At 33.4% G+C, this 121,896-nt stretch overlaps 1 protein-coding gene across 1 annotated transcript; it reads left to right on the top strand.

Moving 5' to 3' along the window:
* Window positions 1-14,530: 14,530 nt before the first annotated feature.
* Window positions 14,531-74,236, top strand: LOC129231308 (peroxisomal trans-2-enoyl-CoA reductase-like). The gene is given in 9 exon segments (XM_054865598.1): window positions 14,531-14,781; window positions 52,366-52,496; window positions 53,033-53,083; window positions 53,085-53,199; window positions 54,748-54,829; window positions 59,323-59,419; window positions 59,499-59,603; window positions 66,787-66,901; window positions 73,973-74,236. Coding segments are annotated over 9 exon segments (876 nt in total). The 5' UTR covers window positions 14,531-14,660; the 3' UTR covers window positions 74,032-74,236.
* The last annotated feature ends 47,660 nt before the right edge of the window (window positions 74,237-121,896 follow it).

Raw genomic sequence — 121,896 nt, 5'->3', positions numbered from 1 at the left:
TATGAAACTTGCTTTTCGCTATGTATTTATGACCACTTTACCCCATGGGTTAGGGTAAAGTAGTCATAGTTGAAAATAGATGTAAAACCATTGTAAATAACCATTATATTGATACTAGCATACCCAGCCACGCGTTGCTGAGGCTGAGTAGTTCTAATGAATCGAATTAATTTTTTACTCATAATTTTGATGCAATCAATTTAATGTTTTTAGTAAAACTGAAAATCGTTTAGTCGATTTTAAATCATATAGGATTGAGAATGAGCGTATCTGGTCGAAGTAGTTACTTTGTACTTATTAAACTTACTAAGTACTTACTAACTTTTCTATAGTAAAAGCATTACTTACTACACTTATGCTTAGTAAATTTAGCAAGTAACTTCGGCCCAACGTGCAAAATAATTTGAAAGTGATAGGTAAAGTATCAAAATGTTGAAATTAGACAAAAACCAACATGCACTTTTTGAATGTACGTTTTATTCATCTAAGCTTTAACTATAGTTTTTAAACAATGACATATTTACAAAATGTATTAAATAAATTGATAACATACAAAAATTAAGTTCTTTAAATGAGGTAGATAACAATGATTTCGAGCTATTGTTTCAATTATTTTAGATTATTAAAATTGAAAACTATCTTAGTGCTAATTTACGCACAATATTCATGGTTAACTTGTCTTTTGCTAACACGAATATATTTGACGGTTTTTCCCTCACGAGAGCTAGCGACATATAGTTGCACGTGGGAGAAACGGATTTTCTCAAGTTCAAACCGCAAATAGTCATTTTTTGGCCTTGAGATCAATTTATGGTAATAACAAAAGCTAAACGAATCGAAAATTGAAGCCTTCTTAATGGTACTGGAGATTCTGACGATATTAATGGAATGCGTGGCAAAGTGACAATTTCTCCTTCAAACTTTCCCGTCGAAATTGTTGCTTTGAGAACATTTCCGGTGATGCTTTTCATAACTGTAGGTGTACTGTTGCATAATCTAGGTGGGTTTAAATGACAGAGATGAAATATTAGTGAACCAATTTTGAACTAGGGATTCTACGATGGCATTCTTGGTCTATCCTGGGAATTAAAAATTCAGTTGGGAAGTTTACGGCTTCGTTTTCATCAACAACGGTATCAATTGATTGAAAAGACTTCAAATCACCGTGCAACAACTATTGTATCTGAACGTTAATTTCATCTACATCAACGTTTCTTCTGCCAAAATAGCACGATTACAGAGCCAATTATGATTTAAATAATTATTTAATATAACTGGGAAGACGCTCAATTCGTTTACTTTTCGTCTCAACTGCAGTGCAGTAATTGTCAGGCAATTTTATGTTTTGTTTCTTTTGATTGAGTTCAACTTCACCATTTCCAATACCCAGCAATTTCTTAGAAAATACTCGTACGGAAAAATCATTTTCAATTTGTACTCACATGTTCATGGTCAATCACAGTATCTCGACATTTCGCCCAGTGACGGGGAAAATGTGCGAACTCTGCGAAGGTTCACGAAAAATTATGTAAAAAATAGAAAAGCATCGCACTGTCAAAACAAAAATAAGACTTCATTGCTGATACCATACAGATTATCCAAGCAATTAAAGAAAAAAATTTCTACTTTATTTACAACATTTAAAAAAATAAAGTTGAAAAAGTTCGCCAACTATCCCTAGTCTCCCCTACGAAGTTAACTTACTAGGTTCCCTGCGATTGATTCAGATCTCCTGCATTCACATTTCTGATCTCTCAGTCACTTTCTTCTTCATTTTCTTATCATTGTTTTTACTTTGCCGTAATATTCGCATACATTCTGCTGCTTTTTTCCTGTCATTTTCTCTTTATTTACCTGCCATTGTTGCTCTGCTTTAACTCTTATTTTGAGATACCGTTTTTTCCATAGCATACAACCCAAGAAAATTCCCCAAATATGGTAAAAGATCGAGTCATTTCTTGTAAAAATTACAAAATACTATACAGTGACATTAAAGTAATTAATATCAAAATATACATTTCATTTATTTTTTATTCAACTAAACCTTCGAAAGATGCAGTATTTGTTTCAAGCGACAACGTTGGTCACTAGCAATTTCTTACGCTAATCACGCTGATAACTAATTGTTTAAATAATTTAATAAAAATTCAACATTTTAAATGCTTTCTAGGTATTGGGAAGAGAATAAAGCACAAATTTTCTTTTACAGTGTTATAAAAAGTGTGGAACGGAAACTATGACGCTTTGTGACGAACGTGACAGGCCGCTTAACACAGAATTCAAACTAGGCTCAACGAAAAAAAGATAAAAATTCAATGGATTAAATACAAGGAAGTGTTCAAAATGATGTCTTTAAAATGGTGTATAACACATTAATGTTCATTTAGTTTGAAATTTTGGCCTACAGGTTGATATTTTTGTGGAAAGACGCTATAGTATATTTAATAGCATGTAATACAGTAGAGTGGGCCGAAAAAACAGAAGTTCTGCAAAGCACTTAACCTTAGTGCCGAAAATTTGTGACTTCCTAACACTAATTACTGTGCAAAATTCCGTGACTCTGAATTAGTGATTCTGCTTTGGCAAAAGATTTGAATTTTTGAGATTTTTAGGAAAAAAAAAAACAAAGAGAATATTTACAAAATATTTTAACTTCAGCAAAACTTTAAGCTTTATTGTGGAAATTTTCTATCTTCCTAACACAAACTACTGTGTAAAATTTCGAGCTTGTAAGTTAATTATTTCTGCTCTTTGTTTAAAAAAAAATCCTTAAATACAAGTGACACATTACAAAATAGCTACAAATCTAATACGCTGCAATACTTCGAATTTTTAATCACCTCAATAACAATGTCAGTCCCGTCATTTAGAGGGTTTAAAGGGGAAAGGGTTAATAACGCCCTTTACTTTGAAAAAGCCGCAGTTTTCCGATAAAATTTCATTGAGTTCATTACGCATTTTGTGAAATATGTATCATTAGAAAATGTATTTATGGCATAACAACGGTCTAATTATTTCATATTTATAACAAAAAGTATTGCCTTGTCTACCAGAGCACGTGTGTCTGAAATAATGCAAAATAAATTTAAAAATTTAATTTTAATTTTTGACTGAAAAGTTGTACTTTTATTTTAGAAGGTTACTGAGTTGTATTTGATGATCGAAATTCGTCAAATGATTTGGTGTTATATTCGTTTCATCAATTTCTCTGTTGACATAAGCATCGGCTTAACTTCAGCTGCTCATTGTGTTCAGGGGCGGACTGGCCCTCCATCCAATCGCTCTGCGAATCGGTGTACCCTCTCGCCTGTGCGCCTTCGTGTTTTTTTTTTTTTTTCTCCTGCCCTTATTACTGTACGACTTTGTTTATATATATATATATATATATATATATATATATATATATATATATATATATATATATATATATATATATATATATATATATATATATATATATATATATATTACTTATTTATTTGCACCTTTGAACCTGTGTGCCTTCGTTTTTTTTTTAATTTATTTTTTTTATTTGAACAATTACATTGCTTATTGTTCTCACTTGATTGTTTTGAATTCCTATGATTTTATTTCCCCCCCGCTACCCTCTGCAGTACCACCGTCGACCGGCCGCTCCCGATTTTGCAAAACCGTCTCCAGGTTGCGTCCATATCTTACACACACCTACACACTCCCACCTACACATACACACACACACACTATCACACAAACACACACACACACACGCACACACACATGCACACGCACATGCACACACACATAAATACACAAAACACACACACGCACACTCGTGATTGCGAAAAATATAATTGGAATTCAAGATGTCAAAATTCAAATTAAATTTGTCTTTTAACTTCAACTGAATGTTTTTTTTTTTTTTTTTTTTTTTGAGCAATCACGATTGCTTATTGTTCTCACTTGACTGTTTTGATGTCCTATGATTTTATTTCCCCCCCCCCCCCCCGCCTCCCTTTGCAGCACCACCGTCGCACATAGGAGTACATATATGGCCAGTAAAACCGGACAAAAACCAAAATCAAAAAGTTTGATAAAAATTGTTTTAAACTTACTTTACTTCAAGTTAGATAACTGTTCTATCAAAACACAGCAGTAAAAATCTCACTTGTTGCATTTCCGTTGGTGTACGTTAGTCGAATCTTAGACATTGTTGGAATATCTCGCTTTTGTTTTCGAAGCTTTTCATGCTAAAAGTCTCCGTTTTCTAGTTAATGTATTTGAATGTGATGGATTTAGTAAAACAAACTTTCAAATATGGAAGAGGGGGGGGGTATGTAGCTCAATCTGAAATCCTGTTTTGTTGAATTAGTTTAACATTTGACATTTTCTTACTGTGTGAAATTAAGTCAAAATTGGGTGTGTTATTTTTTATTAAAATTTTTAGATATTAAGGTTTTTGTTTATTTTCCGGGTCGAGTCGGGCTCTACTTTTGTTATGGGCATAAAATATAGACTGCCCGCTATAATATCCTGTAAAAACATCTACCGCCTATTTCCGCCATTTTGTTTTTTCGAAGTTTAAAGTTGGTGAGTAAAAAAGGTTTAAATATTTCAAGTTCGGAGTTTTTTCTTATTTCTTTATGAATTCTTCTGAAAATGTCAAGTCTTTTACCAGAATAGGATTATATGATATCATGAAAGAATTCAAAGCAATGATAAAAAGTTCACATTGTCGGAAGAAAAAAATTGAGGAATTAGGGAAATAGGCAGATCATATTGAGACGTGTTTTGAAGTATTTTTAAATCGGGTTCAAGTGTAAAGAGGCATCTAAATGCTATATTGATGATCATTTCTTGAAAAATAAAGACCAATGGCTAAGGTATTCCATTACTGGTTGACAAAATCTAAGAGACGACAGAGAGACCATCTAAATCCTTTCAACAGCTAAATTGTAAAATCTAACTGCTGAAACAGACACCTCAAGATGCTTTCGCAATCTTGCAGACAACGACCTACCTAGAAGGCAGCGGGAAGTAATTAAAATGATAACAAAAGCTATTACCCTAGATGTTCCGTTGCAGAAAGTGTTTAGAAGGAATGTTATCCGGATGAAGACTCAGTACCAGTAGCTGATACCTTCTCTGAAATTCAACTTCATGTACTGCTTCACCATGATGGCTTGCGACTGTATTAATATATATAGTACAGTATGTAGAAACGTCTTTAGAGAGAAAAAAGCAAAATATGGTATTAATATAAAAATTGGGCTATGATGGATACTAGCAGACACAGTATAAACAAAACTTTGGAAACATTACCGAAAACGATGCTAATATCAAACAGAGCTCACTTGTTCCTTTAGTACTAGTTGTAATTATTAGTAATGGTGGTGAAATACAAAAGTAATATTCCTTCCTCTGTTAGATTTTGTCGAATCATACGAGTATGCCTAAATAAATTGTTCATGCCGGGGGCTAAAGTTTACCTCTCAAGCAATTCAACCAATTGTTCGGTTTTCAGAGAAAGCAGTTGTAACCCTCAATATGAACTCGCAGCATCAGTAATGACATTTTTCACGATAATTTTCAGGAGTGGAGTGTAACGCATGCATACTACACAGGCACTTACGAAATTCTAACCCCTACTTAAGAAGTGGTAGTAGACCCGGGCATCTCTAAAAAACAAAGTCGTTTTTCCTAGAAGCAGTAAATATGATGATCGCAAGACACAAGCACACACAAACAGACACACAAACACATACACACAACTACCCAAACATACACATACCCCCCCCCCCAAACACAAACACACACAACTACCCACACACACACACATGCTACACACGCACATACAAATACCCCCTCACACAAACAAACATACCCCCCTTCCACACACACACACAAACAAACACGCCTACAGACACATACACACTCGTGATTGCGAAAAGCAATTCGAATTCAAGATGTCAAAGTTCTTTTTTTTTTTTTTTTGAGCAATCACGATTGCTTATTGTTCTCATTTGACTATTTTGCCGTGCTATCATTTTATTTTCCCACCAGCACCCTCTGCAGCATCACGGTCGACCGGCTCCTCACGATGCTGCTCCTATAGCGAAAGCCGTCTCCAGGTTGCGTCCATATCCTACACAGACACACATACAAACTCACACACCTACACACACACAGCACTGCATACACAACATGCACACACATGCATACATACACGCACGCACACACACACACACACACACGCAGTGGCGTACTGGGCCGCCGGGATACCGGGAAAATTCCCGGTGCGCCGGTGTCCTTAGTGCGCCGGTGTCTAAGACTTTTTTTTTTTTTTTTAGGATTTTGTACTGGATATTACGGCGCCATTTACCATAAGATTTATTGTGTGAAATGAACAAGTTAGACGACCGTACTACTTCATAGGATTTTTTTTTTATAGTACAATAAGTAGCACCGACTTGAACTCAAATGAAACTAATACATCTTTCCATTTAAATTTTTGTGTATTACCGTGGTTACAAGATTTTGTGAACCAAGGCGCCTATTTTGAACATCTAACCTTCCTACGGCGCCCTTCACTATATAACTCAGTGGCAAGGCAAGGGTTTTAGTCCAGGAGGGGGGGGGGGCTGAGGTCGATTTTTTTTTTATATCGTCTTGATGTCGGTTCCAACGAAGTAAAAGAAAAGCAAAAACTTCGGTTTCATCAAATTTGCGGGCGGGGAGTGCGGCTGCAGGCTGCAGCCACACACACAAAAAACACGTAGCTCCTTCCCTGGATTCGCCACTGATATAACTAACAGCGAAAAATTAATAAAACTGAAATAACAGCATTGCACAGCCCTTTAGTGTTATTCATGATTCAGGAGAACCGCGGAATATTTCAATAGTTTCATAATTCTCTTATAGTGAAGTAATTGCAAATTTCGTGGCGCTGGCGTGGCGCCCCCATGAAGACTTCACGTTGCTCTGATTTCCCCCTCCTCTTTTTTTGTCGCTTAAAAAATATTTTTTTCCCTTTGACGATTTTTCTACTTTCTTATCCTGACACCTGGAAATTCTGAAGTGCATAAGTTTTACGGCAATCCTTTAATCGCTAATTTTTAAAAACGAGTAATAGGGAAGCTTTCGATTTTTCAATTTTATTTTTGATAGAGTAACATGTATGAACATCATAGGTGGAAAAAATTTTGCGATACAATAAGTAGTTTTTTTTAATTAATTTTTAAAGTTCAAGCGCTTGTGACGTCAAATGGCATAGGAAGTGACGTCATGCGCCCTTCCGATACGGGAGAAGCCGACGTGCTTCGAAGTTGACTTCGAAGACGAAACTTAAAAGGCTTATCTCCTCGCATTTAACTCCTACCGTTTCTGGAACATTAAACCTCTCATCCTCTCGGAAATATCCGAATTATCATCATTGATGTTACTTGAGGAAGATTATTTCGATTGTGCTTTAACGAATCCAGCCTCCATAGTGTGTTCAAAAGAATTATTGAATTTCTAAAAAATAAAAATATCAGCGCGCTCAAAATGTCCCTAGCGAAAACAAGGGATCTTCGGCGGAAGGCTGCCCATTAGTGCCCTGTGACGTAAGCTCGTGACGTTTCAGAAGAGCGCACTTTTGCGCGTGGATTTTTAAAAATTCATTAAAAATCAATCACGGTGTTTTAAAATTCGGCGATGGTGAATTTTTTTGTTTTGAGGGTCAATTAACAATATCCAATAGTCAAAATATGAACATTTAATTGGTTGCAACTTCCCTATTGTTGTTTGTTTTTGACCGCTTCAATATTTCTACCATAATTATGAGCTCATTTGTTTAAATGTTAAATTTATTTTTATTTAATATTTGTTTAAGGTTTTGAGCAGTTATGAGGGGCTTATATCCTGATTTTTATAATAATGTTGAAAATATTTTCACCTTTTTAAATTTGAGCACACATTTTTTATTGATTTTAACAAAGATTCTTTGGTCTCTCGGGTCGTGAGTTCCCTCTGCGGTGTGCCCCGCTCCCCGTACTGCGGCGTCTGCGGTTACGTAGATCCGGGCTGCCCCCTTTCCCCCATTTTCTCAGGTCCTTAAGGATATTTTTTTATGCTCTGTTGTAGGCAAATAGTTTCTTGAAGGGTCCGTTTTTGCCAGCTTGAATTTTGAAAAGACAGGATATAACAGAAACTTTTTACAATTTACAATGAAAAAGTTATTGATGAACTCTGTGAAGTCAAGAAATGAGACGACTTTTATCATTGTGAAGATATTTATTAAATTATTCCTTTAAACTTTATGATAACCTTTTACTTATTTTTTAGGAAAATGTCCGCTTTTCCTTTTAAAGAAGCATCCTTATGTACATATATTGATAATTCATAATTTCTCTTATCTGATTCCACAATTGCCATTATTGACTTCAGCTCATTTACTTATTTCGTAAACTTCGTTCACAATTATTTATAGATTTTCCGTTATTTTCAGATAACATTATATTACGTTTTTATGTTTATGTTTAGCCATGCTACTTTAGCTTTGGATGTGGTAATAATTTTGATTAAAAGAGCAATTTCTTGTACACTATGATACGGTAATCACATTTTTTAAACATAATTTTAGATCCAAAAGAATCATATTTTCCTTTTATTATAATGAAATATTTAATGTTATAAATTGTGTATCGGTAATCAGTATTATTTTAATTCGTTCAAAAGAAGCAGTAAAATCAATGACATCAGTCATGTAATCAGTTAAAGTAGAAATGTCATAAAAGCTTTACAGGTTCCTTTTGCAAAATTTCTATGCAATTATTAGAGATTTTTTGGTTGGAAGGCATTGTCTGAGTCAGTGTAACCAGAAGGGGGGCTCACAGCCCTCCCCAGAATGCTGAGTTGAATGTTTTTTAAAACTGTTCTTCATTATTGAATAACACGTATTGGGGAAAACAAAGTGATTTTAATTAAAAAAGAAAAATCATAATACTGTCGGGGGAAAATCTTGATTTATTTTAAAAAAATCTTTGAATGAAAAATATTTAATAGTTACTTTTTATTGGTCAGTTAATTATCTCCCCTCTCCCATTCCTTTCCTTTTTTTCTAGGTCGACTGTAAATAAGAAAGTCTTCGAAATGCTACACTTCCGAAGCTCCCCCCCCCCCCCCCCACACACGCACACCGAAAGCATAATCTTCAATTCCGCAAAACTTTATGGGGACGCCCCCAAATGCCCAGAAAGTTCGAAAATTGCGTTTTTGGAGCTTTAATTTCGAAAATTTACCGGCTCTTGGGTTACAAAATATGGTATTACAATAGCGTTTTTAAGACGTCAATTAAGGAGAATATACGGGCACGGGTCCCCGAACCACCTTCCTCTAATTATATAAAATTAGGCTCTTTAGACTACACTTGCAAAAAAAAAAAGCGGAATAGCCCCTGAATACAAAATATTCCTTCTGTTTAAGGACCATAATTTCGAAAAAAAATTCAGGGAAGAGCTCCAGAACCTCCTTTTCGTAAAATCTTCAAAATTTGTCGACAATTGCGTCTTTGAAACTTCAATTTCGAAAATTTGGAGGGGGAGGAATAATTGATTTCGATCTATTGAAAAAAAAAAAAACATCGGGGTCACTCCCTGAAGCTCCATTCCTTAACCAAAAGTCAATAAATATGGCGTACAATCGCGTTTTTAAAGCTTCAATTTCTAGAATTTTTAATGTGCTCCAAAAGAAAAAAAAAATTGCGCCACTGTTGGAGGGTTGTTCTAAAACTAATCACACCAAAAGCCGATGTAACAGAGGTAACAAAGTATTATCTTTTCTCCTCCGTGGCTCTATCTCTCTGTCGACTGCAGCCATTGATTTGTCGACCCCAAAACAATTTTTACTGTGTGTTATCTTAATTTTCAGTTGAAGTATATACCTTTAAAAACTTAGTTGATCCATTTTATTTTCTGATATTTTTGTAGTGACGATTTCCCCCTTATAAGGCTTCAAAATGCATAATTTTACATCGTTTTTTGAAAATTTCCTCCGGAGGAGAACCCCCCGGACCCCCTAAATTTTAGAGAAATACATATTTTATTAAAAGGGAAACCCTGCACTACTCTTCTAATAAAATTCCCTCTCTTAAGGTCAATTTAAAAAAAAAGATAGCAGGTAAAAACATTATAATCCTAAGAAAGACAACCCCCCCCCCCCAAAAAAAAAATACCGCAAAACTCCCAAATAAAAATTTTAATGCCCCTCTCGTGGGAACACCTATGCAAGAAATTTTGCAGTTAGTAATGAGCAATGACACGCGAAAACATTTTCTCCTCCCTTATTCCCCTCGTTGTATACATCTACAATGGGTAAATAGGTTCAGAAATATCATGCGCTCCTTTGAGGGGTCCAGTCCTGCCCTGCTTTTTACTGTCCATTGCCCCCTGAAAAAACTGTCTTTGTATCCACCCCTGTACACCCTCTACTTTTTTAACTTCGCGGCAGCCCAGGGAACACTCCCGACTGTAGCACACATTTATAAACGTCTAAAACAGCGTTTCCAAGTTATCAATTTAAAAACTTTGTGGGAGAGCCTCCTCTTGTGTTTTGTGGGAGAGCTTTCCGTCAACGTGAATCCTGTCACAAATTTATAAGACCTCGTCTAAAGTTCAATTTTTAGAAGTTCGAACATCAATTTCGAAACATTGCCGAGGATGAGTACCTGATCTGCATTTCTTCCTTTCAGGTTATCAAAGATAGCTTAAGTCTGAAATTACGTTTTTGTGATTTCAATTTCAAAACATTTTCGGGGAGAACCCCTCAAACGCAATGTTCACCCTCATTAAAGATCGTCTAAAAATTCCGATTTAAGACCTCAATTTTGAAAAAATTTCCAGGGAAAGTCCCCGAAATCCATGTTTTCAACTGATGTCATCAAAGTATGACAGACGAAGGAGTATTTAGGATTTCAATTTTGAATAATTTCCGCGAGTGTGCCCCATACTCTATTCCTGCCCATTATTATTTAAAAAAGTCTCTTTTTTATCTTTTAGGACTTGAATTTGTAAACATTATCGGAGGAGAATTCCCAATCTTCATCCCTGAAATCATCAAAGATGGTCTACATTACGGTTTCAGGACTTTAATTTCAAAAAAAATTCCAGAGAAAAAGTTCTGAACAACTCATTTCCCACATCATTAATTTTGTTTTTAGAACCTAGTTTTTAAAAATATTCTGGAGGAGAACCTCTAAACTCAGCATTGCTCCAAAATTGCTGAAAAAAACGTCTGAATTTTCGTTTTTCAGACTGTAATATGGAAAAAATTCCGGGTGAAAATTTCCGAAACCCAACCCTTCTAACTTCGCCTAAGATAGCTTACTGTATTGCGTATTTGAAACATATTTCGAAAAATTTCTAAGAGTCTCAAACCTCATTCCTTCCCCGTTTACTAACGTTGTCTAAGATTTTCCTACAATCGTGTTTTGGACTTCAATTTCAAAAAACTTCCAGTTGAGCATACCCTCCCCCCCCCCCCCCAAGAACACCCCTCTTTCTAACATCACCGAAGGAAGTAAAAAAAGAAAAACTTTCTCTCATTTCGACAAACGCGAGGGGGCACAAAAGCTTTAGTTATCCGAGGGCGCTGAAGATTATCTACACCTCTGATAGGAAATTCGTCAATTTTAATTTGTGAGTTGAGCTTGGTGGAGGAGGGGGGGGGGAGTTACGAAAATAGGGCAAGGCGCCGGTCAAGTGTTTTTCCCGGTACATATTATCGACCCAGTACGCCACTGCACACACGAACGCCTACATGCACACGCGTACACTAGGGTGGATCGAAAAAAACGAAATTTCGAATCTTAATTTGGAATACCTGCCAAAAGCTGTGCATGTGTAAGTACAACACACATGTAAAATATTATCAAGTTTGAACAACTCTTTGAGTGTCCTACCAAGGCTTGAATTTCTCCAAAAATGGAAAAAAGTTCAATTTTCCAAAATTTTTATGAAAATACAAGTGTTTAAAATTTTTGTTATAATACGGTTAAAATGCTTCCTTTGAACACTGTTTTTATGTATCTTCTCAATTATTTATAGTCTTTGCACCATTAAGTTCATACATAAGCCGTTAAGTTTCGCGAAATTAACCAAAAACTGACTTTTTTTAAGCTTTTTTGCACATTGCAATATTTCTTCTCTTAAAGTCCAGTTTTCTTTTTTAAAACGCCTGTACAGAATGCAGTTTTAAACGGAAGTGAAGTTAAACTTTATTACATTTTAACAGTCCAGCATCCACTAAAAACAGGTGGCTGCATTTCGAGTTCCATTCTACCTTTTCCATCTGCCGAGCCACATGTATTAAGTATAAATTTATTACTCATTTTACATTAGAAGTAAACTATCAAAATGATTTAGTTTTATTAACTGAAAAACATAGAGAGAAGTGCATTGGTTACAAACAATGTATATTTACTCGCACACAGTCGCTCTGACATATAAGCATCAATATTTCACAAAATGAGGGACTTGAAAAGTATCAGTTAGTTAAAGCCACAGAAAATAGTCAGTTCGTCACATCTATTCATGAAACCTCTTTGAAATCATTTTTTGATTCAAACGATGACATGATACTTCGAGATCTGATTTTTGCTCTTATGAAGCCATCTCTTGCCGATTGACTAATCGCAAGCAAAGAAGCTTCTGTCACCATATTAGCACAGCGTTCCACCACCTGAGTGTGATAGGAGAACTAAACGAACGCAAAATTGGCGTTGGTGTTTTCAATCTATTGTTGAAGACTTTCATTAGATATGCCAGCTGAAATAGGAGAGGGGTGGCAGTTATTGCACATTCTTGCCGGTTGATAACATCAGAGTAGTCTGATGCATTAAAGTTAATACTTGAATAATAGAATTCTCTGCCAACGCTATCAAGAGTGTGCTACCAGTACGGCATTTCTGACAGATGTGCGATGTGCTGCAGCAATTGCTTCAGAAACATTACAGGATTTTGGTACTGTGACAAATAATTACCGCTCTAAAATCGTTGATAGGAATAAAATTCGAAGACAGCGACAGAAGTGTCACAGGTGTCACAGACGAAGTACGTGCTTCTCTTCAAAACCTGCAACCTAGAACTGAAAGGGTTTGAGAAGTACATTTTTCAATAGCCGAAAAGACAAAACTATGACAAAAAGAAACGGTTGGAGACAGATACCAACCAAGAACCATAAGCGAGGAATCCATGGTTGAAAAATCCAATTCTCTTTATTTGGGTCATGTGACGCCAACTTCTGGAACGGAAAAACATATCGCGACAGCAATGTGATTTTGAACTGAAAATTTCTTTAAGCCTTAAGGATCTTTTAGTATTTGGCTGTGATGGCACGGCCACGAATATACCAGAAAAAAGAACGGTGCAATTGCGGCCATAGAGATTAAAATTGGACATCCTGTCCCATGGTTAATTTGTGAACTGCGTACGAGAAGCCTTTTTCACATTACTTGATGGTGAAACTGCTGGTCCATGCTAATCAAGTATAACTTCATTTCCATTTAAAACTGCATTCTGCACCAGTCATTGCAAAAAAAAAAAAAAAAAAAAAATTGGACTTTAAAAGAAAAAATATTGCAATGTGTAAAAAGGCTTAAAAAAAGTAAGTTTTTGGAAATTTCACGAAATTTTACGATTTTGTTTGCGAACCTAATATTGCAAAGAATGTAAATAATTTTGGAGATACATGAAAAGGGTGTTAAAAGGAAACATCTTAATGGTATTAGAACAAAAATTTTGAACCTTATTATTTTCATAAAAATTTTGGAAAAATTAACCTTTTTTTCCTATTTTTAGAGAAATTCAAGCCTTGGTAGGACCCTCAAGGAGTTGTTTAAACTTGATAAGATTTTACATGTGTATTGTTCGTACACATGCACAGCTTTTGGTGGGTATTCCAAATTAAGATTCGAAATTTCCTTTTTTTCGATCCACCCTAGCGTACACAACATGCACACACATGCATACATACACACTCACGCACCCACACACATGCGCCTACACAAACACACACGCGCATACATACACATACACGCTCGTGATTTGCGAAAAACATAATTTGAATTCAAGATGCCAAAAATTCAAATTTTTTTTATTTTATTTTATTTTATTTTATTTTTTTTTTTTTTTTTCGCTTCTTCGAACTTGTGCGCTTTTCCTTTTCTCCTTTCACCTCTTTTGCACTCTCGCATCTGTACGACTTCGTTTCTTTTTCTTTTCCCTTTCTTTTTGCTCCCGAACTTGTGCACCGTCTGGGAGTCGAGGTTGGTGCCCTCTTGGGGGGACCCAGTCCACCCCTGATTGTGTTTATTTGCATAAAGATAAATTTCGAACATTTAATACATTTTACATGAATTTTTGGAAATTCAGACTACAAAAATGTCAAGTGACGCTTTTGAAAAAGGTTGACCGGTTAGGGTAGTCGAACGCAACCTTAGGATGTTCTTCTTAACGTGAAAGTATTCCATTCAGCTCGTCGTAGAGTCCCTTCGCAAAGCCTCACTTGTCTCTTTCGCATGATTTCTTCAACGCGTCTCAGCGCGCGAATCTGGCTGGCTTGCTGGCTGTGATTATTGATAATTGCGGAAAATGTAAACAATGTGGAACTCTACTTTGAATTTTGATAAGATTATACTGTTTTAAACAATGGCTTCGTCAAAAATTTGTTCAATTTTTAAGCCAAACTTATTCAAAGACAAGGTAGCAATTGTCACTGGTGGTGGAACTGGCATTGGAAAAGCAATAACTACGGAACTGTTATATTTGGGTTTGTTTCCTTTTCTTGTATTGCTGAGAAAGCATTTTCGTTTTTTAAAAGCTTTTATTTCAGTTTCTTAAAATAATTGTTTTGCAAATTATTGCATGAATTTTAAGTTGCGAATGACATTTCTTAAACTTATTTATCAAGAAGAGTGCCACAATACGAAAAATGAATTTTTACGGGAGAAGCGTTTGAAGTTGAACCCTTCAGGTAATTTACATTAAGAAAAGTTAGTTTGTTGTAATCTCCAGTTTTTAATATTCGAACGAAAAATCCGTCATTTTTTTCCAAAAAGATAACGTCCTTTGACGAACTTTAAGCGGGGGAAAAAATGAAAAATTTCATATTGTGGCACTCTTTTTCCAAACGAGCGATATACATATGTATATATTTTTACATATTTAATTGAGCCAAATAACTAAATGCGTTTGGCAATTTTTAATGGTCATGGACAAATTTGTGTAACCTCTCATTATTTCTTTTAAAAGTTCATTCCAAAATTTTAATTATGGGATTAATGTAGATGTGGTCGAACTTTGTTCAAGTTTCTGCACCATTTAAAAAAAAGTCTGTCTGTCGCTTAATACATCATTAAAAAATAACATTAAATAGATAAACCGTTTTTAAGAAAATTTACGTGACTTATTCAAAATAACTGAAATTTTGGGGGAAGTTTTACCATCGTTGTGCCTTCACTTTCAATGTCTGTTGTTCTCCTTGCAGGTATTCTGTCACGAACAAAATGCATATGGTAGCACCAACAGATATTGAACAAAAAAAAAAACAAAAAAAAAAAAGTAATAAATAAATAACTAAAACTTTTTTTTTTCCTCAGAGAGAGAACTTTATTTTTACCAACTTAGAAATAAAATTCAAGTCGTCTGTTGGAGGAACTTGTTTTCCTGTCATGTAAAATCTAGCATTCATACTCTATAAATAAGTATTTTGCATGTACAAACAGACATAATAACAAACAGGTTTCTATTTCAATCACAATTGTTGGCAGGCCCGGTTCCTGGGGTAAGAGACCTGTGTCACCGCCTAGGGCGGCAGAATTTAGGGGCAAGAAATTTCATGATGGCAAAATGCAAGGAGGCAAATACTTGGTAAAAATATTTGTTCCTAGTTTTTCTTTTTTTCTTTACATCTCAAATTGCAGCAATACACGAGAGTCTGCTCGATGATTTTAAAAATATATATTACTAAGATCAAGGGGCAACACTTGTCAACATCGCCTGGGGCGGCAAAACTACTAGAGCCGGCCCTGATTTTTTTAGGATAGAAACTAAAAGGAGTGGAATGAACAAAAAATGACATTGTGTTTTAGCGCAGTAGGCTTAGTAATGTTTATAATTTGTTATATAATCAGCCAAATGATGAGCCAGAATCAGATGCTAAAAGATTGGTGCTCATTCACATGCAATGAGGCAAAATTATCTAAACCTGTTTTCCTTGTGCAAACCAAAAAATTGTATTCATAGGATGTTGGTATTAAGGGATTTGAACATTCTATTTCATGACCAAACTAATGTTTGAGTTAAGCTATGATGTTTATTTTTCTGTAGGCAATTTTAATTACATTAGTTTTGTGAATATCTGGGGAGGTGGGGGCACGTTGGTTCGCTTATATACTTTTCATTTTTTATCTCGTCAAAAATTTTAATGAGTTGTTTGATTTTCTACAATAAGTTGCACTAAACATTTCTCAACACCACAGATTTTTTCGGAAATGTTGAATTGATAAACTTTTTATATAAATTTTTTAACGGAAACTTTGTAAAGTGGACCAACGTTCCCCACAACTGGAAGTACGTTGGTCTGCCTGGTGGGTCACGTTGGGACCGTATGACTCAAACAAAATTGTTATTTTAGTGATAAATATATCATATGTTCCTGCTGTATTCTCTTCATCATGTAGATTGCAAAATAAAGTTTAAAGATCAATTCAACATATTAAATTGATTTTAATTGATAAATCATCTTTCATTAAAAACAGCAATAAACATTCACCATTAGTACACAATTATTTTTTTAAAATCAAAAGGAAAATCAATTATTGAATATTCATGAGATAATTAATGCAGGTAGAATTTAACTAAAGATGTGTTTAATGCTCTGAGAATATAGAAGTGTTACTTACAGAGCTTTGGAAGTAGCACTTTTATTGGACTGGGTTTTGGAAGGATAAGTCATGTGTTACTTTTCTGCAAAGTTATATTAATAGTTGCTAAGGGGAAAAAGCTTTTTTCATTCTTCATTGCATTGCATGAAACAACTCCAAAAATAAAGGAATCCTGTTATACTAATACAATACAAAGAAAAAGGACAATAAAATTGATAGCTTTAAATCAGCATGTCTGTGTGTTCTAAAATCAAACATAAAAAATGAAATTAGATAATCTTATATAAAAGTGGTACACTTTTTCATTCCTTTAATCAGTTATTTGTTTTATTTATTCATTTATTTTTTAAATGTAGAATGCTTGTTTAGCAAAAAAAAAAATGTTCAGGAACTTTATACTATACTATGTATTGCATATTTTACTCTTAGAAAACAATTGTCTGCCAAAATTTTCGAAGTATTTTTGAAAATATAAAAAGTAAAAAAGTGCAGAGACATGAAATAAATCTTTTGTTTAAATTAATTTAGTATAATTTTTGTTTCATAATTATAAAATATATCTTTGTTTTTTCCCCCTAAGTTTTTATTATTATTGGTTTTTTTTTTTTTTTTTAGAAACATGTGCAACAAGAAATGAATGTAAATATAAACATTTAGAATATTATTATAATTATTGAGAGTTAAGAGGAAAAAAAAGTTTTTAAATTATATGGGGTAGGTTGGTCCGGTCCAACATGCCCCACAAAGAGTGGATCAACTTACCCCACATCCTTAGTCTGAAAAAGGTATGTCTTTTTGACAAGAAATGAAAAAATTGCCAATTATTGTGAGCTATAAAAGAACTTACTCTAAGGAAAGAGTTCAATTCCCCCCCCCCCCCCCCCCAGAATCTTGAGGAAAACCATCAAAGAGAAAAGTTAGTTTTCTGAAAATTATTCAGGACTACTGAAATAACACTTTCTGGACATAAAATTTGTTCAAAGTAACTGTACCATGTCATTTCATTACATGATTTGTAAGACCATACGTGCTATTTGTTAGTCATAAAATAAAATAAAAAATATTGATAGTATTAAAATAGTTGAGACATGCCCCATGGTCCAACATACCCCATCTCCCCCTACCTATATTGTTATTAGGATTCTCGTGATGGTGATTCTATTAAATGTCGGTGAAATTTCTCTGCATTGAATCTTGTAATTGTAAAATTGAAAGGTAAACAGTTTAATATTTCAGAAATTATGGAATAAATAAAAAAAAAATTTTTTTTTTTCCAAATTGGTCTTTTTAAAGAACCAGCTTGGGCTCAATTCATCAGGCTTCACAAGCCTCTTAGCTTGTGGACCATATAAATTGTGCATAGTGTTGTGCTGAATATACGAGAGAAAAATCAAGATCTATATCCATTCTACTTTTGGCATATTTTGAATAGATCTTTTACAGTCTAAAATTTTATCAATTCTATATATGAGTATAAATATAAAATTCTATTGAATTCCATTTAAATTAATTTTTATCTCTTATAAAAATTATAATTCTTTTCAGCAGTTAAATTATTAATTTTTAATTATTTGGGGATTGTATTTTTCCTCATTTTTGGCTTTTTTAGGTATTTTTTGAAAAAAGGGAGATTTAATTCTTGTGTACTGTTTCAAATTTTGTCAGTGGGAACAGATTGGGACCAATGAGTGAGCGCTGCATTTATGCCAAAATAAAACGTAAAAAAATTTCTAGTTTGTCCAGTAAATGTAACAGCTTTAGATTCTTGTTTCTACATCAACTTAACATGCTAAGAAATAATTTTTCACATTTTATTTTATCATAGATGCATTCGCTGTCCCACTCCTACAAATTCTCCCAGGTTCTTCTTAGAACTTCTTTTACAAGTAAATCATATTTTGATGATGTTTTTGCAAGAGATGGCTTTTTTTTTTAAAGAAATTGATTTTACGCTCATGGAAATGCCTTCTATTACGAAGGAATAAATTGGGTAAATAAAGTTGAGGTCTGAATGCATATTTTCAGACCTAGTCACGAATGATCCGAATCCCTATCCCCGGATCAACATTGTTAATGATCCCGCACATTACTAGTTTTCATCCTTGATTCCCTAATTATACCCTATCTTTGATAACTGAAGATTAATAACATTTGCAACTATTTAAATGAGTTGTCATTAGTTCTAATGTCTTTTGCCATGAATGATTATTATGCTACAAAATAATTATTTTATCAGAATCAATTTGTTTCAGGTGTAATGTTTTGCAAAACCTCGGTTTATTTAATTCAATCACAAAGCGCCGTGACTGACACTATGCTTTCTTAAATGGCCAAAAGTAGCATGGTTTGCTTCCTATTTACAATTTCAAGTTTAAGTACAACTGCAAGCAAAAAACAAAGGGCTTAGTTACAGCATCCAGAGACTGTCTTGGTTTCGACTATAGAGCAATAAATTTGTAGTTTTAAAGTGCGGCTATTTTGTGTTTCATTCCCAGTTTTGCTTTGTTCTCAATAATGGCAACTAAGTGCAACTTTACGCCTTCTGAAATGGAGTTGTTAAATAAATTAGTTGGTAAATATAGACCTATAATTGAAAATAAGAAAACAAACATGGTTTCTAACAAGAAAAAAGATCAAGCGTGGAATAATTTGGCTCGTGAATTTAATGCAAATTCTGGAATTACTGAAAGATCAGCTAAACAGTTACGTAATAAGTACAAAAATTGGAAGAGTTTAATGCAAAGGAGACGAAATGATAATAAAGTGCCTCTTTGTGTTACCGAAGAAAATGCTCAAAACTCTGCAGATACTGGCATAAAAATAGTTTCAGTTGTAGCACAAGCACTTGAATGCTCTAATGACTGCAATGGATACCATGAATCAGCTGTGGAACTTGTTGGAGGTAAGAAAAAAATGTTATAATTGTAAAATTAATGAGATTCAGTATCATTTAATACAGTAACAATGAGTAAATTGAATTTAAATGCCAAAACTTTTTATGTGATTTTGCAACTTCTTCTAATTGCTTTCAGTTTATTATTTCTTTAGAAATGTGTCAATAACATTTTATCTGTTGTTAAAAAAATGATAAAAACAACTTTTCTTTTTATCATTTTTTATTATTTCAAAATAAACTGTGCTGAAAGTGTTATGTTGAACAATGCTGAAAATTTTTGACTGTTCTTTCACACATTTATTCTGACTTTTAGAACACATTTGGTTTGTCCATTGTATTATATACTATACACACTCACAAGTAGAGTTCTGTACCAAACAGGGCTTGTATGCATCCTTACATGTCCTTCCTTTCATATTTAGTCCTTATAAAAGTCCTTATTTCAATGTTCCATGTTTAAAAATTCTTGAAAGTCCTCATTTTTTGCTCTCATTATTTAAAAAAATTCAGATTTTCATTTTTCTAACAGAGCATTTGCAACAAACATCATCACGCCATCTGTTGAGAGGTAAACTGGTATTTTCAAAATTTTGAAACCTGAGAATAAAAGATTTTGTGCAAGGTTAAAAGGAAAGTAATAGCTGACAAAGATGTTTTCATATTCAAACAAGATGCTCTGAAAAGCATCCCCATAGCAATGATAAAATATTTCACACCGAAAATTTCCAGTGAATTACGCACTTGTAAGGCTTGCAACTTGCATTGGCTTATGAGTAATGGTTAGGTATCCTGAAAAAGCTCAAGAGAAAATGAAAAAATATATTGAGTGTCACACAAAATAAACACATTTTGGAGGAAGATTGGGCCACATTTTTGGAACTTTATGCAGGTTTTCTGTTAAAGGTTGAAAACCCGAGTTTGTTTGAATTTACATCTTTCAATCCAAAGAATGAATCTCTCGATACTTCTTTACAAATTTCTTTTAGCATAATAAGCATTATGGAAAAGTTCGGAAAATTATTGAATTAACTTCTTTCTCTCTCTCAATTCGAAGAATGATTCTCTTAATACTTTTTTACAAATTTATTTTAGCATAATAAGCATCATGAAAAAGTTCGGAAAATCTACAAAGTCACACGGATGAGCAAAATTTTGAAAATAATAGTTCTGTTTCGTAATTTCTGCACCAAGACCTAAATTTCTTTTAATGTAAAACACGTGTATTACATTTTGTTTATTCACATATTTTCTTTCTTTTTACTTTCTTCATAAAAATTCCTACTTTCACAAGGTTTTGGGAGGGGCCACGGCCCCCATCTAGATCCCCCCCCCCCCCCCCCCCCCCGTTGAAGCTTAACCTTGATAATAGGGAATTGTGATTGGCACCAAGTTGAGTTGGGTTGCTTTTGTAGAAGTTTTACAAAAGTATTTCAGTTCATATCTATGCAGCAGCAACTCATCCCTTTGTCAATGAACTTCCCAAAAAGAAGTAGTCAAGGTCAAGCTTCAACTTAGCAGAGAGCCACATTATAGCATTTTCTTTCTCAATACCAACTTGTTAATTCATTTTATGGCTTGATTCTAGACTTGAAAACTGCATGACTTTGTCTCTTATTTTATTTTGTAGAAGCATTCATTGGCAATGAAACTGCTATATAACAGATGAATATATTAATATTTACATCAAATGCAAACTAAAGTGCATTAATAGTGAAGAGTTATAATAGTCCCTAAATATTTAACAAACAAATTAAATGTTGGTATATTGCATGTGGTTCTGCCTTAGCCCTGACTTAAGGGTGCTAACTTATTGCTTACTACACAAGTAGTCAAAGCATCATATCTTGTTTGATATATTTGATTTCATGTCAGATTTTTTTTGCTTATTATTGTTATTGTTTTCAATACAATTTTTGTTTTTCTTAACTAATTTTTTCTGAAAGTTTCCTTTTACAATATAATTTTTTGCATTCTTGAAATAGCAAAATTTTAACATTGAAGTTTGCACTATAATGTTTATTGAGTAGTTCATTAGTTGATTTTAGTGCAAACTTCATATTCACTTTTTAGATACTACGAAAATTTACAAATGAAGGATCATAAAACTTTTGAAAAAATTTAGTCAACAATAAAAAACACATGATACAGAAAAACATTTACTCATTTGAGAAGATAAATTTTTAAATTAAAATTGTCAAAATTATTTTTTTCCTGTTGTCATTTTTACGTTACAGTCTACTCCCGCTACAACCCGATTCGACTTACGCGAAAGGGCTGTAACCCGAATTTTTCATGAGTAACCCATTTGAGAGCTGACGCGAGTTCCTCGACGACAATGCAAATTTTTTTTTTAAAGGAAGTATCGGCTTTGTTATCAGCTACTAAATATTGATTTCGTGAAATATTATTACATCTCTTTAGCATCACAGACAGTGAAAGTTCTCACACCAAACTAGTCTACACATCACGTTGTTAGTGCATCAAATAACCATAATATAATGACACCGTAGTACGCTGTTTCATCCAAAGTTTGTAGATGAAAAGAAAAAGTTTCTGCCTAAAATAAAAAAGTTTTTGATTCTCGATATGCTTTTGAACACAAAATGTCGACGGTAGCACTACAATAAGTATGAATGAATCTTCCATTCATACAATTAAAAGTCAAAACAAAAAGATATCCGTAAAAGTTCAGAACTTAGTTTCAATATTGAAGCTTGCAGAGTAGTGTCTAAGCAAAGCAAATATGTATTATGAAAATGGAAGCTGATCTTGTACTGTGGAATAAAGCGATCGGGGAGAGGGGCTATTGCGTAAATGGAAACATAATAAAAGAAAAGGCGAAGCAATCCTATTTTAACCTCTTAACTGCGTAGCCCGAGCTGAGCTCGGGGTGAGGTTTATGTGCCTTTAACTGTGTAGCCCGAGCCCCTTGAGTAGGGGCAGTGGACTTTCCTGCAGTACTCGAAGCAACTAACCGCGGGTGTCTTAAGATAAATTCCGAAAAAGGAGCAACCGCGAGTAGGTGGAGAGTCAGTTGTCGATCTAATTTATTTCCGCTCACTGGACAGGCGCACGTGTTCGAGAGCTATGAGTAAGTTCATCCTAACGCTGCTTGAAATGGATGTGTACTCAGAAATTGTGTATTTTTAGATTGAAATTAGGTTCTGAAAATGAATATTCTCGCAAAACGCTGAAAATGAAGTTTTCATTATAATTAATTATCAAATACAAAAAGATCTGAATTAGAAATCTTAGTCTGAAGTAAATGTAAAAGTATAACTAGCGTGCCAGCATAAAATCTTTATTAATCTGTTCAAATATAAATAACCTGTCAATTATACTTTTTCAGAAATATCATAAATTTAATCTCTCTTATAAAATGAAAGTTCATGGCACTAGCGTCCCTAGGAACTCTAAGTGACACTATTATCTGATGGAATATGAACTTAATCTAATAATGTGGGGTTATGTCATGTATCTTATTTTTTTTATTATTAATTCTTTTCGATTTTTTGCGTTAAATTCGGAATTAAGAGTAAAATTTTCTTGTCACACAACACAGTTCCGTAAAATTAAATTTTTAATATTTTCAAAAAAAGATCATGTTTACAAGCGATTTAAAATAATGAAATAAAAGAGCCATTTTGGGTTTAAAAAAATGCAAAGTCCCCCCCTCCCCCCCCCCAAAAAAAATGCTGACATCTGTTTTGGAGTTACAAGCCCGTTTTTCAAAGCAAAAAGGTACGAGCTTATTGGTATAAAATGCATACTTTTCCATTAATTAAATTATTTTTTATGAAGTATGTAATGCCATCACGAAACTCTTATGATTTATCAACTCTTGAAGAGGAAGTATGAAAGGTTTTTAGAGCAAATTCAATGTGTTCAGAGTACTCCCCTAAACATTCGAGGTAATCTACAATACTTATCACTTAAAATTAATCCTGAACTTGGGCTGATATTTGCAATTCAAGTCTTCTGAAATATATTTATTTACGAACTGTTACGACAAACCCCTCTCAAGATAAAATTCTAACTTGTTATACGAATATCTGTTTTGCGCTTTTCTTTTCTCTACAGAATGCCTTTCCGTCAAGCTCTTAATAAATTTCCTGGTATGAAATAAATAAATATCTGAACTAAAAAGTAAATGGGGAAAAAATCAACAACTTTGGAAACAGCACAAGTTTACCAAAAACTCCAGTCACATGTTTCGGGAAAAGGGGGGGGGGAGCAAGGAAGACCTTTTTCGTAGCAAAAAATTTTTTAACATAGGTATGTACTTAATTGGATGTTCTGATTACCTTATAACATCCAAAGCACACATTTTCTTATATTACAAGTTTCTCATTGCAATCCTTCTCTTCACTGCAATCCCCTTCTATCTGCAACTTTTTTTTGCAAATTAGTGCTGTTTTAAACTTATTAATCACCAAGTGCTTCAAGTTTTTATTTAAAAATAGAAAAATATTACATATTGCACCTTTTATGCAAATGTTTTCAAAGGAAAATATTAATTATTTTAAGATGAAATTGCGAAACGCTTCTCATACACCTGGTAAAGCTCGAACTGAAAAAGCTGCAGAGAAACATGATGCATTATTATGTATGCAGGGTGTCTCAGTTAAATGTTTCAGAGCTCCTAAGAGGGGTGGGATGCATCCTGACGACTTGAAATTATATCGCATTGCGGGGTCGGAAATTCTTTCTCTACCCGAGAAATTCGACATATGCCAGAAGTATTGTGCGAGTTTTGTTGGCAAAAAAAGAGCATTAAATTTAGATTTAAAATAAATATCTAGTACGTTTTTCTCAAATTTTGAGTTGTCACTTTCCTTGCAAGAGTGCGAGAGATAAAGATATAATTAGAGAGAACATAAGCAGCTGGTGCACAAAAAAGTTGGAGATATATGAGGGGACGGGGGGGGGGGGGGGGCGTAGGTAGGCGGTGCTTGTACAGGTGACTTTTTCTAAAATTTAATTTTAACGTCATTATTGATTAACAGACCTTTTCTCAAAATGTCCGGGGCACGACCTCAAATATTGGGATTAATGGTCATATGGTACTTCTTTCAATTCGATGCTACATTTTTAAATTTTTATAAAATAATAGGAACCTTTTCTTTTGAAAGAAAAGGGGGCAGTTGTCCCCCATACTAGTCGATTATAAATCAGGGTGGCGACAGATCAGGGAGATCAGGGAAAAATCAGGGAACTTTATTAATCAGGGAAAAGTCAGGGAAATATCAGGGAATTTTGAAAAAATTACAAAAAATCAGGGAAAATTAATTTTAAGAAGAAAAAAAAATTTTTTTTTTTGCTTTACAAAATTAAGTACTCTAATTCCCTACGTATTTCCCGCCAATTATATGTTCAAAAAAAAAAAAAAAAGTAAAATTAATGAGGAGCGATTATACACTGCCGCACATTTGTGCATCTTTTTTCCTCAATGTCAAAGTATTGAATCTTACTTATTAACCACAGGATGAATTTCCTAAGTTTGCTTCTGTGTCTGTTAGGTTGTTTATTTTACCTAGCTTGAAATTTCCTTTTACGCTTTCAATGCTACATAAAATAAACAACCATACAGGCAAAGAGGAAGCCTTCATTAATGCCTGAGCTCCTTTGCCTTTATTCCATTCTCTCGAAGTAATTAGCGTATTGTAATCACGATTTCAAGAAGAAATCTTTGGTTTTTGAATTAATACTATAAAAGCTTAAAAGTTATTACTTCTTCGTGTTTTTAATTTATTTGCTAAAATTGAACTTTCAATATAAAAAAAAACTTTGTATTTTTGCTGTTATACTATTTGTTGTCACCGCAGATTATAAAGGTTTTTTTTTCTTCAGACTTAAGTGATTCTTTAATTTTATAACAGAGTTGTATTCTTCTTTTATATATTTTGAAATTAACTAATTGCTTTTTTTTTCTTTTTTTCCCCCCTGCATTTCAAAGTTGTTTGTTACAAAAGCTATCTAAGATTTTTTTTCCGTTTCATAATGAAATCATTTGAAATACAGTTAACTTGTGTATTAAGGTAAATATCTTTATTTTTTATTGTTAAAATGCTGTATTCATTCATTAAAACCTATGTTCTTGATTAGAGAAAAGCTCCCTATGAACGGATGTCAATGGTTTCATCTGTTTTGCATAAATATGTCAATTAGTTATATAAGAATAACTACATTACTTCTATTCTTTCACTATTACTTGTTATTCTTGCAACAATTATTATACTGTTTGAAAACTTCAAAATAATTTCAATTACTTTTTAGTTCTATCATAAATACGCATATGTTTTTAAGAGTAATTTTAATAGTTTCTTAAAATTCTTATGCTAAGTGGTTTCTGGAAGTAAAGTTTTTTTTTTTAAATTTTCTCTAATCTTTTCATATAGAAAAACTTAATATACTGTTTTGTAGGGATTTTTTCCCAAAAAAATTGACTTGATATGTTTTTTTAACCATTTTATTAAAAAAGTAGCATCTTTTTAAAATATATCTTTAGTTCAACAACTTTATACAACTTAAAACTTTTAAAATACTGCATTTTATACAAACATACAATGGATTTAAAGTAGAGCAAAGAAAGAAAACCATTATTATTGGTAACGTAAATCAGGGAAATTTGGTGAACTTAATCAGGGAAATCAGGGAAAAGTCAGGGAACTTTTTTTCACAATTCCTGTCGCCACCCTGTAAATATATGTAAACAGAGAGAGAATCTAGTTGGAGGTTTTTATTTTATTACAAAGAGTCAGCTGAATCTAAACTTGTGCGGCTTTTTAATTTGTGTAAACTAAACGTAGTGCAAAAAAATCGTGGCATAACGTGAATCAATTAAATGTATCAATCTGCAATGATGTAGTTTAGGAGAACGAAGGGGAAGGGATGCTGCCCCCCGAAATATTTGAATTTCTATGGTAAAAATAATGCAAATTGTTATGTAAAATCGTTCAAAACCACCTTTACTTATGCTGTTGCTTTTTGTAGTCCCAAACCCCGAGTTGAGGCTAGTAGTTTTCCTTCTAATCAATATGTTCTTCCTGTTTTTCCTTTTTTTTGAAAAATAAGATTTAAAAGTAGCAGTTATCACATCGCGTCACTTTTACTATTATAGAGTGACAAGGTAGAAAATACAACACGTGTGTGTGAGCTGTTTGCACCCCAAAAAGATATCTATTCAGAAAGGCTTGGAATGCGGTGCGAATAAAAGACTTCAGACACTCCCAAGAGAGATAGATGAATACGGGAACAGGTTCGCTGTCGTATCAGTGCATTCCATTAGCCCTCCTTTCTTTGCCACAAACACAATTGTGGAATGTGTAGTTTTATAATAGCAAGATTCACTAACAGCTGGTGAATTTGAATAGAAAATCTTAAGTCAAAAAAATAAATAAACAAATAAATAAATAAGTAAATAAATAAAATAATAATAAATTTAATCAATGATAAAAAAAAAATCGTTAAATAATACAGTAAAATCTCATTGCAGCGAATACCTATGCAAAGAAATTTCCATTTCAACGAAATAAATATTCAATCCCATTTTTATTTCTAGCATACATTCAACACAAGATGACTGGTTTTAGAAGAAATTGATCAGATAATATTCTTACTTTTCATTCTGAAGCTGAAAAAGTAAAATATAGTTCTGCTATAGAAAAAAAATATTTAAAATCAGTGAAACATAGTAAAAGACTCTAGATTTCACGAACAGACATTATGTTTATGAGACCTAAGGAATAGTATTTCTTCCTCGTCAAAAGTATCATCACTTCACCAGTAAAACTCAACCTGTCTCTTCACCTCAAAACATCTTTAATGTAAAGTAAATTTCAAGTAAAGTTTCTTTTAATATTTTTAGTTAAATGTACCTCATTTACCTTGTCCTGTATTGCGTTTTTTTTTTTTTTTTTCAATGTGTTTCAAATCAATATGTGCTAAAAAATTCTTTTTATTTTTTTTTTCCTTTAACACATTTAGTTCTCTTCCGGTAATACTTTCCATAAAATAAAAAAATAAAAAAATCTGTTCGGAGTATCTGAAGATTCGGACATGCAAGGTTCTACTGCATATAGTAAACAATCTAGAATGTAAAATAAGAAATAACAACGTCAAAAAAGCACGATTGCAGACTACTGCAGACACGTGTTTCGGTGTTACAAGGAACGCCTTTTTCAACGCAAAAGAAATGAGCTTATGGAGGAAAAGACATCCGAAAGCTCATTTTTTTTTGCATTGAAAAAGTGTTTCCTTGTAACGCCGAAGCACGTGTCTAGAGTAATCTGTAATTTGTGCTTTTTGACGTTGTGTCACTTCTTATTTTACTGTTTGACACAAAGGTATTTATTTAACTAATCTTGGATGTATTCAAAACGAAGCAATATTCCTACAATGGACGATATATTTTCAATAAATATGAACAAGAAAATTAAATGATGCTTTGATCATACACATAAATTGGATCGATAATTAGGAGAAGAATACCTCTTATACGCTCTTTTCGTTATTCCCCTCCCCCTTTTATTCTCCTCCCTTTTAACAAATGTTTCAACTGAATCGAAGCAATTTAGTTTTTATCATGATCAAATTTTCACCGTCACTTGGGACGTTTAGCCATGAATATGAAAAATTAAGAAACAAGAACAAATTTTAATAGGTTGAAAAAAGAAAGGATAAAAATACAAAAATGTATGCTTTCCCCTCTTACTTATATATACACGTATAATATATATGCATTAATTTAAACATATACTAACAGAACCCAGATCTTTTTCAAGGACTAATTCTAATCACAGAAACTAGATTCTAATGCTCGTTCAAGCACGAATTCCCATGTTGATTCTTCTACAATAGTTCAGGTTTTCTTTTGAAAGGGGATTAATTCTTTGCTCTTGCTTTTCATGGGTGCAATGTCTGACTGATAAGGTGTATACTGGCTGCGCATGCGCACTTCACAGTTGCTACATTGTTGTATCTACAACTAGAAGGCCTTTATTCTTTGTTGAACATTCGATGCATTTAGAACATTTTCTTCTTAGCAAATAGTTATATGCTTCATAATGTGAGACACAGATTATTCAAGCAACGACAGCTCTGATTATAGTATTTATTCTACAAGAATCTTCTGATGAAGAAAACAGCGCAGATGACAATTAGCCCCCATCTCCGCCGAAAGAATACATACTCCCACGACCCGATAACGATACTTGAGTCGCTAGTCACCATCTTTATTTGAGGGCCCTCCCCTCCCCTGCTTATATTGTTTATAAGTTTAGAACAGCGATTCTCTCTTGGTGGTTGGGTGGACCGGTACCAGTCTGGAGGAAAAATTTGCCGGTCCTCAGGGGTTTTTGCTCGTCCTCGATTTAAAATCTATATAAATAAAACATTCAATATATGTATACGTATGTGTGTGTATATGGCGCCCTATATAAATCCACAGTTTACGTCGGATTTCGAACAATTTGGCAGGGAGGTACTTGAGCACCCAAGAAAGAACGTAAAGGGGTTTTCGAACGCGAAAAAAAAAAAACCCAAACCGTTTGAATTCTAATAATAAGATCCAAAAATGGCGTTTTTCTATAATATGAGGGCAAAAAAATGCTCACAAAATTTAGAATAAAATATCCATGGAAACCACTAATTTTTCTGCACCATTTGTTCCAATGTCCCAAGGTGATTAGAACGTGAGTCACAACTGTTTTTAACTAATTTCAATCTTAAAATGTAGGTAAGCCTTCAATTTGAAATTTGTTGCTGCTTACGGTCATTGTTGAACAATGATTTTATAAAAATTAGTAGCGTGACAAAAATCATTGAGAAGAGAGATCTGTTGTCATTTTTTTTTTCTCGAATATGAACAAAAAAATTCTACCTTTTGTTTTGAGGCTTTTTCAATAATTGGGGGATTTAAAAATTTTCTATTTTGGTAACTTTTTCTCGCTTCGTCAGGAAATTTTGCAGATTTTTAATATTATTTAGCCTGATCGTTTGACATAACTTTTATTTTCGAGGTAAACCGATTGAAGCCCGGGTGACGCAGCTATGAAATAAACAAATTAAAAATTCTTTATTCAAAAACAAATAAAGAAATAAATGTAAAAGTCAAATAATATCCTATGTAACGGTTTTTCCATGAATTTGGTGATTAATTTTCAAAATTGTCTGATTTTTCTCGAATGCTCACTTACTTATGGATAGTTGTTACAACAATTAGCTATCTACAACCTTTGCTATAAAATGTTTTACAACAAATCTCTAATATGTAGTAAAAAAAAAAAAACTCGACTGCCCACTAACTTTTTCCACAACAATCCGCAAGTCAAAAATATCCCTTTTTTTTGAGAGAAAAAAAAAACAAATAATAAAAAGAAAAGGAGGAAAAAAAGGGGGGGATTCTCCGGTCAGATTAGATTTTTAGCAGATTTTTCAGGTTCTGCGAGTCATTTTCTTTTTTTTTTCATATAAAAAAATAATGAATAAGGCAAAAAAAAAAAACTGACTGGTCCGGGAGTTCTTTTAAAAAGATGTTGCCGGCCCGCAGGTCAAAAAAGGCTGAAAAAAAATCAATTTAGTGCTTAGGTATTATAGCAGTCACTGGCGTAATCAGAATTACCATCTGGGAACTGGGCCGTAGCCTACGGCTCCTGCTTTTGAAATGCTCCCAAGTGACTAAGATTTTGATTTAGCCAATGGCTAAATCCAGTGGCGCACATGGCAACCCCGCGGTGCGGGGGGGGGGGGCGTAAGAAGTATGAGGTCGTACGTTCTGAAAAATAAGCACTATGTTGAAATTTAAATCTTGCAGGGGGGAGAGAGCATCAAAGTCTATCTACGCCCCTCTCCCCATATTTTAGTCGGATCCTGCACTTGATTTTGATTTCAGTTACAGTTGAGGTAAACCTAACCTGACAGCGTTGTGATGTTATCATTAGGATCTGCTCAGCCTTCAAAATGCTGCCAGGTTAGGTTTGCCCCATCTACAATTACATTTTGTAAGCAAACTCTTCTTCAATTGTAAGTTTGTAGACATCGGTTCCGAATGACAATATAACATATACGAAGCATTCAAGTTTATCGTTTAAAAAAAATGCAATTGCTATTGAATTTTTTGCCGGCTTGAAATTATTAATATAGAACAGGATAAATTATAAATGTTTCAGTCTGAATTTCATTGCTAGAAAACTTTGGTTTTAAGTTGGTTGGAACCAAGGAAACACTAGCACACCCAAGTAAATGGGTGTGACTCAAGCCATACGTGATGAAAGTTAAGGCCCCAGCTTTTGGCTACCATATTAAAATTTATGCAGCAAAACTACAAACCGTTAGTTTGTAAAAAAAATAACATTGCTTATCATAGTATAATCATGTAGCAAATACTAAGCTTTGCAGTTTTAATAAGCTATCTAATTATCCATAGAATATAAAGAACTTCATGTTAAAGTTTGTGGTAAGGGAAAGTTATTTCAACTTCCATCAATTTTTGTTTCTTTTTTAAAATCTCATTTTTTTAATTTTTAAATTAAATTGATTTAATTGCGCAGTTTTAAAAGTTGAACAGCAAATTTCAATAACTAAACTAGTTGACTAGCATTTACAAAATATGTAACGTCTGTCTGAACATAAGTAAATATTTCGGAATTTCGTAGTAAAATGCTAGAGGTCCTTTTGAAGCTAGGAGAATTTCAAAATGGTTTTCAGAACAAACCTTAGAAAAGAGAAAGCCAAAATGAATACATTCCAGCTGTCATCGTCAACCTACCCCTTGCACCTCAGGGACAGCGTTCCTTCCCACTCTTTAGAAACCGTCGTGCGCTGAATCCCCATAATGGCTAGATTGATCAAGCAGAAGCTCCTTTGTAAAACGAAAGGAGTAGCAACCTAGGAGGTCCCGGAACCAAATGCATTGCTGGGAAGTGAACATTTCTCTTCAAAATGTTTACGCATAAAATGACCTTTTTTGGCGAAGAAATTCTCACAGTAAAGAGGTTAAAATGTATTCAAAAAGAATAACAACCTGATCATGGAGCATAAATCATCACCATCTTTATTTTTCAACTCATGAATATTACTGTATCTACTGTACAGTACTACTATAGTGCAGCTTTTATTATTACTACATACTGTGTGCATACCGTGTTTTACTTTATGTCTTTCCCTCCCATTGATCAGTCATTTTGTGCATCTTACAGTATTTTATGCTGAATAAAACAGCTTTTTTTATTTTTTAAAAATAGTAAAAGTTCAGATCTTTATGTAAGAAAGTAATGTATGGTTGAGGAATGCTTTAAAGCAGTTAAAGGGTGTTTGACAGGGTCTAAAAGAATTTGGTATGTTTCTAATAAAAATTGTATACGTACATTTTTTTACAACGTGAAATTTCGACTTACGCAAGGAGTCTTGGAACGCATCCCTCGCGTAAGTCAGGACTCGACTGTATTTTCATTTTCTTCATATTTGTTACCGAATGTCGTTAGAAACTAGTTTTATAATATAATGATTTTTTTAATCAAATTCTCAATTTTGGAGGGAAAAAAAGAAAACAATATAATATGTTAACATAAAAGGAAGCTGAAAGGAACGGAAAACAAGCCTATAGCAGAAATCCTTCTAACACTTTTGATCCAAAATGGCAGATAGTTCAGCCTCAGTATATCATCCCCTCAGAGCAACAGTAAGACATCTAATCCCAGTAACAACGCTAAAATATCCTACCATTGCTCTGAAGCGACGATATGTAGGGGCTCTAGTTTCATGAGGATTAAGAAAAAATAAACTTTATTCAAAAACTAACACTCAACTTGGAATTATTGATAGTTCCCTGAATAATTTTATTTTATTTATTTATTTTTATTTTTTTTTTTTTTCAGTTTTATTCTTACTTTTTTTACTTTTTATCAGTATGCTTTTTGTGAATTATTAAAGAGTTATGATAGTTTCCAAGTACGCTGTTGATTGTTTGAATCAACTGCAATGGTTTGTTCTGAAGCTCATAATTATATTATCGAAACATAAGCAATCTATTGTCCATTTTTAAACCTTTTACTTCAAATTTCCTTGTGAGAAGTGTTTAATAAATAATTATGTTCGTAGTTAGAAAAGTATCAACAATACTGGTGTTAAGTTTAAAAGAAATTAATGATTACTATTTAATAAATTCATATTTGATTTTAGATACATCAAGTGATGAAAATACTGTTAAAGATAGTTCTGCAGCCATTGAAAGTGACCTTATTAACGTAAGTAATTTCATTGCAAATATTAATATATCGATTGTGATTTTAATATGGTATTTCTTTTAAAATAAAAATGTTAATATAAAAGAGAAAGGACCCTTTAGAATAATTGTAATCTTACTGAATCTAGAAATGAATGTTTTATCTAGAACATACTAATTCTTTGGGATTTATCTATTTTACATATAATTCAATTCGTTCTACTGTCTGTGATTTTATCTTGAAAAACGTTTCCCAATTTCATGAAATTCCCAATCATTTAGAGTTTACAGTTGGCTCTCTGTTTGACGACTTTTTAATCACAAAAACTGTTTTCAAAGTTGTTGGGGCCATAATTATCTTAAAATTCATTAGCAATATATAATTTATTTTGTGTACAATTTTGTTTACTTCATATTCTGCATCATAAGATTTTATTGCTAAATATGTTTCTGGATTTGATGGTCTCATTTTTCTCTGAATTCCTAAGCAATGGAATGCATACAATTTGATACAAAAGATGGTTTATTGTGTAATTTGAATGATCATGTTATTTTAGTTTCTAACTATGTATTAAATAAGTACTGATTTTTATGCCCAGGGTATTCCATAAATTGCTTATGAATGTAATTGATATTTAAATGCATAATTGTTCTTCAACTCTTAAAAAGATATTGCAATGAACACTATTAAAAGTGACTTCAATTAAGTTCATTTAACTTTAACTTGATACCTGCATGTATTTGCCAAAATATTAATTAAATCATCTTTTGAACTGATCATGTGATATTTGTTTATCTGAAGCAGTTGTGTCTATATAAGCGATGATTCCTTCTAAATTAAGAAAAGTTATTTTTCAGCCAAACGCGATTTGTAATTTTGTGAAGTTCGAAAAACATTTCTATTGAATCACTTGTTCTTGAACTTTGTGCCACCTTGTAAAAACTGAAAACATAATACAAATTATAGAATGTGCTAAAAAGTTTAGAAATAAATCGCTGTACCTTTTACATTATGTGGAAACATTACGTAGAGGATACATTTTTTCATCCATTGCACATAGTGAAATAATATTAGAAGGCAAGAAAATTCATCCTACACAATGAAGGTATTAAAATTAATTTCCCTGTTGGATATGGAGGATTGTAAATTGTGTTTTTTCAATTTTTTTTATTTTATCATCAGGAGCAATGTATATATACAGGTATAGGACAAAATAATAGGTGACAAAATAGGAGGACAAAATACCCAGTGAAAATTGAGTCCTTTTTTGACCGCCCAAGAAATGACCGAAACAGGTTGCTACCAAATGACGGTGGTAGGAAAGATATCAACCAAGTATTTGGCAGTGTGAGAGTTCCACGGAAAAATTCTGCATTTAGCAAACTGTGATTATGTCCAACCTCTCCGACGTCAAAAAAGGCATGGTAATTAGTGCTCGTCTCACTGGAGCGTCAGTGCCCAGAACAGTCTTGTGGATGTTTCAAGGACCACTTTATCAAGGGTTGGGACAGCCTGTACAAATCTGGGAAAGTTGTCTTTTGCGAAGTACAACAGTAGACAAAAGTCGATGCTGAAGAATAGTGATGGACATGCCGTAAATAACGTCCGAAATGAATGCAAAACTTCAGAGTCTCATATCAATGAAAATTGTTCAACGAGAGTTGCATGCTGCACACATTTATGGCAGAGTAGTTATTTCTAAACCGTTAATTTTGATGCAAAATGCTATGAGGAGACTATAATGGTACAGAGACCACCTAAACTAGACACAACTGTCGTCATTTACACTATTCCCAGAATACCAGGCGTGTGTTCGTCCGGGGAACTCCAGCAGAAGCATATACTGACAACTAGGTTCCTACAATGAAGCATGGAGGGGGGTCTGTGATGTTGTGGGGAGCAATATCTTCTCATTGATTTGGACCTCTTGTTGCCCTGAGGGGGAGAATCACAGTGAACATTGTAGAATCATTCTCACCGAATATCTTCCCCCTATGCTTTAGACTCCTGTTCAACATGGTAACATGAGCATGACAACAAAGTGGAACGTCTAACGTGGTGTCCCCAATACCCTGATCTGTACATCATTGAGCTTTTGGGGATTTTTTTAGAGAAAAAAGTCTGTGCGCGGTTTCCTCCTCCACACACTCTTTTTGAACTTGAGGCGGTCTTGCACGAGGAATGGGTACAAATTCTAATGTGGAATTCGCACATTAATTGTGAATGAATGGTCTGACAAATATTCAAGAACTTTGTCAGTCCCACGTCAAATACAAACTATCATTCAGGCAAAGAGTGGCCCATGCCCTTTTTAATAAGAGATTTTCGTTTTTTCACAGGCGTTCCTGTTTTTTTGTCTTATACCTGTATAAGGTATATGCAGTGGTGTACGTAAATGGGGAGTTTGGGGTTTTGCTCACCTCCACTTTCAGCTTTGAGTTTACCTAAAATATTTGCATGCCATCCATAATTTCTTATTATTTTCTAGATTTTTTAGCTATTGGAATAAAAGTATTCCACAAGCAAAAAATATCGACTTCCAATTTTTCTTCTATGTTGGGGGTGAGAGGGGGTCATGAAATTGAACAGCAACTGGCTACTTTATAGCAAAAGTTTAAGTTATTAATGGTTTTCTGTAATCAAATGTTCAAATGAATTTAATCAAAATATTGTTTAAATTCAAACAAACAACAAAAACTGACAATAATAGGGTATGTAAGTACCCATCTACATACAAAGTTTACAACGTGTAACCGTGCTTTTGAGGTAATGAATTATCAGCCACTACTGAGTCGAGTAATTGTCATTCCTCCTGTAGATACTGTCCCTGTAGAGCAGTTTTGAACTCTGAGAGTGACTGCGTGTGGGAAGCGTGTACAAACAGCATGGCCGAGGACATCCCAATGATCTTCAATGGGATTAAGATCGGACGACTACACCAGCCATCTCATACGCACAATACCCTCACTCTCCAGGTATTCGTCAATGATGGCAGCTCTATGGAGACATGTATTATCATCATTAAAATGAAAGCAAAACCCACTGCTTCAGAGTACAATTTCACAGTGGGGTCTTAGACTTCATCCTGATACCGTATAGCCATCGCAGAACCACGTTTGTAGATGTACAGATTTGTGCGATACCCCAACAAAATCCCTGCCCAGACCATGATACTTCCACCTCAGAATTCATGATTTTTGGCGATGTTCTGGGGCCTATTACGTGCGCCTTATTCTCTCCAGATCATTATATGCTTGGAATCAGATTGCAGAGCAAATCTTGAGCCATCTGTTAACGTAACATTGCCTCAATCAGACACAGTCCAACTGACATGTTGGCGATGCCACTTTAATCATGCCCCTCTGGATTGAACGGAAAGAAAAAAACACAAACTCATGGTACTGGAGCATACAGCCCATTCATGTGTAGACTTTGGAGCATAGTAGTGACAGATTTCGTCTTACCAATGGCAGATGCAAACATAGATGTCTTACGTGTGAAAGTTGCTCTTGGGTTCCACTTGGTTACAATAGCAATATATCGATCTTCAGCGGGGTTTTTGTGACACTTCGGCGATTAGTCACTGGTCTTTGGACAACTGTTTGGCTTGTTAGAAATTGTTTCCATAATTGTGAAATGAGGGAGTGATGAAAGATGAGGTTAAGAGCAACGTTTGTGGTTGATTGTTTGGCTTCACTGCATCCAACAGCACGCCACCGCTCCGAATCTTCCATTCGTCTGTAGGAAGCCATGCAAGCATGTGTGTCTAGAAAACGAATGGTACAAAAGTTCTTAACACTTTTAATCGGCACTTGCAACGAACTCCTGTAACCCTTCACGATGCTGCCTTCTTATACGACCACCTGTTTTGCCTCTCGACGCAAAACTGTGTTTGGCTGTTACCTAACTTTTGTGCATCTTCCATCTACCTTTGCAGGGAATTACAGCCGCTCCAATTCGCATTGGCTTCCGTAAATTTACGTTTTCCTCTCTGTGCTTAAGTTTTGGCAGTGAGTGTTTATAGAAATAGGCATAAGCAACAGTTTGCATGTGCTAATACTTTTTTTCACACTCTACCTTTTATGGTGTACCACTGTAACACTTAACATTGTAACACTGCTGTAAACACCTTATCCAGAACTTTATTACCAAAAAGTTCTGGATAAAGTGGTTAAATTAACAGTGTATCAGCTGTAAGATTTTTTTTTTTTTTTGAATTTTCAGCTTCTGTGTTGCATCTATTAAGCGTTTTCGAGAGATTAAGCTAACCAAGTTTTAAAATTAAAAGATACTGCCTTAATGTTTTATACCTGCTATGATAATGTATCTACTTTGAATCATGATGTACAGATGCATAGTTTATTAAAAAAATGTAAAGAATTTAAAAAGAATTTGATATCAGCTTTAGAATTTTCTTGTGCTCTACTTTTCTTTAGAATTCTGTTTATTAAATTGTTACTGAAACATTGCTAAGAAAAAATTCATAAAACTCAGAGCAACCTTTCCCATTTTTTTTTTGTGTGCAAAGTAAAAGGACTTTGTTGGTTGTATTTTATGTGCAAAAGACAAAAAAAAATTCAATTTAGATCGCATAATAATTTTTCTCCAAGTCATTATATAGATGAATCACTTAGATTGGTTCTTCCTAGTAAAAAAAATTAAAGATTTATTTTTGTAACTTATATACTTCTTAAAAGTAATTTCTTTTCAAATAGTGAGCTTAAACATATTTTTTTCTAGGAAACAGATCCTGAGGCATCTGTCAAAATTGATGACCAAGACAGAATGGTTTTAAATTCCTCGAGCTTGCCAAATAAAGAGTCAGAATCAAATACTATGACTTTCCGCAAGAAAAAAATCGATATTTCTGCAGAAGATACAGATATTGTGACAAGGATTGCAAAAGCACGAAAAGTAGCTATTGAAGAAGAAAACAAATTATTTCTAGAATTCAAAAGAACAGAACACATGGCTGTTATGGTGTCATTAAAAAAGGATGATGAATACAAAAAAATGCAGCATGAAATGCTTGTACTGGAACACAAAATTAAAATGCAGTTACTATCCGCAAAATTAGAACATTATAGATTGTTAAATGCTCAAATAAAACAAAGTATGCAGGCACAGAAATGAAAATTTGTTTTTAATTATGCATTGTCATTATTTTCAAATGAAGTGTTGTTCTTTTTCTATAAAAATAGTTACAAAATATTTTTAAGATGTGCTTCATCATCATAATTATGGGGGCTGGGCATAGTTAAAGACAACTGCATCCTTCCACTGGAAGACCTAATTGCACCCAGAGGTTTCAGTGATAGGCATATCTGACTACTGACGGCCACAGGAGTCATATCATCAACATTTGCAAGACTATTGATACTCATTTTCAAAAGTATTGCTGGATCGTTGAATTCATTAAATCCTCAAACTGAGAAAATTTTCCTTTGCATGTGTATTTAAAGGCTGTGTAACAAGATAAGTAAAATCATGGACATTATGCAGTGCCACCATCTTTCAGCTTTACATGCAGTAGCAATTGTCCAATTCTTGTTGAAAAAAATTTATGAAAGTTATGTATTTGTATTAATTACAATGATATTTCTCATGCATAGCTATTTTGTCTGTGAGATATGATGCTCAATCCATTGTTGTGGGTGTGACATTTCTGCAAATATGTCTGCTCTTTAATCCAGGAGTTTATACTTTGGCTTTTAATTTTATTTATTTGAATCTAATTAACCTTTATGTATCTTCAAAAGTATCAACTTTCTGAACAATTTTTTTTTAATGTCAAAAATACCAAATTCTAAGTGCTTTGCGAATGTGACATTAAAGAGACAGCCACTTTTATTTTGCAGTGCAAACTTCCAAATTTCACATAATAATAATCATGGATGCATGACAAGTTTTTTTTTTTTTTTTTTTGAACAAAAATGCATAAGCTGTAATCCTAAAAGGAAAATGTTTAGTTGGCATGTTAATTTTTTGTGAACATTCATCCCTGCTTTGCAGTTGTGAGTTTTATTGCAGGCTTGACATGTATTTAATGTAAATGTATTGTATTGATTTATAGAGATGGTTATTGAATGAAAGTGTTATTATGGTGAAAAGCAATTAAATGTACAACATAAATACATAATTATATATATATATTTAAGAATTCACTCCCTGGAGCATTGAATACCTCTACCTCAATAATACTATCGTACAGTTTTTAATTTTTATACTTTTAATGAGAATCGTCTTATTTCTTAAGTATTGAACTTTTTGGCTACTGAGTAAGAGTCAGAGCCGGAGTCTGTCGTTTTGACTCTGACTCCGCAACCCTGCTATTACCTAGTCTTCACTCACCAACAGTTTAGTTAAAAAAAGTACGAATATGGTTATAGAGTTTGCTTCCATTTACCTCATGTTTTCTTTTACCTCAACTGATCCTATGAATATATTTTAGTTTTAAAGTTTTTATGGAAGGTTAATTAATAATGCAATTGATTTTTGACTCATAAACTAAGTTCAGAACTGTTAACGAATTATTTTGATTGTGTTGATGAACTAGATATAATTTTGAACTTTTATAAAAATGAAAACTTGCCTCAACATCAATATTCTTATATCTGGAGAAGTAATTTTTTCCTCTTTTAGAACTTAACACTAAAACAGAAGAGTAGATTATCAGCAGTTTCAGTAGTTAATGTCAAGATTATTTATCTAAAGCAGAGTGACAGACACAACATGCTAGTTTGGTGTCAATAACAGGTGTGAATTTTTATTAGAGGGATAAGAAATATGTACAGATTGAATGGTGGCGCGATCTGGTGGAGCGAAACAAAAACTAAGTTTAACATTGTTTCAACACTTTCCCTTGTTAAATAGTTTTTGTTTACTTTTAAAACAGTCCCATTTGTTCACATAATGTTAATAGTCTCAACTTCATCAAAGGCTTTGTCAGGATATCTGACACTTGCTTTTCAGTCGACACCTGTTGAACATTTAGCTTTCCTTCAAGGACCTTTTCCCGTACAAAGAAATGTCTTATTTCAATGTGTTTTGTCCGTCGATGGTACTCTGGGTTGCGTGAAAGCTTTACAGCTGCACTATTGTCCACTTGAAGTGTTGGCACTTCCCTTAGGTTGACAATACCTTGGAAGAGTCTGCGGAGCCAAATCACTTCTTTGGCTGCTTCTGATGCTGCTATTATTTCAGCTTCAGTGGTTGAGGTAGCAACAACGGCTTGTCTTTGACTACGCCAAGAAATAGCTCCTCCAGCATAAATCATTACATATCCAGAAGTTGATTTGCCTGTTATAGTGCATCCTCCATAGTCTGAGTCACTATAACACAGAAGCACGCCCTGCTTAACAGTTTCACGATATGTAATTCCATAGTTTACTGTAGCAACTAAGTAGCGAAACACTCTTTTTACTCTTACTATATCTTCTGCAGATGGGTTTTCAAGGGATCTTGACAAAAATCCTACACTGTAGGCTAAATCTGGCCTGGTTCCTACCATGTGGTACATTAGAGCACCAACAGCCTGTCTGTATGGAAAATCAATCATTTTACTAGATTCTTGTAATCCAGAGTCTTTCAACATTGGTGTAGCGACAGGTTTGCAATTTTCAAATCCAAAACGCTGAAGGATTCTTCTTGTGTATCCCTTCTGACTAACCGTAATTGAATGGTCATTATTGCGATTGATCTCCAGGCCTAAAAAGCAGGACACTTCTCCCTCTGAGATCTTGAATTTTTCTTTTAATTTTCGTAAGAATGTTTCAGCATCTTCTTGGTTAGTTGCTGCAACTAGGCCATCATCTACATATAAAACTATGAGCAATTTGCCCTTCTTGCTTTCCCTGATGTACAAGCATGGGTCAGCTTCGCTTGCTTTGAAGTTCAGATCTGTAAGGAACTGTCCGAAACATTTATTCTAGCAACGTGGTGATTGTTTCAGGTCGTACAAGCTACGCTTAAGTTTGCAGACTTTCTCTGTGCTGTCTTCAAAACCTTCTGGTTGCTGCATAAAAATTGTTTCTTCTAGGTTTCCATACAAAAATGCTGTTGAAACATCAAATTGTGTCAAATGCATTTTCTCTTCAGCTGCCATGCTTAGTACTGCACGTATTGTTGCCAACTTTGCTACAGGGCTAAATGTTTCGTTGTAATCAACTCCTTGACGTTGAGTGAAACCTTTCACAACGAGTCTAGCTTTATATTTGTTGATGGTTCCATCTGGATTTGTCTTCAACCTATATACCCATTTACAGGGTATTACTTTTGCTTCCTTTGGTAAATTAGTCAGCTCCCATGTGCTGTTTTCTTCAAGCGAGTGCATTTCATCATGCATTGCCTTCTTCCAGTTCCCACTATCTTTGGAATTAATTGCTTCTGCATAGGTATTTGGATTTTCACATTCATATCCATATGATTCAGCTTCCATCATGTGGTCTTCAAAGCGCTTAGGTTTTTGCAGCTGTGAGCGGTCTCTTAATTGCCTCTCAGGGATAGACTCAACGGCATCTTCTTCACTGTCAGTTTCATGATTTCCAACATCTTGCTTAGAAAATTCCTTAATTTCAACTTGTTTCTCATGATTCTTTCCCTGGTTGAGCTCTTTTCCGTCTTGCAATAGCTCTGAGTTTTCATTACAGTTACTCGCTTTCTCTTGAAAGATCACATCTCTCGATAGAATCACACGATGATCTCTTTTGATATATGTTCTGTAGCGTTCATCTCCATCGTAACCGACTAGATAGCCTTTGATGGCTTTCCTATCCATTTTCTTCCGTTTTTGTTTAGGAATATGAGCGTAACATGTGGATCCTATAACTCTTAGGTGTCTCAGCCGTTGTTTTCTTTTCAGCCAAAGCTCATGAGGACTTGCATCTTCTATTGAGGACTTGCCTGTCCTATTAAGTATGTAAATAGCAGAACTTACTTATTCAGCCCATATTGCGGGAGGAAAGTCTGCTTCTGAATTTGCATACCTGAAAGTTCTGGCCATTTCAACGATCGTGCGAAATTCACGCTCACTGTGACCATTTTGTTCAGGAGTGAATGGTGCTGTTAGCCGTTGGGTGATGCCTCTGGAACGTAAAATTTTTCGGACATCCTCGTTGTCGAACTCGCCACCGTTATCACTCAGAAATTCTTTTATAGAGTGTCCTAGTACTTTAGCGTGTGCAAGCATTTGTTCCAGTACCTGTTTGACTTCAGATTTCTCTTTCACAACATAGCCATATCGAAACTTTCTAAAACTATCTTTGAAGAGCACAAGATACCTTTTCTTCTGAAACGACTCTTCAAAAGGTCCACAAACATCAGCCGTATTAAGCTCACCTGGCTCAGAGACCTTTTTTCTAGTGCCAAAGGATAATCTGAGTGCTTTGCCATAAACACAAGGCTCGCAAAGTTCTTTGTCTAGGTTTACACTAATGCCTAATTCTTTTTCGAGAATGCTTCTAACATGACGCTTGTCTTGGTGACCCCATCTCTCGTGATATAGCTGTAATAAGGAGCTGTCCACTTCAGCAGTATGCACTTCTATCGCCTTTTTGGGTAAGATGGGCTCAATATCTGCTTTGAATAAAGTACCATTGATGCGCCGAGATCCATAAAGCACTGCTTCTTTGTGGAGTTTTAACCAGCACTCTGGGGGGGTAGACAAAAATGTACTTTCCTGATTTCTGTCTTGTGCAGCAAGTACAGAAAATAAATTCCGACTAATTTGTGGAACGTACCACACATCTTTTAGAAAAACTTCTGGACATTTTCCATTTACTGTAGTTTTTATCTTGATAGTACCTTTCCCTAGTGCTTCTAATGTTTCATTTCCAGCAGCTCTAATACCACAAGGATTATTAAATTTCATAAAATCAATAAAGTACCTGGAACAGTTTGTGACATGTCTAGTTGCTCCATTGTCAATCCAGTATGCTGTTGAACTAGTCTCTGCTGCACAGGCTTCCTCACAAATGGACATCAGTGCTATGTTTGCCGATACTGGATCTTTGGATTGGTTCTTTGCAGGTTTTCCGTCAGAAATCCATTTTCTGCAGTCCTTTACCCAGTGGCCCCTGCGCTTACAGTCATTGCAGAAATCTCCTTTTCTTGTTTTAAACTTACTAGGCCTTGCTGCTACTAATGCTTCCTGAACTACTTTGCTATCTTCAGCTTTTGTAAAATTTCTTTCAAACATGCATAACTGTACTGTTAATTCTTCAAAAGATTTGTTGTCATCTTTTGCTAATAGCATCCAACTAGATTGAAAAGTTTCAAACTGACTTGGCAAAGTATGCAAGATTTTACAGACTAGCATTAAATCAGGCAACTTACTCTCGTTTCTAGCTTCAAGGCCGTTATTTAGTTCATTCCAGAGACTTCTTAATTTTGCTGTATGTGTAGAAACATCATCACCTTGGATCCAACTGAAAGCAAAAAACTCTGTGCATATCTTAAACAACTGGTCTTTTGAACTGGCTTCAAACTGTTGTTTTAAGGACTCCCAAGCTTCATAAGCTGTTTCTTTATCCATAATCTTCTGATATACAACATCGGTTACCGTGCTTGCGATCATAGATTTAGCGTAACTGTTGGCTTTTCGATATAAATCGCAGCGTTCTTTATACTGCTTCCTCTCTGACTCCTGTGCCGTGGCATTAATGGCTTCTGGTTTTTCCAATTTTCCATCTAAAACTTCAGTTGCACCTTCATGATAATCTAGCAGATCACGTATTTTCCGTTTCCACATCGGCCAATCTGCTTCACCGGAAAGAGGCTTGATCTGGCGGCTGAAATCCATTCTTCCAAGATGGCGGCGTACTAACGCTGTCTTCCCGCCGAACTACGAAAAGGCGAAAAACTTCCCGCGACGATCGTTGCCTCGTAAGTAGAAAAGAAATATTGCTTCTCTTATATAATGAGCAACTTTAAAGATTTCTTACACGCAGTTGTAAGCTCGTGCGAAGACCCATAACCTGTCAAGATTATTCATCTAAAGCAGAGTGACAGACACAACATGCTAGTTTGGTGTCAATAACAGGAGTGAATTTTTATTAGAGGGATAAGAAATATGTACAGATTGAATGGTGGCGCGATCTCGTGGAGCAAAACAAAAACTAAGTTTAACATTGTTTCAACAGTTAAGATCTCTCATCACGTGAAAATTCAGAGAACTGTTTTGTTGTTCTCAAAACTTAATAGTTTTTCAAGTTGTGCTCTCATCTATACTTTTAATAGCCAAGATTTTTTGTAATTTTAATAATAACACTTATATTTTTATTGTGTCATAGATGTGAGATCAATAAATGTCATTCCTGCAACAAGTCACACCCACAATGTAAAGTAATTATACATTAAATATAAGTATAAAAATTTCATTATGCAGCTAAACACGCATCACTCAATTACCTTTACATAAAAAGTTTCACTACAATTAGTAAAATCATTTTCTTGTAAAATATATAAGCATTTATTTTTTGTTGTGCACATAACCCAAAAATTAAAAGCAGTTAAACATTTTTTTTTTCTTTTTTTGCTGACTAAAAGTAGTAAGGAGGTATCTGTATAATTAATTTTTTTCAGGGGATTGTAGGGTTGGTTGAGGGAAGTGGATCACCCCCCCCCCTAAACTGAAATATGCATATGGTTTTTATTCTTTTTTATATTGATCATGTCATAATTCATCACAGTGATTGATTTCGCTGAAGTTTGGGTTTCGTGGAATTTTTTTTTTCTAGGTCGTAGTACTTAGTCAAAAAAGAAAAAAATCTGAAAAATATTTTTTTTTACGAATTCAACCAACATTTTTCAAAGAAGTGTTTCCCAGTTAGTTTTTATTATTTGTTTATGATCATTAAACCATCATGTATAGTTTAACTTGAAATGCATAATGCGAGAAGAATTTTTGAATAAAATATTATTAATAACTGTTTAAAGGAAAGGATCCCATTGATCCCATAAATTTTTGCTGTAAGGGATAAGTAGATCCCCTCACAATGGGGAAGTGGGTAATTTGAAAATCCACCATAACTGTGAGGATTTGAAAATCAAAAGCAACTCTGATGAAATATTTGTATTAGTGAAATACAAGACAACCATGATGACTTAGTAGGAATTGATAATACAGCTACGAAAACTGCTGAAGCTGGTGATTATGTATTTTTGAAACTTACATCAAAGAAAACCATTAAGATTTATGTAGGTCTAATGTTGGAAGTTGAGTAATGCAAATTAAAAAATACTGTTAAATTTGTAAGAACAAATAGAAATGGGACTTTTTATTGGCATGGTGCAGATGATGTTGGAATATCGACTGAGGATGAAGTGATAATGGCCCTTTCTTAGCCAATTTTACACAGACGCAGTCATTTAGTGTTTCCAATTTCTTTTTCTACTTATAGTTTTGGCTAATTTACCAAAATTGATCTTAATCAACTGTATTACCTTCATTCAACACACTTTTATATAAGTATATAATAGTAAAATTTATAAGTATGTAATACTTAAATATATACCTATAGGCTTTCAATATATTTCAAATGAAATCGTTTTGCTTTTTTTTTTTAATTTTATGTGATAGATTTAAAAGATAGTAAATATCCCACATCAATGGATGCATTTATAAGAAAATAATTCATTTAAATTTACATACTGAAAATGTACATACTTTATCATGTGAGACCCCCTTTCCCCTTTTTTTAGATATGCTTCATTTAAATTTAACTAAAAAAGGGGTGACCCACTTACCCCTTACTATGGGGTACACCCATCCGATTTCTTTAAAAATATAATCGTTTAGAATATTTAAAGCATTATTTTAGAAAATAATAATGAATTTATGTTTATTAAAAATGTCCCAAGATAAAATGAGACAATAAGTTCAAATTCTTTTGTTTCAAAACTTTTGTCTAAGGTTTCAAAAACGAACTGTTCTGAAAAGGGGTCCCACATACCCCAACCAACTTTACTTTCCTTTTATGCATATGAAGTTATAGCTATGCAAAATTATATCATTTGCTTAAAGAGGTTATGAAACTTGGAAAAGTTTCGGTGACTATAAGTACATGCTAGCAATTTCATTACTTAAGAAAATAATCTTTCTGGAGAAATTTTAATTGTTGTTTCACAAAATATGTAAAATGTGAAAATAAGAACTCCTAAGAATTGATCACCAAAAATTTAGGATTATTTTAAAGATTTTTTTTCCACCCAAATGTCCATTTTTTCCCTGAATTGGGAAGGAGCATTCAGTATGCAAATCAATCCATAAATTCTCATATGTATATTTTTTCCATAATTCATACTACTATCAAACCATAATGCAATTTAGAACAAATCTCTCTCTCAATTAGGTTGAAAGCCGCTGCCAAAAACCTGTTTCACTTCATAACCAGTTCAATCTTTTACCATATTGCCACTGTGAAAACATGTGGGTTAAATCAACAACATTTTTATAACTAATTGCTTTTTAACAACTTCCATTATGATTTTACAGGCATAATAATTTTCTGCAAAAAAATTAAAACAATACTGCTATTTTAAAAAAGAAAGCTAAGGTAAAGTTCTACACTATAGGTATTTCAAATGAAAAAAAAAAATACTTTACAAAAATTAGGCAGAGTGCAAAATATTTTTTGTTTTTCAAGTAAAATTTTAAGAATGGATTGAGTTAGTTTTCATACTAAAAGCTTCGTATGTACGTTTGTTCTTCTTTTTTAATGATTTATCCAATCTTGTATTGATAATGCACTAATTGAAAGATTCAAATGAGTAAAATCAAGTTCTAGTCTTAAAAAGCTAAATTTTAGCTATTTAATGGGACATCCTCTTTATTTGTGACTTTAAACTTAATTTTACAGATTTGAATTTTTCGTCAAAGGTTATCATTAGAAGTTTTTTTTTTTTTTTCAAATGTATGGCATGATGTAAATTTTATAGCATAAAAAAGGTCTGTATCCTAGAAAAATCTGTCCAGAAACTTAATTGTAAGATTCTTCTAAGCAAGTTTCCAGACAGTCATATCAGTTTCCTGCATCCTGTATTTTTTCTAGAATTGTTCAAAAGGGTCAGACATAAAAAATAGTTACTAGAGGTAATTTTATGGCATAGTCACAATTGGTTTATGATAATTATTGGATATTCAATGAATGTAAGAACGCTCCTGTGGAAATGTAAAATGTTTTAAAGTTTTAGCTACTTTTTGGACTCCTCTTATTAGGCTTCGTTCCAGTGGCACATGGGGAAATCAAGTCCTAGTTTCAATCATATGCATGTATTTTTTGTGTATATTTTGTTATTCTTTTTTGTTTTATTAGTTTCATTGAAAAAGGGAATATTTTTTCCGCAGGGAAAAAATGTGTTTTATATTCTCTGTTCTTTTAGGTTTTGCTTGATAATATCTTTAGTTATTGTTATAATATTTTATGTAGATGTAAATGGCTGTTTGGGAATTTTAACTCTTTTCATTTTTATTTGTTTCTTGCATTACATTGTGTAATTTTACTTCTCATATTTTAGTACAAACATTTTGCCATTTTCAATAATTAAGCTTAGTGAGCTTAAAAAACATGTATATGATGTAAGCATGTGAAAAAAGAAAAAGAAAATAAAAGATTTTGTTGGGTTTGAATGTACTAATTCAATTGTTAAAACAAGTGAAATATTTCTCATTCATATAAATTTTGCAAAAAACATCTTAACAGTAGTTGAATCCTATAATAATAAACCTTACAAAGCCAAATTAAAATTATTATAGCTTAACATTCATCAACCAGGGTTTCTAATTTATTTAATTACAACTGTTCTATAAATAGATATATTTTGGGAAATAATAGTAGTCAGAGAAGGAAATACCATATTTCATGCATCTATGATCTAAAAACGTGAGTTTTGTAATTTAAAACATAGTGTATTTATGTATATATATATATATATATATATATATATATATATATATATATATATATATATATAGAAGTAGAGTTTCATATTGCATACAAGGTGTGATCAAAAAATATGATTTATTTTTATTTTAAAAAAGTAATAAACAGACATAGAATTTGGTTTAATCTCTTACGAGGTACTCTCTTTGGCTATCAGGACATTTATCCCAATGTTGAGTCCATGTTTGGAAGTATTTCTGAAATGCATCTTTGGAAAGGGCTTTAAGTTGTGTGGTTTAGATCTTCTATATTTGCGGAAGTAGTATCGTTAGTTCAGTTTTAATTTTTGTCAAGAGCCAGAAGTTGTATAGTGCTATATCTGATATGTAAGGGAGATGTGGACAAACAAAACACTTTTTTCGACCGTGTACTTATGAATCAGATGATTTGCAGTTTTTGGCCAATCACTGATTGGAAATCAGTTTGATTCATCGGAATTGAAATCATTTCACATCGAATTCATCGGTTCCAATCCGTGATGCAAAACAAAAACGATTGATTCATCATTGAAATAACTGTGACCTAGACTATTGATAATGAGGCAGATTTATCATATATTGCTGGGTATAGTCTGTTCAAACAGGGCAGATTGCGTAACAGGGTAAGGAATATTATTTGTATGAAAGAGACATTCACTTGTAATGAATTGATTCTTATTAAGAAACTAGGATTTCCACTAGGAGCTAGGATTGCATGATTCTCGGTAATTTTTTCCCAAATCCAACTTAAGTAATTTCCATCTGGATTCAGTTTCCACAAAAGTCCCAATTAACATTTTGGTCCTGGTGAAAAATCCCACTTCATGGGCAACCATATAGGGGACAAGTAGGAGCTCAAGCACCTGCCCCCCTTAGAAATTAGAACTACCTTGCTTTTAGTACTTTTTTCTCTTGCAAAAATGTAAAAACATTTCTTCTCCAGCCATTAATGAATAAGTTATTAAAAATAGGTTATTAAAATCAAATTTTAATAACTTTTATCTGTACTGAAATCAGTTTCCACTGAGAAAATACCCTACTAAACCAGGGGGAAATTATCTGAGCCCCCCCACCCCCCACTTACAATTTTGCATATGGACGCCCATGCTATGGATACTCTCTCCCGTGTGAATCCTGGATAAACCTAACAATATTGATATGGTTTGGGAAGAGTTGTGGAGCAATATTTGTGAGAAGTTACCTAAAATAAAAGGAATTTCTGGAGACATCAATATTTTTGCTGATCAAACTTGACTGTTGTTGACAATGAAAATCAGGTGAAAAAGCTTCAAGTGGATTTTGAGTGAATTTCCCAAATGGGCATTTACTGGGGCATGTTAAAATGGTATTCTAGTGAAGTAATTTATTTTGAAAACCGATCTACTTATATAATGAAACTTGCATTTGCAAACAGAAATTTCAATTTATAAGAATAAATATTAAATTTTTATCAAATATTTATCGTTAAAAAACATGAAAAAGTATATAAGTATATTATTAACAATTAGTTTTTAACTGTCTGTAGCTTTAAAATATTTTTTCTTAAAATATCATTTCTGTTTGGTGTAGACTGAGAAATCATTCAATATTCATTCTCAGAATTCTGATCAATTAAGGGCATAATATAATTTTCAAGCAATTTATTTTCACAATGAAAATTTCTGAATAAGCAAGTCATTTGAGCAATTTTATTAATGATATATTTCAGTGAAGGAAGTAAACATGTGCTATTTACAGGGATCCTTCATTAGCCAAGAGGAAACAGTTGTGGATATGATGTGGGTGTCTTAAATAGTCAGAATTGAAGTTTAGTCAGCAGTACAACATAGCAAGTAACAAAGCCAACAGACTGCTGTGTTTTAACAATAAATCTATCACATAATTTTTGGAAAGTTCTATCTTCATATAGGGAAGTTTGGTACAACATCAGATAGAGTAGGCTGTTCAGTTTTGGTTACCTTGTCTAATTGATTGAAAAGAGTTCTTTGTGGGGAGCATTTAAATCCAGTTTTTCTGGATTATTTTTTAAATCAAAAAAATAACGCTTTTTTTTTAAACAAGAAGCTGCACCCTGTTATATGGCAAAATCAATAAATAGGATCTAATTTATATGCTTTTGTTGCATTTGTAATTATTTCTTCACAAGTTACATATTACGAAAGTAACTTGACTCTTATTTCTCCATTAAAATATCTTGGTGAAAGAATTGAGTCAGTTGTTCTGATCTTAGTCGCGGTACAGTGGAGGGACATTATTGATAGCCTTGGCTTCTAATGTCCGAGACGAAACCCCAGTGCTTAATTTTAGATCTTAGTTCTAAAAATCTGCATTCATTTTTCACATGTGGTGCTTTTGCCCAATGTAATCCTGAATGTTGCCTTTTTGGGAATTGGACATCCTATTCTTAGTTTTAGTATTAAACATTTTTGATCTTTCGACCATAGGATGAAGTTTCCACTGCTAAAGAGTACTGACTTCATCTCTGTCATTTATCTGTGTTGTAACCTTGTCTGTTTATTGTTCTATTGATGTTTATTTATATATATATATATATATATATATATGCTTTTTAGTTTTGCTGCGTTGCGCATCTATGGGCTCTTGGTGTGGTCTTTTCAATATTTTTCAATATTGAAAAAACCACACCAAGAGCCCATAGATGCGCAACGCAGCAAAACTAAAAAGCCAAGTAAATATAAAATTAAGCAAACAGATTTTCAAATATTAAACAAATTATAAATAATTAATGATGATAAAAAAGAAAAATGCAAACAGCTATTAAGCAGGAAAAGATAAAGTGTGAATCCAGAGCTCATCAGCCGTGGAGGATTCATTAAATATGGTCAAAAGACCAAAATTTTTAACTATGAACTAAAAGAGAATGTTTAAGCTCCAGTACATGCAATATAGAGTACATGCAAATTCATTCACCCCGGTGATTCATAAAAAATGGTTTGTCATGGTTGTATCATACATTTACACAGTTAAACAACCGTGATACAACCATGACAAACCATTTTTTATGAATCACCGGGGTGGATGAATTTTTACACGTGGGAAACAGGCGACTCGGTATGTCTATGGATTGTTTTTCTGGATATGTTTTTATCTTTATTTTATTGTTTCGTTGACAACTGGAATGAACTTTATCAGGTTGAATAATGGACTTGGCTGTGTTTATGCGGATTTCAAGGTAAGACAATTTTGTTATAGGCAGGTACTGTCCCGTGGATGGCTAATTATTGGAACTTGTTTTCCTAATTAGTCGAGGCGAAACCTCCTGCTTTTAGTTTTAGGTTTGAGCTCTAGTTTATTGTTTTTAGTTTAGCAAGTGGTGCTTTTGCCCATTGTTACTCTATATTGCATGTACTGGAGCTTAAACATTCTCTTTTAGTTCATAGTTAAAAATTTTGGTCTTTTGACCATATTTAATGAATCCTCCACGGCTGATGAGCTCTGGATTCACACTTTATCTTTTCCTACTTAATAGCTATTTGCATTTTTCTTTTTTATCATCATTAATTACTTATAATTTGTTTAATATTTGAAAATCTGTTTGCTTAATTTTATATATATATATATATATATATATATATATATATATATATATATATATATATATATATATATATATATATATATATATAGTATTAGAGCTCAGAAACTCTAACGGAGCTGTACTCAACCAGTTTTTTCCTCCTCGTTCTTCTAAGTTCATATGACAAACAGTCCTTCCCCAGGGCTAAAATAAATCTGCAATTCCTTTTGAGAAGGAAAAAGAAGTATTATTCCAGGTTGCACTTGCACAAAAATAAGATTATATCAAAACTTTTGAAGTTTTTTTTAACCGAATTTACCATGCCACTCATAAAAGCTCGACTGACCACATTGATTGAGTATGGCTCTACTGAACTGTTCTATTATTATTTCTGATGAAAATTATTAATATAACTGTAATATAATAGAAACTTTCTTGAATGATCTTTCACTTTATCAGGAAGTGTTTTCATTCTATATTTTAAAAAACCACCAAGTTTCAATGCACACTGCAAGTCCATTTTAAATATTTTATTGATTGTTACAAATAAGTGTTTTAAATGTATAAGCAGATCCTTGTGGAACTTAGAACTCTCCTGGTGACATAAGCATTTGTACTTGGATATTAAATACCATAGATCAAAACAAATATATTTTTGCCTGCTACCAAAAGGGTTAATTGCTCTGCATTGAAGTTTAAATCGCTCATTTCTTATTTTATAAATTCAAATTTTTATATAAAGCTTAAACATATTTTCTCATACACTTGGTTGTATGTGGAACGAAGTCTGAATGTTAATGTCAAGTTTACTAACACAGCAAAACTGAAAAGTGTTCTATCAATTTTATTGTCTTTGTAGTTTGTTGTAGTACATTTGCTATTTTATTGTTTTAGGTTGCAAAGTAATTATAGCATCGAGAAAAGAAGATAGGTTATCTACAGCTGTAAACGAGTTGAAAACAGTATTAAATGATCATGCCCCAGATGTTGCTAGTGTTGTTTGTAACATTCGAAAAGAAGATGAGGTACAGTTTTTTACTGTTCAATATTTTGTTGGTGTATAGTCGGTTTTCTATGCAAAAAAAAAGTTTTATATTTAAATTTCACCAAGTATTCCCTTAAAAATTTATAAATACGAATGCAATGAGCAGCAGCCGGCTATGGGCCCAGCTTGGCTGGTCCAATGGAATTTATTATTTCTCAATGAAGATCAATACCCCTTTTGCTCATTGCAGCCTCTTCCTGTATAGGTTGTTTTCAGTGCCCCCAACCCTACTAGAGTAGTAGCTTTTCCTTGGTTTGCCTGTGATTTGAATAGCTTAAAAAAAGAATGATCCCTTGCCTTGGTTTCCGTGCAGAAATTTGACCCATTACCATCTTTCATTTTAAGTTCTAGTAACTTAATGTCCCCTCCGACTCTCATTTGCTCCAGGCTATGCATATTAAACCTTTTAATTCTAATAATCTAAAAGTCCCCTTACTAGCCTAGTAGCCCTTCTTTGCAACAATATGATCGATCTACGTATATGTATTGTTATTTTATCTTAAAATGTGTTTCCAGGTAAAGAATCTGGTGCAAGAGACGCTGAAAAAGTATGGTAAAATAGATTATTTTGGTTAATAATGGAGGTGGGCAGTTTTTGTCTGCTGCATGTGATATATCTTCTAAAGGATGGGATGCTGTTATAGAGACAAATCTGAAAGGACCGTTTCTCTTATCCAAAGAAGGTAAGAGTTGGCTAACTTTTTATTCGCCGTAGATTTTTATATTCCAATATATGTCTAAGACAAGTTTGTTTTAAAACAATAACCAGAAAATCCCTTTCAGAAAAGTTACACTTAATTTTAATATTTTAGCTGCAGGCTTAGATTAATGTTTTAATTTAAAAAAAACTATATGGATATGTAGTAAGGGAGGGTGGGGCACAGGAGTGAGACGTGGGATACAGTGAGACAAACCCATTTTTTGGATTTTTTTAATTATAATCGGTAAATGATGCTAGGAACCCATGAATCTGCAGCAATTGGCCGGATGGATTCTGGGATATAAAGTTGTTGCTTGTGTTTGCAATCAAATGATTGTTATTTTTCTGATTTCAGGCAAGCAATGTTTTTTTTTTTACTCTTGCATGCATTGATTTATGACATTTTCTTTTATGAATGAAAATTAGCCATTTGATCACTTTCATTGCTCTACCAATAAATTATCCTTCATTGCTCTACCTATGAATTATCCCTACATACCTTATTAATTTGACATTCAAAATATTTAGGATAGTCTTTAAACAAATTCCTTAAAATGTTGAATTAGAAGAAAATGGCGGAGGTGGGGTACAGTGAGACAGTCATTGTTGAGGCAAAGTGAGACTGTCCCACTGTGCCCCATTTTAAATTCTTATTTGAAAAGAATGTTTTTTAACTAAATTTATGATTTTAGAGTTTTCAACTTGCTGTTTATTTACTTTACAGGGATTTTTACCTCATCAAAAATGCAAATTAAACCACATAAGTCGAAAATAGGGATATTTTCTGATGATTCTATGAGAAATTCATTCTGATTCCCGGTGGCATTTCAGATAAAGTTAATCATAATAATCTATACATTATAGATAAAACTGATTAAGGGCGGGTGTACTAAATTTGAAATGAGATCGGTCAATTGGTTTTGAAATGGGAGTGAACACAGACTTTGAAAAAGTTGTCTTGAGAAAAACACGTTTTAAGTTTTAGAAGCTAAAAATCATCAATTCCAGCTCCATAGAGTAATGTCCCTATAGCAGCTTTGATCTGCTTAGCCTCTTCTTTTATCATTATTTATTTGTGTTATATTTAACTAACCCCAAGCAAGCAGCACTGACATTCTGAGCGTCTGCAGCTGTCAGAACTGCTGCATTCTTCGGCAGCTCTTGGAGTTACAGTTCAGACTGAATACTTAATAACTTTGAGAATTTTGCTCAAAACGACTTGAAATTTTGGGAATATATTTTTTTAATGTTAAATTACAAGAAGGAAAAAAAATCACTTTTTTGAAACTGCAAAACCTACCCCCCCCCCCCCCCACACACACACACACACTTAATGAAACTGAAGTTTTCGTGTCAATGTATCAATATTGTTATTGCACTCAAAATTTACATTGCTCATTATTATTTTATATGTATAGTTTTTGGATCTACTTTTATCTAGTTTTCAATGTGCAAATAATTTTATAACATGTTTCGTCGTTTCACTCCTGTTGAAGTTCTCTAGTTCATTCACGATTGTTCTTTATTATAGTTTTTGACAAATGGATGAAAAACAATGGTGGATCAATTGTAAATATTCTGATGGACTTTGGAAGAGGATTTCCTATGATGGCGTAGGTATATTAGACTAATATCATCATGCTATTATTTTCTTAGTAGGGTGTCTTGTTACACACACATGCATTGTTTATGCAGTGATAAGAACATCAATCTTTGTATTTGCATAAAATTATTTTCAGGCTTCTTTAATCATGTTTGAATGAATAAAAAATATTTTAGTATCTGCATTTTACAGAATGAAACACTTCAGTGCTTAGTGATTGGAATTTCACTTACAGTTCAAAAACAGTTCAAAAATAGAGTTGTGTGAAATGCATGAGCTCCTATTAATTGAGTTTTTACTATCTTTTACCTCACATAATCAACATTAATGTAGTTTCTGAATTTTCAAATGCAAATACCAATGTGGGGACCAGCAACAGGCTCAGGGCCCAGCTAGGCTGGTAATAATCAATTTATTAGTCTCCAATAAAAATCAATGGCTCTTTTAATGCTGTCTACATCTTTGCTCGTTACTGCCTCCTCCAGTAATCTGTCCTAAGTGCCCACAATCATACTGAAGTAGTAATTTTTCCTAATTTCCAGGTTAGCCTCAGATTTGAATAGCTTAAAACACTTACCTCTTGTCCTCCTTTCCGTAAAAAATTTAATCCATTTACATCTCTCATGTTGATAAATTTAAACAACTGAATCATGTCCCCTCAAACTCTCCTTTGCTCCATGGTTATACACATTAAGCCTTTAAAGTCTGGTATCATAATCTAAATCTAAAAGTCCCCATACTAGCCTAGTAGTCCTTCTTTGAACCCTTTCCAATAAAGATTATCCTTCTTTAAATAAGGAGACCAAAACTGAACAGCATACTCCAAATGAGATCTTACCAAACTTCTACATAAAGGTAGAAGAACCCTCTTAAATTTGTTTGAAATAATTCTATTAAAAATCTCAAGCATTCTATTGGCTTTCCTACTTGCAATGCTGCACTCTTTGACTAAACTTGAAGTCCTGATTTGTTAAGACACCCAAATCAATAACAATTTCTGTCTTACTAATGACTGAACTTAGTAAAAATACTTGTGTGCTTATTTCCATGACCTAAATGCAGCACTTGATGTTTCCCAACAATTACTGCCGTACCCCATTTATCTGCTTTCTTAGTAATATGATTTAAATCCTCTAGCACAGCTGTTATACTTGTTCTTCATTTTCTACAATCCCCATAACTTTGACATCATCAACAAAACAATTCATGTTTCGAGAAATATTTTGCATGAAATATTTCATGAATTACAAATATCATTCATAAAAGTAATAAACAAAAAGGACTCTAGAACTGATTCTTGAAGAGCATTATTTAAACCCTCAGACCAATGAGAAAAATTTTCCCTGCTAACTATTTATTTTTTCCCTGTAAGCTAACTTGTACCCCAACAGAAAGTTTTCTCTCCTATTCTAATGCAAGACAGTTTGCTTAGCAGAGCAACGTGTGGTACTTTGTGGAAAGCATGTTTGAAGGTCAATGTAAACATCTACACACTTTTTGTATTGTAAAGCCTTGTTAACCTTGTCATAGAAGTTCAATAAATTAGTGACACAGAATCTTCCCTTTCTAAAAATATACTGTAAGCCCGACAGCAGACAATTATTTTCTACAAAATTCATCGCTTTTAGTTTTATAAGAGTTTAAAAAATTTTACTAACTGCCAAAGTTACTCATTGGTCTACAGTTACCTGCCTTCCCTTTTGACCCATTCCTGAAAAGTGATGTTATGTTTGCCAGCTTTCAGTCTTTTGGCACTATCCCCAAGCTATACAAAGCATTGAACATTTTTTCGTTAACATCTACTAATTCATCTGCACACTGAACAAACATTTTGGATAAATATTATCCAGTCCTGGAGCCTTAGAGATGCTTTTATTTATTTCAAATAATACAATACTCACTTCCGAGAAAACACAAAAACCTCAAGCTGTAAATTAGCTTGTATCTGACTCGTTATTAACTGATGAAATACAGTTTTTATTAAAAATACTTAAAATAAGTAATTAAGAATATCAGCAAGATCCTCGTTCATTTGGATTATGGTACCATTCTTGTCTGCCGTTGGGCCTACTTGACTGGCAGGAGCTTTTCCAAAATTATCATAGGCAAGAAACTGCTTAGCATCCCTATCAATGTTATTTGCAAGATGTTATCCTAATTATCTTTTCTTCATCCTCACTAAGTAATTTTACCTCCCTAGAGAACCACATGGGACACATTTTCCCAGAAACTCCCTTTTTCTAGAAAGGAACATAGTCCCTAACTGTTTTCGCAATTTTCCCTTAAACTCGTCCCTCGAAAGATGAACATCATCATTTTTCCAAGCTCAAACAAATAACCACCTTTAAACATTGCCTAAGTGCTACAAAATATGTAATCCTGAAATTGGGCACCAATCTGAAATTTTTGCCTTTGTAAACTTCAAAGTTAGTCCAGAATCTAATAGAATTGTGATCACTATCTCCAATATGATCCCCTATCCTCAATCCTTGAATTGAACTTCCATCATTACAAAAAAATAGATCTAAAACTGCATCATGCTGAGTAGCATCTTGACCTAAAAAGCAATCGCCACAATCGCTTTCGAAAAATTCTCTTCTATGCCATGACTAGAGCAAAAATAATTCCATTTTAATACCTGGGAAGTTGAAATTCCCCATCACGATGACTGAACCCCTTTTTGGCCATATCCCTAATCATACAATACATCTCCTCGTTTTGATCCTGATTGGTATTAGGTGGCCTGTAAATATTTTCCAAACGTAACTTTCTACCTTTATTGCTCAACAGCTCTACCCAGATCAGTTCAATATCATTAGGTTTGTCACGCAGAACCATTTGATTACAAATGAAATTATCTTTGATATAAAATAAAACCCCTCCACCTCTCTTACCCAATCTGTCTTGCCTAAACTGATTATACCCAGCAATATGTAAAAAATCTATCAGTCAGTAGCCCAAGTCTCAGTTTTTCGATTATATCTGGATTTTCATCAAAAATAATGCTTTTTAATTCAGCCATTTTACTCCTGATACTACAAGTATTGCTTAGTGTCCAAATTGCTCTTAACCAGGGTTGGGTTTTAGACTGTCTAAAACTGTCCAAACGTGTCTTAAATTGTTCAAAAGGATGCAAAAGCTAAAGAAGTGTAATCTAATCAATTAGTATTTACTGCAATGTTCATAATGTGTAAATATAAATATAAATAAGTTTCAATGAGTATTTGGTAATATTTTTTTCTGAACTGTTCATTTAAAAATATTTTACTGCTAATAACTAAAACTGCAAATAACTATTACATAAAAACCTCCTTATGTAACAGTTGGTAGAGTTATGAAAGAAAATTCACAGCAATACCAAGACAATTAATTTCATTTCCATTTATAACTCAAAGGAATGTTATTAATGTTGAATTTCATGAACGTTTATTAAAAGTACAACATAAACAGTTACAAGCCTGAGCAAGAGTATGCAGTTAAACCATAGGAGATACTATTTATAGATTACACACAAGCATCAAGTTGTAGTTAAACCTGATATTCAAATCACATAAAACACATAACATAAAACACATAACATAATCACATAAACCTTCCGTTTTCAGAATTTAAACATTAAAACTATATATGCAAACCAACTCAAGTAATTACAGTTCAAACTATTTTACTGGTGCAACATACCTATCTGGTGGTCTAATAGTTCTTCCATATATTGTTACATAATATGTTGAGTGCATTCCAGAGCAATTGTTGTTTGAATTTTCAACACCCGAATCGATATTTGAATCACTTGTTACATTTTTAGCATTTATATATCCTGCCAACTGCACCATGTTGTATTTCATGAACGTTTATTAAAAGTACAACATAAACAGTTACAAGTCTGAGCAAGAGTCTGCAGTTAAACCATAGGAGATACTATTTATAGATTACACACAATTTAGGTAATTTAGTTTTAGATCATAAAGTGGTGCCATAGTCAACAGAAAAAAATCTTTACAAAGCTGTAAAAGGCTCAAATTATTTTTCCTACAGTTGAAAAATTGTCATTTATTGCATTTTAGTCTATTGTACTATATTTTGAACACTTTCATTTGCACACATACGTAAATGTCAAAAAATTTGGTTATTTTATCATGAAAAAAAAACTCATGTGCACATGTTGGAATTTTTAATTAAGAATTTAAGCTCTATGTAACTAGATTAGAATCAGCTACATAAATAAGTTACTTATGTATCTATTCTTGAATGTTCACATTGGAAAATTTTCAATATTCTGTTTTTCGTATTTTCTCAGAAAATAGTTTCTCTAAAAATGTAATACCACGGTAAAAACTATGGTATTTACCATGGTTTTTACTGTAGTTAGCAACTACTATTAGATGCAGTACCTACCCTAATAAAACTTTCCACATTTGTTCATTCGTTTCAACATCTACATTGTTGTATGAAGTATATAGTTTCAGCAACTAAAGTAAGCTTATATGATATTTTTTTACATAGGCATTCTGCTGCTGCAAGAAGTGGCTTAGATAATTTGACAAAGACATTAGCTATTGAATGGGCTCAGAATGGCATAAGAGTAAACGCTGTTGCACCTGTAAGTTTTTTCCCAATTGTGCATTAATGTTGCTAAATATTTTATTTTGTATTTGAAATTAATTTTCAAACATTTGTAGGGATCATCTATATACTCTGAAACTGCTGCAAAAAATTATCCAGTGGATGTATTTAGTGTAGTAAAGGAAAATGTGCCAACAAAACGTCTGGGTACTACAGAAGAGGTATTTTTTAGATCTGTTTCAGTAATAGTTTTTTTTTTTTTTTTCAAATATTGGTGGGGTTTTATTTAGACAAATTAAGTACATACAAATACGTAACACTTTCCCCATATTATTTAAACAATGTAAAATCTCATATTGGGTAAATGACTAGTTATGGGCATGTGGCAGGGTTTTATTATTATTTTTTTGGACTGTTGAAATGTGATGTTGCAGTTCTTGTTCATGGGGAGAGAAAAAGCATATTTGTTAGAACTTAGAAATTGCAGTTTTATAGCTGTGTAGTTTTCATTAGTTTTCAACTATAATTATATGACATTAATTTAAAAAGAATTAACGTAGATACAGCCAATTTACTGCAACTGTGTTCAAAACAAAGTTTTTTTTTTTTTTTTAAACCTGCTTTTAAAATAAAAACTAGCGTAAATTGTCGAAACTGATCTTTTTTTGACTCCAAAACAAACATCTGTCTATTATGAAATCAACGCAAAAGGAAAAGTTGCGTTCCTTGAAATATTCTTTCAAGCTACAGCACTGCGTGTATATATACAAATAGTATTACCAATAGACCAGGTATAGCGAAAAAAGTAACAACAAATGTATCGGCAGCTCAGCTGAATTACCGGATAACTTAATTAAAAAAGAAAGACTCACTTAAATATTAGGGAGCTTCAAAATTATTCAACAGTACCGATGAGAACAGAAAAAAAAAACGCAACACCTTTTTAATGGGGAAAAAATTAGACAATAATTATCCTTATTAAAAATCTTTCGATATTCAATGTTAAATAAGCGGCTTGGAAGTCGCCAACGAAGTTGAAAATAAAGCCAATTCAATATAGATTGTAGTTGATAGGGATGTTATAGAAGACAAAAGGATGGCCAGAAAAATGATGAAAGGCATTTTAACTCATTGGCGGTTTGACATACGTACGGAATTTCACCTGGAAAAGGTCACCTTGGGAACATGGCTATCTGCTCGAAATGGTCAATACTTTTTATCTTGAAATTTCCTCCCCCTTTCGGAAGGAGGAAAAAAGCTTAATCCCTTTTGACCAGCACGTGCTGTCAAAACTCAACCCCTTTCTTTTCAACGCGTGTCGCAGGGAAGAGTCGAACTCCTCCAGACATGCTGCCAAGGTCCATCCCGCCCATTTCTCCCTCAACACGTTTAGCAAACAAGAGTTGAATTCCTTTTAGCGAGTCGTGTTTTACAAACCACAACTTTCTGTAATATTTATGAAGTAATAATCTAGATTTTAAATCTCTGGAATAACTATCTCCTACTACTACTCTAAATTACTATTGACATATTTTATTATTGAATTTAACTACTCATATTCAACATATATAAAACAATATTTGGAACAAGTTATTGCAATATGAAATAGCTAAATGAATTTAGTTATGATTGTAATGTTTTGCATAACCTGAAATGATGCGTAATAATAAAGAGCAATAAAGGAATTCCCTCTCCCCTTCCGCGCAACAGCAATTCGTTGTTTTTCTTTTAACGCTGGGGGAAAAAAGCACTGAAAATTTATACATCTATGCATACTTTTTACATACTATGTTTGTATATGTATATTTATTTTTTATTTGGGCATTTTTAGTATGTTTCGAATCTCGCCATATTTGAGACTAAGTGATCGTAACAGCGGTATACCTAGGCTTGCCTTATTTCCACAATGTTCAACCAGGACACCAACCCCCCTCCCCCCCCATCGTATGTATTTCAAAAGGTACACACAAGGGGCTGGTTTTCAGAGTGTTTTAGAAGGTAGTTTATTCTCAAAGCTAAATGAATAAATGATTACTAATTATCAGCCTAAACCAGGAATAATAAATGATACATGGCGCAAGCAGATACATTTAAACAATTTATTTTGTAAACGTTAATCTTTTGAAGTTACTTTAGCAAGAAATGAGGAATTGAATTTTGAACAATATTTACCTGTTTGTGTACTAGGACTTTTTTAGAAAGTCTTTTTTGTTTTAATCTTTTTGTAAAATTCCTTACAAGCTAATACGATAGTAATTTTACAGGTCATAAATTACAAATCTGTACCTCAGAGCTAAACTAACGTGAGTCACATACGCTACTTTACAGGAGAGAAAAAAATGACTGGTGTTTGCAATTTTCGAAAATATATAAAATATCCGATATTTTAATATATATCCGATAGTTTCAATCAACACAAACTAATGTCTACAAAGTAGTAAATGCATTCTCAAATCACTCTTTAATTATTATTATAATATGTAGACTTAAAATTAAGGTTTCTTTAATTATTCATATCTAATATTTCATTTTACATTTTAGTCAATTTTAATAGAGTTAATATAGCATTAGCTGTCCTACTCATTTGTCTTCTGTTAGCTACTTTTAAACAGTTATATGATTCAGAAAAAAACAATATGCAACATTCAGGAGCACAGTCATAAGACATTTTCTCTTTTTCCAACCAATGTTTAATATTTAATTAGGTATTTTTAATATGCATTAAAATTGCTACATTACTAATAATTTTATAAATAAAAAATTTAAAAAAGAATATATTATTTTGTTATATTAATGTGTATTAATACATCATAAAACTATAGTACATAACTTTTTGGTTATTTTTAATAATAAATGATCGATATTACTATGATTAATATAATTTTTAGATTGAAAATACCGTAGTTGGGAAAATAAATATCGAAAATATCAAATTATCATGATATTTTCAGAATAAATATCGGATATATATCATGATATATATCGACTGATATATATCGGAGAATCTTAGCAGTAATAAACAGAAATTTCATATTTTTGGACTTACGTCAGTCTGGCTAGGAGGTACAGAAATGACAAATTAATTATTTTAAACAATCCTTCACGGTTAATTATTTTATATTTTTTTGGTCATCTGTAATGAAACTTATATTTAACCGAGGCGTGAAGTAAACTGGCCGGGACACTGGGTTTTTGAATGAAAATCGGGACTGTCTAGGATCCCGTTTGAAAATCGGAAAACAAATACTATATCCAACATTCACTGAGTTATGCCGTATTTAACAAAACTATTATTAACGAAACACTGTCTAATCTTACTAGTTCCTTTAGTATATTGATATTAGGAAGTGAAAAAGAATGAAGTAAAATACGATTCTGGACAAAGAAATATACTATCCTTCTACAAAAGTCTTTTAGAAGTACAATGCCAGAATGGGCATGCATTTTGTAGGTTTTTTCATTAGCCATAAATAAAATGTGTCCTTGAAGCTATTGAAGGCAAAAGCTCTTCTTTGTAAAACTAAAAATAGTGTATTTTCCAGATCAATGCCATGAGTGTAGTACAATACGTTTTTGGAATAGAATTTCTGCTTGAATTTCTTCCGTTGGTTACATAGTTTTCTTTTTTTCAACATATTGTCATTATTATTATTTATTTATCTTTTTATTTTTTGATCGTTTAAAATTTTGCTGAAAGAATTGGTCTCAAAAATTTTTCTTTGATATTTACTACGAGCAAAACCGTGGCTTGAAAATTAAAACAACAACAACAAAAAAAGCGTTTAACTGGAGCTAAAAAAAAAAGTCAAATGAGATAATTACAAAGGCGGTCATTTTATCGCGCTTGTTGGGAAAGAAGCAAAATATAGAAGTCAAAAAAAAAAAAAATGAAAAATATGATGACTTTTCAATTTTGATTTTCTCCGATTACCTTTCAATTTTCATTAGACTGATTAAAAGCGCTATTCATTTAAACGCGCGATATAATGAAAGTTTCATTAACTTTTCAGAAAAATCTGCCATATCACTAACCAAAAAAAAAAAAAAAAAACACTTGTTACAAGAAAAATGCCATTGAAATGTAAAATATTCCCTCAAATCAACTATTTATCGCTTTTTTCGCTAAGAGACCCATTTACCGGAATGCAATTTCATTCATAACTAGGTATGTAAGCGTTCAAAGTTGAGTAAAATGGCTCATCTTTGAAAAATCCAAATTCTTTTTTTTTTTTTTGAAAACTATTTATTTTCATATACTTTTCCATTTTTAATAACAATAAAAAAATATTAATATTGTTCTTTGCTAACAACTGATTTTTTTTTTTTTAAATATAAAAGTTAACACAATAGCTGCCTGGTGTCGTGCAAAATTTTTGCTCTTATTATATATTGTTTATGTAGTTTTTTTTTTACTTATACAGAATTGAAATTGTATGCTAAGAGATAATTGTTTGTTTTTCTTCGTGATTAAAATAATTATAAGCTGAAGTATTAGACAGAATCGGTGAATTTAAAATGTTTCTGATATTAGCAATTGAAATTTTCGACCAAAACTAAGGCCAATCAGTTAGAGTAAATGAATTTGAAAAAATATCCCTTTTTTTATATTTTTGATAATGTGTTTTGAGTACAACATCTGCCTAAATGTGCGTAAAACGCGACGTAAGTGCACATTAAAGTTGAAAATTGATCTTTTACATGTACTTCCGCTCTTTGGCTTTCTTTACAGCATTGTGATTTTATAACACTTAAAGTTCCTAAATTATATGTTAGTAGCGAATAAAGCCGTAGCTATAAATTTATTTCCAAAAGGATACTTAGTTTGTTTTCGTTCAATTTGAAATCTCACGGCTTTTATTTATTATTTTATTTGAAATGTAATTGAATGTCATTGTCGTCGATTAAATTATGTTGCATCCATTTACAGCACAATTATTAATTAAATGTAAATTTTAAGCTTAGAAGAAAGAGAAGTGGATATTTCATTCTTGGAATACAGTTTTGCTTTTAGCAGATGCTTACAATAAATAGCAAGAAGGTTTGCTTAGAAATCTTTGCGTTGATAAGAAGGATGCACTGAACCTTGAAACCCCAACCTGATGAATGAGCACTGTTTGCATTTGTGAATACAGAAGGTGGGCCCCTGCGCTCCGGGGTGCCGCTTTCAGGAGAGGGGAAAGGAAACGCAGGATTCTACGCCCTGGACCGTTTGACAACGAAAATTTGGGGTCAGAAAAATACGTGTAAAACACTCTCGACGTGATCTTGCTACGGCGTGATAAGACGTGCAAAACCGCCGGTAAGTTAAGAAACATTTTTCGTGACAGAAAATGTTATAAGGATTATAGCAGATGCATGGAACAGGAAGTGGAAAGTCCAAACATTTTGTTAATATCCCAAACAAGTTACACAAAACATTACTAATAGATACATTGGAAAATTGCAAATGAACTGCAACGATTAAAGGAAAATTATGAACAAAGCAAGAGGAAATTTGAGCTTGATTGAGAGTTAAAAATTTGAAGATAAATGTAATTTTTTTTAAAAATGCAATTTGATCACAAGTGCATAATTAAAATGTTACAAACTGCTCAACGTGCAAAAGAACGGTCCTTCATATTTACGTAAACAAACGGATCCATTCATTTTAATGATCCGTTCTTTTTGACCCGTTCGTTTATAAATGACCCATCCCTAATATATATATATATATATATATATAATGTGTGTGTGTATTAGGTATATATACGGGGTGAACATTTAAATTTTAAAACAATGTACAGTATATGGGAATTTGTTTGATACATGTTTCATGTGTCTTTCATCTGTAGCGCAACCAAATAGCAAAATTCTGTATCACTCGCTAAAAGGTCGAAATTTCAATACTTTCTTCAGTCTGAATTGCAGTTTTCAAGTCATGGATGCTCTTGGGGTGTCTGGTGTAAACTTTATCTTTGATATAACCCCACAAAAATGAATTGCTGGGGCTCAAGTCCGGAGAAAAGGGTGCCCAATTAATTCCCATATTTTTCAATTTTGTGTACCCTAATGCCAAAATCCACCCATTAAAGTGCTCTTCAAGCAGATCAAGGACTTCATTGGTACAATGAGGTGGTCCGCAGTCTTGCATGAACCACGTGCTTTCGAAATTCAGGTCACTTTATTTTGCCGGAATGAACTGATTTCCCAAAATTTCCACAAATCATTCAGAAGTGAGTTTGTTCGTTGTCTTAAGCTTAAACTCAGTCGCAAACTTTCTTAGAATCGCAATTAGGCTGTTGTTGTTTGAATCATGAAAAAGTGCACAAAAAGGCTATATCTCGACATTTTCACTGAAAACTAATCAACAAAAGCCAACTCAATTAGACTGCGCAAAGAAATCTACCAACGCACTGAATCTAACTGCCAAGATTGGACTTGATACGCCAAACAGTTTTCGAGAAATTGAGATTTCTTTTCAACGCGTTAATTACTGGTCACCCTGTATATATGTTGTCATAAATTAGAATGTGCACTGGTTTGACCAGTTGTCATCCCAGTCATTTAACTATGGATATACTAAAAACTAGTAATGGTCATGCTGGATGAATTCAATTATTTTCAGGAAGTACCCAAAAAAGTATTCAACTTTAATACAACACTCCTTTTTCATATTCTTGACTTACCAGTTCAAGCAACAGAAAAATTTAAAAAATGGGTAACTGATAAAACGCTTTGAAAAGTTCGTCTGATCAACAGCAACAAAAATAAATAAAATAAAACTATTCTACTGTTACATCTTTTATTTATTGTTTGTCAAATTTAGCTTATGTTTTATCATGAGAGATTAAAATGATTGTTTTTGGGCCATTGGGATTTGAACTTGCTACTTTAACAATGTTGGCACAATGCTCTAACCAACTGAGTTATTGAATCTTTGTCTAGGAATACTATGCACTGAAGCAATGCGTATGCGTCATGAAAAACGGAATAAATCTTTGGGGTTTTTTTGATAGACCAACTAAAATGTGAATTCTTTCTTTATTTTTTGCTGAAATGTTGAAAAAAGACTTTAAAATGATGACTTACTTATGAAGTTTGATAAAGTTTTGAGGAAGTTTATGACATTCCTGCAAAAAAAAAGAAGCTCCTTTGCAAATAATACATATGATATTCAATTCTTTATAGAGATTTGATCTTAATTCTTATTTTTATGCAACAATGTAATTACTTATTTGAGTAATTTTTATTTAACAGCATAAATGAGGGTTATTGAATAATATTTCAACATGATTATATATTTGCAGCAAAAAAAAACTATTTCTCCGTTAAAAGATACTACTATAATTTAGTATCCGAGGTTTTTTCTTGGGAGCCTGTAGCTACTCTGCTAGTTCTGATATTAATTTACTTTTATGATTTTAGGTATCTGCTGCTGTTTGTTTTTTATTATCACCTGGAGCATCCTTTATATCAGGTGCAACTTTGCATGTAGATGGTGGAGGAAGATTATATTCAAAGTTAATGTGGGAAATACCAGGTAAAAATAGTACTTTTGTTTTATTTTTTAAATTTATTTACTTATTAACTGTTTTAATTTGCAATATATTGTCACATGATCAGAAAAAACTTTGCACCAACAAAATGAAAAAAAAAAGTTAGTACAAGGCAAGAAGTATCTACATAGGTAGAAAACAAGTCCAAAAGCTCTCAAGTAAATGAAATAAAAATATAAGACATAAATAAAAGATATAAATATAAAAATATAAGATATAAATAAATATTTATAAAAAAAAATGGAAGCTACCATTCCTTGGGGCTCAAACTTATGATATATTAACGTTCACTATCTGGTTTATAAACATTACTGGTGGCTACTTGACATACCTCTTCCTCAAAAAAAAAAAAAAAAAAATAGTGACTCTCTGTTTGAGGTCTTGCACTTAATTGCTTTGGCCCTGGACCTTGTCATAGGCCCAGTAAACTTTGTGATTTATTCCAGTCAGGAGCATGTAAGACTTCCATACTTTCTTTCGGCTCTGTTCTCATTCATTTGGGTTTTAAGGTCAAAATAGGGTCCATACTCAATGCATGTACAACATCTATGACTTTCCTCCTTTTGGTGGAAAGCTCAATCTTTTATTTTGTAGGTGACATCAGATAATTGTCAAAGCATGCGAAAGGAACGAGAATAGCACTTAATTTCTCACATAGGCCAACTTTTCTTACTAATGTAAAAATCCAAACAAGGTCTTCTTTCTGGTAACTGACAACTCTGTGCCTCACATTGTGTGATTGCCTTTCTTTGTCTTGTGCTTCCAAGGTTCGTGTTCCAGCAAGATTTCTGGGTGGGGTGATTCGTAGGGTCTGCAGATGATAGACTCATAAAGCTGTGATGAATTTTACATTTGTGGACTACATCAGCGATTAATTTCATTTGGAATGCTTGTCCCGTATCTGATATAATTTGATGTAGAGCTCCTTATTTTAGAACAATATCTTCAACAATCTTGCAATTCAAGGAATTTGGCTGTTGGCATATCGAGACCAATATAATTACAACTATCCATCTATTACCATTTATTGATTTCGGAAATTATCTAATAAATTGATTTGGATGAGATGAAATGGTGCGACAGATGAATTTATAGGGATCAGATGACCTGGTAGGCTTTGGCCCATTTTTTTGCCATTGGAGGTTCTTTGCAATGACTAATGTACTGTTTCACTGTTTTTTCCAGTCCAGTCCCAAAGAATCCCCCACTTCCCTCTTAGAAATCTGATCTAAATCCTCCTGAAGTTGTTTTACTTGTTCTTTATTTTCTACTATCCCCATAACTTGGACATCCTCAGCAAAACAATTGATGTTGTTATAAATATTTTTATGAATATCATTCATAGATTTAATAAACAAAAGGTGTCGTTTAACTAATCCTTGGATAACCTCACTTAAAACATCACTCTATTTAGAGTGCTTTCCCCTAAAAACTACTTTGTTTCTTTCCATTCAGCCAATTTGTAACCCAAAATAAAATGTTTCTTCCTATTCCTTTATCAGCGAGCTTGCTGAGAGGAACAACATAGAGTATCTTATTGAAAGCTTTTTGAAAATGGGTCTAAACAACATCTACAATGTCGTGCTCAAGTAAATGGCAGTATCTACAAAAATGAGCTTTTGAGATATCTGAAGAAACGCATTTTTGATTTCCCACAAAAATGAATAAAGTATTGAAATCTGAATTTAGGTGATTCTATATGTTTAAATCGAAATATTTTTTGGTTGTAGGTTTCATTTTGATTTTGTGATCAAAATTTTTGTTAAGACATATACTGCTGTTTACTTGCCCTTTGTCGCAAAACTTAATTTCAAACTATCTTCTGCCACCCAGTGAGAACAGATACATGAAACCAATATTAACTGCATAACATTTATTAAATAAAAAGTTGAATGAACAAACATAAGTTAGAATCAGAACATAACATAACAGAACCAAATTACATAAATTTACAGGCTATACCGAATTGCTTGGCCAGCAGTGTTGCCATTTAAAGAACATAAGATTTTTTCCACACCCTTAGCACTAGTAATTGTCATACACTTCTGACTGGTAGTTAGTAGTAACTACACCGTATACTATTATTTGACCAATAATAACAGATTCGGCATAATACGGAGCACATACGTTATTACGACGTATATTAGTGCAACGTGAACATTATATTTTGTTTAAAAACATAAATAAATACTGTGTATACACTTTATATAAATTTAGTAGAGTAGGTTGGGGCAAGTAGGACCCCTTTTGAGAATAGTTCGTTTCTGGAACCTTATGCAAAAGTTTTGAAGCAAAAAAATTTAAACTTATTGTCTTATTTTATCTTAGACATTATTAATGAAATACAGTTGATCATTAATTTCTAAAATAATGCTTTAAATATTAATTAACGATTGTATTTTTAAAAAAATCAGATGGGTGTCCCACCTACCCCATAATAAGAGGTAAGTGGATCCCCCCCCCCTTTATTTAAATTTAAATCAAGCATATCTAAAAGAGGGGTAAGGAGGTTTTACTTGATAAAGTATGTAAACTTTTAGTATGTTTTTTTTTTTTCGTGAACGCATCTATTTACCAGAGATTTACTCTCTTTTAAATCTGTATAACAGAAAAATTTTTAAACAAAAAACAAAAAAGTTAGATCTGGGAAATTTATTGAAAGCCTATAGGTACATATTTTACTTTTAACATACAAAGGTATGTTCAATAAACATAATACAGTTGATTAAGGTCAATTTCAGTAAATTAACCAAACCTATCAGCTGAAAAAGAAATTGTAAACACTGAATGACTGCATCTGTTTAAAGTGTGCTAAGGAAGAACTATCATCCCACTGAATTTCATCCTCAATAATAAATCTAACATCCTCTGTGCCAGGTCATTATTAATCACCATTTCAAATGGTTCTTGCAACAATATTTTTTTTTTTTTTTTTGAAACTCCAACATTAGGCCTACATAATACTTTATGGTTTACTTTGATGTAAGTTTCACAAATACATAATCACCAGCTTTAGCAGTTTTTGTTGCTCAACTATCAATTCCTACTAGGTCTTCATAGTTGTCTTGTATTTCACTAATACAAATATTTAATCAGAGTTGCTTTTGGTTTTGAAATCCCCATTATTATAGGGGGCCTTATAGCAAAAATTTATAGGGTAAGTGGCACCCCTCCACTTAAACATTTATTAATAATTTTTTATACAAAAATTCTTGTTGCTGTGTGAACTTTAAGTTACACTTTTTGTGAAAAAGTAGTTATCGTAAAAAAATATTAAAAACTCTCCAGGAAACACTTCTTTGAAAAATGTTTCTTGAACTCACAAAAAAAAAAGGATTTTATTCTTCTTTTTTTCACTAACTGCTGTGACCTAGAAAAAAATTTCACGAAACCCAAATATATGCAAAACCCATCACTGTGATGGAATTTAACATGATCAAAAAGGGCTCCAAAATCATGCTCCAAAAAGGTTGAAAATTTTATAAATAATTCAGTTTTAGGGGGTGACCCACATATCCCATAGTGACCCACTTCCCCCAACCAACCCTATAAACAAATTAAATGTAACTTTAAAATAAAACTATTTTATTACAACAAATAATAAATAAATACGGTGTATCCACTTGATATACATTTAATATAAACAAATAAAATATAACTTAGAAATTGAATTATTTTTACAAAAATTATAAGTAAATGCAATAAATGTAAATATGTGTTGGTTATAAATTGAATATTAAAATTTTTTTGATTAACATGTGTATTGATATTGAACGAAATAACCTTCATCATTTTGATATAAATTTAATGCAACAACATTTACGTACCTTCTCAGATGCCAGAAATACTTGCTTATTTAAACCAGGGTGGCAGCAGATCAGGGAAAAGTCAGGGAATTTTATTAATCAGGGAAATATCAGGGAGTTACATAAAATAACAAATTCGAGGAAAATGGATTCAATGAAGATTTTTTTTTTTTTTTTTTTGCTTTGCAAAATTAACTACCCTAGTTCCCTACGCATTTTCCGCCAATTATATGTTTGAAAAAAAGTAAAATGAATGAAATGCAATTGTACATTGCAGCATATTTGTGCATCTTTTTTCTTCAACATCAAAGTAGTGAATCTTAACTTATTAACCACAGCATGAACTTCCCAAGATTGCTTCTCTGTCTGTAAAGTTGTTTATTTTATGTAGCTTGAATTTTCCTTTTACACATTCCATGCTACGTAAAATAAACAACCCTACAGGCAAAGAGAAAGCTGTCATTAATGGCTTAGTTCTTTTGCTTTTACTCATTGTCTTCAAGTAATTAGCGTGCTGTAATTACAATTTCAAGAAGAAATCTTTGTTTTTTTTTAAAAATTAATATTGATAAAAGTTTAAAAGTTATTGCTTCATCTTGTTTTTAATTTAATTGCTAAAATTGAATGTTAAATCAAAATAAACTTTGTTTTTTGGCATTGGTATTATTCGCTGTCACCTCAGATTATATGACGGGGTTTTTTCAGACTTTAAAAATTCTTTTATTTTAAAATAAGTTTTATACTTATATATTTTGAAATTAATTGATTGAATGTTTTTTTAACATTTCAATGTTGTTTGTTACAAAAGTAATATAAAATTCTTCTTGGACAAATAATGAAATCATTTGAGATTGAGTTAACTTGGGCACATAAGTAAATATATTTATTATGGGTTTATTACATTTTTTACATGGTTAAAATGCTGTATTTATTCATTAAAACCTACGTTCTTGATTAGAGAATAGCTCAATATGACTGATGTTAAAAGGTTTCAATTTGTTTTACATAAATATGTCTATTATTGATGTAAGTAAAAGTACATTACTTCTATACTTTCACTATTACTTATTCTTGCAGCAATAATTATACTGTTTGAAAATTTAGTTCAAAATTATTTCTATATCAGCTTTTTTGTTTTATCATGATTAGATATGTCTTTAAGAGTGTTTTTAATAATTTCTTGGAATTCTTATGCTAACTGGTTACTGGAAGTAAGGTATTTGTTTGAAATTTCCCGTAATATTTCCTTGTAGATAATTTAATAATTTATTTTTACTAAAAAAGGAGCGTCTTTTTAAAGTATGTTTTTAATTAACAGCTTAAAACCTTGTAACCACTGCATTTTATTTAATATACAATGGTTTTCAAGTAGGGCAAAGAAAGGAAACCATTACCATTGGTAGCATAAATCAAGGAAATTTGCTGAATTTAATCGGGGAAAAGTAAGGGAAGATTTTTTTCGCAGTTCTTGTCGCCACCCTGTTGATAGACATAGCTAAAACGAACTCCTTTTTGGTATTTATCAAAAAAACTTTATGTTCTTGTGCCACTTCGGCGATGACAACGCAGTGCTGACCTGATCATTAAGGCCTCGGACTGACAACCGAAGGATACCGGCTTCGATGTCAGCCGATTGAAGATCATCCGTGTTTGTTAATGGTGACTGAGACACGTTAAGTATGCCACGGTCACAAAGTTCTCTATATGGATTGATACCTCTAAGGATGCTAAACCAGGGATTACTCGACTTCTGGGCTGGAAAAAAAATGGAGCTCTCTTCAGGGTCCCATCCTACCGGTAAAACCACAAACAGTTGTAGGTAAGGGTGATGTGTTGGTAGGTAGCAACGTGTTATCACTTGACAACTGGAAGATTTTTAGCCATTTTTTAAAAATTGTTAAACAAATCACTTAATGTTTTGCTATTTGCTAGAAAACAACAAATCCCTCTGAAAATTTAGGCCTTTAAAATGCTTCGTGCATTAAGGATGGCTCTCATCAAACTACTAAAGGTGCAGCGGCTTAGTATTAAATTGTTAAAAAAATTGTTTGCTAGTTGAAAGTAGATTTATTTAAAAGAAAAAAGAAAACAAACTGAATTGAATCATTCTGTTGCGACATATTCATTTGTCGTCTGCCAAGTTTTGCTTGTGTTTCCTCGTATGTTATCTTTTATAACTGTTCATTAGCAACAAATAATTTTGTTTTATTGTTTTTTTTTTGAACGTGGATATGAATAATCAAAGTTTTTTTTTTATATGTCTGAAGTCTGTAAAATTACAAAACGTTTTCTTCAAATTTATTTGTATCGTTTGTTCATTTTCCCTAAATAATAGTTTTAAGTCTTATACAAATACAAATATAAATCCGATGACCAGAAATATGTAATAAATCTGCATCAAATTTGGTAGCCCATGTATCTGTAATTCCAATAACATCCAAATTCTGATCTATAATTATGCTTTTTAATTCTTCCATCTTGTTCCTAATACTGCGAGCATTGTTATAGACAACTGTAAACTTACCCAGATTGCTTTTATCTAACCCGCTGAGATTTTGCTGTTATTTTTTCTCTCTCATTTTCATGATATAGGTGATAAATCAAACCTTCTCTCATCCATATTTATTTTTCTTTTCTTTTCTTTATTTTTAACTTTTATAGAAAGGTAAACTAAAGATGAGCCTGTTATTAGTATTCTTGATACTGCCTTTTTTTAGTTGGGGAGGAAGAAGGGGAATTTTCACTTATTTTTTTCATTACTTTTAAAGCAATTTTCAAGCAAACTATAACATCTAAAAAGAACATAGTCCTGTTTGTGGTGTAATATGAAATAGATGAAATTAGCCACAAAAACTATTGATTGTGGAGACATACTCACCACTCAAAATTTTGATATTACTTCTTTTATGTAGTGAATTTCATTACTTTTTTAACAGTCAATTTGTTCATATGATGTGAAAACCATTTTGTATATTTTGCCTTTTTTGACTGTCTGTCTTAGTACAAACATACATGTATTGTGTGTACAGCGGGGATTGAATAATGATATGCCTTATCACTAACTGCAAGAAATATATAAATTCTGTTAGCCATATTATTTGTACTACTTCTTTTCATACAATAGATTGTAGGTAAAAATAAAGTGAAGTAACCTCTTCAGCCTTATAATTAACACTGTAATTAGTCAAGATTACAATTAAATTTATAAGAGACTATTTGGTTTTTTGAAAGTATAATTATTATTTTTAGATCACAAAAATCTGCCTCCTCTTAATTCCTTATCTGATGCATCGAAATCAAAGCTGTAAAGCTGTCATGGTGGACTGATTTTCAGAAGTGAACAAAGCTTAATTTTAAATGAAGTGTGTAAGTGTTGATTCTTAAAGCCAAACAAATTTATAAAATGAATTATGATCAAAACTAATAGTCGTTATAGCTGTAAAATATGTTATTGTTATTGAGAAAATAATTTTTGTACCGTTTCATTTTAATAAATAAATATATAATACTGTTGATCCTCTGTTGCTTAATTTTGATAAGTATTTTAATGGTTTAAATCTCTCGTTTGAAAACATAAAGCTTTCCTTTTAAACAGCTTCAAAACTTGTGTATGAAAGCAATATTCCTCTTATGACACTATTAAGAAAAAGTAAAGAGAGCACAAGTAGAAAAAGTTCATGATTTAGCATAAGTTGAACATTATCATTTTTTTTTTCTTTTTTTCTTAACCAAGAGGTAGAATGACTCTTTGTTTTATTTTGTTGGAATGAAATTCATTTTGAAGAAGGGACAAACAAAAAAAAGTAATAAGTATGAAATCGACCTACGTGTAATACCTATGCCAAAAAAAGTGAATGAAGAGGATGGGAGAAGATACTGTATGCTATTTTTATTTTTTTTCTCAAGACTTATTTTAAGTCCATAATTATATAAAATATTAAAACAAAATGATCATGTTTAATATAATATATGTAATTTTTCATTCAATTTATTGCTATAAGCTCAGAAGGCATATCCTCATAAAGTGAGCCTCCCAAAAAGCGGCCACCTCCCACTTCCAATCCCTTGACTGTCTGTCATTCAAAAGTACTTTGTAAAAATGGATCCAAAAAAAAAAATGATAATAATTATGAATTCACACAAATGAAAAATAAATAAATAAATAAAACAAAATACAATTTTGTCTCACTGTTCCCTTAGTAAGTGGAAACAGTGAGACACATATTTTTTAAATTAGTGAACTTTGAAATAATCTAAATTTACCTGTAAAATAAAAATGATTGTTGCCGTTTGGTTTTGGTATGAGTTATTGCCTTTAGCAAGTTAAATTTCATGTCTTCTTGACACATAGCAGTGACATATATCGTGTATTTGGTTGGGTTTGAGATGGAATTATTTAGATGATTCTGGATTGGTAAATTGGTTTAAAGTGTCATCTTGTGACGTAGAATTTAATAAGGGTGGAATGTTTTCACTGTAGCCTTTGTCTATTCTAGTACAATAGTTTCTTTCTTGCCTGTTTCAGAACATCTTCGAATTAGCTTATCTGACTTTCTTTTTTCCAAGCATTTTGAAATTTTTAAATGTTGATGAATGTTATTACATTCAGCATATTGAAATAAAACAATTAGAAACAAATATTTGAAAAATATAAATATGAAAGGGAAACATTTACGTGATATTATTAAGGTATGACAGTCATAATTACATTCAATCAACCTAATTTTGTTGGGGCAGGACTTTCAAGCTTATTTTATGATTATTTCATCTACAGTCTAGTTGCAATTGAATTTAATTCAATACACAATATCTGCGCTTTTTATAAAAGTACCATGGTGCAATTAGACACAAATTAATGGTGTCTCACTGTTCCCTCATTGGAATATATGAACTCGGTACCATTTTCAGACAAAAAAAATATCATTCTACTGCTAAAATAAACGTTAAATAATAGGCTGATGGAAGATTAATAACCCAGTCTGTAAAACATTTCCGATTAGAAACAAGGCAACAAACAATGTAGATATTTTTGTTCGATTAGGTCAAATATGATGACACAGTTATTTTTGGTACACTAGATTTCAAAGCAACCTTTTTTACATAATGCTGCTCACAGTATGTCAAACTTTTAAAAAGTTTTAACTGCCTTAAATATCTAAACAAAATAAATTGCTGTTGTCTCACTAGTCTCACTGCACCGACATCTCTGCTACCACCTAAAGGTTACTTTCTTGCATTGTGTATGCTAGGGATTCTCAACCTTTCAAGCTCTGTTCCTCCATTTGAACAATTTAAAGTTAAGATTTGAAGTATCGTCTCCCTCCCCCCGTGCACTGCAACCATATGTGGTCAATGCAAGTACCTTAATCTTTGTATAATCCGCGGGTGATACGATGTAAAGAAAATGAAATTTTGATTCAACATGTTGTTTTAGCAATAAATTAAAACCATGAAGAAGTAATAACTGTTAAGATATAATCAAAATTAATGTAAAAAATAGTGTGAAGACAAAGGAGCAAACGGTTAATCTTATGCAAATGAAGGCTTCTTCCTTGGCTGTATGGTTGTTTATTTTACATAAGCCTGAATTGCGTATGAGGAACATTCAAGTTATGCAAAATAAACAATCTACAGGCAGAGAAGAGGTCTCTATTGATGAATCCTGCTGTAAATATTGAGATTTAATGCGTTGGTGTTGAGAAAAGAAAAAGCTTAGATACTCCGAACCTCATTAAGTTTACACTTTTTTAACAGATAATCTGCGGATTATACGCAGGAAAATATGATAGTACAATCTGAAAATCCAAGTTTGAAACTAAAGCTTTTTAGCATAACTGTAGCTGGCTATTAAAGGAAATTATGCAGAAATTCTTGCACTGATTTTGTGGCACTTAGGCAGAGTTTGAAAGCAGTTTTTTCTTATGGATTGGACAATAGCGATGTGAATCTTCAGTGGGCAGAGTTTAAGGAAAAGCTAGCGAAAACGGTTGGAGATCATGTTTCTTTTAGGAGAAAAGGTGTCAACACTAAAATTTGGCCAATGTGGTTCTCCAGGGAAACTAAAGACGCTCGAAATTACAAGCAAGCTGCTTTTCATAGGTTTAGAGAAACTGGTCACAGTGCAGATAGGCTCCAATATTGTAAGGCAAGGCGTAAATTTAAGTATTTAGTACGGATTCAGAAAAGCGAGTTGGAGCAAAGACTGGCAGATAACATTAACAGGAATCCCAAGAGCTTTTTTGCATACGCTAATTCGGGGAAAGTTCGAAATAGTCATATTGGGCCACTGGTTGATGAGCACCGAATTTTAATTCAGGACGATAGTAATATTGCTAATGTTCTTAATAACTTTTTTTCGAGTGTTTTTAACGATAACTGTATCTCAACAGTTGACACCAACAAGACACAAGCTATAGTACAGCTTGAGGACTTTGTATTTTCCAGGGATGACGTTTTACTTCATTTGAAAAAAATTAAAGAGACTAAGGCTCCGGGACCTGATAATATTTATCCAAAAATTTTAGTTGAATGTGCGGAGGAATTAGCAGATATAATCGTAAATATTTTCAATGCTTCTTATAACTCGAGGACAGTGCCAGAGGACTGGAAGCTGGCTAACATTACACCGCTCTTCAAGAAAGGGTCTGAAGGGAGTGCGGGAAATTATAGACCTGTGAGTCTAACTTCGGTGGTTTGCAAAATTTTTGAAACATTGATAAAAATTAAGATAGTAAATAACTCTAGAGACTAATAAATCTATTGGCTAGTTTTCAGTACGGTTTCAGGAAAGGTAAATCTTGTGCAACTAATTTGTTACATTTCTATGATAAAGTTACCATGGCTTTGGACAATAAGAAGCCTGCAGATGTTGTTTACATTGGTTTTCAAAAAGCTTTCGATAAGGTACCGCATGTTGCTCTACTTAGCAAATTAGCTGATATAGGAATAGGAGGGAAAACTTTCATTTGGGTAAAAAACTGGCTGACTGGAAGGAAACAAAGGGTAGTTGTAAGGGGAAATTATTCTAATTGGAGTGAGGTTTTAAGCGGGGTTCCTCAAGGATCAGTGTTAGGGCCTGTTTTGTTCATTGTTTTTATGAACGATATTCACAAAAATATTTCTGGGAACATGAATTGTTTTGCTGATGATGTCAAAGTTATGGGGACTGTAGAAAATGAAGAACAAGCAAAACAGCTGCAAGAAGATCTAGATCATATTACGGAGTAGGCTGATAATTGGGGTATGGCTGTTAATGTTGGGAAATGTCAAGTGCTACATTTAGGGCATGGAAATAAGTGTACAAGTTATTATTTGCAAGGTTCAGTCATTAGTCAGGCCGACAAAGTTACTGATCTGGGGGTCTTAATAAGTCAGGATTTAAAGTTTAGCCAACAGTGAATCATTGCTAGTAACAAGGCCAATAAGATGCTTGGGTTTATCAATAGATCTATTTCAAACAAATCTAAAGAAGTTCTTCTGCCCTTATATAGAAGTTTGGTAAGACCTCATTTGGAGTATGCTGTTCAGTTTTGGTCTCCTTATCTTAAGAAAGACATTAATGTATTGGAAAGGGTTCAAAGGGGAGCTACAAGGCTAATAAATGGACTTTCTCACTTAGACTATGATTCCAGGCTTAGAAGGCTAAAAATGTACAGTCTTGAGCAAAGAAGAGACCGAGGGGACATGATTCAGTTGTTTAAATTTATTAAAACGAAAGATATTACGGGGCTGAAGTTTAGCACTGAAAACAGGACAAGGGGTCATTGTTTTAAGCTATTTAAATCTCAGGCTAACATGGATGTTAGGAAAAATTATTATTTTAGCAGGGTAGTGGAACCTTGGAACAGTTTACCGGAAGAGGTGGTAATGAGCAAGGGAGTAGATAGTTTTAAGAGGGCCATTGATCTTCACTGGGGGATTGTAAAATGACTAGGACCAGTCTAGCTAGGGCCAGAGCCTGTTGCTGGTCGTCACTTTTGTATTTGTATTTGTATAATTTAACATGTAATGATTTTGAATATAAAAGATGATATGAAATCAACAAAATAAATACAAATAATTTTAAAGGAAATCTAGGATCTAGATGAGGTTGGCATCTATTACCTGTCATTTTCACATCTTCAATGGGAGGACTGCCCCTGTTTGTCAGTGACAAGTTTTTCAATATTAGGTTGTAATTTTGACAAAACATACCTCAGATTACTTTTTGCCTTTCTTGTTATTTTGACTTTTCGCCTTTTTTATTATTTTGACTTATGCTAAAGCTGTAAATCCAGATTCTCAGAAAAATAGCTAAAACTGTTAAAATCCTTTAAAAAGTTTTTTTAAAAAAGGACGATAGTATCCAAAAGATTTAGATGTGACCTTAAAATTGAGCGAATGACAAAAAGATTTTTACTTTTGCATACCATTTTTTCAAACATTCAAGCCTCCTAATTGGCGTAGAATGCAGTAAGTGAAACGGAACACTTTAAAAGCTTTATATCCAATATATAGTTGGGTCATAAAAAACCTTTGGGATTATTACTTGAAATGAGGGGTAAAACCCTCAGTCATATAAGTGAAGCGTTATTGAAAACTTTTATTTTTGCAAAAACTTCTAGTAAATGTACTGCAAATTTTAGCTATTTCCAGCGATGATTTGGATAAACTTGCTATGATGGCTGAGGGAATTTTTGCAACTAATAATAACTGTACGACAGTTACAGCTCTTTCAACCGGTGAGCAGTCAGTTAAGGACATTTTGCACGATCATTCTTTTCGTCTTAACCGATTACAAACAAACTCTCGCTCGCGTGATAAAAGCCCTCATTTTAACCAGAGAAGAAGGTGTTCTCAAAGTTGTACTATAAAGCACTTTGACAGACTGTGCTGATACCATTATCGCTTCCAAGATAAAGCAAATGAATGTACCAAGCCCTGTACTTATTTTTTGAAAACTAGGGGGACCGTTACTTGGTCCCTCTTGTGAGGGGCTGTCATTCAGCTATTCATAGACTATCTTTAGGATAATTCTTCGGGTATGCGGTTCCTGATTGAGACAGGTGCTAATGTCTCTGTGGTGCCCCCTGATATCCTGAAAGTACATCGTTCTTCCGAGAAGTTGCAACTTTTTGCTGCAAATGGATCTGCGGTTCAGACTTTTGATCAACAATAGCTAAAATTAGACCTTGGTTTACGAAGAGTGTTTCACTAGCCCTTTGTAATTGCTGCAGTGACTAAACCAATAATCGGAACTGATACTTTAAAGAGGACTGTAAATGAAATCAAGCATTAACGTTTGCTTCACCCACTTACCAACCAACGATCAAAATGCCAATTACTTCAAATATCGCTCCTACAGTAAAATTCGTAAATGGAAATTCTACATTTCATCGCCTGGTGAATGAATTTCCTGAACTAACAAAAACTGCATTGAAACCGCTGACAGCTAAGCATGATGTTGGGCTCTATATTTAAAAAAAGAAAGTCCTCCCGTCTTTTCATGACCACGAAAACTGCCACATGACAAGCTGAAAGCTGCTAGAGCGGAATTTGAATACCTGGTGTCTGAAGGGATTTGTAGGCTTTCCAAGAGCAGTTGAACAAGTCCACTTCACATGGTCAAAAAACAAAACGGTGATTGGTGTCCTTTTGGGAACTGTTATGTATTTATATTTGTTAATCGTAATCGTATTTGTATGTGTAACTGTAACTCTAACTTGGTCACTCTATATAGTTAGTTCTTAGAAAAGTTCGAACAGCTACGGCCACGTGTGTGTACGTGTTAATAAATGTGTCGTAATATACTTGCAAGCCTTGATCATTCGTCTGCTGCTAATAGATACCGCTACACTCAACACAACCCGTACATTAAAGGAACTGTAGGAAGATTAAATTGTCACTGTTCCAGACACACATCCGGTTCCACATGTTTAAGTTTATTTGAATATTAATTTATGCCATTTGGATTAATCAATAGTGCCGCTACTTTCCAACGTTTTATTACTTTCAGGACTGAACTTTTGTGTTCCATACTTCGATGACGTCAAAAAAAAGGGATTTAGGTGAACTTACTGTATCAGTTTTGGGTACATAAAATTAGCGCTACACCACTTCCAGACAAACTATTCGCCATAAAAGATTTTCCTCGGCCAAATACAATAAAAAAAAAGCTGCAGCGTTTCTTAGCAATGCTAAATTTTTACAGAAGATTTGTTCCACGACACGCTGCTGAAATCCAAGCTATTGTTAACGAATAATTAAAATATACTAGCAAAAATGATAAGCACCATTAGCTGTTTTTCTCAATATAAAAAACGACTTACTCTGGCGTTTCCTTCGCATTCACATTGCTTGATGTCATTGCAGATGCATGTGATAGCTATGGGAGCTGCGATACAGCAGCTAGTTCCTTGTTCCTGACAACCTGCTTTCTATTCAAAGAAACTATCGCCAGCACAGCAAAAATACAGTACTTACGATAGCATGGGCGGATCCAGGGAGGGGGCCATGCCCCCCCCCCCCGAGAAAATTTCAAGAATATTTAATGCAAAACATTTTCCTTAGAATACATACAAAGTTTAACATGAGGAAAACAGGAGGGCCATGGCCACCCTGAGAAGTTTCAAAAATACTTTTTTAGAGCTAAAAATTAAAAAATCCTTATTATTCTCGAACTCTAACAAGAATATAAAAACAACGCCAGGGAACCATAAAACCACACTAAGGAAGTTTCAAGAATAGTTTTTTAAACCCTCTTTTCTAGATTAAATTGAAAAAAAAAAAAAAAAAAACTTCTTTACAATTCATGTAAAGTCTAACAAGAATGGAAACAATGGCAGAGGAAAGGCATGACCACTAGGGTGTCCCAAGATATAATGGCAAAAAAAAAAATTTGTGAAATCGAATACGCATACCCTCCAAATTTTTTCCATTCTACCTCAGAAACATAAGAAAAAAGTTTTACTGCAATAAAATAACGGGAAGCCGTGCCGACTTGAGGTCAAAGTTGGACCTGAAATCCTGTACGGCGACTACAATGTAAAGATTGCTTATTGTATAATTCCTTACTACACGCAACATCAATTTATTTAAAGCAGATATTTACAACAGTATTAGACTACAAGAAACATTAATGTACATATTTTTATTTCAATGTTTGCTTTTTGCAGTCAGGATAGAAGCTCCGGTGCTCTTGAACGCAAAGTAACGCTAATTGTTTTTGTTCCTCGTCAGCTGTTAGCAAACCATGAAAGTCCTGCATCATTTTTCCCGCTCTTTCAGCTGCATCGTTTACTGCTCTAAGCATTGAGACAGTCTTTTTCACATCAAGGAATGAAATATTATCGACCCTACCATAAAAGCTGGATGAATTTTTGTAGAGCAGCTTTTGAGATAATTGAGTCTACATTTTCGTAGACTTGTTTCAAAAAGCACAAATCTTTTTTAGGCTCTTTGACTGCCAAAATGCATTGAAGCCATGGTTTCATGTACATTGTCACTAAAAACAAGCAGACATCAAACAATGCTTCACTTTCCTTCGTATCTAATTTTAGTTGTGAACTAAACAGTAATAGTTTAAGGAAGTAAATCGCTCGAGCCATCCACCGAGCTCGGTGCATGGCTCCCGGTGGTCTTCTTTTAAATTCATTTTCTTTATTTCCACCTAAAAATATGATAGGCAGTTCTATCAACTCTTGATAGTCATCCCTGACCGTAATATTAGTAAGTTCAGCACGGTAAAAGCCAAGTAAATTTTCCAAATTTGGGTACAGTTCGGAACAACTCCGCAGCTCCTCCATAGCACTGTATTTTAGTGGGGTAGATCAGTTCATGTATATGATGGCGGCAAGCAAAGGGAAAAGCATTTCTCTATCATTTTTTTTTTTGTGCTCAAGAAAAGTGCAAGAACCACTTAAAGGAGCTGTTTTGGAAGCTGTAGTATCACAACAGAGAGTTTTAACTTTGTCTTCGAGATTCCAATCTAAAACTGCCTTTCAGCCTGTGTTTGTTCTTTTCCTGTAGAATTATCCAGTTTAGACTCAGCAATGAGTTGTTCCGTCACATCCATATGAAATAACTATAGATATGCGACCTTCTTTTGATTTTTGAGCACCCAAAACAGGCAACAGTTTCATATTCCAAGGTAAATTCACTACATATGGTATCTCGTACTGAAAACCAATTGTTATTCTTTCTCCGTGCTCCTTCCGCTTTTCAGTTCGAATTCTTTGAATTGAAGATTTACCTATGGGAAATTCATCAATGTTATACCCAAGTGCGTCAATAGTAGCTTCAAGAATAAACACATAATCTCGTATACTTGGACACCTGTCCAATGAAGCAACTGACTTTGGAGTAATAAAATCGCTTCTCATTACATATTTACTTGTTCCAAGTTCTGATAATACTTGTTCCGGGTTCTGGAATACTTGTTCCAGGTTCTGATATACTTGTTCCGGGTTCTGATAAACTTGTTCCAGGTACTGATTTATATGTTTCAGGGAAATCTTCCGAATTAATATTTTCACTAAAGCTCGAAGAGGTATATTCTTGTACAGGTTCATACAATGCCGAGGATGTTGAAGCGGAATCGTATTTAATGCGCCTGCTTTCTTCTTTGACAGCTCAACGTCGAGCCCTTTCCTCTTTGTCGGCCAGTTTTTTATCCGCTCCACCTAAAGTGACTACGTCGGCCGGGCTCTCTTTGGAGTTGCAAAAAAATCTCATTTTCCTCTATTTTGATTAACCGAAGTGCATCAGCATGTGCAATATTGAATAAATTGTTTAAATTTTTCTCAAATTCTTGTTAGCCCTGCCTGAATACTTCTTGCAGTTTCTTTGCATTTTTTTGTAAGTATCTCCAAATTTGATACAAGTTTTTAAGTTTATTCACACAATTTGGCAACGATTTGGTGGGAATGCGTGCCTTTTCCCAAAAGATGATGCATTACTGAATAGCGAGATTTGCACTTTCACTGATGGTTAAATTTACTTCTCGAATGTCATAAAAATAAACAGACAGAACTTGTCCGTTAGAAGGAAGTTTCAAGCCCGTAATTTGGTGTTTTATGCGACTCCTATTAAAAATATCTCTTTTTTCGAACTTTGCTATTCCACTGCCATGTTTCGTTCCCTATGGAATGACTATACAGCGCTCGTTGACCGGAATGTATTCGAACTGACACGTTTGACAGTTTGCAAAAGTTGCCACGGATAAGCCCCCCTCCCCAACAAATGTTTTTCTGTTTCCATTTGTTTTCTGTGCACTATTTACAGTTGCTTTGAGCTTCGCAAAGTATCGCGTCGCTAAACACGTGTTATTTACACGTTTAGGCCTTTAGGCGCAAGTCGGCACGGGTTTCTGTGCTTCAAATTGCATGAAACTTTTTTTTACAACGGTTTTTATATAAAAGGAAAAAAATAAAGTTGTATGCGTTTTAAAAAAACCAACTTTCATTTTTTTGGGACACCCTAATGACCACCCCACGAAAATTTCAAAGATATCAAGTGTATATCAAATAGTTGGGTTTATTTAGCATAATGGGCTCATTTTGTTAGATATGTTTACTTCCCCCGTGGGGGAAGGAAATGATTGCACATTAAGTTTATGTTAGATTTATGTTTTAACCTGGCTTTATGCTGTGCTATGTAATTATTCTTCTTTCTCTTTTTAATGTGGGACCCTCCAAACCACTCCTCTTCTTCTTGTTAATATTACCAAAGATCGTCTACCAACCACGTTTTAAAAATAACTTGTAAAAGTTTCCAGGCGATGGTCCCCCACCTCTCCTTTTTGCCAACATCGTTCAAGATCGACCTAAATTTTGTTTCAAGCGCTTGAATTTCAAAATGCTTCCGGGGGAGAAGTCCTCCCTCCCTAACATCATTGAAAGTTTTCAAGAATTACGTTTCTGGAGCGTCAATTTCGAAAAATTGCTGGTCCTCTAAAGATTACTCATGAATCATGTATTGCCTACATTTGCAATTTAAAAAGTTCAATGTTGAAAACATTTTGGGAGTGGACCTCAGAATCTCTTCAACCCCTAACCTTACCAAAGATAGTCTAGAATGCGTTTTTCAGTCTCTAAATTAGTAAAATTTCCTGGGATGGGTCTTTTAATTTCTCCTCCCCTTAACATCATCAAAAATCGTCTAAAACAGCCTTTTTGTAGTTACAATTTTGGGAAGAGTTCTCCAAACCTCTTCTCCCCTACCATTACCAAAGATAATTAGAATGCATCTTTAGGACTGCAAATGAGAAAAATTTCTTGGTGTGGGCCCTCGAATTTCTCCTCTGTGTATCATCACGAAAAGGTCGTATTAACTGCGTTTTTGGCTCTACAACTGCAAAAAAAAAAAAAAAAATCTGACGGAAAAACCCCGATCCTCCCTCTTCCTAACATTATTGGAGATAATGTTTGCGTTTCTAAAGTTTCAATTTCAAAGAATGGGCGGGGCGGGGGGTCACACCCGAGCCCTTAATGTTACGAGACACAGTTAAAATGCATTCCTAAGATTACAAATCGGAAAAATTTTCTTAGATGGGCCGGCCTTCAAGTGTCTCCTCCCTCTAACATCATCCAAAGATCGTCTAAAACTACATTCTTTGAGCTACAATTTGGAATAATAGACAGGGGAGCGCCACCGAACCTCTTCTCCTCTACATTACCAAAGATCGTCTACAATGCGTTTTTAAGACTACAAACTAGAAAATTTTCCGGGGGCGAAACCCGCGAGCCCCCTTTACTTCGGAGTTAATATTATAGTACTTACGGTTGGTTCATATCGGCTTCCTCTTAAATCAGAAAGCCAAAAACAGTCGCCTCAGAACAAACAGTACTGATTACAGTAATATCACTTTGAGGCGACGATATGTGCACACGTTTGTTAAGAAAAGAGGAAAATTGTTAGGAGGGTTACAGCCTTTAGATTAAGCTTGCGTCGCCTAGTTAAAATTCCTTTAAAAAATGCTCTAGTTAAAGGTGCGCTATATTGATATTGCAAAATTCAAAAAAAAATTTCCTAAGCATCGCATTTTAAAAATGTCCCCCTCTGAAAATTCTGTCTGGATCCGCCTCGGTACGATACAGAACTGTTGGTTACCTATTCAGCCATAAATTTTATTTCCGACACATGGTCGAGGGTCATCACCTTTATTCTGTTAACAAATCACAAGCCCTTAAACTTTTGCAGTTCAACAAAAGTGACACATGTTCCCCCTGACTTCATCGGACAGTTCATGACGGACATTCGTCACCGTTAAATGCATTGAAAATTCTGTAGTGGATGCACTTTCACCCGTTGAACTTTTATAGGTCGGCTCTACAGCATCCGTTGCTTGTTCAGAAATGCGCTTCCACAAAAAAAAAAAAAATACTGAACTTCAGGACATTACTTCTGGAAATTCTACTACATCGTTAGTTTTAAACACCACTTCCTGTAGCTGACTCTTAAAATTACTTGCAGTGCGATGCTTCAACAGGCCGCATTTGTCCTGAACATTTTCGCCTATCTGTATTTACTGCATTACACAATCTTTTACATCCCGGTGTTCGAAGATGTTTAAGATTGATGCAGGAGCGAGATGAGTTCTATTCAGTGTCAAAAATATTAATCCAGTAGACATACAATAAGTGAAATTGGATGCTTTAAGCATCCTCATGCAAGATTCGAGCACACTCACGTTGATTTAGTTGGTCGGCTTCCACCATCCGATGGATTTCTGTATAGCCTAACGTGTGGACAGATACTCGAAATGGCTTATCCTTTAAGTGACACCCCTGCTGCTATACAGCAGCTGTAGTACAGTAAAATTAGTCCAAAAAATGGCCAAACCCAAACATCCAAAAAAAAAAGATGAAACCTGTTGCAAATTACTTCTTACCCTTCCAGCAAGAAGGGGTAAAAAGTCGCAGCACTTTGCGCGTCCGGTTTGGGGGGAAAGGGGGAGGCGAAATGATCCTCTTTTTAAATAAAAATAATTTCTATTACTTAAAAAAAATACTCAAAAGTCGCAGAAATCACACTTTATAATAGTAAAATAATAAACTCTCATAGAAAAAATGCTAATTAACCGGGGTGCACAGGCGGGGGGGGGGGGGGTCCATGGCGCAGATTGCGTCATTGGAATTTTTAAGGCAGTTTTTTCAGTTTTTCAATGGGTATTTCTTTCTTTTTTGAGGACTTTTACTCTGGATGGGTACTCTGTCACACTACAGGGGTACACCATCGCTTTGGGGGGTGGGGGGGAGGATCATGAATTTGCATTCGAAAATCAACGATTGCAGTGAAGTTCATGAAAAAATTTCACTGATTTAAAACTTTTCCGAAGTACAAAGTGCCACACAATGATATAGTAATGCCAGAAGGATAATTCTAAAAGATCTAAGCGAGCTCAGTAACCAATTTAGTTGTGAGTGGAGTTATTAAACTGTTTATAGCGTTGGGGTGATATCTAAAACAAAATCCCTGTGCAGCATAAAAAATAGTCCAAATTGACTGCAGTTTACCTCCTTCTTCTTAATTAATTTACTTCAACTTTTCTTTAATCTTTTGCCATTACCGTAAGGGTGGATAAACCGAAATTGCCAGCAGTGAGACGGGCAATGCAGCAATTCTACACCCTCCAAGTTGGTGGGAGTTCTCGCTTGCAAACACCTTGCCGCCTCTCTTTTACGCAGCCTGTTATGTGAATTATGCTAAACATGCAAACATATACTTGCAACACTATCTGAAACTTTCGAGTGCACTATGCAATTTTTAAAAAATTGATAAATATGTCACATCAGCTACCCAACGATCCAATGCAGTGACAAATTTAGGTGGTCCAGAACTTGTAGTGATTCAACGATGGAAAAAGTCTTGATGAGAGCAATGAGCAATACAACAGTAGAATGCTAAATTCTGCTCTTCCCTCTCTACGGGTATTGAATCAAGTTGGTAATGGTGTTGCTCACCGATACTGGTCGGTCGCTGGGTCGCTCATAATAAGGTGAAATTTGCCGTGTGCAAATAAACGGCAGTATCTACAAAAATGAGTTTCTGAGATATTTGAAGAAACGCGTTTTTGATTTCCCACAAATATCAATTAAATATTGAAATTTGATTTTAGGCTATTCTATATGTTTATATCGAAGTATTTTTTGGGCAGTTTGTTTCAATTTGATTTTGCAATCAAAATTTTAATTAAAGCAGATACTGCCGTTTACCTGCACTTCGCAGTAGTAATTTTCATGCACTTTTACTGGTAATCAGCGGTAACTGCACAATGTACTGTTGAATGACCAATAATTACAAATTCAACATAATACGGAGTAGATATGACATTACGAAGTATATTGATTGCAATGTGAATAATATATTTTACTTTGAAAAATAAATAATACCGTGTATACACTTGACATAAATTTAATATAAATAAATGAAATGTAAATGTAATTTTAAAATAAAATAAAAAGGCATATGTTTTGATTGCTTACGGCATTGCCGAAAACTCTTCAATGCTCATACTGTTCATACGTTGTCACTTGGCAACTGGAAGATTCTTTAGGCATTTTTAAAACAACGACAAATCGCTTAATGTTCCGCACTTTGCAATAAAGCAATAAATATCCATGAAAATTTAGGCGAAAGAAATGCTTCGTGTGTTAATAATGGCTCTCATCGAACTACTAAAAGTGCAGCAGCTTAGTATATATAAAAAATTGTGTAAAATATCGTCTGCGATAGAACAAAACAAATGGAACAGAATCCCTGTGTTGGTCCGAGCACTGTAGCATTAATCAGTAATTACTGTCTAAGTGAAAAAGAAAAAAAATGCGCACATTAGCACACTATTTTCCACAAAGGATAAATGGAAGAGGGGGTACAGAACATCTTATTTCCAAAAATCGACTTTCCAAATCAACGAAATGTATTTAAAAATAAAAAAACGATTGTTCAGTGCTTCGTACATGATAATTTACAAGGAAAAGGTTGGTTAAATGTAGTACTGCTGCAGGATACTTTATGCTTGTTTGCGGGAAAAAAAATTAATGGACTGAAATAATGGACTTGATTCACTTGTGACCTGAACCCTCTAAATGTTATTAATGTTTTATACATGTAAAATTTATAAGTTATTCCGTTTGGAACATGGTTTAATGATCATGCGCTAGATTTGCAATCCAAGAACTTAGATGAAATCGTAGAGGTTATTATTCCTCTTACGTTAAGTATAAAATATTACACTTAAATAAATTAGCATAAGACAGAGAACCTTTAGTTGACTGTATAATCATTAACTAGATTCCAGTGATAAGGTAGGGAGTAGTTTCGTTGCAGCTATCTGCAAATAACAATGAGACCCAAGCATTTTTTATTTAAAAAGGAAACAAGCGTTGCATCTTTTAGTGCTTCACTGAAGATTAATAACGTTTCCAAATCATTGATAAAATCAACTGAGAAGGAATATAAAATGAAAGTTAATGAAACGAAAATATTTTAATTAAAGTGTAGCAGTAAAATGTTGAAAAATAATAATACTTATCTTTTAGAAATTATACCTTTTGAAACGTCCAAGCGTTTTGGGAAAATGCTTTAATATATTGTTTTTAAAGGTATGTTCATTAAAATTTGAATATATATATCTTGTCGACTAGCATTCTGATGAAATGTGGTTATATAGAAGAAAATCCGGCCTAAATTACGGTTTTAAATTGTTCTATTGGCTCGACATCTATCATTACTTCTGGTACTTATTGTCAAGTGTTATGAAAATATGTATCGTAAAATTACTTCAAAATTGAGTAAGTTATTGAAGTAGCAAGTGATTATAAAAATCCAAAAGTGCGAACAAAGATGAAAACTTCCTTTAAGAGTGATAACTTTTTTTTAGATACAATATTTGAAAAATTTGCGTTCGTGTGTTGAATTATATGAATGTTTCACAAGGTGCCGTGTTAATTTTTCATCATTTTATTTAACTATTCTCAATTGCCCTCGAAAGATAGAAAACTTATATACAATATCCAGAAGCGCTTTTGCATGTTAACGCAATAATTATTTATGGCTTCCTGTTATCTGAAAATTATTAATTAAAGTTTCATTTGATTTTACCCGAAAAAAAGGTAAATATTGTAATGCCGGAGCTCAGCTTATCAAAGCCACACTATTCACACGCCTTCTTATATTTATCTAGATGCCTCACAACATTATTAGAAAGCGGTGTACTCAAATTTCAATTTGTTTGGTCTTTACTGTGCTTTGTGACTTTTCATTTGAACGCCGCTTTTAATGTATGAGTGAATTCAGTACTTAATTGTTCGTAACTGGTAAACCAAGAATTAAAGGACGAGGAAGGGGTACATTTAAGGTTTGAAATCTAGTTATGCACTCTTCATTTATTTATTAATTCTTCGTTTTGACGCAAATTGTTTTAATTAATTGAACAAATAAATCTCATTTGCCTAAATGAACTTAAAGTAAAAGAATTCAATGTTGAAAAAGAAATTCATTTTATAATTAGCTGAAATAAAATCGAATTCTTCTGCACAGCAACGCATTTATGGTACGAAGTAGAGTAAACCGATGTTCAATAGCTGTTCGTTAGCAGAATGTAAATGGTTTTGTCTTTAAAAAAAGCAAGAGTAGTGACTCGTCATTTAGAGGGTTAGGAAGGGGCAATCCCCCCCCCCCCCGGCTTTGAGAAATTAATGTATTTCCATCACATGGGCATGGGTTTTTTTTTTTTCGTTTTTCGATACATATAATATATTATAAAACTATTTCAACGGTGTAGTCATTCAGTAGTACTTAATAACATTCTAAACGACTAGGCTTATATATTTTTTTTCTGTTTAGTTTTTTTTTTGGTTTTTACGCATTCGGGTTTTTTGTTTTAATTTAATAATTATTTTTAAACAACAATTTTAACTCTTTATAAGCTTTTTCTATTTTCAAAAATTGGGTTTAAGTAGCCCCGCGCTGGGGCTTATTTGGTCCCACTCAGCAAATCCATTAGAAAAAGCTGTAAAACAGGCGGTGGTACACTATATGACCAAAAGTATTGGGACACTTTCAAAAATTCACGTTTTAAAGGATTTCTCAAAAAATAAAAGAACAATTGCTTTGTAACTTTTGTCACATATAAAGTATGTTTTAGCTGGTCATTTTCCGTTAAAAGTTATATCACCCATGCATTAGGGGACCAACAACAGATTGAAGAAAACAAAAAGGTTTTTTGATCATCGTTCATCGTAAATAGCTGAGAACAAGCTGTACATTTCAGAAATTAATTACCTTACTTTACGTTTAGGGGGTCAGTAATGAAATGGGGAAGACAACAATGTCTTTTGATCATCATTCATCGTAAATGTGAGAATAAGCTGTAAATTTCAGAAATTAGTTTACTATTTTACATACTTTCGAGAAAATATCACTGATATTCATGAAGACATAAGCATTTCTCTCAGAACTACGAATTTTATTTCAAGTTTTTTCGCTCATAACACGTAAAGTTTTCCATCAAAGCCAACCAAATTTTCAAAAAACTTGACAGCACACAAGAGAAGTATAATATTAATATTTGAAATTAAAATGTTGAAAGTGTGATGAAATATGAACGTTTAAAGCAGTTAACTTTTCTCTGCGCATGCGCGAAAGATAGCAATTCATAACTTTCATAACCTAAGCCCCAACTAGATTTTCCAATTCATATTAAAATTTCAGTTCAATATCTTAAAAATTCAAAAAGTTATCAGTATTCTAAAAAGCTAGATTTGAATAGCTCTTGGGCAGAGTATGAATAGTGAAGGATCGTTCGCAAATAATCTGTTTTTATGATGAATCACACTGAACGTTAGCAAGCAAATGTTGCAAACCTTGCAAACGACCCCTAACAAGTCGTCACCTATCTAAGATCTATTCAAATTCGGCGCATTATATCACTGATAACTTTCTGATTTTTTAAGATATTGAACTGGAATTTTATTATGAGTTATATAGAATCTAGTTGGGTCAGGATTATGAAAGTTATAAATTGCTATCTTTCGCGTATGCACAGAGAAAAATTAGTTACTCTAAAAGTCCATATTTTATCGAATTTTCAACATTTTACTTTCAAATTTTAATATTGTACTTCTCTTGTGTGCTGTCAAGTTTTCTGAAAGTTTGGTAAGCTTTGATGGAAAACTTTACGTGTTGTGAGTCAAAAACCTTCAAATAAAATTCGTAGTTCTGAGAGAAATGCTTATATCTTCATGAATATCAGTGATATTTTCTCGAAAGTACGTAAAATCGTTGTTCATGGTAAGGTAACTAATTTCTGAAATTTACAGCTTGTTCTTAGCTGTTTACGATGAACGATGATCAAAAAGCATTTTTGTTCTCCTCAATTTGTTGCTGGTCCCCTAAGTGCATGGGTGATATAACTTTTAACGGAAAATGACTGCTGAAACATACGTTTATGTGACAAAAGTTACAAAGCAATTGGTCATTCATTTCTCGAGAAATAATTAAAAACGTGAATTGTTCAAAGTGTCCCAATACTTTTGGTCATATGGTATATCAAGAAGGACTAATCATTTTGAAAAATAAACTCAAAACGTACATTCTAGTGAGCAAACTACTTATATAAATTGCAAATTATTTATATAAATTAATATAAATTGAACATATACATAAAAACATATTTTTAGGCAAACATAATTTCTCAAATAGAAACTTAATCTAACTCCAGCTAAAACCAATTGAAATGCTCATTATTTAAACATTAGAAAGAATGAAAACCCCTCAATTTAATGGCTTGGGTGGATTTGTTTTTCTCTGATATTATTTAATACCTGCGCTTCCTAACTACTAAATAGTACAGGATGCCCATGCTTGTTTTGCGAACGATCTTTTAATTTCCTTTTTAGAGTTGATATACTTAAGTCAAAATGGGCTGATGCCAGCACTCTCTAAGACATTTCTCCGGAATTAGTTGAATCTGGACACAATTGTAATTTTTCCTCTTAATTATTCGCATTATATCCTACTTCAATGGGTTCTCTTTTACTTTCGGACCCTTTTTATCCCCAGTTCTGCCAAAAACGGGTACATATAGTAACTAACCTCTTTATTTTAAAAAATTAAAACCTTACTTAACATAATTTAGTGATGAAATGTGATTTGGAGCTGCTTGAACGCTGGGTTCAAGTAGCCCCATTTTAAGGCAATCAGTGCACTTTTACTAACTTATGTTAGTTACTGTGTTAATTATATAGAAATAACCTTAAAACACTGTAATTTTATTTATAAATAGAATGTAAGCATAAAACTATCTTGACCTTGATGATTTTGACCTTGATTGTATCAGATATTTCCATGAACTTACGTGTGAAAGTTTGCAGATCCAAAAAACAACTGTTTTGACAACTTACAATCATAATCTCAATCAGAAAAAGGCGGGAATAGCAGAAACTTTGTTTCATGCTCCAGCCTCTAACTAGTAATGCAACCTGTCAAGGAAAAAGTTTTTAAGTCTATACATTGAGTTATATAGGACCAGGACAAATTTTTAACTTTTTTCTCATAGGTTCAAGTAGCCCTTGGAGGCTCAAGTAGCCTCACTTTACTGTATGTGTAATGGTTATGATTTATAGCTATTGCACACGACAGCTTCTAAAACAGAAAGAGTCTTTTTCTATAAACATCCTTATATATTATTTCTGTAGCCTGTTTTTGGTTTCTACGCCAAATTTCCCTCAATTCTTGATCGATTTCTTTGATTTACGGCTTATTTTATAGCTTATGGTGCTGGCTACTGACGAAAAATAGACCCAAGGTCTGAAAATTGTTTCTTTTAGCCGAAAAACCTGTTTTAAAGAACCAGAATAAGGTTTTCGGTCAAACTTATAACTTTAATTTGCGCTATGACCGACAGAGCTGAGTAGCTTGATCGGCAGAGCGTTCTCTTCGTAACCAGGAGATTACGTGTTCGGGCCCACGTCCGAACAATCTGCAACAAAAAAATTAGAGAAATATCGCGCATTATATGAACACTGAATTAAATGGATAACAACTATGAGGGAATAGAATAAATGAGAAGGAAATGCTCCTTGCTGATGTGAAAACATTCAGTGATTTTGTGCTAAATTACTTCGAAATTGCACGTGTTTTTTTTTTTTTTTTTTTGAAGCTTTGGCTCTGGAAAGAAAATTAAAGCATAATGTAAGCGAAAATATAAGTAACAGGTTTAAGATTTCAGACTACAATAGAATTGTTTTTTGCTCAGAAAAAAAAATAATAAATCGTATATTGAAATATATATTCTTCTAATGAGTTTTTGACTCTTTGTACAAATAAATAAAATACTACCTCAATTTGAAGGGTAAAATATATATTTTTTCTTCTTTTTGCTAAAAAACAAATAGCTTATCACATTTTTACTACATTCGAAAGCATAGTTCAATTTATTTTGTATTTTAACCGTGCTGTTAAATGATGAACACGTGCTGCCATCTAAGTTATAACGGTTTAAGCAGCCTGCGATAACAAATTGTAAAAATTTTAAAAAATAAAAACATTTTTCTTCAATATCTTATCTTATATATTAATCCCCTCTCATTTTAAAACTTATCAGGCTGGCCAATGATGAAAAAAAGACTTACGGTCGAAAATTCAAGTTTTCGAAATCGCCTCTTGCTGTTTCAAAACCTTGATGCTGCCTGTAGTTCTTATGCATTTTTTAAAGCAAAGTTCTAATGCAGTTTTCCATTTTTTACGTCGCTTTCGGCAAAAAAAAAAAATAGCCTGTGTGTGTGTTCATATTTTAATAAAGCTTAACAGCACTGGACTTAGTTGTTCGGTTTAATTGATAAGTTTTTTTCGGTTCGACTATAAACTATCAGAACTTCGGGCAAGCTTGGGCTGTCCGACATAATATCAAATTTATATTAGTATTACGCATTACATGTGCTCATAACATACACACCTAATAAAATAAATGCAGTGGGAATGCTACTTGGTGTTTCGACTCCTTTATGCAGGCTACAGTTATCATTCGGATAAGTTGATTGTTAATTGAACTGTGTTCTTTGACTACATCCAGACCACTCAACATAATGTAAGCATAAAAAAGTATTAGATTTACCTAAAAAAAATCCTTTTTGTGCAGAAAAACATTTTTATTGTATGCTAAAATGTAGATGTTTCTAATAGCAGTGTTCGACCTTTTGTACAAATGAAAAAATACTACGCCCGATTAAAACTACGAGTTTCACTCAGTAAACCTTTAATTTTTTATTCGCGCGAATACGATATAAAGCATTAAAAGTATTATCAACTTCATTAGCAAGAAATTATTTTCTTCTCCTCTGCTTTCTGCTGAAAAAAAAAAATACATTTTGTCTACGTTCGAAAAATTACACTTAAGAACGGACTCAGTTCAACTGGTTTTGGTTTTGAATTTTAAGTGTTCGATTAAAAGAGAAACATGTGAGGGCATTTAAGCCGTAACGGTTAAAGCAACCTTCTATGTGAAATAGTTCAATATTCAAAGATAAAAACACTTATTTTCAATCAAATTTATTACTTCTCTAGAATGTTTGTTTCAATCGCTACGTGAGATCTTCGTCATTCTTTAATCAAATTCCATGCTTTGCGAATAATTTTAAATTTTACTATGCTGGTTAATGACAAAACACAGATGCATGATCTTATTATTATTTTTTTTTTTTTTTTTTTTTTGGCAAAAAGCTTTTTTGCTGTTTTTTACTACGCATTCCTTCAATGAATAGCTTTCGAAAAGGAAGGAGCAATTGCTAGGTTTGTTGGGGTGTCGGGCTGTTAGTCAGAATGGCGCCAATTCGAATAAGTGCCAATAAATATCTCTTTAATGTTTCTTTTTTTCCCGTCAGATGCTGACATGTGCAGGACTGTATTTGCCACAACCTGTTTTTTCACATGCACAATTATTGCTTTTTCACGAGTCACCACTCAGCCACACTTTTAATGACATTTATGTTTGCATTGAAAATATGTACGATTAAAAGGGGAGCTATGATCAAATTATCACAACGTTGTATTTAACGAGGTTTTGGTACTGATGTCTTTAAATTACATGCCTTCTCTTCTGCGCTTACGTTTTTTTCGGTTCTTCGTCATAATGTTCTTCCTTTGAAATTCTTAAAGAGCGAAATGCCTTATGAAACGATTTGAAGCACAGTGCGGAGTTCCGCACGGGTCGACTAGTACATCATTAAAGATTAAAGTTCAAACATTCAAAATATAATTTATCTTACAATGGCTACAATAACTGTGACTCGTCATTCTCTTACAAATTATTGAAAGCTAAACTTTGATACCAATTATGTACAGATAGTAAACATAATCTAGTAACAATCCTCATATATATAATAGCTGATGATCGAGTAACGAGTGAGTTACAATAATGAAACTCGTGCCACGACATGATAATTTGATAATATGTTTTGATAATGTTTAATATGCAAGGAAAGGCTTCATTGTGACAAGGCTGACCTCAATCCGGTAACTTAACTGTTTTACTGTCTTTCTATTTTACCCCCTTCACTTTTTTGGAACTGATGTGACTGAAGATATTTTAAATTTTTAAGAGGATTTTTCATGCTTTCCGTACACATTATTTTTTTAATTTAAAAAAATTGTTTAAAAGTTGCATTTGGCTACTCCAGGTAAGTTATTTCTATCAAGTAAGATTTACTGATGTTCTTAATTAATATGTGTTGACTGTTGAGTTTCACTTTTTTTTTTTTCAAATGTTTGCAAAAGCATAAAATTATTTTCAACTTTTAAAATTTGTATATAGGTTTTTTATTTATTATTATTTTTTTAAGATTCTTTGTTCTTTCGGGTTGCGGGCTCCTCTGTGGTGTGCCCCTCCCCCTTCCCCCCGCACTGCTTTTTCTAAAAGTTTCCGGGCCTGGCGCTACATTAAACAAATCTTTTGGCACTACGCAGTTGCAAACATAGTTGACTCCTCAAAAACGAATTTCACTTCTGTAAAAAATGTCAAGGAGTATTTTTATGCCTGAGGAAGGACGCTAGTTACATCTTTTTATTGTGCCCCCTCTGCAAAATCTGATACCCGACGTAATGTTCATTCTGAAACGAAAGGGGTCGGTTTTACCATCTTTGCGGTTTGCCCTATTTTCTCCTAATGATCTAAAGACAATAGAATTTATTTTGTGCTTTTTTATCCAAGCACTTTTCATCAAGCTTATTTTTGAAATTCATTAAAACAATAATGGTTTGCAGAACAAACATTTAAATTTTCATTATTTTTAGTTGGATCGTTCATAAAGTCCAGTTCTTGCTAAAGAGCGAAAAGATTCCTATTTCAACTCATAATTGCTGTAAAAGAAAGATCTAAGAAGAAAAAGAAAAAACGGAGAGAGAGGGGAAGATTCTATATTCAAAGAAAGACTGCTTCTTTAACTGTAATTACAGGCCGACGTACCTTAAAGTCTCACTGAATGTTTGGGAAAAAGTTTTTTAAAAGAAGGTTCAACAAACGAAGACCGTTGCAATTTCGTAGCTTGTAATTTTGATTTTGCAGTTTCTTTCTTCCAGGCGTAATTTGAGATGGGCTATTTTTGTTTACATTATTAGTACCGAAAATAATAAGTTCGTTGTGGAATGAACTATAAACTGGAGAGAAGAATAGAGGATAGAAATAACATGTGCAGCAAAAAAGGGGGGAAAAAAGAAAAAAAAAACTTTCAAAATGCTTCTGACATAATTCTTGCTGATTCTTATGTAAAATCACCTCTTGAATCCAAACATTACCACCATTATTCTCCATTACGTCGAACATTTTGGAAATAGCGCCAAACATTTATTATTATTATTATTATTATTATTATTATTATTATTATTTGCAGTGTTCGACAGTTTCATAGCCATCATTTTGTTTTATTTGTAGGAGAAGGGAGCATGGGCGCCCATATGCAAAATTTTAAGTGGGGGCTCAGATATTTTCCCCACGGTTTAGCAGAATATTATCCGCGTGGAAACCGAATTTCGTATAGATTAGAGTTATAAAAATTTGACATTTTTAAAATTAAACAAATTATTCATTAATAGCTGGAGAAGAAATGTTTTTACATTTTTGAAAAGAAAAAAGTACTAAAAGAAAGGAAGTTCTTAATTCAAAGGGGGGAGGGGCTTGAGACCCCCCCCCCTTGCGCCCACCTCCATATGGACGCCCATGAAAGGGAGTATTATTTCCCCTTGTTTTTCACTATATCAAGAGGTGATAAACAATGGAGTCTGTGCATTTATACTTGTTAGAGAGGCTGCTTCACCTGTACCTAATTCCATTACCACTGGGGTGTTCTCAATTTTTACTGTCCGCACAATGGGAGGTCTTTTTTCCTCCTTCGAACTCATGCCGTGCATCGGAACCGAGTTTTGGTATCTCTTTTTGGAATTTAGATCGACATCAAGTTGTTTTTGTTTGCATTGTTCAGACTTTAGTTTTGCATACCAAGCTCTTTCAATATGATCGACCTTTTGGCAAAAATGACAGTCTACATGCAATATACCGACATCCCGGTTGTCCCATCCAAAGACTACAGTTTCGTCCTTGCTATAGACTCCACAGTCTGGAATAGGGAATAACCGATCTGGAGGCAAAACCACACTATGTCTGCGGACTCTCACTGGTCAGATAAATTTACTTTGTCTGTACTAATTTGCTGGCACTCTTAGTTTCAATGAGATGACTTTCTGCCTTCAGCTCGGTTATTCCCTATTCCAGAGTAATGAGTCCATAACAAGGACAAACTGCAATCTCTGAATGGAATAGCCGGGCTGTCAGTATATTGCATGTAATTCTGCCTTTGCCCTGGCTTAAGGACTGGTAACGTACCGTCGAATCACTGTCTAGTTTCAAATTTATAATTATTACGATCGTAGTCCGTTTCGAAGCAATTTTTTTTTCGCCTTGTACGCAGTTTTTTTGTTTATGTTTGTTTTTTACCTGCTTGCCTGTTTTTTCCCCCCTATTCCCATCTTATACATATTCACCATTTTATCTAAAAGCTCTGATGCACCCTGTAGGCTTTAGCGCGTTACATCCGTCGTTGCGATACAATTACAGTTCAGATATCGAGGCATTACATAACAAGAATGAACCATGCTCCTTTTCCGCAATTATAAATCCAAACATATGAACCATCTTCGTAAAATTAAGCTTGAAACTAAGGAGTAGTTTACTGGGTTTTTATGTCACTTTTCAAAGCCCCAAAAATACCTAAAAAAACATGTAAGTTCAGCCAGTTTCTTTTCCTTTTTTTTTTCTGTTTTTCTTTCAATAATTCCACATGTCGATAAAAATGTTTTTAGTGTCGTACACCAAGTTGTTTAGTTTGCAACGGTTTTATGAATCTCTGAAAATTAAATTGTGCTTAAGTGTTTAGTTACTTACTACCTTCTAACCATGCATAGATTTTAACACCAAACAGAACGCGCAGCACTCAGTTATGTTTGAAATGGGTCATGATTTAACTGTAATGTAATTCGGATTCATTAGAGTCAGAAACGGATTTTTTTTAAATAGTCTTCAAGTTCGTATCTCTTGAAAATGGTTGGTGCCTTTTTATTTATTGGATAAACATTTTATTTTAATTTAGCGGTACAATATTTGAATAATAGATCCACAAATGGTGTCGGTTTGGACTGGGAGACTGTCGCGCACTGGCATTAAGATTCACATGGACACTGTGGAATGCATAACCATTTTGCATTCGCCTCGTCATATCTACTGCACCAGATTTTTAAAATGTGACACACACATAACATGAACTCTGAAGAAAATTGGCTAAATAAATGGTAATTAAAACGGTACGTTATCTGATACCCACTTTTTCTACCAACAATGTTTTGAGAGACAAGACTTTTTTCGTACTACCGATTTATACTTAAAAATCTTGAAATCTCTAGCGTTAGTTTTCGTTTTATGAATGTTTCCCCTCTAAAGCAAGGCCCATTATTTCATTAAACTCATCAGACTTATTTTCGCTGGTTAAATATCCTAACCCTTGCCCGAACTGAACACCGTGAGAGACGAAGAAAATAATCATTCAAACTATGCTAAATTATCAAACACAGACTAAACAAAATAACTAAACTACCTTCTTAAACAATGCATTTCGAGTTTACTCAAAACATACGCGAAATGCTCATTAGCTGTAACTGAAAGCATTCTTTTTTATGACTCTCGTTAGTAAATTAATTTAACAATGCACCCAGTTTCACCCCGAGGGTGAATTCCACCCCTCTTTTTGCCCCCGGACCACTCTAATTTCCATACAGGGTGGACGCATTGCTTTCGAAATGCGGTTTTTTTCTTTCCATGCAAAATGGAAAAACAAGAGATATCTGCAATCACAAGACCGGCATAGTACTTAATTCTTCAGGGGGTGCCGAAAGAAAAATAAATGCACTAGCTGACTGGATGGAAACCGTACTAGTTTAGTTAAATTACAGCCAAGTTGTTTACTGTATGCTTTGCTGATAATAAGAGACTCAGTTTTAAAAACAGCCCATCTAGAATGCTTACACATAGGATGGCCCTAAAGAACAAAGCCCGACTATGATTTTTGAGGACACTGAGCACAATTTTGTTTTTGCTGCCCCTCCCCCTCATACTACTCTACAGTGGAACAATAATATATTTTAATCTTTATGCATTATTACCGCAACCAGGCTAAATTTGGCAATTTCTTATCTTAAAATATGCATTATAGTGTAGATGTAGCAATAAAATATAAGTAGAACGTGATATATGTGACAATAGTGTGGTGTGATCAATGCATATTATACTATATGGTGTCAGATTTTACCTTTTTAAAGAAGACATAAATACCAAAAGCATATATTGTTTTGAATGTAATAATAGATTTAATATTTACCTCTTACTCTACTGCTGTACAAAATTATAGTTGCGCCATGGAGAGATGGTGGATAAACTGGAAGGAAACAGAACACTTTATTTTGTTGTAGGTATGTTCAACGAAAACACGCGAAAAGAAAAAAAAAAATTCTTGAGCGTTCTCGCTGATCCTACCTGTTACAAAACAAAGTACTCTATTTCCGCTTCCAGTTCATGTGCCATCTCTCCATTTTCAAAACTATTGCTTCAGATCTGGTACCCCCGAATTTTGGGGCGCTCGGCCCGTGCCCTATACTTCTAAAATCTCCTTTGTGCCTTCGTTGATATCATGCAACTAAGACTCATATGGTGAAATAAAATGAAAAATAACAAACAAAAAGTGTAAAAGTACTAATCAAGAGATGATAGAATTTAGACAAATGAAACTTAAAGAAAATGTAAAGTTTTTTTATCCAAAAGATCAAAACAGATTCATCTAGTAAAACTGAAATTAATCTAGTAAAATGAAATAAAATTCAAATTATCACGAAATGATAAAACTTATAAACTTACATTGAAAAAAATTAGAAACAAAAACGTGAAACATTTCTGTTTTCAAAAGAACAAAACTAAGGTTCATCAAGAAAAAAATTGAAATAAAGGAAAAAGCAGTAATCAGGAAATAATGAAACTCGCAGATCAAAGATTAGGATGCATTTGTGAAACTTCTAAGAGAAAAATATCCAAATTTCGACTTATCCAGAAAAAAGCACAAGAAAGAATATGCAGAGTACAAAATATTAAAAACAGCGCCATAACGTCAAACTACTCAATGGAACGTGCCAAAACTTAGATCAATCTAGTAAAACTTAGTACAAAAAAGTTAAAGTGTATGTACAAAGTTTTAATTCATGTAGCGAATCAACGAATGAAAACGTGAAAGGACTATAATTTCAAATGTTCAAACATAAAAAAAAGAAAAAAAGCTAAGTATAAATTACCAAAAATGCGATTCTTCCATTAAAACTAAGAAACTTAGCAAAAGAACTGTGTGTGTGAGTACTAAGTATCAAACAATAGATTCATTAAATAAAACTTAACAGAAAACATAGCGCCAAGTGCAAAAAAAAAATTCTTTTTTTCTTTCTTTTTCTTTTCTTTTTTTTTTTTTTTTCTTGTGGAAATAACAAACTGCAGAACATCAAATTGCAGAAAACATTAAAAAATTTAGATGATTTTCCTTATGCAAAAGAATTTAAAGTATTTTAATTTCACAATTTGCAGTTTTCCAGTAGGGGTATGTGGGGCAAAGTGAAATAGTTCAGATAACTTACTTTTTTCAAAAAGGACAAATTCGAAATTTCTTCTGAAATTTACGGTATTTAAAGAAAGAACAATATATTTTACAGTAAAACCCATTAAAATATTATTTTTTATTCTGGGCAATAAAGTTGTACCTTCCAAAAAGGGGGGGGGGGATTTTTCACTTCTTTTATTCCTGGGGCAAATTGAAAAATAAAATATTTTTTAAAACGAAATATTTTTCTTCGATGATAAAAAGATATTTTTGATCAAAAAAATAAGTAAATAAAAGAATGAATGAATAAATGAAAAGAAATGAAATAAGAAATGAATAAATAAATAAGTTAATGTATGATAAAAAATAAATAAGTGAATAAAATAGTGAATGAATGAGGAAATAAGTGAATGAATGAATAAATAAAAGAGGGGAGTTTTCACACAGAGGAATGCAAATGAAATAACTACGTAATAAAAGAATACGTACGATTTGATAAAGGATTGAATAAGTAACTGAAATGAACTATTTCACTTTGCCCCGCATGTACTTGACTAACTGTACAAAGCATTTGAAATGAAAATAAGTTAATATTAAACAAATAAATGCTTCACTCAATACTAATACGTCTCAATTAACATTGAAATTCATAATAACAAGAACTCAAGACGAATCTTAGTGTTTGATATTTTGAATTTAGACGTTTACATTTTCTTTCTATGTTTTTGCTATGTATGCGTAAATTTTATCATTTCCAGTTTAATATACTTTCTTTTTCTTTGGCTAAATTTTACTGTATGAATGTTACTTTTTGGATTTAAAAAAATTCTAAGTTTTTTTTTATTCGAATTTGTGCCATTGCCTCCAGAAATAAAGTTTATCATTTCCTTCGTAGTACTTTTGAATTTTTCGCAAAGTTTTACAAGTTTCGATCTTTTGGACTTTGATTTTTTTTTTTTTTTTTAATTCCAAGTGTTCTTGTGGAAGTTTTATCATTCCGTGAGTAGAACTTTTATATTTCTTGCTAAGTTTAACTTCGTGTAACGTAATAGGTGACTTGATCGAGAGTGTTCTTATTGTGATTATTTTGAGCCGGGATTTTTCTTTTTATAAATTTTTAATCTCATAACTTGTTTGAAACGGGTACAATGAAAATGCATGGCCTTCCGATATCAATTCCAATTTCAACGAAACAGTTTGTAAAATACATTTTCTCCCCATCCTGTTTATCAAAGAAAGTACTAAAGAAACTAAAATAATGTAGTTTTCATTAGTTAACCAATGAGATAATGTCTTCGGTCAATTTCTGTTAACTTATTCACTCTTATACATGTTTTCATGATTTTGTTCTATAAGTGTAACCTGCCTTGCCATTAGAAAAAAGAAATAGTTAACCAAACATCAAGTAATTTAAAATAAATGTAACGTAAATTGAATTTTCCTACAGTCGTATCCAATTCGCTTTAATCAAAGCGAATTGGATATGTGATGCCTAAAAATATTAGTTGTGAAAGTAGTTCACAATAGTAATATTGGAATATTGTTTTGATTGTGCTTTTGACAGATAGGTGGCAGCATTAAAACTGCAGATGTGGTTGAGATCTGCTTTCCTCTGGTCGTGGGACATCATTCATTTTGACGGACGGACGGCCGTCTGCGAAGTCAATGTCGAGTGACGTCACAAATTACACCATGATTGGACCACAAACCCAGGGCTAGATTATGGCATGGGCACAAAGGGCATTGGTCCAGGGCACCAAATTTGTAAAAGATTTGGTTGAGATCTGCTTTCCTCTGGTCGTGGAACATCATTCATTTTCACTCACCGGACGTCCGCGAAGTCAATGTCGAGTGACATCACAAATTACACCATGATTGCGCCACAAACCCAGGGCCAGATTGAGGCATGGGCACAAGGGACATCGGCCCAAGGCACAAAACTTGTAAAAGTTCTGAAAAATTAGAGTAATTTTATATCAAACTTGGAAATATTTAAAAAAAGAAATTTTGCTTAAAATTTTATTCTTCCTTCGAAAATCACAAAACTACTCCAGACTTAATACTATATTTACAATACTATTACAATTAAAAGTTACATAATAGATGATTTGGTTCATTCTCCAGAATGAGTAACCTTTGAACGAAAATATTTTTCAATTTCAAGATCTTTTGTTTTCTTATTTTTTCACTCTTACATGAAAGTGTTACCTACTGGACGCTACCTTAAACAATGTGGCCCAGCTAAGTTCCAATTATATTTTTAAAAAATCTTGTTCACGAAAATAAAATAAATACAGTATAACTCGATTTAATGATATCCGATTTAACGATTTCCTCAATTTAATGATACATTTACTACAACATAATTATTACTACAGCACGGTTTCGATATTACACGGTATCAAATTTGCGACTATTATAACACGGTTTCGATATTACACGGTACGAAACTTGAATTTTATGCTTCATGGTTTTGAAAAATATCAATTTTTCGAAGAAAATTACAAATGTTAGGCATCTTGCTGGACACCAAAATGTTTTTTAATTTATATAAATATGTTTGTGGTACGTGTGGGGTTATAGGGGCAACGTTTTATCAGCATGAAATTTCGAAAAAAATATTTTCGATTCGGCCTAGTACACGGTGTTGTGTCACACTTTCAGGCGCAAGTCGGTACTGATTGCTGTTGTTCAAATTATATGAAACTTTTTTTACAATTCTTTTGCCCTAAAAGGAAAAATATAAGTGGGTGTGCGACTTGAAAAATCGACTTTCGTTTTTTTGGGGGGACACTCTAACATATATGGATAGAGAGAGAAAGAGAAAACGGATTCAGTTTCTGGTTTAGAAAGGGATTATTACTTGAATATGAGCACAGAAATCAAGAGAATTTATCTCATACAGGGTCGTCATTTCGGATTTTTTCCCGGGGGGGGGGGGGAAGGGACAAAGGGTGTATTTTTTTATCGGAAAACAACAAAAAATACGCTCACTTATATGTAAAAACCCGCCAACTTTTTACACAGATGAATTTTCCCAATATTGGCAATTTTAATGTAATTCAATGGTTAGCTCTCTAAATATCGCCAAAAGTAGCCGAATTAAAACCAGATTTTAAAAAAACGCCAAATTTGTCACCAAGTTTGCGACAAAACTTGGCGACCAAAATACTAGCGATATATTGCCAAGTGTCCGCCAAATTGTAACACCACTTGAGTTTGCATCGAAATTAACAATGATTTTCCTCCAAAAAGTTGTAAAAGACCCTTTTTGGAACATCTGAATGCAACCAAAAGAGGAGGTGCACAACTAGACCCCACTACGAGTCTACTTATCAACTTTCTACGGCATACCGTTTTTGAGTTATGCCATATACATACTCACATACGTACATACGCACATAAATACATATACGTACAAACGGACATCACGAGAAAACTCGTTGTAATCAACTCGGGAATCGTCAAAATGGATATTTCGTGCGTCCGTACGTTCTTTGGTATATATGCACTTGCGGTCGGATTGAAAAAAAAAAAAAACCTCAACATTCATTCGGGGGTGAGCAAAATGGAAATTAAAGACGATTTTTGAGTGAGTATTTTTCGCGAATACAATAGTAAAACCTGTCTGCAAAGATACTATTGGGACCTAAAAAAATATTGTTATGGGCAGGTTATCGTTATAGACAGTTTAATTATTTATGCTGACATTTTGCTGGGACCAAGAAAAATTATCGTTATGGACAGGTTAATTGTTATACACAGGTTTCACTGTACTATGTAAAAGGAAGTAAAAAGGCATTTGCCTCGAGTGTGTGATATGCAAACGCTCGATGAAAAACTGTAGGTAAAGACAGATATAGCTACAGTGAAACCTGTGTAAGTTGACCACTTGCGGTGCACTGCTTTAGTGGTCAACTTAAGCAGGTGGTCAACTTATAGAGGTTGAATTATATGATAAGGTCTAATTCTGTGCCTGAAAATAGCACTCAACTTAGACAAGTGGTCAACTTACTAGAGTGGTCAACTTTACAGGTTTTATGTAGTTTTTATTCTGTCTTTTTTTTTTTTTTTTCAAGACTTGAAAACGCTTGGTAGAGTTCCTCCCTCTTGTATCGCATTTCCTCGGATGTTGAATGTTAGTTGAAAATGCAAAGAAGAAAGTATACGATCGACTAAATTTTTGAGTCTTTTTTTTTTTTTTTCTGCTTTTCATTGGAAGGAGTAAGGGGGGAACTGAAATTCGCTTGTAGCTACGATAAAAATAAAAACCACCGGGTGGATTATCATAATTATAGGGTTCCACTCAACGGTCTCTAGTCGGTCTGGTCGGCAAAATATGTTTACTAATGTTTACTGGTCCGCGGATCTATAGAAAAAGGGGGAAATAGAACTTGTTCGGTTTTGGTATGTTTCAGAACAATGACAAAAAAAAAAAAAAAACTTTACTGGTTACTCTCCACCCACAACATCCTGTTTACTAAGTAGTTTCAAGAAATCAAATCATTCTAATGACCTATTTTATTCTTTTTCAAAACGAAGAGTCGAAAGCTTTTGAAGGAATCTTAAAAAATAAAAGGACTGAAAGGTAAATTGCTTGTTATTCAGAAACGCATTAACTTTAACGTAAATAATTGCCTAAATTGAAACTGCAGCAAGGTTAGGGTGGTTAAGAAAAGTTTTTCGAGGGAAAGTTAATTTCTTTATTTTTTTTAAAACTTACTTTTAGTATTATGCTGTAAAAGTTTCAGCTTCTTCCTCAAATTTTAAGAGGGAGCTCAATGACCCTTTAATTTAACATTAGCCGTAGTATAGAAAATGAAACAAGTTTAGAATCATTTCATTTCCCCAGCTGTTTTTTCTTTTTTTTTTTTCTTTTGTAAATAACACTAGTAAACAAGGTTTCTGTTCCTCAATAAGTAAATGGTGACTTTTATATTTTAGGGTTTATTGAAAAAGAATACGACAATAAAAATATTCCATCAACCCACAGATTTTTGAAAAATCCAAAATCTTTAAAATATCAATTTAATGACAATTATTCAGCACATATACAATATTTTTGTCATTTACCATTTTATATAAACAATTACAAAGCTTAAAACTAATAGAAAACACAAAAAATATGTATTGTTTAAAAAGTTGTAGAAGAATAGAAGGTTTTTTAAGAAAAAGTAATGATATTTGTAAAAAAATTCTTAAATTTCATGCTTTATGTAGCTGTAAATGCCGTAACTGCGGATACTCTCTTATAGACCCTATCACAAACTTTTCTAATAAGATTCCAACAGTAATCCCGAGCATATTAAGAGTAAACTGTATATATCACGCTTCAATTGCAGAAATATCCTGGTGGAAGCGCTTCTCATGGTCGTGGCTAAAAACTCCCATTCTTTCAGGGGAAAAATGTAAGTGAGATGCCAAAAAAAAAAAAAAAAAAAAAAAAAAAAAATCAATGACATTGAACATCCTAATTTCTGTAACTTTTTAACAAGTCTTTAATTACTTTTTCATATTTAGTACTTCTATTATTTCCTAAGAATTGTGTCACAGCGTTTTAAAAATCAAGTCATTCTGTTTTTCCTCAAAAATTTGGTCCTTCATAAGCTTTCTAATTGAAATGTATAATGAAAATACCTTTGTCAGTGATAGGAACTGTTTCTGCAAATATTGAAATCTACACCCTTTTTTATCCAATGCTTTAACGAAATTCTTCGTTAATCCCAACTTTATGTGTGAAGGTGGGTGTTTTTTTTTAAATCAATTAGAGGAACATTCTGGATTTTTGTTTTCACATGCAATATTGTATGCGCTCTGACCTTCTTCTTCTTCTTCTTTTTTTTTTTTTTTTTTTTTTTGATGTAATGTTCATGTTTTTCCCTGCTGTCCCATTTGCGCAAAAAATAGCAGTATTTAGTACAATCGTGTTGCAAACAAATGAGAGTGGCAATCGCTTTAAAACGTTTACATATGTTCCAATTACGATGTGAGTAGTCGATTTTATGAGGCAATATATTCATATCTCCGTAAGATTATTTCAATATCCAAAAATAAGCTATGGAAAACGATGGCAATGGCATTTCCACATGCCGGAAGACGACTTCAACTACCGTGATCTAGTATGAAACCGAAATGATATGGAACGCCTAGCGCCATCTGCTCAAGATCGCAAACTTAAAACTTATCAAAGTGAATTTGGTTTTAATTTCTTATTCTGTAGTGAGTTGAAAAATATGTCTATGGATCAAATGCAGCTAAAAGAAAAATGTAGTAAGTTTACAACTGCTCTAAGATAGCTTATATATATAATCTAAAACGTGAAAATGAAATTCCTTAAAATTGGAGGGTGATAGAACATTTTTGAAAACATATTCTTTTTCAGCACCTTGAAATCTATAAGAAACACCCGAAGTACATTGAGGAACAGAAAATTCGTTAAGATTTGTTTTTCAGTGTAATTATTTCGTTGCAATGTATATGTACATTACTTAATTCCTTATCCTATTAAAATGAAATTTAAACACAATATTAAAAAAATAAATGTACTTAAACAATTAGTATTTGAGGCACTTGTGAAAGAAATAATAAATGAACAAATACATAATTTTAATTAAACAAGTTATTAAGCAACATAATCAGTCACACGTGTAAATGCCACGGAGGGGAGAATTCATATGCTGTGAACCAAAAATATATAAAAATAAAAATTATTATTAAAAAATTGTTGGCAGGTGTTTATAGATGTATTTTTGATGAAATTAAATAACATTGTTAAATGAATTGTTTCCTTAAAATTTTTACTGTAAAAGTACTTTTACTGTACTTTTTTTGAAGAACGACCCATTTTAGTATTGACGTTTTATTGCAGTTAAACAAAATTGAATGAAAACATATTGCCAATTGCAAGATGTCGTCATATTTGACCTGTATGCAGTAATAGGTAAGTATCAATTTATTTCATTTCATCACTTACGCTATGTAACGCGGAACGGGAGGAGGGGTACCAAATAAAGATTGTTCCCAATGTTTTCAAAAGTCAAAATCGGACCTCGCACAAGCCAACATCTTATTTTTTTTTATGTTTGGACACATGGATTATTAAAGTAAGACAAAACAACGTTAGAAGAAGCACAAATTTGTGCTTCTTCTAACGTTGTTTTGTCTTACTTTACTGTTCAGCACAAAGGTATTTATTTATCTTACATGGATTATTATTTATGTAGGGGAGACCGGGTATAGTTTACGCATTTTGCATTTTGATTTTTCTAGTTTTGTTACGTACTATAATAAAATTTTATGTACATGTAATATTATTAAAAGGGGCATCAAATGAAACCTGGTCACTAGCCTAAAGTAACGGTTACAATTTTCTTAACTCAAAAATAGTCATCAAAACCGTTGGCACATTTATCCCATTGCGACACTAGGCGGTCAATTCCATCTTTGAAGAAGCTAGTAGGTTGCTATCGGATCAGGACTGAACCCAGTCACACACTTCGTCGTCCGTTGTGATATCCGCGATATCCGGTGTGAAGTCAGCGAATAGCTTGTTTTAGAGGTCCAAAAACATGAAAGTCACAGTGAAAGGTGTGCACGGTGAAAGGGTGCATGGTGGATGTTCCAGCTCCAGCGTTTCCCACCGAAACTACTGCAATGTCATCTTCAACGCATTGGCCGTATGTGGACGCCTTTGGACAACATGCCTGGCCGCTTTGACTTAATGGCTCGTCTAAGGCTCTGTAATAAAGGGGCTTGAAAACGCTGGGCATTGATGGTGGTTCCCCGTTTCAGGAACTCGACAACCAGTTGGCTCCCTCCCCCTGAGTGGGCCCTTGTGGTAAAAACAGGACATGTTTCGTAGTAGACGATAACTTGTATGACCACACCACCTTCTCTTCGGCGTTAAACCACGCTGTCACTGTGCAACATGAAACGTTGCGCATGCGTCAGTCTCTCTACCAATAGATGGTGTCTCCATACATGTAGTTACGTGGCATCGTCTAACGTCTAATGTGAAGTTAGACGCACTGACCTGGTTTCATTTGAATAAAACTTGTACAATTTTCCTATTAAATAATGATTTCATTGACCTTTGCTTTTTTTAATATAAAAAAAACTGTTAAAATTGTTTTCGAAGTGTCTCAGCTATATACCCAACGTCGGTCAAGTTGATACACCATTGAATAAACTGTTATACTGACAAAATAAGCAACAAAATGAAGTTTTTGAGTTGGTTTTAAAGAACTCTTTCGAAATGATTGAAGTTTTAATTCGAGTTAGTTGATAAACATAAATTTACTTTACAATTAGTATATAGAAATCATAAGTATGGCTATCTTCTCCGAAATACGCTCTTTCAAATATTTCAAGAGGAATTTGCTGCATTTGAGTTTTGTCGTCATTTTTAAGCATTTCTGCGAAAAGAAAAGAAAACTTAGATTTTGTGAGTTGAATTATTTCACGGATTCAACTTGACCCAAATAACGCCCATACCGTTTACTCAAAATTGGTGAAAATCCAGCTTCGAACATTAGGCCCGGACGTAACCGCAGGCCCCGCATTGGGAGGGGGGCGCAGCACTAAGAGGCGCTTGGTCCAAAAAACATTTTTTTTAAAAATAAATTTAAAAAAACTTGCACTCAAATTTTAAAAATTGAAAATATTTTTGTTCTGTTAAAAAAAAAAAAAAAATAAAATAAGGCAAAATAGAAATTCAACACATATTACGTGTAAACAGCAACGAATCTTACTTAATAGAAATAATTTACAAGTAAAAATAAATAAATAAGAAGGTTTAAACTAGTGAATTCAAATTATACGCAGAAATAATAAAGCAGTTGGAAACAAACAACACTCTCTCGTTAAAAAATTCATTATTCTGCAGGTGGGTGGGAGAGCACTCTAGTAGGCGGTTAGGGGCCTTCCTGCTTCTTTGCAGGGGGCCCAAAATTTAGAGATCCGGGCCTGCCGAACAAAAACAGTTCCTATTCGTTAAATTCATGCCTCCTATTCAAGGAGCACTGAGATATTTTGCTGAATCGGATACAATTACTCAAGCACCTTTGTGTAGCAGTTGAAAGCAAATTATAAAAAAATATTTTTGAGCGCAAAAAATGTTTTTTACGAATGACTTTCAAATAAAGGAAGACAGGTTCTCCCGCGTGCGAAATGTTGAATGAATTCCGCCGTGGGAGGGTAAAGGGAAATCTGCAAATTTTTTATTTTTTGCTTTATTTTTATTTTATTTTTATTTTTATTTTTTTTTTGTCTTCTATTGCACTTTAGCTCTAATAAACGTCAAATTCAAACATATTCCTACTCGTAGTATTTAATCCAAAACGCGTTTCTTCAAATATTTCAAAACTCGGAAGGTAAAGGGCATTTCTGCAGATACTGCCCTTTACCTTCCGACGGGAAAAATATAAGTCAGTTGCTTCTTCGTAAAATTCTCAGTTCTGGGTACATACGCACTCGAAAATTAAAGTCCTGTATCAACTGGACCCGGTCTACCCTAAAAATGAAGTGCAACGAAGTTTTAAAAAAAAAGAAAAAACGGTAACTTCTTTTTAAAAGAACAAAAGCCCAGAATGTCTTTGTTTTTACTTTTTCACTTTTTTTTAGAATGTATGAAGAAAGTGTTCTTTTATTAGTGTTTTAAAAGAGTAAATTAACTTTTACGGATAAAACGGTTTGTCGCGCGAGGTAGAGCTGATGGTGTAATACCAGGGGGAGGCAAAGGGGCAAACTGCCCCCTCCCTTCCAAAGACAAAGAGATCTTGCCCCACTCAAATAGTAATAATGTCGTATCTGTTTGGAGTCTACGGGCTTGGCGAGAAGCTAAAAAGATATCGCTAAGTTTACATCATTTTACGTGACTAATTAAGAGCCAAAATTGACGGATGGTAGATTGTTAAATGTCGTTAAGTTTGGCGCCATTTGGAAACTTTTTGAGGTTTATGTGTCATTATTGCATGCAACCGTCATGATCAAGGTCACGTGACGTGTGATGACGTCATCCACACAAGACAATCGTAAGTGACCATTAGGTGAACATTACATGCAGACATACATACAGTCGGGTTTTAATAGAAAGTATTTTAGTTTTTGCAGTGTTTTGAAAAGAGGCCACCTACTGGCTGACACTGGTCAACTACAGGAGGTGAGTGGTCAATTACTGGCGAAATCTCTATTTTTAAATGCTATTGAAATTAATTTGAAAAATAGTATGACTACTAAACGTTAATCCTGATAGTTTTATTGACACGTAGAACAAATTTCATTTTTTTTTTCTGTTTTTTTCCTTTCTGAAATCAAGTAGAACCTGTAGCAACTTCCACTAAATTGTTAACTCAGTGGTTGGAAGTAGCGCGCTACAAGTAGCGACGCTACTGTAGTAGCTACATTTTTTAGTAGTTTGTAGTGTAGCGCATTACTTTTGAAAAAAAGTAGAGTTGCGAGTAGTTCACTACAAAAAAAAGTAGTTTGTATCGATTTCTAAAAACTACTTTTAAATAAAGTTTCCAAAAAAATAAAAGAATAAATAAATAAAAAGAAAGAAAGAAAAAACGAGGTTTCAAACAACCTGACTGATGCAAGTCTTACGCGAGTAAAACTTGCATCAACCAGATTCGTAAGTCTCTGAAAAATACGAGCTGACATCAGACATATTTTGACGCCATATGTTCTATCTGTTAGACGCCATTAGTTTGTTTGGCATCGAAATGTTCACATTTCCCTAACTTTTTCCTTCAGCAGAGCATGGCTTAGAAAGAAAAGAATAATAGATAACTGTCAAGTAGTACTCCGTTTGTGTTTTCTGTCAGAATAGCAGAGAATGTCCCGTTGGATGAATATTTTAGATATCATTGAGATTATTGCGCCAATATCCTCCTAATGTGGAAATTACTGTAAATGTTATAGAAGAGGATGACAGGGAACTGCCCTCTGGCTGACTAACAATAAATATTACAGTGTCATAGAAATGTATAATAACGGAACTGTTTCCGTTTCGTGCAAAATTTGCCCGTTAATCAAAGGTATGAATGTCTTCCACATTTACACTGAAATCTCAGCTTACGCTAGGGATGCGACTCCCCACTTAGGTTGAAATTTCGCGTTGAGAAAAAGAGAACTTATACGATTTTTTTTTTAAGAACATACCAATTACTGTAGACATTTGTAAACATTCCTCAAACTATTTTAACTCATTTCATAACTTCATTTTTCCCAATTTAAACGTAGAGAACTGAAATTTTATTATACTAAAAGAAAAAGCTGTGTTATTGAATAAAAATACGGCTACGGTGCACAAAATCAATAGGAGAGAATGGCATAAAACAGCGTTTCTTAATTTCTTTTATTAGTGGAACCCTTTTTAATGCTCACTTTTTTCGTAGAACCCCTGGTGTTTCAATAGTTTGCAGCCAGTATTCTGTTTCGGAGAATGCCCCGGTTCTTACCTCAAAGAGACTATCACATTAACTATTTGTCATTAAATCGCTAATGAAATACATTTAACTATAGATCATTTTAATTATTTGAATGACTGCTAATTACTATTTCTTATTGTGAAATACCAGTACACTCCTATTTGTGATTCTGAGAAATACTCAGAATTTTTAAAAAGGATAAATATCCTCAGAATTTATGCATGTTGTATGATTGAAATATCTTCTTAATTAGGAAAAGAAATATAGATGTGCTTTACCTACAAAAGTGTTAATAATTCACTGAAATGTACGCAGAAAAAGTTTTTAAACATTAAAATTAAAAATTTTAAAATCTCTCTTATTTTTTAACATTTTTTTATTTATTTACAAATTAGAGTTTTTGATGTCACTGTGTGTTCCCTCAGACAAAACTAGAGTAGCTGTATATATAGGAGCCTTAGACAGAACTAAACCATTTAGACCCTCGTGACCAGAACTCCTCCTTAAATTGGTCATCACTTGTTAAATGCTTAAATCGTCCTTTCAACTGCTGCCCTAGATACTTTTCGCTCCAGAATCTCCCGTACCTGCCACTATTTGTGGCTTAACCAGTTGCATGGAACCCTGAAGACAGCTCTGAATTTTGGAACCAGACCGGTAACCGAGCAATCTCTGGTCCAGCACCCCCAGAGGTATCGTTTCACTTGGAAGACTTTGTGACACGAGCATATTTAACGTCTCTCAGTCACCTTCACCATTAATGAAGACGGTGGATCTTCGACCAGCGAGGATCGAACCCGGAAACCTCCGGTCACCGATGCCTTACCGATCAGGCCACCACGGCCTTGCCATAGATACTGGGAGAGTGGCTAGTATCAAGGGCAAAATATTTGAAATTGATATCAAAAATCGTAATTTATGGCAATACTTGGTAATGTTGTAGGAGAGAGTTTTTTGGCGCGTTCCAAAAATTTGTTCACCATTGAAGTCACTTTTAAACTATTTTCGGGGATATTAGGGAGTTAATAGCTTCTTCCGAAACTTTTTCAAAATTGAAGATTTTAACAATCAGTTTTATGTTATCTTTGGGTACATTAGCTGAAAAATAGGCGTTTTGGGATTGATCTCGATAAAACTTCGAAGTTAAAACCTTAAAGATACTATTTCATGCTATTTTTGATCAAAAATTTGCATTATTTTAGGCGGGAAATAAAATTGTTACCATAGTGGCTATTCCAGATGAATAATAATGCTTAGATTAGTTGCGAAAGTGACAATTAAATGTATTTTTTGAAAAGGCGTTATTTTTGTCGACTTTTTAAGTGACAAATTTAAAAGGTGCGGGAAGAAAATATACAAATTTCATGGAACCTCTGAGAGAGCTCCGTGGAACCCTGAGACTCCGCGGAACACAATTTAAGAAACGCTGGCATAAAATGAAACAGTACAGTACGTATAGTATGTAGCAATAACAAAATGAAACACTACAATAGTACTATAGAGTAGACACAGTAATTCGACACACTTTTCAGTTGTTCAAGAATATCGAATTTTTTTTTTTGTTTCTTTAGTTGTCCGAAACTTTCTATTATTCCTTTAAAAACGAGAGAAAAACAGCCCGCTTATGTGAAATAATGTTTCATCAACTTCATTTTAAGAATGAAAAAGATGCGGAGTGACGATTTGTAAATTAACAAAGGGATGTTTTGACTAGTGGGGTACTTTTGCTTTCAGTGATGCTAAAAGGAAAGTTCATTCACTAAACTAATATTTAGTACCCACTAAAGAAGGTTATACTTAAGCCTTGCGATTCCCTTCCGAAAATTTTCGTGTTACGGGGTGAGGAATTCGCGTTAGCTCCAAAATTCGTTACTCGAAAAAAGTTCGCTATTCAGCCATTTCGTGCTAGTCGACACTTGCACATTGAAGGGAAATAAGCATTCTTAGTTACGTTTCATATTTTGGATATTTATTAATATTTGATAATAAATACTGGTACTGTTTGGGATATTTTTAGAATTTCTTTTTTTAAACTGATTGAGTGTTGATATATCAACAAAATAAAAGTCAATTATTAAATATTGTAAGTTTTCAAGATCATTTGGTAAAATTGAAAAAAGCTCTTATTTCATTTTATTAGTTACGTAAGAAAGGAGATGGTGTCCAGGTCGGGACCCCTAGCTTGAAACTCAAAATCAATTAACTAGTTTTTACAAAAAATATAAGTGCCTGTAAAATTAACTCCTATAGTGAAAATTAAAGTTTTTCTCTTTCGTTTAAAGATGGTTTTAACCATCTAAATCAATTTTATGTACATATATGTATGTCTATATAAAATTTTAACCAAATTATGACTGCATACTGCATCTATTAAATTTTCAAGTAGCACTTCTTGAATGAAATATTCACTGTCAGGAAAGGATTAAAAACTTGAAAGTTGAATTCCTTCAACTTTTTAAATCCTTTCTTGTATCGAATATTCGTCGTAAAAATCGTAAAAAATGTTTGGAATGACCAATTCGCTCGGTAAAGGAATGAAACAATAAATATATAATTATTAGTAATATTTGATTTTCAAATGAGTCAATTTATTAACCTAAACCAGTTTTTTAATTTTTTCGTTCAATCCTCAAACTGTGTGTATGTGTATGCTTTTTATTTATTTATTTATTTTTTAAAAAGTAGCGAAGTAGCGACTACTTTTCAAAAAGTAGTTTGTAGTTGCTACATTTTGAAAAAAGTAGTTGTAGTTGTAGTTAACTACATTTGTAAGAAAGTAGTTGTAGTTGTAGTTCGCTACAAAAAAAAAAGTAGTTTTTCCAACCACTGGGTTAATGTGTGACACCACTTATGCACAGCCTCAAGTCGAATATGTGTGTGTAACTCAGATGTAAACAGGAGTTAATTTGTAATACCGTTGAATGGGAATTCTTTGTGCCAGCATGGGGTAAGATTGTGCCACATCAAATGAGGTAGTGAGAAGCAAAGGGATGTAAGTGGACTTTTTTTAAAGTTTTGTGAGTGAAACGTATTTAAAGTTCGGATCCTAGCTAGGCTTTCACTAATTTTTGTTTCCTAAATCTTGTTGCATAGCGGCACCTACCACAGCTACTTAGACCATCTCTTACCCCATAACAGGGAAGGATTTCTCCTAACATTTGCACTAGTTAAATCGAAATTTTTAGTTCTGGCACTTAAATTCCTTTGCTTCTCACTACCTCATGTGTTCCAATATTGATACAAAGAGGTTAAATTAAATTATGCGAAAGATAAAGTTGAGTGCATCACATTTCTCAAATCTTCCACCTGTTATAAAAACAGCATCCTATCTCTTATAGTATACCACAATCTATGCAGCACAATATTTGCTGTCACACCCTTGCTGTCACAAAGTCACTTCATTTGAGGGTAAAATAAGTGTGAGAGTCCTATAGTCTTCAGATCTTAAATGTGTAAATAGTCTGTATTCCGCCGATAATGAAAAAATTGAAAAGAAGTGCAATAGCTGAGCTCCTGTGAGCTGTGAGCCCCCATGCAAATTAAGACCTGGATGTAAGCTGTTAAACCTTGGAGTTTTTTATGATCCCCCCCCCCTACTTATGAACTGCGACTTTATGAAGAGATGTACATACTATGTTGTGGTTAAAAAAATAAAAAAAAAACTGCATATCACAATAGTTTGCGCGTTTTATACTATCGAAGTTATACTTGTATTTTTCATCTTCCTTCTATTTCTACTACCTTTTATATTTCCCAGCATTGATTCTTAAGCAATCCCTATGACTTGCAATCTCTGGGAAACCAGGAAATGTTTGCCTCCTCTCTCTCCTTCAATAAATAAATAAATAAAATGAAAAAAAAAAAACAAGTAAACAAAAAAAAAAATGATCAAGTAAAGTAAAAAATAAAGTTAAAATAAATAATAAAATGAATAACAAAATAAAATAAAAATAATTAATAAAATAAAATAAATAAATAATAAAGTAAAATAAATAAATAATAAAGTAAAATAAATAAATAATAAAATAATTAAATTATAAAATAAAACCACATAAGGAAAAATAAATTAGGCCTCAACCCATCGTCAAATATTCAGGATGTACCAACAATGCCGTTCCAAAAAATTCCTGTCGGTATGCAACTTCCCAACGGGAAGGTAAGGAAAGAAAGAAATACTTTTTTTTATTTATAGTCTTGTGCGCCTCAATAACCAAAACGGGGATGGGAAATTTGTCTTATCTGCAAGATCTGTTGCTGATTTAGTACCTTTGCCTAAATTTACTGGTGAATAACGTGTTTTTTGCATACTTCGTTCAAGAATTGTTCCCTCAACGAGGAATTTCCAAATGGGGGAACATTGACTGCCTCCCTCTGCAAACGATCAAATTTATTCTCACCGTATTTATGTTTTTTTCTTTGTGGAGAGGGATATGAAAGCAAAGCATATTCTCACGTATTTACCAGCAACAATACCATGTTTGAAGGTTAGAACGAAAGGGAAAAAAACCCTCTAAAAATTATAAAGCAACATAGTTCTCAAATTTAGATCATCTTTTATCTGGAACTAACGTACTTTATAAATGCTAGATTTCAAATTTGTGTTTTTTCTTTTTTTTTTTTTTTTTTGCCAATTCTACTTCTAATAGTTTGCATGCAATTGCTTCAAGTCGTTTCTATTTAGTTACTAAGATTATTGTTGTGTAAAACGAAATTTTTGGCTGCAGATGGAGCTTTGACGCAGGGAGGCAGTTTTACACAGGGTCCGGCATATTAACCCCGTATTTGGGAGAGTGTTCTGTGAGAATTGTGGCGATGCAGTGGTGGAAGTGGTGTAGTCAGATAATGAACGATTTTCAGCAATGGCATGGTGCATTAAGCATCATCACGTTGTGTTGTGGAAGAGCATATTCGGAATGATGGTTTTTTGATTATTATACTCAGCAAGAATTTCGCATTTGCATTTGGTACCAACTAGACCGACATGGTTCTGTTCGGTTAAAAAAACTGTTCATGTTGTGAAAATGACTGTTCAGGATTTATCTTACACCCCTATCAGGAAATCGCTGATCAACTGCCTGGTTAAGTGCTTAACACTTTGTTGATCCGTGGATGGACGCTCTCACGAATGCCATATTTTCAGCGTTGTTATGGTCAGAGGTCGCTCAGGTGGTTTGTTTTTCTTTTTTTTTTCTTTCAGTGCAGTAACATCATTTTTTTCTATATAGAACAGGATCATGCTGGCAGAATTGGAACCGCAGAATTGCTGAGTAGTAGTTTAAAAAAAAAAACTATTTTTAATATGCTCATCCACAACACATGACGATGCTTTCTGTGCCATGCCATTTCTACTACTTAAAATGGCACATATACTGCTATCTATTGATACCACTTCCACCACCGTATCCCCACCACAACTCACGCAGCGCCCTCCCAAAAACACAGGAGGTTAATATGCCGGACCCTGTATTATTATTGAAATCGTTTTTCGTTTTCCGAAAATCAATTACTCATAAAATCCTTATTTGAAATGGAAAAAAAAGACACAGAAGAATTTAATTCTTATTTAAAAGTCTTGTTCTTCTTTTTGCTTTCCAGTATTTTAAATAAATATCATCACAGCTTTTTTAATGTTCCTTTTATATTCAAGTTCTAAGAAAAGCATTGCGATCATTTTTCAAATAAGGTCGCTCGAGGTGCTTCCTTCATTATTGCCAATTAATTGATGCATGCAGCTTAAGAGGTTTGACAACATAGAAAACCTTTCCTAGAGCATTATTAAACTGCCACACGTTTTGCACTATATTAAACCAAACGAATAATATTCCGCTGGCTCAAGCCTCTGGGCGGCTCGACAGTACTATTGAAAACTTAATGACTATTCCCATATTCCGTTCCTTTCCGATAAGCTTGCCTGGATGATATGGAGGGCACGTTATCCGAGGTGATTACATGTGAGTGAGTGAATTTGATACAGGTCAGGTTATGATGGCCCGACGTTGAAACAGAGTATCTCCGAAAATACCTATCTAGTCTGTGGGTTAGCAAGCTGTCAGTTGGTACTTATGCAAAGTGGATAAGTGGCGGTGATACTAGTAGTAGACGACCTGTCGTGGGACATCCATGTGTATGAACGATAAAGAACGTCCGATGGTGTTTGTTTGAGTTAAGTCGGAGCCGGCGGCAGCCCGTGGCTCAAATGATAGCCTAAAATAATGCAGGTGTATTTAGGTTTGTTTCTGAGCATGCAGTTTAGAAAGCAGATGATATGGGGCTGCGCTGCAACGGACGCAGGGCCTGATTAACGCTCGGTCCTACAGGTCAGTGGACCTGGGCCTCACAGTTTTAGGGGCACCAAAATGAACTAAATTGCTGTTTTTTTATCTGAGTACGGAGAGTCAAAAGGAAGGGTTATGTTTTTAGCTGTCTGTGTATGTTTGTATTTACTTATATTCCACCGTAGAGCCCAAACTATTCATCCGATTTTGATGAATAAAGTGTCAATCGATTGTTATTATGATCTGGGTAACATAGGCTACATTTTAACCGACTTCAACAATAGCAGGATACGAGTTTTTTTTTTATTTTTCGATGTTTCAGTCTTTGTATTTACGTATGTTCCACCGTAGTGACTAAATTATTAATCCGATTTTTATGAATAAGGTGTCAATCGATTCGTTATTATAGCCAGAGTAACAAAGGCTACATTTTAACCAACTTAAACAATAAAAGGAATCGATTTTAACTTGTAAATCTCGATTTTAACCGATTTTTTTAGCTCGGAATTTAAACAATTAATAACCCGACTATGGGAACAAAAGGTAAAAAACAAGTTTAGTGTTGATTACTATTGTACTCTTATTAAGTAATATCAATGTTTTATAATTGAAATTTTCTTTCAGTTTGATATAAAAGCAATAAATATAAAATTTACCACACTTGTATATCGAACTAAAATGCTTGCTTGTTAACTGTGTATTACTCACGCTATTATTTTGTTGTCCATCACAGATTAAAATCAAAAATATTAAAATAATAAAAAACTGAAACCCGACTACGGCAAAAAACACTAAAAGGTAAGAGACAAGGTAGGTGCTGTTTGATATCATCGTCTTGTTGAGTAAAATAAGTCATTTGATACGTTAGATATTCCTATTTATTTAGTTCTATTGAAATTCTCTGTCACTTTCACGTTAATAACATTATAATTCTATTCAGGATCGTGCACAGAAATTCTGGGGTCCGTCACAAATGACTTTTCAGCCCCCCTCAATATTGTTTACCCCTATATTTCACTCCTATTTTTAAAAATATTGGGTCTCGTTCAGGCTCGGGCCCGGCCAACATGTGTCCCCCCCCCCCGCGCACGCCTCTGATTCTATTCAAATGCCGTTGTCGTGCGTTGTTAACTTTTTTTTTTTAAAATCAATTTCTGGGCACCATTTCGACTTGATTTGGGCTGAAACTCAATTTTTGGTTTCATTTAGATGGTGTAGCTAAGCTATGCGATCAGGGATAAGAAACAACACAATATTGCTTGCGTAATTATCGTTCTCGAGTAGTAGCCGTGGTCCATGGCCAGCAGTAGACATTTTAAAAATGTGGAAGGGGGAGAGGGGGGTAACAAATTTGCACTAATTTGTATCAAATTAGTTTCATTGAAAAAAAATGGACGAAGCATTAAGAATTTCAAACATTTTAGAAGATAGTAATACAGGGGTGCCCCCTAAGAGCAGGGGCGCAACCCTTCTAAATATCGCAAAGTCCCCCCCCCCCTCAAAAAAAATCAATGGCGCAGTATGCGCCATAACCCCCTCTTAGGTGAGCATCCCAAGATAAAACTAATTCTGCGAGTGCCAGGTAATTTTTCTTCATAAGCAACCAATTGCAACTATATAGGAAGTCGCAAAACATTAAATTTTCACAAAAAAAAAAAAAAAAAAGCGACAATTAATCAAAAACTCATTAAATATATGGTATCCCGGGAAAGAATGTACATAACTCTGCATAGAAAGCTTGCCCAGGCTAATTAAAGTTTTATTAAAGGCAGAGGCCAAAGGAAAAGCGACCAAATATTGACATAGTACTCAAATAACATAGTACTCTCTATTTATTTTGTTCACCCTATTATTATACAAATATTTTTTCAATGTATTTCCTGAGCCCAAAACATCTGGGATATAATCCAAGTAAAATATGCCGAACTGCTAAAATTTTTGAGACGAATCTCGTAACTATTTTTCCAAACCAGGTAAATTTTTGAGTGCCCACAGTATTTTTGCAACCCATCTGAGATTCAACGCCAAATGAGGCAACCCAGAGCGCACAATAGGGGTACCTACGGGAAAGCCGCTTTCTCGGACAGCCATTGGCCATGAGTGGACTGTGACGTCACAGTAGTTTATCTTTGGCACACGACGGCAGGTGATCAAGATGCATTCTGATGGTTTCTCATCTTCACACAAATGTTATCGACGTCTTTTGCTTTGCTCGCCCTTCTTGTAGAAGGGCTTTTTTTCTTCTGCGTTTCTAATGTTTCGCACGTAGCATCTTATAGGGATCATGTAAATCCCAAGCTAAGCCCCGACATCAC

The sequence above is a fragment of the Uloborus diversus genome, chromosome 10 (genome assembly GCF_026930045.1).
Source record: "Uloborus diversus isolate 005 chromosome 10, Udiv.v.3.1, whole genome shotgun sequence".
Classification (NCBI taxonomy): Eukaryota; Metazoa; Arthropoda; class Arachnida; order Araneae; family Uloboridae; genus Uloborus; species Uloborus diversus.
The sequence above is the reverse complement of the archived record's forward strand: the minus strand, read 5'-3'. Positions and strand labels throughout refer to the sequence as shown.